The sequence below is a fragment of the Leuresthes tenuis genome, unplaced genomic scaffold (assembly GCF_036924035.1).
Source record: "Leuresthes tenuis unplaced genomic scaffold, fLeuTen1.0.hap1 SCAF_5, whole genome shotgun sequence".
Lineage (NCBI taxonomy): Eukaryota > Metazoa > Chordata > Actinopteri > Atheriniformes > Atherinopsidae > Leuresthes > Leuresthes tenuis.
The window spans coordinates 1,949,084-2,066,529 of NW_027325359.1; the positions used below are offsets into that span (position 1 = coordinate 1,949,084).

At 39.4% G+C, this 117,446-nt stretch overlaps 1 protein-coding gene across 1 annotated transcript; it reads right to left on the reverse strand.

Moving 5' to 3' along the window:
* Positions 1–5,342: 5,342 nt before the first annotated feature.
* Positions 5,343–85,828, reverse strand: tmtc2b (transmembrane O-mannosyltransferase targeting cadherins 2b). The gene is made up of 12 exons (XM_072385409.1): positions 85,369–85,828; positions 49,847–50,423; positions 31,367–32,213; positions 29,697–29,811; positions 29,324–29,409; positions 27,401–27,585; positions 26,121–26,199; positions 21,786–21,907; positions 16,994–17,075; positions 15,097–15,211; positions 11,614–11,677; positions 5,343–7,499 (listed from the first exon to the last, which is right to left on the reverse strand). Exons 1-12 carry the CDS (start codon positions 85,449–85,451, stop codon positions 7,320–7,322), a joined length of 2,535 nt encoding a protein of 844 aa, XP_072241510.1. The 5' UTR covers positions 85,452–85,828; the 3' UTR covers positions 5,343–7,319.
* Positions 85,829–117,446: the final 31,618 nt, after the last annotated feature.

Below are 117,446 nucleotides of genomic sequence, written 5' to 3' on the forward strand. Positions count from 1 at the left end.
CGAAATACAAGCTTGTAGAACATCACCAAAACCAGTCTGAACCCATCATAGATTATTTTCTGTAATACCTGGCACTGGATCTCCAAATCTTAAGAGTTTTGGACATATAGTAGGAAGTTAAAATTCAGACTTTTTACTGGATGTCTTTCAAACACACGTTATATTTGTCAGCATGCTGGTATGGAAGCTAGAACTAAAATATAGACTGTGGCCGTTTTAAATACAATATTTATTGAGTGCAGGACAGAGAGTACCATGAAATGTTTTAATTTACATAAGTATGCCAGAGCACTCGCCACGTGTGTTAATTTCAAAGATTATATCAAAATTTTATTCCAGACAGCTGTTAAAAGTCTGCTCAGACCACAATCTGGTTCTCCTCAACTCCACCTCTACACACATTGTTCAGCTGCAACATGTGGTCAATAGAAATGGAGGTTATGTTCTCAGGAAGCTAAAGAAACTCTGAAGGAGTGCTTTGACATTACAGACTGGAAAGCACTTTGTGAGCCACTCTGAGATGACAACAATGCCATGACTGTGTCACAGGCTATATCATCTTCTATTTGTTACGACCAGCTCGTAGGCTGCAACAAAAACAGGCGAAATACCAAACTTAATAACAAACAAACCCAAGTTTATTAAAGTAAATAATGGTTTGGGATGTGAGAATCAGTATCAGTGGTGTAGGTGAGTGTGTGGGTGTGATGATCAATGTGTGGTGCATGTTGTTAGAGCAAAATAGAGTAACACAAAATAACACCAGCACGCTGGTATGGTGCTGAATGATGACCACAGAGAGGAGCGAGAAGGTGTCTGACGTCTGGGAAGGCGGGGTTAAATAGGCCTGACTGGGAACGCTGGCCAGGTGCTCCCTGTCAGCCTAATGACGACTGCTGCGGACCTGCAAAACATGAACACAAGGTTAGTCATGTGCTTCCTCAACGATAAGCTCAGCACCAACAACACTCTGCCTGCCCTTCACTTGCCTCCCGTCACACAGATCTTATAACCCCTCTGGACCCACAGGCCCCTTGTCACACCTTTATGGTATCATCTTGCACCTCAGACATTGGATCTTAACACAGCCTCAGCAACATCTGCCCATACATTCGGATATACTAAAACCTCCTCCCCCTTTTGTCTGGCTGTCTCCAGTAGTCAGGTAAAGAGGCAGCTGGAGAGGCTGAACTGAAACAAGATGACAAGTCCAGATGCTGTCAGCTCCAGGGTCCTGAAGGCCCGTGCAGAACAGTTATGTGGGATTCTACAGCACCTCTTCAACATTATCCTGACTCAGGAGAAGGTTCCAGTGCTGTGAAATACATCCTGTCTTGTTCTGGCATGTAAAGAAAAATGTCATGCATCTGCCCTCAGACTACAAACCTGTTATTGTTACATACCACACAATTAAAGTCATGGAAAATCATTGGCTACCCTTAATAAGTGAATATCTTTCAAGACCCGCTACAGTTTTCTTATCATCCTGGAGCTTGTGTTAAAGATGCCATCATTTACCTGTGTAAGCAAAGCCACTCTCATCTGAACAAAGCAGACAGCACATGTATTTACATATCAGTCTGTTATGTGAGAAGCTCCGAAAATAGAGGTAGATGCCTCCAAAAGAGCTGTATTATTAACTAGGTCACCGAGAGACCATCATTTTTCAGACTGAAGGGTTGTGTGTCTGAGAAGGTAGTCAGCAGTACAGGAGAATCACATGGGACTGTACAGTCTTAGCTTCTCTTATCACACTGTACATCTCAAGTACAACTCAGAGTCCTGTCATTTCTAGAAATACTCAGATGACCCTGCAGTTGTTGGATATATCAGTGATGGAAAAGAGGTTACAAGGGAGTAAAGAGAGAAGAGAGAGTACAGGTTTGTGGCATGGTGCGGGGATTGTTGCCTAATCTCAAATGTAAACAGGACAAAGGGAATGTCTGTGGATTTTAGGAGGATCAGGAATAAGCCGAGCACTATTTGTATCCTGAGAGAAGTAAAGATAGCAGGAGCAGACTACAGGATGTTCACCTGGACAACAGATTGAACTGGCAATGCAACACTAAGGCTGTCTAGTCTCACCTTATACATAACATAGTGATCAAACAACAAGGTGTGTTCAATTAGAGGCTTTTTCAACTCCACCACAAAAAAAGACACGTCACGGGAGGTCCTTTTTGCCCACAACATTTAATGACTAATGACTATTAACTAATTGGTGTTTTTGACTATTTCTGCTAAAAAAAACAATTATTTTGGAATAAGGTATTCATCACAGTTTAGTTCAGTTCAATTCAAATGTAGAGCCTTCAGTAAACTGAGGACTTGACACAATACAGATTCTAAATACCCTTTCTTCTGAACTTTGGCATGTTTTGATGACCTCATTGCATTTAGAAGCAGCAGCTTAGGGTACAAAGAGCTACTGTAGAGTATATTGCACTGTAACATAACGCCAAAGAAATACAATTTCCTTTTTGGACATCAGAACACTTCAATAATAAGAGGCAGAGTCCACATCTCATGGAGGAGATTCATCTTAATGCTTCTTCCATCAAACAATAACAGTGGGTATTTGGGTCCAGGGGGAAGGACTTCTCAGCATCACGCACAGCCAACCACTCTAAAGAAGCTGGTCGGGTGCTTTGAGTGCCTGGCTCAGGCACTTGAGATTAAAGTAATGATAGTTCATCGGCACATACCACAAAGTATTTGCTTGATAACAGCAGATTTTCCAGACCATGGCATAATAAGACAAATTATTTTCTCTCAGTTTGAAGTGTCAAAGAGAGCAAGAGTTCAAAAAGCAATGAGGAATGGGGAAGTCATAAGGCTGCAAGACAGAGTGTGGGACTTAGGTAATACAAGCTTTATCTATTGCTATGAAAGTCGGGAACTAAGGAAAATATTGTTAGAACAGTATAAAAGTTGCATTAGTTCAAATTTTCTTCAGGCAGGTAATGTTTCGCAGGCAAACATTTGGAGAAATGGTCTGTTGTAACTCAGACAATGAAAATTTCCCAAACCTGACAAAGTATTTGCCATTTTGTAGCAGCAGCTTTGACATAATCAAATCGAATCAAACTGTAAAAACACAAGTTTTTAAGAAAGAATGCACCCACACTGAATTTGAATCAGTTAAGTCACTCACAGGACTCAGGCTTCATCTTACGATGTACAGGCTCTGTGTTTTCGTCCTCCACAACAGCTGCAAACATCACTTTTTACACGTGTCACATACACTAAGTTTCTTGTGGTGGACCAGAAAGGCTATTACACACTTTGCAGGGATATCTGGCTAAAATTTTTAAACACAATTATCGTTGAAGACATATGAACATACCTGAGTTCTACATCATTGTGGGTGTGATCCTGTCATTTTATAGAAGCCTGTATTACATTTATACACTTTTGGTAATGATTTCCCAGGCTTTTGGCTACACACAATGACAGTGTCAGTGAGGTATAGATTCTTAACTTGATTTATCACTACCACTCCACTTCAATCTGTGAAGTATGGATAAGAACTGGCAAAACCACAGGCCTGCATAAACACTAAAACCCTGAAGTGCTGCAAGGTTTGAAGAAAAGAGGACCCAGAAATAACACTGTTTCTTAAAGTTAATTGAGATATAGATCCCCCAAAACAATATATTCAGCTTGTGCCTTTAGTTCACTTTTAGCTTGAGCACATTTTGATCTGGTGATAACAGATCATCAAAGTGAAAGATGGGCATACATTTACCAAACATGAAATACATTTATCAGCCACAGAGTACAATGGAGCATATGTTGGACTGATGAAGGGAAACTTTGACAGATTTACTTGTCAACAAAGGAAGTGATAATTCTTTTTAACAAGTTGACATGATATTCTTAGGTGTTGTGACATGCTTTATATCAATACCTGCAGGATACAGTACAACAACACGTCTGTTCATAGCAGCTGCTTTTCAGAGATGAAATCGGTCACTTGACACGGCTTCACCCCAGTTTCCAGCAGGGTGGACCTTTTTCGAGATCAGTCATACAGCTTTGCTATCATGCAAACATGTATTTGGACACAAAATATGATGATGACAGAACATACTTGAACTCATCCACAACTAAATATAAAAATGATGGAAAAATAACTGCAATTTTATTCTCATACTTACATTTATGTTGTCAGCCATAGACAGTTGGTACTGATCATTCTTTTAGGCACAATCTCATCAAGAGTCATGTGTTCAACTGGCTCAAGATGTGCAAACAATGCAGAGCAGACAGGACCACTAAATAATACAAGCAGCCAAAAAACCCAGACGTACACTGTTTGTCTCCTCCTTTGTGTTTTGTTTGGGGTTATAGAGGCTCTTAAGAAATATTGCTTTCATATGCAACTTTTCTCTGATGATTATCAGTTTTCTCTTTTTATTGTCAGATTCTGTGTTATTGATACGATTGATATTCAACAACAAATGGTAATTTTCAACTTTAGACTGGGAAATAAATCAAAGAAAATGCCAAGATGTCTGGATTTAAAACATTTGTACTAATGATTGAGGCAAGATATAAAGGAATTAAAGATCAGGAAGATGAATAATTCTACCCTGAGCTCAAACACAACCTTACAAATCTGAATGGCAATAGTTTGACGTACAGTTTATGTCAAAAGTGCCAATATGTTTCTTCTATTACTGCTGTTATGTTCATGTCTGGGAAGACATCAAATGTGTACTGTTTCCTATTGCAAGACCCAAAACAGCACTGCCTTTGTGGCTTGAATCCATAACTCAACTTTCCTAGTTTCATTATTTGCCAAAATTAAGTGAAGCACACCTGTGTTATGAGAAGAAGAGTCTAAATGGAAAGAACAGTGAAAGCATTCCAGTCCAATAAGAAAGGCCAGGCACCATGTTGAGCTCAGATCATGGGAGCAGACCCTCCGTGCAGACATGTGAGAAACATCACAGGGACGGGTCTTTTGCTTGTCAGCAGGGGCTGAATTGTGGGGGTGGTTGGAATCTAAACACACTGTGCTACTCCTTCCATATGGGAATATTTACAGGTCTTCTTTGTTGTTGAGATCAAAGCATTTGAATAGATTTTATGACACATTTAAGCAAATTTGCAGTGGCAGACTAAATGCCCTGTAAAACTGTACAACAGCATGGAAGACCACCCTATGAGGTCTAATATTTGCATGGATACAAAGGAAATCTCATAGAGCTTTGTCTCTTATCTATTTTTTCTTTTTTTTTTTTATCTGTGACATGCAGGAATTAGTCTCCGATCTAAAAAAAATAAGAACCCAAGAGAGCAGGACACATAAATTTATTGTGAAAAAAAAAGCAACATAGGGAAGAAAAGGTTTACTCTGGCACATCATTCATTCTTATATTACAAAGATGAGAAAGGGCTACAGAGCATGATAATTTATACAAATACAACAACTTTTAAAAAATACATTTTAATTTAGTAAACGCTCTGTGAACTTGTTTCTGCAATAGCCCACTGCTTGAGATCCCTGAGCAGAGACACAGAGTGAAAACTTTTTTACATCGTCACTCAAGCAATAACATTTCTTTCTCACAAACAGCATCTTACTTAACATCTCCCTATCGCCATTATAGTCAAAAACACAACATTGTTGACAGCATTATGACTGCAACAGGTGACACATTGTATATCAAAGTCTTTACCTTCCATGTGCAGATGTTAATCTATAATAAACTAAAGTATAGTGGATCACAAACATATACACAACTTCCTTCTGACCGAGTTCCTTCATTTTACAGGTAAAAACACAGTGCCAGCTGGTTCTGTTGCTACGTAACACGGAGCAATTATTTACAACGTAATGAACTGAAGACAAAAAGATAAATGAGGGGGATTGTGGCCAACTACAAACAAATAATTACAAATATTGTTCAAACTCCAACTTGCATGAAGGTGCTGCTTCGGCTACTGAATGATGAGAATTAACAAACAAACTGATGTTAACTATGCCAAATATGTACAAATGAGACCGAAAGACAGTATTGGAAATACCTGTGCCTGTAATGTGACAAACTATACTTGCCCAGTAACTGAGCTCCAAATTTACTTGTGGCTACTTTTGCTGCAATAATTCCGCCATATTATAAACATTGTACATATATATATATATTAGGATTAATTTATACAAACATAATGACATAACTTTATTCCAAACCAAAGGCATTAAAACATTTCCCTTGAATGCACTGTGACTGGGCATTGTACTATAGTTAAACGTTTTGCAACAGTATAGCTATTGTTTTTGGCAAGAAGGACCATATCAGGTCTACACGCATCTTTCTAAAAGCTTCAGGCTGAGGCTGTGAACCTAAAACTTAAACATCTGCATTCTTTGTTTTGCCTTGGAAGATAGCTTCATATTTTTAATGATAGCTTTATAATGCTTTTGACCAAAAACATGACCATAGCAACTTCTTAAGAACTGCAGAGCAGAAAGCAGCTTATGTGCACCTTGTATGCTACACCAACGAAGATTTATCACCTTTTTAACGACTTAAAGTGTTCACTTTAAGTCGTTAAAAATATGTTTTTTTTTTTCTTTAAACATATGGCAAATATTCAGCCTTTTTAGAAGCTTTTAGGGGCTAATGTTGTGCAGGAATGGCTAACAAATTAAATTCCCTTTGTTTCTAGTTTTCACTGAATATCAGGACATCCATTACAAATGCTTTTTCTAATGGTTATAGTCGTTTGTAACTTCACTATGAAGCGTTTGTAATCTCATGAGCAAATCAAAGTGATCCACTTAGGACGCAAAACAGTACAGAGACAGGAGATCTAAGTGATATTAACTGATTTGGGGATTTTGGGCAGTATTCAGGTCTCCACATATTCTTTATTACCAAGATGGAACACCTGGTGAAAGCAGAAACTACCCTTAGTGCAGTGCATGAGATTCTTTTAATTCTTTTTGTGATATCTCACACTGCTGGAAGGATGTACCTGTGGTCTCACTTTGAGTTCAGGAGCTCGAAAAAGAACAAAAAAAGCAAAAGGATTCTGTGAGAGCACTCACTTTAAAGAAGGTATTTAAGAGTCCAAATACCAAGTAGCGCCTGCCTAACTGTAAGCAATATTGAGGAAAGCTGCCTGAGGTGTTTGCAAAGCTCAGAAGTTCTTAGGAGGGCTGTGTGGCACAGTCATACCCTCTCTGTGCAAACTTATTTCCTCATTCTCATCCATCTCTCCTGGATGAAAAAAAGGAATGAGCTGCGCGTAGGCTGTTCTTCCCTTGGGTCTGGCACGCAGATGGCAGGTAGGCAGACTGGGAGAATTCAGGGGCTTGTGGTCCTCAGGCCCTGTTTCTCCATGATGTTCCACAGCTTACGCAAATTCGACTGAGTGATAGTGTCATCCGGTTTCAGTTGAAGTGCTCGGAGGTAATTGGCTTCAGCTTCTTGCAGTTTTCCATTGAGGTGGAGGATGGCTCCGAGGTTCATCAAGGCTGCAGGGTACTGAAACAAACAAATAAAAAAGGAGATCATTTCAGGACGCTTTCAGCTTGAAAACGGGACTTTAAGCTGGTGTAAAGCTATAATCCAAAGATACATTCACTACTCTTCTCTGAAAAAAAGAACCGATGCAAAAGTCTTTCCCTTTTTTCGAGAAGTACATAGAGTACGTATAGATACATTGATTCAGTTCACAGGGACATGGCGAGAGTGAGGATACAAAGACTTTACAGGCGTTTACTGACCTAAAATGGTTTGTTTGGACTGCAAACATAATTTGATTAAAAATTTAAATTTCACCACATCAGGGGGTTGATGAATAATGCAGCCTCTCTATTCACACTTTGAGAGCATTAATAATTTATCAGGAAATGGAATTTGACTTGAGGTTTTTCATATGAGTACATGCAGGGAATGAAGCTCCAAACAGAAAAACTTTGTATTATTTCTGACAGCCGTAGCTGTTGTTCCAAAAATGCAAGAATAACACCAAAGTTGCTGACTAAATAAAGTTATGCAACAACATTTTTTCACTATAATAAAACACTGTATCATCATATGAGTCTATACAGCAGACTGTAGGTCAGATAACCCAGACTGTGTACAGTTTGTGGCCGTAGATGTCAGAAAGAGCAACCACCGCTTTGAATAATAAAGTTTATTCTTGCTGGTGCCAAGGGGTAAAATCATCATCTGTGCAATGGATGAGTCATGAGGACATAAGTACAGGAAAAGTGCCTGGGGTGCAATCAAGCCAAGAACACGAAGTTTGCAGGCAAAAGGAGGGGGGGGGGGGGGTCACATCTGATCCCCATTTTGGTTTGGTTGTGGAAAAAAAGGTCTAACTCTGCAGAGAAGCTTCTGTTTTACTTCTTCAGAATATTGTCATTTATGAAACTGTAAGCTATGGGCTCAAAGGAATATTCACAGAATACTCCTTTAATAAAAAAAATGTGCTTTTCTCTCAATGCTTGAGACTTTTTCCTGTCATTATCACATGAGAGATTGGCACATGACTATAGGATTTTGACATTTTGTCGTTTTAATTTGTTGATTTTGTCATCTGACATAGTCAAAATCATTAGTAATCATTTTAAATTCAATTTAAAGTCTAATTCAAGAATTTAAATCAAGAATAACTATCTAAGCAACATAATTTGACTATGAGAAAAGTGTATTTAATAAACTGCTTTGACATCCAGTATGTTGCAAAAGTCTCAATCCTCCCCTCTCTCTTTGTTTTTTTCTTTGATCATTGGTTGCTTTTTCCCTTATTTTCAGTCCAGTACTTACCACTTTCAAATGGATAGTACTTTTTTTTGTCTGTAAAGTCACTAAACACTAACAATCAAGTCATTCAAGCGCTTAAAAAGTCGCCTAACTAAACGTTAGGTGACTAAACTCAGCAAAGGACTAATTTTAATACTTGCAAGCAGCCACTGACTGTTTGACCTTCAGCACTTTGGTGAATCTGGTGATGTTTACACTTTTTTTTTTTACCATTTATTTTACTTTTTGGACATTGCCCACTTTTTCTGGGCTGTTACACCCAGTACACGTAGAAAACCTTAGAAACATTCCTCTGTTTATCCAATGTCAATGTGGGATGAGTGATGTTCCATGCATGAGAAATTGAGTGGGAACCATAATGCTCCTTTTCCTTGGCAGAATTACCTCGATGCATGAATCAAGACAACTATAGATAATCACATTTTCTCTAAGAAAGGAGACATATTTTCCATCAACATTCAAAAGACATGCAATGGATGCCTTTCCTCAAGTTTAGACTGACAATGACCAAACCTTCCACCATTTGTAATGCACTCTGCACGGTCATGATTGAAGTTTATATTTTAAGTATTGAATTTACAACCCTTTCTGTAAAACCCTCCTCTCCGTTTTTCTGAAGCTGCCACAGTTCTTGAATTTAATGGTCGGGGTAATTCTGAGGTTGTTTGTGCTATGAATTACCTTCTATTTGACCCCACCGTTTTAAGGTCAAACCACAAAATAACGCTTGGGGATCAATTTGCAAGTTTGTGATTTCTACCAGTCAGAAAATTGCTGGCAAAAATATATCTGTTTATACATATGGACATAATTTAAAGTGGAGTGAGAGGGCCACACATGAAAACTGTATTCAAGATTTGTAGGTGAAAAGTAGGTGCATATTGGAAAATTATAGCTTAAATACAATTTTGTGGAGTTTGTGAAGATCCTATGTCAAGAGAGGTGAGGTTTATTCCTTAGCCTCAGTCTGTGAGGTGACTGAGTTCACAATTTAACACAGTTCATAACTCTGAGAGTCTTTGAAATAAGTAACTGAGAGAATGGCCAAAAGAATATCCTGCTGGGCTTTTTAAGACATTTTTTGTTGAGATTCCTCTGTTTTAGAGACAATTCAATCTTTTTTTTTCTTCTTTTTTTTTTGCCCAGGGCGATAAAGTTATCTAAAAGATATCTAAAATATATTTTAAAATATTCTTTTAAGAGATGACACAGGTTGTAGGAAAGGCTAATAAACTATAAGCCTTTAGCTGGATTTAAGAACAAAGTCCATTCCTGTGTTTACCTGCACAGGAGCATGGTCAGACTGTAAAGAAACTCATGTTATAATATCTGACAGTGTGGAAAGATAAGTTAGAGACTGACCTGACTGTCATGACTTCAGATAGGATTTAAGCAAAGAATATCTATATAAAATGGGAAATACTCAAAGGAGAAATGTCAAAGGTTGCAGAGAGCAATTCATTCTACCTGAGAATCAGACAGGAAGACAGAAAGAGAGTATTGAAGGACGAAGTAACTAAATGGAGGAAATGACTCTCTCTTTTAATTAGAATGGGCAAACTTATGTGCTTTAATATAAAACAGAAGTTGCTTTGGAGACTGAAGAGTCAAACTGCGGTAAAGCACAAAGCCACAAATGAAGATAGCCAGGATGCATGGCTTAAGTCAAGTAACATCAGATGGAAAAAGGATAATATTGATAAAGATGGATGAAGATGCCTAATTATAGTGGTATTTCAGCTGTAAAATATACAACTGGCAGAAAGGAAATTAAACAAAAGTAACCATGTAGGAACAAAGAAAAAGTCCCTCACTGTTTGGATGTGGACATCAGCGTGTGTGTGTGTGTGTGTGTGTGTGTGTTTGTAATTATACTACAAAACAGTCAGAGTCAGTGAACGTGGCACTGATTTTGCCCTAGAAATTAATTACAGGGAAAGACAAAACACGCAACACATTCATTTTATAGATCTAAATGTACTAAAAGTGGTGACTCTTAAATGGTGTAAGCTGAAAAAGAAAAAAAAGGTAAACTGAATCAAATGAAGATTTACAACGAATCCAGAATCTCTGCAGGAAAAACTCCCACAATCCACTTTAAGCCCCACAATTAAGTTTCATCATTAATGAATGCATTTGAGCTTGAGCCACGGAGAAAATATTCTTTTAATCTTCTATCTGGACTTAATTAGACGTTAAAATGCACAATCTCACATATTGACGATAAAACAATAAATGGAATCGGAGCCCAACTCCATGGCTTCTGTGGAAATGTGAGGTCTTATCCCTCTCAAGTTTTTGTTTGTCTTGTTTGTCACTGTTTGTATATCTTATACAAGGGTTTGTGTGTGGGCAAAGCTAAATCACAAACTCTGCATAACATTCAGGATATATTTGATCATTAATCCAAAATTGTTTTTTTCCAATCGAGACACAAGTACAAACAGGGTGACCATAAGCTAAACATACTTCCCCTCTCTGTGGCCCTCACTTAAACAACTTGACCCATCCTGTCAGAGCTCTTAAAGACTGAATCCTATTCATTTTCAAGATGTCACAGTCCCCTGGCTGTGTTATTATCATTATTCTTTCCAATCTGCTTACCCTGGTCCCTCCTTTGAAGTTGTTGATGGATGTTGCACAAGCAAAGCTCTGAGCTCAGTAAAAACCTAGCCCTCATTACTCTGAGCTCTGCTGACAAAGAGGGCCGTTGTGAGAAGGCAGACCAGTCAGTAATGATATTGGAAAGCCACCCTGACGGTGATTGCAAAGTGTCCATCAGAGTAAATACTAATGGGGAAGAATAGCTAGTCCCAGTGTTACTCACGTTTGGTCTGAGGCTGGCTGCTTGTCCATAATACTTCTCGGCTGCCTCATTTAGGCTGGCTTGTCTGAGAAGAGAAAAAAGAGAGAGGCAATCATTATTCATTTTTATTACTCCTGTCCTCGGATGAGGCCTTGAACCCGTGTGTTTACTGGTGCTCTGGGGTCAGTGAGAAAATAACATCGGAGGAAGAGCATGAGGGATGGGAAAAGCTGTATCCAAACGCTTGTAGGTTTCTCTTTCGATAGCATCTTTCACCTGATAACATCTGTGCAGAAAACAACAAGCCCTTTCTGATCTAACAGAACCACGAGGCCAGGGCATTTGTGTGGAATATTCACAGTAACTTTCTGTTTAGTCTGAGAGAACATATTCCCATATTGGACTGATGCTGAGACAGCGAAGGTGTGCAAAAACTAAGGAAACACAAATCTAATAATCATCTCATCATAAAGAATGGATACACCAAAACAAGATGGCTTGTCATTAATTAACATCTGGATTTAATTAACATGAAAAATGCAGTGAAGACAGGAATATTGAATATTACACTTCTTATCTTCCTTCATAATTCACAGTTTTGTTTATTGATACTGAATACACTGGCCTACAGCTGTTCTATAGCCAAACACTTTCTCTAATTAATGATCTGGTCTCTCAGAAATCACCTTCATGGTCCACAGCTTCAGGTGTTTCATTGATGGTAACGTTTGTTACTAATGCAAATCATTTATCTTTGACACAGAGATCTTTGACAAAGTCAAGGACAGAGTCTTTGATGGCAGCCTTTGGAGCCACTTAAGTCTTGAGGATCAAAGGAAGCAAAGCCTTTGGAGCCAGTTTAATTTTGGTTGTCAGAGTCTTTTAAGAGATCATCATCTATATGGTTCCAGATCAGAGTTAAAGTGACCTTAGAACACACATAGTGTTCAATTTTGGCATCAAAATTGACTGTTTTGTGAAATCTTAATGTTTAGCTGTGTAATCAATGACTTTCGGACAGAAAAGGCTAAAGGAAGTCGAAAATAGGTAGCATAAAATGCAAAGATCTGCTAATAATGACCAAGTTTTGTGTGCTGAATGATTTTTTCTTTCAGAATTTTAATCATTATTCTCAATTACTGTGGCTACTTGATCAGGTGTAGGACACAAAACTTCCCTTTTTGTATGTGAAGCGTGTCAAAGAGTAACATGACACATTTTTATATTCATCAAATGATGTGGCGTGGCACTTCTGCTGCTGTGAGTTCCCAACTTAAGAGCCCACAGCCACACCAGAAACTCTGAGGCTGGAATCTACTTACACTCAGAAGCTGAATCGCTACTGAGATTAACAATGTAGATTTCACAACCAACCACAACCATATGCTTGTTTTCCAGCAAGGTGTGTAGAAAAAGCAATATTCTGAGAAATTTCACAATATCATAATCATACAGACATCATCATAAGAGAACTGGAGAGCCGACCGGAAGAGGAACAGGAACTCCCGGAGCTGTCTGGCTCCAGGTCATGACAACACTTATTGTTGGACAGTGGGGGCCTAATATGTAAACCACTGCCTGGCTGTCAACTGAGGAGGAGTCGTGTGAGACTATAGTATCAGAGAGTGAGAGAGCATAAATGAATGGAGGAAAAATATCCCTTGAGGAAGCAAAACTTCTTGACAATATTTCAAATAAGCAGCTGAACTAGTGATCATCTTGTCTTGTTGTCAAAGGATAGTTTATTAACCCCACACAAGCGTAAATCACAACACTGACAGATATTGCCTGTAAGCATGCCATTGTTGGATACAAATGACTGCATGAGCAAATTGCATTTTCAACAAAAGCCAGATATTTGTGCTTAAACTGCAGCCTTCCCATCTGTCTCAAGCAGAGCATTACATCTTGTTAGAGTAAGAAGTTAGGATGCTACACTAAGCACGCATATCTTCCCTTAGGGCTGAACTCCATGTGCAGTGCACCAAATCTAACTTGATACCAGTTTCCTTTTTTTGCTATTCCAGGTTTATCATTATAAACCAATGTTACCACTTCCAGCCATATATGTATAATTTGCATAACTTATATCATGACATGCTGATAAATATGGTGCAAAATGTAATAATATAAGGCGTGGTTTAGAAGGCATTTTATGGGCTAAACTATTAGGGCATAACCTGCTTGTTTGTGGTTTATATCACTTCCATTTGGTTTTCTGTGTACAATATCTGAAGATTGTACTTCATTACTTTTCATTCACATGCATTCATTATTTTTCACTTTCTTTGAAATTTGACAGATTAAAGAGAAGCATAGGCATATAGCTTACAGTCGCACTATAAACATGTACTATATTAAGAAAAATAAACTAACTGTTCAAAGGAGGCAGAGGGAAATTAATAGTTTGGAAGCCAAATGGTCAAAAACCAAAGGCCCAAGAGGGTAATAAATGACATGCGCACATTTGTAAGCTTCTGTTTCTTCTTGTAATCTCTTTCCTTCTCTGTGTAGATTCACTCGTGTCTCCATCAACCAAGGGCCTTTCCATGTCTGTGTCCAAGATAAACACATAAAGAACATGAGCTATGGAGGATAAGACCCCATGCCAAGCAGGCGGAGAACAGTTCAACCCAAGCACTGCTTGAAGCCCTCTTTAGCTGCCAGGGGTCTGGACCCTGGAAGTAGCTCTCTATACTGAAAACAGTTGGTGGTTTAGATCCTGTGTGATAGGGCTGGTGAGCGAAGAACGAATCTAAATGAAGCAAGTCAAGAATTTCAGAACTGTGCCGCACGACTGTAATTGTAGACAAAGCGCCAACAGTTTTCAGGCACTCGACTTAAAGATGACGATTTCCTAACAGCAGGCAGCTATAATCTCAATAAGAAAAAGCCCAGAGTCACCCATATGAGTTTAAGCAAAGATCTCTACACTTGTTAATATGATATTGTAGGTTAATTCAGTCAGTTGAGCAGCGTTTGGTAAGCTGTCAAATTGCTTTATTTACTCATTTCCACTCGTGGCTCATGTTCACAAACGTAACAGCTTGAGGGCTTTTCGGCTCAGGCTCATCAGCTCATCAGACAGCTCATGAACTTTGCCCTTATTTGAAAGCATACTTTGAAGTATTTGCAAGAACCCGATGCGACTGAGTGAGACAGATGGAGACATATATGAAGTCCGAGAGACGGCATTAGAACCTATAGCGCTTATTGCAGTACAGCTGCAATAAGTGAAAAGACAAAGCGGCAGTTCAAGGGCTCTCACTGCTTGGAAAGAGGGATTACAAAGTACAGCCAAGTAAATCACTCAGGCTACGGAGCAGTGTAAGCCCCTGGATAAACCGTGCAGACAGCAGACCTCCCTCTCTCACACATAGAGCCATGGAAAACTGTAGCCTATCTATCTTATCTCCACAGAATAAAATACACACATTGCATGTGTTTGCACTGTGTTTGGAAATGAAAAACAATGAAAAAGAAAAAATCAAATCAGAGACTTACCTGAGCATGTGGGCTGCACTGAAGACCACATCAAACTCTCCGCTGTCGAGGTGTGCAGCTTTCTTTGCCATCTCTGCTGCTTCCAGCAGCCGTGACTCTTCCAGTAAAAACTGACCTACCAGGGCAGAAGAGAACGGCAACACTATTAAAACACTAAAGGATCCTCACAGAGGCACAGAGGGATATGCGGTCTAATAATGTTACCTTTGGCTAAAGCACAGGGACAACTTGCTGAAACACTAGAGGAGTGCAACAAACCATCCCTCCTTTGGCATTTCTCACAGCCATTAGTTCAGATTTGCTAACCTTGATAGAACTGTTTCTGAAAAGTTTCTTGAAGGAGGTTTGTGTCTCTTTATAGGTGTGACTTGCAGTCAACCTTGTGGAGCAGCCTAATCAGACGGGATTATGGAAGCCTGACAAGGCCATGGACCAGGGGCAGACTCCTTGGTGAGAGCCAGAATACAGAGAAATTAATACCCTGTTGATTTTGGTTAGCTCGACTACTGTAGAAGGAAAGTATCCAGTGAACTTAAGAATGATTTCCTTAATAACCATGGATGAAACTGTAGCCCCTATTATAGGCCTGGAGCAAGAGACAGACTTAAAGTGAGACCTAAAACTATGACTGAGTGTAAACTTGTTCTTCGGTTTTGATGGATTAAAACAAATCTGTAGGCAAAAAAGAAAGAGCCAAAAACATAAAAAAACAGACACTGTCCTGGTTCTGGACAAATGTGTAAAATGTACTGTAGTTTTGGGTTTCCTCAGGGCACTCAAAGTTTGAGAAATAGAACCGATAGTACAGAAACTTTTAGAGGTATTTTTAAATATTCATCAGATGCAAAGCAAGTCAAAACCAACAGAAACAGTCAGAACAGTTCATTCACAGCTGAGTCGAGCTACGTTTACATGCATTTTAAATATCCAGTTTTGGTTAGACTAACCCAATAATTTGTTTTATTTCTAGTGTCATTAAAGGAATACATCGTATAATTAATTCCATATGTATAACTATATTTCTTACTGGTAATAATAAAATTACTATTTCCTTACCTTATTAAGCAGCAGAAAATAGCTAGATGGACTGACTAGCTGAAAATGAAGTAATTTCCTCATATTCTTTCATTTCTTTAAGTTGTAATTGACACAAATGGGGTAGTAGTTTGGGTGATTACATTCAATAATGATCAAAAAAGGCACAACTCAGGCCACCTAAAACAATTCATGTCTAACAGCACATAACACATGTATGTTGTATTATATATGAAATTAGAAAATATATATAACATGTTCATGAAAGGATTCGTCTTTGTGTAGAGCAATATGGTTTTATGGTACAAATTTGACGCAATGCTTAAAAACATAAATATTTGATGTATACTGATCCTCTGAAAGTACACTTTCAACTTGGCATGATAGTGATAGGAAGCTGACACATCACTTTAAAATGCTGGTTCAGGCAGACAACATTTTAGAGGCTTTTAATGGCAGAAGGTAATTAACTTAAAAGCTTATTCAAACCTAAGGTTACTATGACAACAATTAAGCCTGAGAGATGGCGGTGCAGTTCGTCTGATGCACATGAAAATAATGGAAGACAAGAGGTATGCTGACATTGTCACGTTCCACATATTCATAAAATCAAAGTGAACAATGTGAGGAAATCATCCTATCTTCTTTTGACCCTCCTCTAACCCCGTAGAGACGGCGATTATGGATGTTTAGAGGAAGAAGTGTCAAAAGGGTCAGCAAACACTGTTGTCCAAACAAATCTGCCAAAATTGTACATTCCTGCTTTTGTGTGCCGCAAGCATGTGTTAAATTGCCAGATCAAATATTTGAAAAAAGACAAAGTCAGGATATGTCAAATTGAAAGAAGAAATACAAAACTCACCATAATGCATGTAACAGTTGCCTTTTGTGGGATCCAGCTGGATGGCCTTCAGGAAGTACCTCTCTGCTTCAGTTTTCTGCCCCTGAGAGAGGACGATTAAAAACAGTATCATTACTGTTTCAACCACTCCTCAAAACTTCTTATAATAAAAACACAGCACTCAGCTCAACTGCTAGAATATCTTTGTTTATACCTAATGTCCCTCTAACAACCGCAGACCTGCTTAAGAATATATCCTAATAAACAGACATGAAAAATGTTGACAACGAGCGTTACTCCTTCAAGCTCATGTTTCATCCGTCAAAGTACACACTGACATGTTTGGCAAGCCTCATTCATTACACACTTCTATCTGTACAAACAGCACTTCCAGAGCATAACTGTCAATTGCCCGTGTGTGGCCTGACCGCTATGAAAAAAAAAGAAAAGAAGAGTGGTGCATAGGGAATGAAACAGGGAAGTGTTACAGTGGGAGGGACAGGAGAGGCTCATTTGTCCAAAGACATTTTTAGGTTCACTGACAAATACAGCACACACATGCACTACAGTTTTATCTATGTGTGTAATGTTGTTCCAGCTTTTAGAAATAAAAAAAATTCACACTAGGAGGGTGAGAACAACATGATGAGGAGAAGAAATATTTACGCCGTGCAGACCTAAAGAGCTCCCTTAAGCCCCTTGGGCCGCGACATGCAACCAATCGCAGCTCAAACAGAACAGAGCAGCTGGCCAATAGAAGTGCCAGCTGGGGCTGACAAATCCATGCTCTAAGTTGGGCACCAGATGCAGTCTTATCGACGATTAACGATGTGCATTCATCAATAAAAGTGGATGCATCAATAATGTAAATATCTGTATGACTTTAGTCCAAGATATGTTTAACGGCGTTTCATGAATATATTGTCAAATTTGTGTTTTATCGGTCCAAAGGCTTGAGGAAATATACAAAAGCAGTGGACAAAAAAGGGGGATGGAGGTTGTATAAAGAGTGTGTGAGCCAGTGAAGATAATTTATACTGAAATATGGCAAATTAGATTTGTTATGTTGAAGAATGAGCTCAGATCTATCCAGGATAGTGTAGCATTAATGACAGTATACTTAGTCAAACAACTACATTTTCAGTGAGCTGAGCTTTACTAAAGACATACGTTTTCTAATGTAAATATTTCAGTGCAGTTTCCCCTTGATGCAGCAGAAAAGAAGGCCTGTGCAAAGTATATGTTTAATAGAGCTGATGGCGTCCAAGCAGTGATCACAGGTCCCATCTGAAAAGCATCACTGCTGTGTATTTTTGTAGTTGTATTCACAGATGAAGGAATGTGTACGTTTGAGGGCCAGCTGCTTTTATAATAACAGAGGCTCACATCTGTTAGTCAGAATGAGGCTTTCACACTCGTGATTTGCAGTTGTGACTGGATGCAACATTTGGATTGAGACACATCTAAGTATATTAATGGAGGCAAAGCTCAAAGTAAGATATATGGCAGTTGGGGTCTCATTCTTCATTACTCGTTTTTAAAGGGATTTTATTGGAGGTCTTTCTGTCCCTTGAAAGGCATTTTGTTACATCACTTGTTCTGGTATTTCACAGCTGAACCCCTGGCAATGACAATCTTTTCCAACTGAACTTTTTAGATTATAACTCACTGTTTTTCTTTGTATGTTGCTGTGATTAATCATGAAATTCAATTAGCACTATTTATCCTTTTTGTCATAGTTTTTTTTGAGAGAAATTAAATGAGAGTGCTTCTGCAAGAGTGGGAGTTGACTCCATGTTTAGTTTCTGAGAGTGTCAAGTAGTTGGTCAGAAGTTTAGCTATAAACTAAAGAAATGGATGGAAGCTCTTACTTGATGGTGATGAGTAGGATTCATTCTGTAAAGTCTTGATGTGAATGATATAAAAATGGGCCAATTCTGCTGCTATGCTTACTATATTTAATTTTTATTTCTTCAAATGAAACCCACCGATTAAACTTCATAACTACATACGAGTTCACAGTTTGATTTGCTGCTGTAGCTGTCACCCCATTTGCACATTTTGTGATGGTGCAAGACTTTCGAAAATTAAAAGGAAAAAACACCTTGGGACACAAGCTCTGACAAAACAGAAATGAAAAAAAAAGAGGTCTAACTCCACCAATTCGGCTACTTGTGTGCAAACCTTTTCTTTTCTTTTGTCACACACATGCTGGGCTCATTTGTGCGTGCCTCACACCTCGTATCTCCTGATAACATCAGACAAACTGCAGATGTTGTTCTGGCTCTGTAGACATGATGGGGACTATGAATGAAGCCTGTATCGTATTAGTTGAGGAAATAACAAGACTAAGCCAAATTTAACACGCCAAAGCATCACAGTGGCCGAGATCATCCCTGACCAGTGGTGTGCAGCTTAGCCTGAAACCCATGCTGCCCCTCTGGGGTCTCAGGGAAGGTGTGGAGCGGTTGGCACAGAGGGGAAGCAATACTGATCTGTGTGATTAACTTTCTCTTCCTCCCCTACTTTGTCACCCATTTATCTACAAATCACAGTGACTCTTTCCTCTCCGTGCGCCAGCCACTAGCTCAGATCCACCATCCATACCTCACCCCTCCCTGATCCTGCTGTCGAGCCTTATCGTGGAGCCTCCCTACCTCTCGTATGATTTGAACCTCAAAACCCCCGAAAGTGTCTTCATCAGTCAACAGTTGTTCCACAGGGAGGGTAGAGGAAGGGGATGATCGAGGGCTTGTGGGCAGGTCAACTTCCTGTACTGCTTTTGATCATGTTTAAATGCTGCTGACACGAGGCAGAGGCAGTAGACTCAGCGGTTAAGAGCATGCATTTAACAGTGGCCTGTAAAGATGGGTACGCACTTTCTCATAAGTTTCCATAAAAATAAATAAGTCTTTCTCTTTAAATGGCTCTCACGGTTCAAGAGACTGTAAGGTTCCCTACTTTGATGACATTTGCACTCAGAGGATCTCAACAGCCGAGAATCTTTTACCATCCATCATTGAAAGGCATTTACTGAGACTTATCCCTGCAGGTTTGGACTCTTATTTTCCTCCCAAATCAATAATACATTCTTTAAAAACGAGTTTCTCTTCACAACCCACAGGTTTCTTTCCCAAGTCCACTTCAGCAAATATTGACACTCCTCTCTAAAGAGTGTCAGACTGACTTCGCTGACAGGATTTGGCTTAATTTAATTCTAGATATCTACTGGCTTTTTCTTCTTCTTTTTTTTTTTGTTAACAAGAATCCATGTCAGCTTAACAAGTGACTTTTATCTGTGGTACCAGCTGATCCATTCTTTCAGCTGACAGTCAGGGTGCACAATGGGAAATCAATCTAGCATGGTGCTGGAGTTCAATTTAATTTAGGCACACGCTGATTTACCACCACACAACGACCTGTGAAATGTGAACAATACAGAGCCACAAAAGTGTGACAAAATGAGGACTATATTCAGGTTACAGTCAGGTTTTTCAACTTATTGCAAATACCGACAATGGATAAAAGCACTTATCCTGGTTCCATCCAAAAAATTGAATCTGCACAAAAGTGCAAAAGACACATTCGTTTCTAAAGGGGCTGTCGGCCAAACAGTTTCTTGGCACATCAAGTTACTTCTGGCACATGAAACCCCATAATACTGAAATGTGTTTTTTTTACACTTCAGGGTTTTTATGAACTTAACAGCCAACATATAATGTGTTAATAAGTGATCCTTAGAGGTGCTGGTAGGTGGGTTTTGTTGCAGAAAGAGACATTTTTTCCCCATCTAATTCTAAGCTGGGCTTGATGCCTGCTGGCAGAAGGAGTGTATTTACTATAGATTGGGGAAAATGCTATCTGACTTTATTTTGGGTTTGTTAACCAAAATATAAACCACTTCTAAGAAGGGCTTCACATTTTCTTGATTCCAAAAAGCATAAAATGTAATTCAAAGGTTTTGGAAAACCAGTGAGATTTCTCCACCAATCAGTGAAGATACGCATAAAAATAATCATTTAGAGAAAAGTATAAATAAAAAAACTTAAAAAGTGCTCTGTGTCAAGAGGGAAATGAAAAGGGACAGGGCCAGGAAGAGTTTAGCTTTGCTGTAGAAATCCAGATAGCACCGCTCCAGGCTTTTGAACACATGTTTGTCCTTTCATTTGGACCCAGACTGCGGGAGAGAGGGGCGACAACTCAGAGAGCCTCCACCCTTCTTTAGATTCGCTGCAATTTTTTCTCTGATTTGTATTCTTTTGCCTCCTCTGACAGCACTTTTTAGCGATTACCGTTCTCCCTAATTAGCTCTATTCCAAAAACAACTACCAGAGTGCTATTTATCATGGATGACTGCGTGACAACCTACTTATAAACGTGATAACTGGATGCAGGGGAGAGCTGTTTCTTCACAGGGTTTTATGATTTGAGTTCTTTGTTTTTCTGTTCAGGGTATCATTAAACACATGCTAAATGCAGTGTTATGAGCAACCCTTTGTGCAGATAATCTCTTTAAAAATCCAAGCCTTAACTTTTATAAATAGAAATTTTGAAGCCAAGATGAAATTGATACTGATTCAAATATAATCTAAGTTTTTTCTTCTTTATTATAAAAAAAGACAGATTTTGTCTTTTGAGACATGATAGTTTCTCAAAAGAGGTTCTCAGATGTATATAATATAGATCTAATCATGATGGGTATACTAACATGTACCTTAAATTAGTGGAGCACCCATAAAGTGTGTTAGTTCAAGGCAGGCTGTAGCTCAAAAAGAGCAGATTTGAGTAGATCACATGAAAAAGGCAGTCTTACCGTCATAGCTAAGAGTTTTCCATAAGTAAGGTGTGCAGGTATATGATCCGGCTTGGCTCTCAGTGACTCTCTGTACCAGTGTTCAGCTTCAGTCAGCTTGTTCAATCTCATGTAGGCCTCTCCTGTGGGAGAAACGTGAGGGTCAGATCAGAAGTCAAACTGTCAGAGGCTAAAACATCACAAAGCTTTTTATTGTTCATCCGAGAGCTATCATTAGAGGGTAGAAGAGGCCCGGCACAAAAGTCCAGCGGGGTGAAAAATTCAGCATAAACTCCATGTTATTCTTTAGTCAGTCATATTCTACATTAATACAAAGCTAATATTACACAATGGTTATGCTCAGTTTAAACTTGCCACAGTCATACTGCAGGTTATTTCTGCTTTTTCAGTCTCTATATCAAAGACTATAGACAATTCTTGCCATTTAAGTTAGGTGTGTGAGAATATCTGTCTGAAATGTGTCTGAAATGCACTCTTTTACTCTCCCAAATGTGTCAGACATCATCTGATACCTCCCCCGCAGCCAGAACTGACCCTCTCCCTGCTAACACCTGAAACAACAGTGACCTCTCTTTCAGCTATCCAATAACCCTTGTATTATTGCAGAAATCTGACAACAAGGCCGAGTAACACAAAACAGATAAAATCCACATAGTAATGTTTTCAAGGGAGGAGTGTGAATCTAACCCAGTTGTAATGTGGTTTATATTTCAATCTACATCGACCCTTACGAGCTGTCAAAGGACCGGACAAGTTGTTTAGACTAGTGCGGTCTGAGCTTGTAATTTCACTGGGATTTCGACTAATCGCTTTTATGGAAAGACTGCGATAAGCAACAGGTGACACAAGGCTAATCACAACTTGGGGATCTATTGTAATCATATGAAAACATGCTTTCTTGAATAAGGAATGACACTGTGTAATGATATCTCTTAACACATTGGTATTCAAATGGCTTTACGTTTTGGACTTAACCTTCCATTTGTTTTCAGAAGAAGCCAAATGCTTTGGCTTTTACATGTAAAAGTGAATAATGGGAATATGTTTCACATCAGTGTAGCCTTATGTTTCAGAATTAATTAAATGTTACTGTAGCAATATAGTGAAAACTAAGACAGCCATGGATCAGTGGGTGTATTGCCCCTAATCGCCCCCAATATGGTTATCGGCTTGTTATTCTCGGGGAAAAGTGATTAATGTGCGTATATAGGAGGGAGATATTTTTGAGTTAGTGTATATGAATGGGTGGTTTAGCACTTTTTAGAAACTAAACAGGTTAAAAGAGGTTTACTAATTTACCATTACAGTTCCTGTTGCAACAGGGTGTTATGATTCTCAATCAAACTAATGCTTTCCTGTGTCCTCATGAAACCATTAACTGCTGTATCAACTCACATGGAATCTGAGGTAGTACCAAAGAAGGATGAGTCAGTAGTTGGTTACATGGTACTATAGTAACTATAATGAAAAACCAATAGCACTGTACCACGTAATAGAAAAAAGGCATCATGGGATAAAAAAATGGTTCTGTCTTAATGTAGAAGTTGACTTCCCTTTTATATTCTCCCATTTGACATCCTGCTTTTTCATTAATTTTGTACTATTTGTCTTTTTGATAGAATTGAGAACTCTGTATGTAACTACAGATGACTAATAAAGTAAGCATCATCAATGTTTTTATAGAGGCAATAATCAGTATTTACAACAGATTTAGAGTTTTTTGCTGCTAAAAAATGCATCTTTTACTGTAGGTCTAATTTGATGTGACCTATTTTGCTGATGGGATTAAAAGCAGATAGAATGCTTTACTCCCTTCCTGGCAGCAGACCACTGTGTGAGATTAGCACAAACATCAACATGCAATTAGAAGTGACATTGAGTCCAAGGAGTTGAAAACCGGCTTCGTGGAGTGGAACATTCCTGAGCCCACCAGAGAGTGTTGGAGTGAGACCAGCAGGGTGCAGATTACCACCCAGGTCTGCTCATGATGAAAGCTTCTGCTCGTTGGCTTCTGATAAACAGCCTGGGAGCAGCGCAGCGAGTGAAATTGGAAATAGATATGAGCAGGTGTGCCAAATGTGCAAATCAGTTCAGGGAGGAAACAACGCTAAGCAGCAGAAATCACAGATTTCTGGCTCAATGCCTCCATTACAGACGCAATGCTACTCCTTAATGGTGCCTTGAACTTTCATCAACATTTTGACATAGTCTCAGAAACTCTGTCATGTTGCATTTTGCCGACACGTAAGGAACCCTTTGGCACTACCAAGTCTGGATTACAGATGCCCCAGGTTTCAGGTGGGTGTGTGTGCAGAAAAGAAAGCAGGAAGGTGCCAGGAAAAAAAAGCAAAAAACAATGGCGAAAGCAGATATAATGAGGCTGAGAGCAGCTGTTGTGCAGCTGTAACATAACAAGCTGGTTTTTCTTGAATTGAAAAGCAAATTTACTCTGTTTAACGTGATATTATGAATTTTACTACTGCTTAGTCAAAACACTTGTTTCTCAAAATGAAAACAAAGTATCAAATAAGGTATATGCTAAAATAAATTGGAATAAATGGCTATACATTCTCATGCTGTGTTAGTTTTGTCAGAGTCTTCGTCCTGGTTTAACCTAAACAGGAACTGCACTGCATGCTACGGTCTTGTAAGGTTCAAATCAGCACAGCTCTTCCATGACAACATCAGCTCTTTCTCATCAAAGCATGTGTGAGGCTGCTGTGACAAAGAGACAGAACTTTGCTCTGTGTGCATTTATTACATTACAGTGAGTGTTTAGAGCGTTTTTCACTAATGTTTCACTAATGTTTCAGTTCAGAAGGGTTTGAAATCCTTTGGTTGTGACTACATTTAATGCAGAAAAAGAGACTGATCTGCTGCAAACTCAAGATTGATCATCATGTTCATATGTCAAATTATTAGTCATGCACACAATAAGCAAATTAGATTATAGTAATTTTTGTTATAATTATGTGCTGGACTCAAAAACAAGTTCACAGACTAAGGAAGTATGTCACTGAGGATTAAGTATGTCAGGAGAGGATTAAGCTGTCTGGGGCTTTCCACATTTCCATATAGTATCAGTTTCGCTCACTTGAACGTTTGGAAACCATTGAGGACAGATTATTTGTTGACTGCACGAAATAAAACCAGATTACAGTACTGTTCAAAGAGGATCCTAAGTAGTAGGAATGATGACAACATCGCACATCATCCACTTATCGGTCTGGAACATGACAAACCTAGAATCATCGGCACACACAGCTTTTTTCCACACATCGCTCCAGAGTCTGTAGTTGTAGACTGACACAACTAAGTTGTCATTATGTTGTTCTGAAATACTTTTAATTACAGTATTACAGCATTTCCACAAGTTTTACTGTTGGGTTTCTTCAAAACGGCGAAATGATTTCCAATCACAAGAATGTCTTCACACCACATTTCTTGCTCAAAATTCTAAACGCCAACTTTACTTCTTTATTTTAACAACGTAGTGAAACAATATTTTTGGAAGTTTTTTTTAGTTGTTAATGTTTTGTTATTTGCTTTCTTATTGCTTGATGCAAACAAATAATTATATGTACATAATATATATATATATATATATAACTCAGGTCAGCTTGCTTTATTTGTATCCATGGGTGGACGCGGATCATCATCCACACAACATAAAATCTACTAAAACATTCTATGAATCTAATTATAAAACCATAGAAACAACAAAACTATTTTAACAGTTAAATGATTAAAGTGCTCTGGTTCCACAAATCAGGACGTTTATTAAAAAAAGGTCAGTCGGTGACATTAAAGAAATAATCTCTTAAATTAAAAAAAGAATAAACTAACTAAACTAACATGATGACACAGTGTATGTGCAGATAAGCTACGACTTGTATGCCACTGTAGGTTTTTGTGGATGTGTGGAAAAAGAGTGTGTGGAGCAGTATTCATCTGGCTGGAAGTTTATAGCAAGATGTCCAAGATAAATCCTCAACATTTCTTATTCAAGGACCCAAGGAAAGTTTTGTATATTTTCTTGCAGAAGTTTGACATAACAACTGCAAACTGTGAAAGTGGGAGTTATATCAAAGCTGCCGGAGCTTTAAGAACTCGCTTTACTTTCAGAGGTTACTTCATAATACTTAGTGACAGTTGGATCATTTCAGGCTTATACAAAGGCTTTATTTTCTTGAAATATTGAAAATGTGCAAGAAAAAGAAAAATGAGTGATATCCAGCTGCCAAATCCTTCCAAGTAGTTCCAAAAATAACCCTTAACCATTAACCTATTACATTTGCTTTATGCTCATGCTCTTGAAACAAAAGCTGCACTTACCCATCATGTTGTAGAGGCTCTGTGGTGCAAATTGTCTTGGCATTTTCTGTATTGCCTCTTTAAACACGGAGAGGGCCTCCTGTGAATGAAACAAACAGAATAAAGAAAGTGGGGGGGTGTTTGCATTAGAGAGCGGATCGACACTGCCAGAGAATCTGGCTCTGGGGTAAGTAGTCATTGCTCCAATGCAGCTGAGGCCCTGACAATATGAATACACAGCGTGGAATTGAGGGTCGCTGGTTGGGTGGTTCATACAGAGCTGAAAACAAAGTGTCTATCCTCGGTGTCACGGCTGTTAAGACGACTAGAGCAGTGTCACTTATTGACTCTCGTATGTATATTGTATAGATCCAGCAATTCATCTCTGAGTCCACCAGAGTTTAAGTGGTAAAGGGACGTAAAACTGCTTTATTGCTGAACCAAATGTTGTGGTGAGAGGTCAGAGGAAGTGGGACTGGTCTGGGTCTCCAGCATGCCAACAATTTATAAAGGCCTTTATTGAATCAGCAGTAGCACCGCTTTGCTCTTGATTGAATCAGCAGAATCACTGCTTATACACAATATAAATGTGCAGCATTGGAAAACCAGTTCCTTTAGCCAGCACTGTAGGTCTTTAGGGACATAAAATAGAGTGAATTTGTTCGAAACAGCCTGAGGATTATCTGCACAAACACTGTGTCCCTTATGACGGAGGCAATTTTGAAAAATGTATGTATTAAAGCAAGCCTTTTCTCAGTGTACCCAAAGGGCTGCTTGAGCAACCTCCTGCATGTTATCTCAACTCAGTTTTAAATTTTTTTCTTTCACAGAATGTAAAAGAGCACTCTCTCAACTCACATCGCAGCAATGGGGCTGTTTGTTAGTTTTATAACACATAAATATAAGACAGAATCATTTTACTTCAGTGTACATGCAATTAATATGTATGTGACATTTTTAGGGGGAAAGATGTAAATGATGGGAAATAAAAAGAACATTATTATGAGGGATTGTCATCTATATGGAGTTAACTTTATGCTGCCTGTATGTTGTGGTCTGCGAGGTTTATGTCACTGACTAATAACACCATCTATTAGCGTTTTTCAAAACACATTAACAGTTCTAGTGTTAATTTTCCAGGCTACTCGTGAATAATACTACACTTAAATTTAGGTATTTGTCAGTTATGAGCCAATATCAAGTTGTATATCTACTTTATGATGAACCCCACATGTTGGTATATTCTGTACATGTGTACATCTTCCTCTTTAAAGAACATTTTTCTGTGTTTCAGCTCTTACCTCCTGATGTCCCTGCTCATGGAGCAGCTTTCCCAGGTTGTACAGGCAGCTGGTGACTGAGCTCTTGTGGGCATGGGGGTCCTTCAGGTTTTCATCTGGGATGTCAGCACATGTCAGAAAGGTGCGCTTAGCCTCGTCGAGACGACCCTGATTCATCAAAACGATGCCTGTGTTCAAGTAGGCCGCTGTTGAGAGAAGCCAGCAGAGTTTGGATCGATCTCTTGCACAGCAGTAGTAGAGCATATTTCAATTAGTTTATTGTGCTTTCACTCACAGATTGCCATTTTCATGATCTAAATTCACATCTATATGCCAGTGGACTAGTACTAGTGAATGGAGACCTATGGAGAAGAACGATTGATGTTTTTTCCACTGTTGGTGTTTTTCAGGCTTTCCTGTGGGTTAACATTTGCATTCTGTGGGATGCAGGGAAACCTTTTTTAACTTCTTGAGTGGCCAAAGCCAAGATCTTAGGATCAAAACATAGTTGAAGAGTAACTTCCTCTCTAAACAACTCCTTATCATGTCTGGTTGTTGGAATAAATCAACTTGATATCGTGGATCAATGTGAAAGACTCTTCAAGATAGTGCTGACATATAATGAAGTTTAAAAGGAGCGACTGGGAAGTAAACCCAGCCTTTCCCCTTAGCAAATACTATCTTGTTCCTCATATTCGATGTTTTTGGAATTTTCACTGCATGACATTGCTTTAAAATGGTCAAGAGATGTTTCTCCATGTTAAGATCTGCAATAGATGAGGGACAGATAAATAAAACCTGGCAAAAAAAGAAAAACCCTCGTTCAATTTCATCAGTCTGCTCATTTCTGTGTGCAAAAACAAATCAATGGTGTTCTATCACAGAGCGAGCTGTGTGCTGAATATAAGTGTGACAGTTTGCTCAGGTTAGCTCACAATTAGGCAGTGAGTGACAGTGTAACCTTGAAGAAACACTGTAACTGTCACATTATCATTCCAGCTTCAAAGTCTCTGCTGCCTAGACTAATTAATTAACTTTGTTATCAGCTATAACAGATTGGATAATTGCGTGTTGAATGAGAATTTTCCAGTCTAACCGTGAGCTTGATTAGATATATAATTAATCTTGGAAGAAAGGAAGAGACATTCATGCTTATCCCTTAATCTGTCATTGACTGATGCCTCGAACAATCACAAGCAATTTGTGCAGATCGGGGAGCGAACGTGCAGAAAATGGCAGTGTAAAGGAAGTTTAACATGAGTGTCACACCCCTTTCAAGTCTTTTTCAAATTGTCTGCTCAAAAGATTCTGGAAGAGCTCATAATTTATGTGACAAGCTGGCTAACTGAGCCTCAACACAAAATGAAAACTCAGTTTGTATAAAGAAAAGTAAGAGTTTTATTAGAAAAGAGTTAAGCAAAGAACTAAAAGAAGCAGCAAGACTCTTGATCTTCCAGCAAGCCTCGCTGGGAATTAATCACATTCACACCTTCACAGGTGCAGCCATTAAAGCCACTTAGGGCAGTGAAGCCAATGCACCACCCAGACTAAGACTCCTGCACTGCTCCTGGAAAGCCAGTGAGAATGCATAGAAGCATAGCAATGAGAAACCCATGGTAAGGAGGAGAAAACAAGAAGAATAAGGCACAATAAAAAGTCAAATAAAGAAGTCAATATAGTGGCAGCAGAGAGAATAAAATAAATAGGAGCAGTGTGGTCTGAAATGACATCATACATCTGTTTGATCAGTTGACATAACTGGGCTTTGAAAGTCAGTCACACAGCTGTGCTTGAATATTTAATTCAGCCGTATACCCGCTGCCCTTTGTGATCCATTTCTTTTCTTTCACATAACCACAGCCTTTGTTCACTGTTGCCTGGACACAGCACAGCCATAACCACAATAGCTGGAGATTGTCAATAAAAAAGAAGAGCTGTACTTACAAGCCAGAGTTGGCCGGCTCCCAATGGCCAGCTTATAGTAGTGGAGTGCCTCTGAGAACTTGTTGCTTTCCTGTAGCAGCAAACCCCTGAAGCAGACAAAAAGAATTGCAGGTGTGACAGCTCAAAAGAAGGTCTGTTTGAAGTTAAAAGCCTCTAGTAGGATTAAACAAGTACCCAAGCAGCTTATAACAGTGAGAGCAAGATTTCACAAACCAGACATTTGAGTATGCTGTTAGTATTGGCTCATGTTTGTGTTTTTCTCCTGGACTAAAACAGCATCTTTAATACTACTGTTGGTGATGTGAGGCAAATTAACAGCATTATTGCAGAGAAAATCAAAAGCAACACAGAAAAATGCTAGAAATAAACTCACAGGTTGTAGAGCATGTCAGCCATGTTGCTGCGGTAATAGAGAGCGTTTCTGTAAGCCTGTTCAGCCTTGTCCATCTTTCCCTGGCTCTTCAAGACATTTCCAAGATTGCCCCATGCTGACAGGTCACAAAAGAAAATGTTAATCAAATGATGAAGAAACAGAAAAAAAAAATTAACAAGCTTTCTTTCAGAATCTTAAAAAGCTTGTGAATTATATCAGCAGGACATTACACTTTTGTACCAAGTTATAATTGTCTTTTGTTACGCAAAACCTCACGCTGACACGGGTTCAGCGCTTTTTAACCTCTACAGAGGATGCGGTTCTGCTGCAGCTGGTATTCCAAGACAGAGAAATGGCGCACTGGGGGAGCTTTATGCATAACTGCCAGTGTTTCCGATGAGAATGTGTTTGAAAAGAAGACCACCACTGGGCTATTGAGGAACTAAGAAAGTTAGCGTTTAATAGCATAGTGTAGTAAGTGACAGGTGATGTACGGTTGCTAGGAGCCTTTCTACAATTTGTAAAGATACTGTGGAGCGGGGAAATATATTCAGAGGGAACGAACAAAACAAAATCATTGGGTGGAAAATCTAGGTAGATATGGTCATAAACAAAATAATTCTATGGTAAGTAAAATGTCACCTCCAATTTGTTTTCTAAGTGATTTCTAAACTGAATTGACCTAATGAGGATCATGACTCAAATGCCCACATTTCTCAAGAAAACATCTTAAATATACATTCTCAGAACCATGAATGAAGAATGAACCCAGCATCATAAGAGTTGTATGCATACAACTTCATATCACTGCAACAAGCGTCTCAACTAATCATCGGCTCATGTTTCTTTTGCTGACAAGTGTTTACAGGGCAAAGGAAAAGTTTGCAGTCTGCCTTTGAGCAACATCCTTTCTGAACCTGAGTATTTAGTATTAATAAAAACCGGCAACAGAAAAATTATTCAAGGGTGCATTTACTTATGACAGCTTTCTAAGCAGACTGTGAGTTCTAAAATTTTCCAATTCAAACAATCCGAGGAGCGTGTGCATTTGACGCTGGGCTCTTTTCAACTCTCGTATTAGCTTTATTGAATGTGAGGCGGGGACATTGTTTCTACTGTGTTGGCCTGCCAAAACAAACAGCTGTCATGCCTCAGCTCTGCCGCAGAATCTGAAAGGGAAATTAGCTAACTCAATGTGTCCCTCTGCTTTGTGAGGCCCTTCCCCATGTCTCGCCTCAGCAGCTCCACAAACTTCACTTTGGATAGAAATCTGTGTGATGACCTTGAATGTGAATGCTTCTGAATATTTTAGTGAAGTGAAGTTGCCAGTGAGCGATGGAAGAGGGTGCCCTTCCAAATGAGACAAGGCATGTGGTGTCATTAAACAGACTGCACACTGGGTATGACAAACCCTGCCATCAAAACCCACATCTCTGCAAAAGATTTTGTGGATGCTTGTCTATTCTGTGATGAAGTTGGGTGATGAAGACATTTCGAGGCAAATTTGTTAAATAAATTCAAACAGACAATACATAGGATTACATTCAAAACCTAAAGGCAGGGTGAAGTTATAGATATATATATAGAAATAGTGTACTACTACTACTATTACTACTAATAATATCAATAAGAATCATAAAATGAAAGCATATATCTCAGTTGAAGCTTACCTTTAGCAGGATTGACGTAAATCCCTGACTTGTAGAGCATCTCTTCATTCTGCCAGTCCCGGTTCCTCAAAACAGTTTTGATACCAAAAAGTAGCACCAGGACAGCACTGCAGTACAACAACAAAGTCCTGAACGATCTGCGTCGCACTCGGACGTACAGGGACCTCAGCCCTACTGCAACCAGCAGGCAGAAGCCCATACTAGGGATGTACAGTACTCTCTCTGCTATCACAAATCCCACATAGAAAAACAGGTTTGTGGCAGGTAGAAAAGGGATAGCCAAAAGGCCAAGAGAGAACACCACAACATTTTCTGTGGTAGGCAGTGCAGTCCTGCTCTCATAGTGCTTTTTGGTGCCATTTTGTGCACTATCAATGTGAGAATCCATGTGAGAGTTACTCACGTGTTCATGGCTGTTACAATGGTAACTGTGTCCATTACTGTTCCCATTTCTGCCATTAATGTAAAGATGCGCTTTTCCATTGGCATCCTTACCCCTGGCTGTCTGGTGCATCCACAGGCTGAACCAAGCAAGAGACAGCAATCCAAGGTAGAAGGCTACTGTATAACAGTTCCTCCAGTCAGAAAGGGTCCTGATTAAAGGCAAGGCATCCATTGACCAATCAAAGCTGAGCATGTCTGGGCAGAGGAAGAGCCAAAAATTAATGGCAGGTAGGTAGAAAAAGGTTAGAGTCCTGGTGAGTAATGAGGGAGAGTCAGCCGCTGGGTTGTCAGAGTTGGAGAAGTTTGGCGGTTTGTTCCCCATCCAGTAGAGGCGGCCGGCCAACAAGACAACTCCCCACGCTGCTAACAAAAACACATTCAGCAGCAGGTGCATGTTCTTTCTCTGTAAGACAAAGCAAACATAGAGATGGGGATCAAACCCACAATCTAGAAGGAAGAGAAGGAACAATTCCATCACATCAATCCTGTTTAATTGGTGGAGGTAATATTCATGCTGTCTGAACCTTTGTTTTCACCATAACCGGCAATTATGAATGACTGGTCTGGGCTGGTTACATAACTTTATGGCCCCATTAGTAAAGCTGTTCATAACAGCAGAACAAGAAAGAGTATTCAACTAGAATTTCCAAAGAGTTGACTAATTTGAGAAGATTGGACATGTAGTTCATCAATTTTTTATTTTTTTTTTAGTTTTGGCTGCTGTGATCTTCAGGAAGTGTACCAAAGCACCATTTGCTTCTTTTTAATTTCTAAATGTTTTCCTTGGATAATAACTCTTTTAAAACACACCATGGAAAAAAAAAAGAAAAGAAAAGGGGCAGCATGTACACTTTTTTATTTAAGCCAGAACATATACACTGAATCAATTCATTGATTGTTTAAAATGAAGTGTACCTTACAACAGCGCTTTCTATTCACACATCATTTTTCCTCTCAATTTCATGGCCTCCAAAGACATATCAAAACAAACACAGCTATATGAACTCCATTCATCATATCATAGACATGATATTCAACACTTTCCCAAATGTTGTGTGGGAAATTCTTATGAAATATTTACAGTGTTTGGTTGTTTAATAAATGTTGGCAGGGCACTGAAAAATGACTGGACGTATTTCCCCACTCGTCCGTTCCAGTGTCAGAACTAACTGACCTTTCTTAATGTGTTCATATTGCAAATCTAACTTAAAACAGCAGCAAAAAAAAAAAAAAAGCACAACAATGTCCATTCATGTCATGCAGTATTCGTTTGTATGGTGCCTTAGAAATGCCCCAGAAAGGGGAATTTTATGTAACAATGAAAGAAGAAAATATAGAATGCCAACACATAGATTGTTTGTATCGTTTTACTCAGCATCCAAATCTCCTGGCATTATAATCTTAAATGTTTCAGTGAAACAAAGGCAATGCAGTCAAATGCTACATTATTTTCATCCCAGAAGACGTTTTCTTTATGCTCCACATGGCAAAGGGTACAACTATGTCTCATCTGTGATCACAAACATCATGGCAACACTGCTTTCGGGGTGTACAATTGACTGCGTTGCCTGTCTGCTGTCATTTACAAATTGTATTTATGAAGAAGGGCTTCATTAACCTCCAGGGACAGCTCGCGACTGCTAATGATCACTGCTAATGTTGAGATCTGCTGCCTGACAGGAAATTAGGCCATAAGCGCAGAACACAACGACATGACAAGACCACGAAAGGATGAAAGGTTCATCTTATCATGGTACTGCAGCGAGGGAAAAAAATAAAAGCTGGACAGATGTGCAATATTCTTGAGATGAATATTGGTATCCGATATCCCTCACAATGCTGGAGAATACCACAAAGCATGAAGAAGATAAAAGGTCAAGTCTGAAAATCTTCAGGGAAACTTGACAGTGACCTGTAGCGATTTAGAATTTTATGGGGCTGTGCAAGAACATGCCATGGCTGAGGAAGTTGTTCGGTCTCTTGGCAACAAAAGGTCATCGTTTCAATACAGATCACCATTTCTCAATAGTCTGACCAAAGGCAGGAAGAGTTATGGTCAGCTTGCTGTGGAAATCCAGGGGAAAAAGTACTGTAGGCTGAAGAAAGGACAGAATGTGAAAAAACATTATCAGATGCTGTTATATGACACTAAATTAAGAGTATCTGATAGTGGTACTGCGTAGGGGCATAATGAATAAACCACTGTTACCTAACACAATGAATCTTTGGAGCTCATAAAGTGTTTTGGAAAGTTCAACATCAAACCAGAGCAGCACAGCCAGGCGATTCACTACCAAACAATGGAGTTCATGCCATCACTTCAAGAATTCCAATTATTTCAGTGTTAACAAAAGCAAAACGTGATAAGTGCTAACATCTGTCTACGTGAGTTTACTTTGTACAAGAAGAAATAAATTGGCCCCACTGCCTGTAAAAGAGGGTAATTCTGTGCCTATCCATGATTTTAATAAGACTTGAGAAACACAGGAATGCAGAAAGCATGTCCCTGTTGTTTGTGAAATTAGCAAGAAAGGTGTGAAGAAAGCAAAATAAAAAAATCAGCAGCAATAAGATGACAGAGATTCTTCCCTCCTCCTAAAAAAAAGATTTTGCTTGTATACTTGCCCAGAGTTAGATATTATTATCGTGTAATATGAAACTGCAGCTAGCAGCCAGAAAGCTTAAGTAAGCTCTCAGATTTGGCACAGGAAAACCACAACACAGCATTCTGTGCAAGTTTTTTGTGGAGACTAAATAAATGAGACATAATATTGTTAACCTGCAGAGTTCATAGAAGGCCGTTTCTCCTCATTATGTCTTTACCTTGTTTGAAATTAATAATGTATTAAGGCCAGTCTAAAAACCACATCAGCTTCCACCTAATCTGATGACTTCATGTGTGCAGAAACCTATAATATGTTGTGTTAAACTGGATTTTGGTTTCTGACAAACAAAATTCAAAATGAGCAATATATACAGCTCAAATTTAAAAGCTGTCAACAGAACTCCATAAGAACTCCAAGGAAGGGTGGATGAATGTAAATCATCTTCTTCGAATTTCACCAGGTTTTAATAAACACTTTAAATCCATTCTTGTGATCTGAGAGGCACTGCGGCCACTTTTCATATTGAACGGGCTGAATTGGTCTGTGAGGACCGGGGGCTCTATTATGTGGAGAGTTTGCCAGAGAGAGGCTTAGGGTGCAGTGTTAATACTCCTCAGTCACTGCTTCAAGGATATCCAGCTCAGATTTACGAGGATCTTCAGCAGTCTCTCAAGACAACTGCCTAGTCGAAGCACAAGCTTACAAGACACCACGTCAGCTGTAGCTTATAACACTCTGCAGGAGAGACCGAAAGAACGGTTTTACTTATTTTTGATGAAAGCATTTCACTAAAAACTGGATGTCTTACGGGCAGGGCGCATTGCCAGGCTCCACACAGACAACACCCTGACCTCCTCTGTGTTGTTTATGACTCATTTATGCTGTGCCTTTGATTTTACAAATCACTTTTCTTCTGCTGTGATAAGAACACTGTGCAAAGGGCAGTGATTTGGCACGTGTGTTTCATTTGTGTGTGTGTGTACACCTCTGAGAACCTGAGAGTGCTGCTACTGGTGGTACTCTGGAACTGCTCCCAAACATACTCATTCATAGCTGGCACTGTGACAAACAGATATGTCATCTTGACTCTTCCCAGACTCAGCACACACTCGTACACCACCACCTTAACCACATCCATATGTCACGACTGTGTTCTCCGGGGGTGTTTAATTTACATTCTCGCGCTGTACATTTTCTTTTTTCTATGCAGGATTGTCTAAGTACTGATACTGAAAACATAAAATTATCCTTGGAGTTCCCTTCAGTACACATGTGTGACCATAATGTTCCTCCTCATGGCCTACTTTATCAAACATGTGGATATAAACTCATGCATTAAACAGTAACAAATAAATAATAAAACTGACTGGATATAAGGATAATATATGGGCAGCAAGCAAATAGGAAATGTTCAGGAGATGTTCTGGGGGACATATTTCAGTGGGACAACATGTGCCTCATGTCTATTATCTCTTGAATAAACAGACGTGAATCCTCCAAACCATGCCTTTGGTTAAAATGTCTACTATTCAGAAGCATAAATTCAATTACCAGCTGGCCAATAGCTCCCTGGGTGCTGGAGCTCTATTGTTCAGAAAAACACAAGCTTTCCAGTTCTGTGTCTTTTTTCAATAATCCAGTTTAGTTTGAAATAAGTGGTTTAGTACAACCCCATAGGAGGCATGAGGGCAGCGTTTTTTTTTTTTAGCCCCACTGTTTCTTTTGTGTTTCAGGCCCAATCACGTTTGAACTGAAACAATTTAGGTTTTCTAAGGTAAGCAAATATAAAATAAATATCCTTGGAGATGAAATGCAAAACAGGCCAATTAAGGGAATCCTGACTGTGCTGTGACTGCCTTTTTTTCCCTCTGCACTTTGGTTTGATTCATTTCAGTGAGAAGAAAACGTAATGTAAAAAGTTGTTTTTTCTAATCTATCTATTTCTTTTGTAGAAAAATAAAGTGCAAAGAGCTCAAAGGGAATTTTAATTAGCTTGGAGAAAGCTTTCAAGGTACACACAAGCTTGTTTTTATGTAATTGGCTGGTGAGCACCATACATGTGCCATTTTTCTAATGCCCTTTCTAAGAATAATCCATCACACAACACGTCTAACAAGCCCATCCAAGTATAGGACCATGACTGGCTCACACTCCAGCGAGCACCTGAGAGAAAAATCCTGTGAAAGAAGTGACACGTCTGACCTATCCCCTCGTCTTTATCATTACTGAGATCAATTGTCTGCAGAGGGGCCTTTCATCAAGATCCTGCCTTACACTGATAGACTTGTAATGGAAGTGAAAATGAGCTCAGGGTACCAATCACAGCGCATTACCACCTTCAAAGCCTTTGGACACACACACACACACACAAACAGCTCCCATTTGTTAAGCACACCAGATTCCCTTGAAAGTCTGCATAAATCTCTCTCCAGGTTTGACGGATGGATTTAAAGTTTCCTGATGTCCTTGATTTTTTACTGCAACTAATCAAGCTTGAACCACAAATTCACCATCTTTCTCCTCTCGTTCTTATCAGCGACAGCTGTTGCGATCCTTTGAGACATTAAAGAACCTTTGGGTGTAAAACCAGATTATTAGCACACAAACCAAGATAAAAGCCTACTTATTCACTTCCCAGAAACATGTTATGGATCAGCAACAGCCGGTATCTGATAAGGAAATGTAAATAGAGACTCACTATTTGCTATCACGCAAAGTATTTGAGCTGTTGCATTTTGTTTTATGGCTTATTGGCTTATTTCATGGGGTTATTTTGAGTAGAGCTGTGGCTGTTTTTAGGAGAATGTAGCCCAGATTATTTTCTGTAGTTATAACTCACTTCATGTCACATGCAGACTAAACTAGGTGCCTCAATATACCAATACTCCATTACGGCCCCGCATAAAGGCGATATAGTGTTACAGAAGGAGAAAAACTCCCATCTTATCCACATGTAGAGGGTTGACCTTTGAACTTGGGTCCTCTAACAGAGGCCTTGGAGCCTTAGGGTTCTACGCAGTATCTTAGCTGTTCTTAAGATGATGTTTCTGGTATTTGTTGGAGTCAATCTCCAACTTTGGGGGTCACAGCCCAGATAGTATTGGCACCACTGCTGCCTTAACATTCTGCGTGTTTTTTTTTTAAACCTCCTCTTTCAGCTTTTGATATTTTTCCATCTTTTCACATGAGAGTATCTATATATAACTTTATATAACGTTGCCCACATTTCTCTGAAGCTTCCCAAGAGATTGTTTGTGGTGGTTTGCAGCATGTGTATAAATCCCGGATGTTCCCAAAAGGCTTCATGTGCTGGTAACTGATAGCCAAGGTATGAGAGAAAACAACTATCAGCCAAAATATGTTTAATAGAGTGCGACAAACGGTTTTCAGATTTCAGACTAAGATAGCTTAACTGCTACAACAAATTTTTTCTTTAAACATCCATGGAAGCATATATGAAAGAGTTTGATAAATGTGAAGCTAGAGTGAATTAACACTAAAAAAGATCCTAAGCATTTAAACAAATTGCAATACAGATACAGATACTACAGTAAATCTAACTGCAAATCATAAGGCACATTCAATAAGCAAAGTTCCATGAGCTTCATGGATACTGTGAACAGTTTCGAACTGATGGCTATAGATGGCTGTAGCTCCTCCCTTATTGCTGCATACCTATAGTCAAAAGAACCAATGCAAGGTGGAGGGTCAAATAGAGGAAGAAGCTATGAAGCAGACTCTCTTCAAACTGCTCATGAATAAAGCTCTTAACCCATCAGAAACCCTCCAGAGTCAGGCTGGTGGATACCCCAGAGCACAAAGAACAGTGCAGATCTGCCTCAAAAAGAGTGCCAGTAATGAGCTGGAAGTTTTTGGAGATAAAAACACTGTTTTAATGATTGAGACACATTAAAAGATTAATTGAAAACAAATCCTCGCTCTCTGTGACGGAGACATATGAGACCACAAAGGAGGCAAGAGGAAGTGGTAAGATATCAAATGAGGGAAATGCACATTATTGTAGGAAGTCTATTCAGATAAACTGATTTTTGAAGTACTGCTTATCTCGAAAGACCTACCGTGGAAAAGAAGAGCAGACGTTTAAATGTACATGAAGAAAGAAAATAAATCCAAGCAAGAAAATTTCCGACCAAGACGTCGTGGAACATGCCAGTTCATGCTTTCTTGGTCAGCTTTTATTAACCATAATCAGTGAACCAACATGGGATTCATTTCTTTCAAAACCTTCACTCAACATTCCTGCTCGCCTCACTGCTTCACTGAAGTTCAAACTCTTAAAACACACTCATTTTAGATGAGTGCTAGTCATACAAAATGCCCTCTTTTGTATGACTAAGCCAGATGACTTTAATTTAGTAGTCAGAAGAGGTTTTTCTCGTATATGTGCCATAATCAGAAGAAATTTATTTTGTCATCTGTTGCAATTAGACATCTTTAGATCTATAATGACACAGGAAAGTAAGACGCATCTGTGCTGAGCGAGAGGATGTCTCTGGAGGGGAGAAAGGAGCGTTAAAGGAGAAATGTGTTATAGGTAGGCAAAGGAAAAACGGAGTGAGGCCTGAGAAAAAGAACAGCATCAGGTAATCAATGGAAAACCCTCGAGTTTGCCAAATTCAGAGAGAAACTCAAATTTCTAAAAGTCAAGACATGTGGTGCATGAGACGAATTTCAACATGACAAACTAGATAAATTGCTCCTCAGAGGTTTTAGAAAATGTTTTTCCTGGGTCACAAGGATTACAACAAATCCAAATATCAATGTTCACCAACTGAAACGCATTAGAAATAACACACAACACTAAATCTATCTTCATTAGTTCTCAGTACAAACTATAGTCACATTCTGAAAAACCAAAAGGGTCAAACGGACCAAACAATAACTATATAATGACAATGGAAAACCAAAGTCACCTCAAACCCTTAACATTTCAGAGGAGATATTTACGGAGTGAAACCACAGTAATGGCTTGAAAAATAAACCTAATGTTCCTTATTTCTGGTGTTCCGTTTCTCATATTTATTTGTACTGTGAGAGCCAACCAGACTGTGAGACCACTTCTGTAAATTTGCTGTGACAAGATGCTGATTCAAACTTGAAGGAGAGGCGAAGAATTTTTGGTTGAATCAAAGTATTTTGCGATCCACGCTGCTTGACTCTCAAGAGATAAACAGGAAAGAAACCAACAGGATCCAGTTGTCTCCAAACTGGATTTGTCTTGCTCATGCATGGATTTCCAGCCATTACTGTGCATTTGGGAGGTAAAAGTCATTGTGCTGCTGAGTTTTAGGAGGTGGCGAGCTCTTACAGTACAGAACACAAAGCTGTACTGTAGCGAAGCAGATGGACTGTCAGAGGGAAGTCAGATTCTTTATATAGAAAACTGCTCTAATTGCATTTTTCTCCCTAAGACACTTTTTGAAAATAGATCTCTGGTGTGTTACAGCATACCATTTCATGCTGTTTATACCAGCTACTAACGAGCATGGGTGAAGCTTAGTGAGGAGGAGCTCAGGGAAGAAAATAATTTGATAATTTACAGAAAAACAGGGAAAAAAGTGTGAGACCAAAAACAAAAACTGAGATGTCGTAGGTGTATTCTGGACATTGTTCTTTAGGTCTCCACATGTAGGCTTGACTTCACACAAAGGCATAATAACTCAATTCTACAGCAGCGTGGCCCAAGATTACCAATGAGTCTGGGGATTCTTCTCTGAATCCCCACATGTGCTGGCACAGAAATCAGGCACCTGTATGTCTCCTTTTTCTGTAGAAAACCTTTTGATTTATATTTTCAAGTTAGTCCAGTTTGATTTACATTTGTATAAATAATACATCAATAACTTCAAGTTGGTTACGTGTCTAGAAGAGATGCTGTGGGCTGAGTTAACAAAACAAAGCTTTGATCACACAGAATGAACAGATATAATCATTGTGTGTCCAAATACAACAGGATTTCCACTTTTAAGATCCTTTGTCAAGGATTCTCAATCTACATCCTTGTTTACAACTGGTAGATTGTCCTGTGTGGCTTTGCTTTACCGCTGCGATAATCATTCCAATGTGTCACAGTGCAGAAATCAGAACTGGGCGTGGGCCAGAAACCATTTAGTCCACGAAATTAACTGAATGTTTAAGGACAAAAACTGCAAGCCAGCAGCTAAACAAAGAAAGAATGGTGGTGGGGGGGTGCAGCATTAAGCGTAAAGTGTGAGCAGAAATAAGGGGAAAACAGCCACAAAAAAACTTGGCCGCATTACAATTTCCAAAAATTTGCTTGTGCTCGACCGCAAAAGGTACTAAAAGTCAGTGCACTGCAAGAGAGCTCCTCGGCTGCTCGTGAATCATGTTTTTAAATGCCAGCCGAGCATGTAATCTGAGAGGGTAACAGCAGATCTAAAGTAACATGGAGAGTCTCAGAAATTATATGAATAATAAAAAATGTGGCGAAAAGAGATAGACCGAGTGGAACTGTGTCTTGGAGTAGTTTAAAAGTAAAATGGAGGATCTAATCCACTCTGGGTATGTTTTCCTTGTTTACTTGTCAGAGAGAATACACTTTTAGAGTAACATATACCTTCTTTGTTGCCAAAAATAATTCTCATCTGACATCTGTCATTGATCCCTATGACTCTGAATCCTCCTGTTTGTAGTGTGCAGGTCTGCTGATACTTGGCAAAGTTTTTTGTTTTTGCAATATGGATTTTTTGCCATCTTTTTGCAGGATAATAGCAATTAAACTGATGGCAACAGGCGACAGGATTTTGTTTAAAGTTTTATCTGGTGTACGTTAGGCAATTAACTCAATAACTTTAACAGTTTTTGTTTTCACTGATGTAACAATATGTTGCTTCAGCATCTTAAATAAGGAAGAGAGTGTGACATGAAGCAACCTGAGCGACCCTTCAGCTGCAGTCTAACTCGTATTTAATTAAGAGTCGTCCAATATCTGTGTCTAGATCAATGTTTATCACTGCTGAGTTGGGCCATGTCTCTCCTGGTAAAAGTATCGTGCAAATCGTTCCATTACTTTTCAAGTAATCCTGCTGACAAACAAATAAGCAACAAACTAACACACAAACATAATGAACAAAATCACGTTCTCAGCAGAACGGACACATTAAATCAATAGAGCTAGGCAATTTGTGCCCCTATAGAAGAACCTCCACAACTGATTGCCATCGTCAAATATACAACAATTTGATATATGGGTCTACTGCTTGATTGCGCTACTGAAAGTAGAGCATTCAGTTGCTTGCGGCCCATGAGGTGCAACAGACCATCTGACAGAAGCTCTTCACACAGAAGCTACCTCCTGAGAATATTTACAGCAGACTCTCTTTATCTCCGTGTCCCTTGGCTGCCCCCTCCAATAATACCCCTCTACATCACCCTTTTTACACATTTTTGCCTCATCCCTTTTAGCAAATGTGCTGTTTCTCTTCACTTATTTTCTTCTATGCTGGGAACGCCCACGCTGATGATACGACTTCTCACAAAAAAACTAAAATGCAGGGGTGTTTCCTGTTGTACCAGCATGCACAGGGTGGTTCTGATGGGCCCTGTTTAGTTAACAGATTGGACTATTCTCTGTCTGCAAGAATATCTGAACAGATGTAGCAGCAGAAATGATTTTCAATTCTTTCATTTGATTCTCTTTTTTTAGTGTGTGGACAGTGGCTAGCTGCCAATTAAGCATGTGAATGGTTTTATTCATGGCAGTTCATTGTTTACTGGGTATCAGATTGAGCTTTAGAGTAGGTACTTACTGTGCTACAAATCTTTTTTTAACTGTAAAATGGTAATGAAAAGCATTAACTCGTAATATCTCTGAAAACTAAGCATATTGTAAGCAACAGTTTCACAAGAGTATGGCAAAACAAGACAATTCAGAAAAGGAAAAAAAAGCTTGAGAAGATGAGATTTAGAAATTACACAAATATCCATACAAAGATTTCCCTTTTCTACTGATATGGTAGCTTCAAATCTCAGTTAATGCAGTTCAATTGTGTTGAAGTTTGCTAAACTGTGACTCTGTTATCATCTGCAACACTTCTGGATGAATAAATTCTCACCCATGAAAGCTGAATGATTTAAGGAAAACAGACTAACCGGCAAATGTATAAACATCTCCGTTAAAGGAAGCCATGCTTGCACTAAAAACATACTGTAGGACATTGGTGCTGTGGAACATTTCTCTCCAGAACTAAAGTCTTACATAACGCTGCTATCGATTCACAGACATGCTGCTATAAAAAGAAAAAAAACATTTTCAATGCAGAGAAAAACAAGGGACACTGTGGCGATTTTTCAAGCTTAATGCAGTATTTCACATAATCCTTTATACCAAGGCTTCATTTTCGGGTTTTTTCATTCCTTCTCTTGGTTTCCATCTTCACTGGGAAGGCAGGTCAAGGCCAGGGGACTGGCTCTTACTTGGAAACATGCCTGTCAGCTTCACTTACGTCTGATGAATGGTATGCTGAAGCGAACCCAGCCCAAGTCACTTTCTATCATTATGGCTGCACTCGCACCATTTTACTCCAGAGCTCAGACATTCAGGCCCAGAAAAACCTTCTCAGTCATCTGTGTGGAGTGCTAGGGGGAACTATACAAATTCATAGTTGCTTTCAAGCTAAATCTGAAAGAAAGAGTTTGATATTTAAAGTAAGAAGTATGCTTTTTAGCTTAAGGTTAGAAGAACTGAACATGGCTCCAGAAAAGGTACTTCTCAAGCTCATCTACCTAATCGACTGCAAAGAATAGATTTATGTAGCCATCAAGACATCAACCCTTGTTGTTGAATTTATGATTTAGATGATAAGACACAAGTTTAGTGTTCTAGCCGTCAACATCTGTTTTTTTTGTTTTGTTTTTTTAAATAGAAGTCAAGATATACCTGAGCCATGGATATTATAAATAATTAACAATTACAACATTACCTACTTCACTCTTGAATTTCTCAAAAACTCATAGATTGCACTGTAATTCACAAAATTATAGAAATATACCAAATAAGATTTCAAACTAATGAAGACCATAAACTTTCATACAAACTAACAGGCATAGCAATCACCACCTGCTGTTCATTAGACGCTAGTCAATTCAATTTAAGTCAGTCAGTTTTATTTACATAATGCCAGATGACAACAAATGTCATCTCAACGTACTTCAAAGTTAAAGTCCAATTCAAACCAATTATAATAACTTGATAAATTATGATTAAATTTAAATTACCTCATTATTGCCTTAATTTTTGAAGAGGTTTATAATGTCATGGTTGGGTGTGATTAAGACCCCTCTGCCTGAAATTCAATACAGTGGACTACATACTCCGTGTGATCATATCAGATCACTCCTCTTACCTCTGAGTGCATATATAGGGTCTTGATAGTGTGCTTTACTACATCACGAGCTAAAGTATGTTAATAATATTGCATACTTCTGAAGCAAACTTATGCTTAAGCATTTTATCTCTTTGTCTTTGGTAGATGCAGTAAGATTGTATTGTATGACTTTACGGTGTTTCTATGAATATGTTTACTTGATGCAGGCTTCTATGCATTTCCCCATCTACAACAGAAGCAGTGGTCTGTATCCCCATGTGAGAAGCAGGTGGGTGAGGGCAGGGGGCACAAGCTGAGCCCACCAGCCTCAATCTATCACACAGTGACAGGAACCATTAGAGCATGGTGAGCATCTGTGGAGCCCCAGGTAAGAATGTACGAAACGGGCTGGGTTCCCCTTTACTTCATCTAATACACAGCAAGGGGAGGTATGGATGTCACATTTTATGTGAGGGTCTATAGCTCACACACCATGGTGTGTAAACATTCACTGTACATGTACATAGGTTGGAAAGGACCCTCCAACTCACATCTGCCATTTGCATCAACTCCATAGCTGACATTCTTGAGGTCAAGCCTTGCTGGCCTCACCAACTCCGCAACACCTGAGCTCTCAGCCCACGTAAACCCTCAGCTCCGTCACCCTCCAGACACATACGCACATGCCTTGAGCAGTGACCTTGCACTAACAGGAGAAGTGTGAACAGAAAACAGGAGGTGAGAAAAGATAAAGTGCGTAAGCTTGACATTCACTAAGGGCCAGCTGGGTCTCGTCCCAGATTTGGAAATCATTTTCCAGTTGCACCGTCAGATGTTGGAGGAGAACAAAAGTGATTGCAGAGGAATGTCTTGAGTTTCTCTGAGGATGTATTTGAGAACTCGTGTACTGACGGATGTAAGGCACTGACATGACACCACTGAGATAAATCTTCTTGATCCAGAGTGCAGTTTCAAAGCATCTGATTTCAAAGGATTGTTCCCACTACAGTCGTGTAACAAGTGTCAGCCCTTCGGGGACTGATGCAGGGGACTGTATTCTCTAGAATGTGAAAAACAACCTTACAAATATGTCCCCTTTCTAGGAGCCTTGAAGGAGTGCAGCATCGCTCCTTGGCCACATTTCACTCACTTATTTCAAACAAAGAAGCAGTGGGTGCCACAAAATAAAGAAATGTGAGGCGGTCCCTGAGTGGGGATGCAGTGAAGATATTTACACAGAATTATGTGGCTAAAAAGGTACAATTTCTCCTTTTATGGAGCTTGTGTTCAGGCCAATCTTAATCTTACTTCAGCATTTATTTTAATGGTAAATAAACAAGGAAAGAGCACCAAGCCCTAAGTGCAAATGGCTTACAGCACTATACTATGGAGTAAACACCATCAGATCATATTAAATAGCATTCCATCCTCAACTAAATTACTCTAATTGTGTTTCAGTATCTCTCATTGAAAATGAGCCTATTAACTAATGCTGTGCAGGAAACGATCTCGTAAAAAGTTTTTTTCCACATAAATTGTGGTTATGCCACACATGCACCACTGCCAGCTATGTTACATTTGAATTCTATCAACACTTTGCTTCAACGCATGGCAACACATGGCTATAAAGGCTTTAATCAGGCTCAAAGCAACTGGAGAATATCAGTGCTGCAAAGGTCAGCTTGAGTAAACAACTTAATGACTTTTTTTTTTGATTTGCAAGACAGCACATGCTTCAGAAAGAACTAATTAGAGCACAATGTAAACTGAAGGCTTGTTCTGGCACCACTTATCAACACTGTAGGTGCTGGTGGATTCAACACTAAACATACGGAATAATGACTGTAGAGAGAAAAGGAGGGAGGGGATTCATGTTGCTGGATGAGATGTAGGATATTGAAGGCCATAAAAAATTCTAACTACAACTAAATGCAAAGTGTTTGGTTTTAAAAAGAGGCTGCTTGAGCATATAAAGGTCCCATAAGATTTCTTTATAAAAACTTTCCCCTGCATAGCCAAGAATTCTGATTCACAACTACAGCAACATGTGTTTATTCAGTTACCGAGCGCTATTGTTTCTGTCATTTTCTTTAATGCTGAGAAGTTCCTGCGTTCTAAAGTAATCCTGCATTTGTCCAGTATGTCAAATACTTAGTATTCAGAATCTAAAATGGGTATTACTTCGATAAAAAGAGACACAATACAAAAAATTGTCTATTTAAATGCACAGTATGGTCTGGTCTTCTATAAAAATATATCCCTATTTCTTTTTTTCTTGATTTATGAACAATCCTAAAAGAAAACCTGGTATTTATAATTTCAAAAGTAACAAAAGTTTCTCCTGTTCCATGTTCTGTTATGCAAATTTTAACACATGAAGTGTCAGTCAATACCCATGCATTAACTCATCTGATTTGCATGCAGAGCCTGCAGTCAAGATCTTGATGGATGAGTTATAAAACAATGGACTTAGACTCAGCTCTCAGTCTCAACTGCCAGCACACAGAAGCCATAATGACACAAAGGGAGATTTCCAGAGGATATAAAACCCTCCTGTAATTGACTGTGTGCCACAATCAGATAAGCAGGCCCATTTCCAGTGTTAAATGTCAAATGACTCGAGCTGAGTGGAGAGCTGAGTGATAAAACATACTGCTGCCTCATTACAGCCTCATTGTCAGTCAGGCAACAAGCTGGCCTCTTTATTCCAGCTAAAAGATGGATTTTATGCTTTTAAACATGGAAAAAGCTAGGGCCAGGTGACTGCTGCCTTGCTTTCCTTTTTTAATCACAGAACAGTATTAAATGCTGTTTTGGCAGAGTTAGTGGCCAAGTATTCAGCACCTGACAGAAAATTTAAAGGGAGAAATTTATTTATTTTCATTGTGATCATTTCCATCACTGTATGCAATTCAATGCAAGGGTTGCTGAAGGCTCAATTTGCCCCGAGGAACAACTCCCTTTTGCATACCATTACTCAAACTGACTTGTCCCACAGAGACAGAGGAATAAATGTAGTGTATATGCTGCAGCACTGGACTGTTTGCCATTAGGGTAACAGATTGAGTCACAAACCTCATACATGCAGATAATCACAAAGCACTCTTCCATTCACAGACAGACAAATCCCCAAAGACAGAAACCTCCCAAGTTAGCATGATTGAAGTGATGATAAATCCTCTCTCTGTGCTGGCTTTTATGTTGTGTGTGGTGTGTCTAAATGACACGCTGCGATAATGACAGCTGTCAGCTAAAGTTGCATGTTATGAAATAAAGGCATGCATGGCAGACGTGATTCCAGAAAAATGTGCTGTTTTATAATCTTCTCCCACAGCAGCTAGTTGTTTTGCAAATGGGGCTTTATTTGTCTCATCAATCCAACACAATCCACTGAAAGTGAGCCCCATTGTTCGTCTTTTTAAAACTGTTGAGCAAAAGCTTTTTCTACGCCTTGATGGGAACAGATCAATCAACTGTCTACCTTTTCAATGACTTTAAAGCTAAGATATGTTTTTGCTACAGCTGTTGAGCACAGATGAAATTGCTTTAAACAGAAGTGTCGGGAGAATTTCAACCTCCACAAGTGCTTGTTTTGCATTCTGAGACTTGTCTTAGACAAAGACATGTCCGTTTGTGACGTAATCTTTGTAATTTCAGCTGTTTACCAGAACATACTGCAGTTCATAAAGGTGTAAACTCTGCTCTAATTTGACTGCATTCACATCCAAATTAGTGCATGAGTTAAGGAAACTGACTACTGAACCAGTCATCTTTTGCAAAAGCCTAACTGTATTTTGATGATGAATATACACAGGCTGAACAGGTTTGGATTATTTCTTTGAATTCCCTTCATCAGTGACAAAGGTGAACGGTCTGGAGTTGATGTCTAGAGTGACGTGCACTGAAAAAAACCCAAAAAACAAGTGTTTCAAACATGATGTTTCTGCCTCAGAAATACACTTTCTACTAAAAAGAGCTTGATTCGTGCTTTGTCCTTGACTTTTGCACTTTTGTTGCAACAAATGTGTTCAAATGAAACCTCCAGAGAATATCAAAATGGTTCATGCTATCCTATAGACTCAAAAGACTTCAAATGGCTTATCACTCTGAGACTTAGTAAAGAGCATCCGCTTCTATGCAAACAGCTGCAGCAGTTTCACTTTAACTGCTCCAGTAACTGCAGTCTGCCACTCAACATGTTAACTTCAACTGTAAATACGTTTAAGAAGAAAGAGCCTTTTTAATCTTGTTGTTAATCAATTAATCAAAAGAGTTTGACAATTATCTTAATTTTTGTTTGTATATGTTTTTCCTGTCTACATATTTTCATCATTTTATGTAATGAATTCATGCAGGAGTTTATGTATGAAACGTATAAAGAATCTGAATGCTACACTGGGTGTGCTGTGCAGTAGTGGAACACATCTGCCACAGGAGATTTTTGCCAATTGAGTAAACCGCAATGGCGAACCATTAAAGAATACATGTAGCTTACTTTGAGCCAGGACTCTAACCAGACTACAGTCCGTTTTTCCAAAGACAATTGGATCAGCAGGGTGTGTGGGCTTTCAATCAAAGAGTAGAAAAACTGTCAGCTTTGAGCCATCATTTCCTTCGACCCTTTGGCTCATTTTCCTTATAGTGTAGCCATGCCTGACAAGCCATTAGGAGGCTTGTCTTCCAGCAGCAATGGATGGGCCATACTCCAAAGGACAGAAGGAGTCAGATAAAGCTTAAATCATGAGAGGACTGCATGGAGGGTAAAAAGGACATGATAGATTTCCTCTTAAATTAAACTCTCTGGTTCTGCCTCTCTTCTTTTTCCCCTCCTTGCTGTAACATTTCTTTTTTTTTTGCAACCCATCTCATTTGATGATTTGGATTTCTTTTGCTACGTTGATGCATACATTTTGCAGGATTTGTTATGATGGGTCGAGATTTGTGGATGACAAAGGGTTAAAGGCCACCACTTACTGTAATCACAGCCGCTTTTTTTCTACTTCAAACCAACACCCTGTGAGGGCCATGGCAAAATCTTAAGCCGGCTCCTCTTGAGGTGATCTGTTGTATATCTTTGGGTGTTTTCTTTTCTTTAATTTCCAGCTTTTTTACAGAAGATGTTATGTTTGCTTCTACGACTGCCTTGAACTTCACAGGCTGCACTACAAGCTCCCAAAAAGATCAGCCCACACCAATGTTTAACAGTTACAGAGACGGTCTTTTTCATGAAATTCTCCATCTTTGTGTGTCCAAGCATGAATCTTTCATTTTTCATTTCATGTCATCAGTCCATAGGTTCCACTGTTGCTTAAGTTTTCTTCTGATGACTTTTCCGTGACAGTAATATTTGTGCAGGTGTTGCTGCACAGTAGACAGTACATCATCACCACAGTTCTTGCTGTTTTTACAGAGGTTTTGATTTGTCTTTCCAGGAATCACATGAGCTGCTGCTTCTGAAATATTTCTTCATCTTCAGAACCTAAATTATGGTTTTGCCATTTCCTAATTATGATAGTGAAGAAACAGCTACATAAAAACACATTGCTCTCTTGTTGTAGCCTTTGAACGCCAGTTGCTACTGGCTATAAGCATATGTAGAGTTTTGAAATTTACAGCTCAGCTTCTGCACACTTAATTATTCACACCGACATAATTTGCAACTGGGTGACCAAACTTGTGCAAGTCGTTTTTCACCTGAAGGGTTACATTTTCTGCAAGAAGCTTTGTTACAAATAATCCTAAAAGCTGGAGGCTGTTAAAAATACAAGATGTATGATCAGGCTTTCATTGCATCTCAAATTACACTCAAAACGATATTCACTGCAGATTACCAATCCAAAGATAAATTTTGGCTGTAGCATGCCTGTAAAACATCATTACAGTAGGATATTTGATTTTGTGTGTTCATTTCTCTTTTCTTTTCTTTCTCATTCTGTGTTTTATCTGCTGGAAACAACAGCTGTTCATTCCAGGGAGATGTTTTTCAATTTAAATGATGGTGATAAGTGAACAAAACATGCTCTGACAGGCAAACACCTTATGCAATATGTATATATAAACCTCCCAATTGACTGACAGTTTACCTTGTAGAGGAGCATGATGATCTGGCGCAGTTTAAGCTTGTGGAAAACGCAGATGTCATACAGCGCCGACACAGCCAGGACGGTCACTCCCAGCTCCTTCCACAGCATGCTGCAGGCAGCACAGCCCAAGCTACCCAGGAACCATGCTGCAAGCCGGAAGGACCCTGCATGCCCACGTAGCCTACAGTGATGTATGTAACACAGCAAGGACAGCAAGAAGAACAGGGCAGCACCTTCATCAGCCCGTCCGACAATGCCTGCCACAGCCTCGGTGTGAATCGGGTGAGAAGCAAAGAGCAGGCCAGCCACCAGGCTCCACAGTCCTCCCCCGAGCAGCAGACGAGCCAAAGAGGTAAACAGGACGGTCACAGCGCCGTGGAGGGCCACATTAACCAGGTGGTACCCCCAAGGCTCCAGCCCACCCACAGCATGGTTAAGGCGGAAGGAGAGGGTGCAGAGGGGCCGGTAAGACTTATGGCTGCCACTGTGTGTGAGTAGAGTGCCCCAGAAGTCATCATAAAAGATGTTTGTCCAAGGGGTCTCTGGAAGCAGGTCCTGATTGGTCTTGATTGCACGGCTGTAAAGAGAAAAAAAAAGGTTAGAAAAATATGTTTATAGGCTACTGAAGATGAAAAGATTAATAGACTATGAATAATGCTGGTATGTCTTTAAACTCAGTTCATCCCACACTACTTCACTCTTCTGCTGCATTCGATAAAAGTTTTGAAAACAGTTTTTAGTACACAGTGTGCCTATTGACAACACATTCCCTGAGGATGATGTCCTGCTTTTCTTCAACAGCAGAAAATGTAGGTTGTTATGAAATGACACTTTGCATTTGCTCACAGTTTCAGCCTGAGTCTGGTCATATGGCATTCACATACAGAAAATAAGAGGGTGAGCTTCAAGCTCCGGGCAGATTAGCCACCACAGCCACAGCTCTCACAGCTGTGTACTTGAAAATTAGACCAGAGCGCCACACCCTCAGCCACAAATACATGCATGCAGGGGGAAGCTGCTGGCAAAATGCAGTCTAAAGAAAAGTTAGCCTATAGTGACATTCAATAAATCAGCTCAGACACTAACTGCACAGGAAAAGGAGCCGGGGTGCAAAAGCGAGAGACGTGTCCATCTTTAAGGGCAATTTAATACGCCAAATTTGTCGTTTGAGCTTCTCTATTCAGGCAAAGAAATTAAATAAGAGAACAATTTGACTTCCCCTTTGTCAGGGATGAACCAGTTTGCCCTAACCTAATGTTGCTACATCAACCACAAGCTGCGTGTGTGTCAGTGTGTGGCGGGACAGCCAGCAGGGGTCAAGGAGGGAGGGTGGGAGGACGACCCATTTTTCTCTCCGGGAGGCCTTGTAAATGCTAACTGCTTTCTCTATCTCTTCTGTTCCACTACAAGGTCCCTGACAGAGCAACAGGCCTCTCCTGCTTGTCTCTGAGATGTTGGTGTTGATGATTTGCTTAATGAGCCCCCCAAGAGAGAAGGGTGAGTCCAAAAGCAGAGAAGAGTTGCTGTAATTGCAAGCGTGATAAATGATACATGACAAGTGATAACAAACCATGTGCACCAGGTTGTAATGTGTCCTCACAGCAGTCACAATTTACACACATAATTAGCTCAAAGCGAGATGGGAGGAGAGAAGGCAGTGGTGGGGGTGAATTCTCATTCAGAACAGAACAAAAAGCTTTTTTTAATCATCTGTGATAAAAGATAAATTTTGAAACAGGAAAGGTGAACTGAAGCACAGTTAACTTAAGAGTAATGCACCGCTTCCTCAGTTGCTTTTTGGCTCTTAAGCGTAACACTTTATCTTGGCAAAGGACTGCTGAACGACTGCCACCTCCCAGCACAATAAAGCTCGTGGGAAGTTTGGTGTGGTGCAGTGGGGATTGCAGCGTTTATCCAATCACAAAATGAATCCCTTCTGAGAAAGGGGTGAGTTTGAATAGTCCTTCTTATGATGGATCTAAGGGAAATGCTGTAAATACCATCCAGGCCTCAGGATGCTGGAAAGGAAACACAAATAATCAGCAGGGATATAATAGAAATACCTTGGATGTCAGCACACAAGTGATTGGGTTTCTCTGCCTCTTCTAGCCAGACTGATGGAGGCTTGAACCTTCCACCGGCAGTAGCCCAACTCTGCACTTCATGACTCAGATTTTTTATTTTTCATTTTTTATATCCTCAGCCTATTTGTCAAGAGAAATATTCATTCCAACATGAGATGCTCACATAAGAGGCATCATGGTTCAACGACACCTAAAAGCCATTTTAGAAACAAGTGCACTCTTTTTCCATTGCAGTTGTTGGAGCCATTGAGGCCAGATACATTATAGACTGCCACAAAACCACACCAAAATTTTCTGGCAGCAAAGGTCAGACACAAACCAGTGTGAGGCATTCAAAAGCCTGCTTCATTTTCAGCCTTGGCTCCAGGAGCTGCCATGCATGTTTTTTACTCCTCAGATTGTCCGATATGTCTCGGATGAAAGTGAGCACCTGACATGCTGTGATCAGCAAGCCAGAATCTGAGGAATGCATAAAAACAGAGGATGCAACTTCTTAACAGATTCTGCAACAACTACTCGGGCTGAATGAATGAGATACACCCAAAGCTGAATGAAAACATTTGCATTATAATCCAAGAAGCCACGGTTGCTCGCGTCAGCCTTCGGCAAATCATTAATCCTCTGTGTGTGTTCATCATCATCATCAGACCATACTCTTCTACCAGTAAAAGGCCCAGCTGGAGAGTAAGATCGAGTTTCTGCTGCAGGCTGGGCCCAGTTTCTCAGTGGAGCTGGCAGCAGGGAGGACCTCTCTGTGCACTGCGAGCCTTTTCCAGCCGGGAGCACATTCCTCCCTCAACCGCCAGCCTGTACACCAACTCACAGAGGAATGAGGGGATCGTGTGGCCACTAACAAGAGAAGCCCCTGAAAACTCTTCTACCTCATATTACTCTTTCATGACAATCTACTTCTGGGTGAAACTCTCCATGACATTCTGGATTTCATTCATGAACCCCAATCTGTCACTTCTCGTCTGCTTGTCACATTGAGGACTGACACAGACGGTGAAGTCGGAAACAGGAGTTTTATTCCTGTTGAGAGTTTTGGATTTGTGTTATCCAAGGCTTAGATTATTTAAGTAAAGGTTGGTTTACTGATATATACTGAGGAAGGATGAGGTTTTCTGTTCTTGATGGAAAAAAAACAACCAAGAATAATAATCTATTCACAACCATTTCCATCAAATATTCCTGGAATTAACATGACATTGAAGGTGAGAAATAATCATTTGAGAGCTAACCACTTTAACAATGGAGAACTTTCCCCTACAGAGAGAATTCAGCAATACGATGAAGCTAAATAGCCAGATCCAATGACCACAGAATCCTATGTAAAGGGGCTATCTAAAATTTAAGATCGATTCAGTGAAGAGACCAAGCAGGCAGAGCGTGTGGGAGATGAGGATGGATATTAGAAAGGAGATTGAAAACCAAGGACATGTCATCAGGATTTTCCTTCACAACAATTCAGTGAATTTGAGATGAAGCTACGAGGGAAATGAAGCTGTGTGACCAGACTCAATTATCCTTCAAAGACTGGAGGAAAATTACATAAAAAAACGTGATCATGCTGTGGGGCATCTGTTCAAAAATGTATCACATGAAGGTGAAGCATAGGTTTTGTTTTAAGTAACAGACGATTTGCATGGCTGTAAATATCAGGAGGAAACGGAGGGGCATTCGAGAAGTGATCTGTATGTAGAGTTTATCAAGAAAAGAATTAATCTAAAGGTTTGAGAGAATGCTTAAAATATGACAAAAGTATTCTCACTGTGTCGTGCAGTAGAACCTGATCATAAACTCAACTATTCATTTTAATTCAGTTGATCTATATAGTGCCAGTTCACAACATGTGTCATCTCAAGGGACCTTAAACAGAGAACAAACTGATTAAATCAAATTAGAATCCAATTAATTTGAATCCAATTAGAATCCAATTCAATCTAATTCATTATATTCTAATTTAAAGCAAAAGAGCCAAATTTATTAGGATTATATTCATATGATGCCAGTTCATAAAAAATGCACTACATCTTTCCAGACTTAGTAAAATTCTTCTGATTTAGTGGAACGCCATTTCCTTTTAAGCTTTCTTGAAGTCTGCTTTAAAACATGCAGCTTCAGATTAAACCAAGGAGTAAGCCTCCTCTGACAGATCACCCTCTTTTTCAGCATTGCCACCTGTTGTGCACATCAAAGCTGTAGCACTGTCAACAAGATAATGTAGGAGTGTAGGAGTATTCTCTGACAGGCATTTACTATGACATTTCCTTTCAGATGCTGCAGAGTCAATCAAAGGTTTTGTAAAAATGGTCAGCTGAAACAGGCTATCATCTGCCCACAAGCCAATTGAGTCCAATATAGAATTAAAGGTGATATTTTTCAATATTTACATGAATGTCAGACACAACAATGACTAACTGAGTACCAGCTGAGATGAAAGCTGTGAAAGCACAGACTAAATGCTTGATGGATGCTACACAGATAACCTGCTTACAGTCTTGACACTGAAACAATGAAGAGAAAGTCAGGCCTTTAAAACACAAGCCATATAAAGATTTCCATTTGTGACAGCATGTGAGAAGAAAAATCAAGTCGAGTAGGAGTTTGGGGAAAGTGACAGAAGGTCTGCCAACTATATGTCATCAGCCAGATTCAATATCCCAAAGAAGCACAGTGGTATTTTTAGACTGCCTACAGAGACACTGGGACAGCCCACTCAGTGTTTCCGGAAAGTTCTTTGTCTAATGTTTCTTCCCATGGACATGCTAGCACGTCATTAATGGAATACCTCCACTGTCATATGCCGAAGAGTATGCATTGTTCATCGTGTGTTCATTATGAAATGAAAGCTATTTCATGTCACATTTTGTGTGGTTCTGCTCACTCATTTTCCTATACAGTCTCAGAAATACTGACCCATGTCTGATGTGTGATGAGTGAAAAATCAAGTGTTAGTTTTTGGAGGCACTATTACAAACGTCAGGTGTTAAACTGTTAAGAATAATTCAGGCAGGGAAAATTAAAGGTGCACGTGTTTTGGCTACGTTTCAAAACTAATTTCTGCATTTTCAAGCTAAAGTGCAATCAATAACTCTCACCTCGAAATGTCACTGAATGTTTTGATATGTTTTGGATGAAAGAGTAGGACAGCTGGGGAGGACAAACACAGAAAGCTGCTGGGGGTAGTTCCTGTAGCCAGCGCACCACTGAGGCCTCCAGAAAATCCCTTTTGTCGACAATGAATGCCTTCTTTCTTCCATATGACACATGCGATTAGTGAGCGGATAGTAAACGTTCTCGAGGAAACAGCTCCAGGGAACTTTAAGGAACGTGTTTTATAAGGCATTTACTTTTCAAGTCTTGAATAGGATATATTTAAGTCTTATTCAGTTTAAATGATGAAATTTGAAAGAAAAAAGTGTTTAAGTGTGTTCAGGGAGGACCATAATAAACTGATATATTCTAGCTCCAGCTGAAAAAAGCTAACATAGATTGGGAAAACTTGAGTTGTTGTTCAACTGCAAAGTGCTGCTCAGTAACGTTTTCACAAAATCTGGATCAAATGAAGAGGGAAATGTGCTGCTTGGTCATCTGTGGCCACTGTAACTCATGGAGGCCAAGACAGTAGGATCAATGAGATAGTGGCTATGTACTGAGTCAAAGTAAAGGTTAAGCATCAGAGAAATAAGAGCTGATTCTTATCCAATCAATTATTTCACGATATGTTTTGCAGTGTTCATTTCTATTTTTGTAATATCTACCTTTATGCTTCCTGACACCGTTAAATTAATTTTCTGCTACTTTCTCCCTATTTCTAATTTTACGCATTGGTGCAAGATTTGATTAAATTGGGAAAAGTTTGAAACACACACAAAGACGCACGCATGCACTTAAAAACATGCAAAACCATGTCCAACTCACCCATAAGTACTCTCAAGGTCTTCCCCCCAAGGAGTGTATTTGCATTGCTCCACTGACACAATCATACATCCTTGCTCCATTTCATGGCGCAGCAGACAAGCAAACACGAGGACACTGAGACACTCAGTCTGGAGCGAGGCAGGCTTGTCCAGTGTTGCAGAGAGCTTGGTGAATACCCCTGCCTGCTGCCTAGCATCCCTGATCAGCCCTTTGTGCCGTACAAGATGGGCACAGTAGGGTGTGACCTGAATGCTGATCACCAGAGCCAACCAACCAGTGAGCCACACTTCCATCCAACTAATCAGACTGGCACAGTTGGAAAACAGCTCTGAATCCCATGGGGTAAAGTTGCCAGGGGTGTGTATGAACCTCAATCTGCTCTGATATCCAGCTGGGGCCTGGAGTGCCACTGTCCTGTTTAAGATGCTTTACTATCTGCTATTAACTGCCTATAAACAACACTTTGAAAGCAAGGAAACATTAGGATAAAATACTGTTCTCATTCAAACGTTAAATTCATCCTCAATCACTGTGCAATGCCTGGGTTACTAACAAAAAGAAATGAACTAACACCATGGCCTAAACGTCATATTTCAATGTCAATCGTTTAGTTTTGTGGGCATTCTATAGTTGATATTAGTGTAAGAGCCAATCACAGAGCCAGGCTGTGCATAATGGAGCAGAGCAAAGGAATATAGATTCAGATTATTGTATCCGATAAATCTGTCGGCATGAGTGGGGTGGTGGCAAGACAGTAAATAGGGTGACCCAAGGCTTCATTCTGAGACATGTCCCTCACTTTCTTCCGTTCTCCAGCACCAGGTCTTTTATCTTTTGTGTCTAAAACGAAAAAAAAATGCTTCTAAATCTATATCCATCTATATAGAATAGAATAGAAAACACTTTTGCACACCAGGATACAACGAAATGTGTGTGTATATATAAGAACAAATGATTTAGTGATGCCTGACACTAAATAACCATTTGAAAATTCAGATAAAAGGAAGATATTCCGACTCCAAAATTAGGAGCTGCCAACCAGACTGCCAGAAAATGCAATTAACCACTTGATGATGACCCTGAGTGTCCGAGCGTCTATATGTTGTTCAAATTCTTATCAGTGATCACATAATGGTTTGCAAATTTAAGAATGACATTTTTAGCCAATTTAACAATAAATTGGAAAATTTGACCTAACTCGTTTTCATTTAGTAAATGTAACAGTGACAAGAATAAAGAAGGTTTTTGTTCTCAAACTGGTTCTACCTTCATGTTTCCTCCGAGCCTGACCCATGTCTAATGCTCAGCTAGTCACGCAGGCTCTTCTTGGAGGGGGCCACTCCACAGCACTCCTCCTCACAACAGGAGGCTTTTGTCATGGGCTGACCTTTTTTGGCCACATGGTAATAAATTTGTTTGATTCGTTCCTCCTCTCGTGTTCAGAGTGCTTCTCTTTCACATGGAGAGGAAGATCAATGATGGGGAGGCTACTCTTCCTGGGCTTGTGTTTGTGTTTCATTAAGACCCATCCGGCCTGGTCTACCACTGGGCCCTTTAAACATTCTGCTTTGGGTTCGGAGGGTGTTGACCCATGGAACGGTTCAACAAGACCGATACCAGATGGATGAAGCAGCAGAGTGGGATGGAAAAATCCGCTGCAAGCCAGAGGTAATAAGTCTGTGCATAGAAGTAACACGTGAGCAAATGGCTCATCTATCCTGCATTTTGCCGTCCTTCGACCTGACCTTTTTTCAATGGAAAGGGTTTACGAGGCACAACAGCCCTGAACGATGAGCCTGAGTCACGGGGCATCACTGCAGAAGCCACTGCTCCCTGATGTTTATTGCAGTGGGGCTGAAATGCAGGAAGGGCCTTTGAGAATGCCAGCGGAGCAGAAAGAGGAAGACATCTTTAGTGCCCCTAACATTGCTTAAGCATTTGAAACAGCTGTGTCTTGTCTCATTCTCCTTGCAGCTATGACTGTTTAAATATGAAGATGCTGCCTTAGTGATAGCAGACTCAAGATACTCATGTGCCTGCAGATACATTAGAGGTTAGTTTCTAATAGCCTTGTACAAACAAACTGAAACAAATATGAGAGTTAAAGGCCTTCAGAAAGAGACCAGGAGAAAGAGAGTGACATACTGTGACTGTCCTCACACATATGCTTACCCACAAGGCAATGACTTGTACGGGGCATGACAGTTTATTTTGCGATTAAGACACCCTAATACACACACAGTCATTAAATTAACATAGAAAGTTTGAAGATGCAGCTCTGACTGATTTCATTACATAGAATCACAACAGACCAGTGTTCTCACACTGTCAACCTAGCCTTTAAACTCCTGTTTTAAGAACCCAGTTCCAAACCCTAATTGAAGTCACATGCAGCCTACTTGTAGAGATTGAGAGCCCCTATCGACAGCCATGTGAGTGTGTGGAGGTTGTCAGTGTTAATGTGTAGGGACAAGGCTTTGGTGTTCCTACAGGCTTCCACACAGAACTCTCTAAGACCTGATATTGCTACCTCATTAACTTTTGCTTGCACTCAGATAATCAGGGCCAATGTGAAATGGTATAGAGGGAGGAAATTAATATAAGGTGCAGCAGTAACCTGGTATTCAATTTTACTTAGAGGGGAAACACAAATAAGAAAGAAAGAAAGAAAGAAAGAAAAATAGGCTGCTAGTAGTTGATGCTCATATGTTGCAAAAGGAGATGAAATACTAACTGTATTTTCAAATGTGAGAATGAACTGTGAAAAAAGATTAACATAAGAGGGAAAAAGACAAAGTTAAACCTCAGTAGCCTGAGGTCTTCTATTAATACAAAAGGAACCTAAATATCTCCAGCGCTGCTTGCCATTGCGTGAGACTGCAATGCCTCGTAAACCTATAAACATGTCCAAGAGGAAAACAAATAGTCTCTTACGTGTTTTTAAATGCTTTGTCTTCCACATGGTGTCAATTTGCATTTTTGCAAAGGATCTCATTTACGCATTTGAAATTTTACAGCCACCAAATCACAGAAACCGCATTGCCTCCTTAACCAGGGCCTGTACTATTTACAGATTTCCTCATTCAGTTTTCCATTTAAAAAGTGTAGAATCTCTCAGATTCATAAATCAACACAAGTAAACACTGGTCTGAGACAAGTTGACTCCATATGTTCAAATCATTACTGAAGATATTCAGCAATGCCTGTTTTTGTCACTCCTTTTTCATAGGAGTTTTCCTGCATTTCAGTCAAATGCAAAAGTTAAATACAGCTGAAACTTTCAGTGTACTAAATTCAAATGACTTAAAACGTTAAACATCACAACAAACCTCATAGATTTTTACTAATTCTGGAAAAAAGACTCAAAAATATTCTAAGATGAGCAAAGCAAGCACTTTACAGTTGCATATTTGACATACATGTATCTAATGGTACAGATCTTGGAGCCTTGACATGGCAAAAATGAAACATCTTCCTATTAACAGTAATGTTTCCTCCAGTGTCTTCCTTGTGTTTGCTCTGTATTGTATTGCCAATCTCGTCACCGCACCACAAAAGACTTTCCCCAAAGAGAATCTTTTTTCTGAATCAATAACATTCAGAGGCAATTTTCTTCTGTTCCCATTGTCGGGCTGAATTGAATTCCAGACTAAGATGCAGCATTTTACTGCAACAGTCAGCACTATTGGATTTTCTACAACCAATTGCTTAATAAAGACAATCTGAGCTTACGAAATGCTAACTTTTACGGTTCAAGAAACTAAAATATCAAAGTAACTGCTAGTCTTGATGAGACTGTATCATTAGCTTCAAATGACTGTAGAATGAACCAAACAGAATCAATTGGACAAAGGGAGAAGAAATCAATGTGTCTGGCTTAGTCTCACTTTTTGAGAGCAGGTACCACACCACAGTAATCTATAGAAACTCTGTCCTCTGGGATGGTCTGATTGTTAAACAGACAGCTGCGTGTTTTCTTTTTCCTAAGTGGCTTATGTAAATGACAACATGTGACTTAATAAGGAGGGTTTCTCAATTTCAGCATTTACCTGAGAGCCATGTGTGGAAAGAGTGAAACAGATGTGTCGACATTAATGAGCTGAGGAGGCAACATAGCAGGATGTTTTTTTTATCTATTATTGTACAAATAAATACTTTAAAGTAGCAAAAGCCTGTTTAAAAGTCTGTGTTTCACTGTGGAAATCAGAGAAGCTCTTACAGTTTGGAAGAAAACGAGTTCTTAAAGTTTGGAAAAGCACAAATCTGGTGTTGCAGAAGATTGGCAGCAACCGTCAATATAGTGGTTTGGAAATATGACATGGATCACAAAGACATGATGAGAAATCCAACCAGTCTGTACCGATGGAGGGTTTCAAAATCCACAAACACTTCTCAAAGTTTTTGGACTTCATTAAAACTGTGTCAAATACTACAGGCAGCATAGTGACCTGAATGAGTGAAATTAGTTTCTTTTTTCTCCCCAAAGCCTCTGTCTAGGCTACCCAAGAGGTAGTGGGTAGTCTTTGATGTTCCTCGGTACTGTATTCTTAGTTAGCTGCATAACAACAAAGGACCATGTGGTGCAGAGGTCTGATGTTCCTATTACTTAAGCAGACCAGCACAAACAACTATATAATACAAAATCAGTACCATTTTCATTTGGGAAACCAGAGAAAAAAAATGCTTACAATAAAATGTTGGCGATATGTAGATAATATAAGGGATTTCATTAACTGGCATTAACATCCGGTAGGCCTCTTCTTAATAAAGTGACAGGGTGGTACCATTACCGCAGGCTTGACAGAAGTTTTCTGTATTAGTGAGGCCTCCAACATGATGAAAGAGGAAAGAAACCTCCCTGACATGTGTGTCAAACTTCAAAAAAAGCTCCACTCTAAAGATAAAAAGAAAAAAAGGAAACTTAATAAGCCTTGCACATAAAGATTTATGGTTGCAAGTAAGATAGAGAGAGACATAAGGCCACATTAATTTTTTCAGTGTAAAACCTAGACATAGGCCGACGCCTGTTTTTTGGCTATCCAATTCACTCAGCTGTGATATATGTGTCTACAGGTTTGATCAAAAACGCACTCGCTGGGCCTCATGTGGTTTGTTAGGGAGGAATACCAACTGCTAAGGACTGTTCAGACTGTTGAGCTGTCTCAAATGCAAGCGTACATGCAGTTTTAAACGGCTAATATACTGCTATTCTGTAAATATCTCAGGAAAAATGGTAACAATCCTTGTAAACTAGAGTTTCATTTACTGAATGGTTCCTAATGAATAATCCCCATCATCAGCTCAGCTCAATAAACTGCCCAAATCATCAGCAGAATCTTAAGATAAACATGAAACTAAAAACCTCTTTTCTCTATGCTTTACTTTGGTACATTCAGAGGAACAGAAAGACCTGCATTCATTTCATTTCTGGAATACTTGTTGGTGGCATATTGTAGACGGAGTGAACAAAGCTGAGGGAGTGGACGCAGAGGCACTGGGCCCCCAGATAGCAGGACAAAGGGCTCCGCAGAGCTAAAGCAAAGTGAAAGGGCACAACAAAAGGCTTAGAGGAGCTCTTTATTGGCCAGTTGAAGGAGGCAGAGTCGAGGACTCTCGGGCCTTTGCCCACGAAGCAAAGCTCCAGGTCTTGGTGAGCTACTGGAGTATGACCATGTGTGGTCCATAATCACATCCAGCAAGCAGCAGGAACCACGCCTCCCTAAATGGGAAGACGGATGCCTACTTACTGATTGCTCCAAAACCTGGTAAGAAAAGCTCAAGCAACAAAGGCGTCCTCCTTGTTGGGAGATGGTCATTGAAAAGGTCACGGCAGCATGCCTGCCTGGGTTTACAGAGGACAATAGATTTGACAGGTGCAGGGGGACGAAACACAAGAAGACAGAGCCAGAGAAACGAGATGGATGGGTTTGAGTGAGGACGTGGATGACCAGCTGAAAGAAAAAGAGGACCCACCTCAGAAGCAAATGGCTTCCTGAAGAGGACAAAAAGTTATGCAAAGCATTTTTAACTGACATGATAGAAAGTTTAACCCACTGAGATGAATCGGTCAACAATAACAGACAGAAATGTCAGTGACAGAAATGTCTTCCATTCGAGTCTATTCTTTGCCTGACACAGTCATCCTTAAAGGTATTATACAGATATGTCAATATTTCCACCATAATGTGTTCAAGCAGAAACACTTGTCATAACATGAAAACAAAGACATGACTCATCCCGCTGTTTATTCATTTGTCTTCATCACATCTGACTGTGAACGCTGCAGCCCTCAGGAGGAGGAAACAGATGGAGCCATGTCCTTCATCAGAGAGGCAGTTCCGACACTTCAGTGCCTTATATACAGCCTCTGTCTGCGTCAGCTGCTATCTGCGCTGTTTCCAGGTCAGCCACCAAAAGCGGGAAGTGAACAGGCAATGTCTTTTCTCAGGAAACCTTTCCTTAAGGAATAAGGGCCAGGAGAGCAAAGCAGCTGACCTCTCAAGTGTTCAGGATCAGAAAACCAGGGGGGGGATGGAAGGAAGAACAAATAGACACTTGCGTCATTCTTCATCTCCTCCTGCCCCGCCTTTGTTGACCAGGTCTCTTACACAAGAGGCTTTAGAGCTGCATTATCTGCTGCAAACAGCAGATGAAACCGCGATTCAGAGAGCAGCAGGAGGGTGATTGCACTCATAAGACACAACAGTTCCTGTTCTGGATGTCCAATGGGCCATTTTTCACAACTGTCACTTCCTATCTGTCAGCGCTGAGCAAGAATAGCAAATAAACATCCACACTTCAAGCAACACTCAGCGGCTTGTTACAGTGTGTGTGATAGATGCCTGGAAGTGGCCTGGATGTGCTCAAGAAGCCTAAAAGTACTCTTGTTTCCATGCAGAGAGCCATTTGAACTCAGCTCAGATAAGATAAAATAAATTACAGCACTGAGGGTGCCTTTTGTTCTTGGACAGAGTTGTGCCTCTCAGTGTTGTAATGAATGTGATCCAGCTGTCAAAGCTTCATTTTGTAAAATCCAGACTACTCTCATGGTTGCATATAGCGACAAAATAAACAAGCGAGTCTAACAATGTATTCCCACCAAGTAAGATCAACAAATCACCAAAGGGTCTTTCATTTCTTATGGAGCATTAAGAAAGAAGGGGAACTCAAGCTTGTGAAAGAGTCCAGCAGGTTGACAAAAGGGACCATGTCTGAGCCTTTCTCAAACAGCAGCCAACTCACAGCAAATAAATCAGCCCAGCCAATACAATACTTTAGCTAATATCATTTGCAGATATATCAGTGCATAAGTCAGCCAATAGTAAGGCAAGGTAGGTAGAAGTGAGAGCAACAATTTCTTGTAAAATCAACTAAAGATATATAGTTGTATTGATATTGCACAAGTTTTTTTTGGCAATTTTGTGACACAATGTTGGACAAAAAAGTACAGTAATAACAGAATGATCATCAAATTTCATGTGTATACTGTAACTCCTGAGTTCATTTTAGACACAGCAGCCTCTGAAGAGCTTTTAATGGGATTAAGCTTCAAAATAGCAAACATCACAAACATCTTCAACATTTCTGCTGCAGAAATTAAACCGGATCTGATTATCATAACGATGAGCTAAAAAAAAAAAGTTGAAAAAATATAGCTCGAGAGAACAAGTCTGACTGTTGTACTAAAAGAATTCCTGTAAAACTAAGTCTACACGTAGAGATTTGGATAAAGTTTTAACTCTAATTGAAGCTATCGAATCATCATTAATCACAATTTAATTACAATTTATTTTATTTTGAAATCTCTTGGAAACAAATCTCTCCAAATGGACAGATTTTAAATGCAAAACATAAACTTTGAATGTCTCACTTTAACAGTACAAAGGAAAAAAAGTCTTTAAAACTGAAGACTTCAATATGGACATGAAAAATCACGATGTAGTTTTCTCAAGAGGACAAGTCTGACAAAGTGCTTCTTGTCAAAATGTTTGGTAAGGTGTGGCTTTCTTATCATCAAAATCTTAAATTCTGACCTGTCATACATCATGTCCTTGCATGTATTTTTTGGACCACTCCTCTCCTCCCTCCAAGGAACAGAGTGCATCTGGCTCACATTGTGAACCTACTGTAAAATGTAAGGTGGTGAAAGCTGATGAGACAGTCATAAAGGCATCTGGAAAAAAAATATATATACATCATATCCCAGCAGCTACATTTTTACACATTGTGGGTTCAACTCATCAAATGTAAACACAAACAGTGTTTAAGTAACTAATAAGACCAAAAAAAAGGAGGTAGAAAGCAGAAGTTGTGCAATACTGTAGAGGGTGTGACCACCTACATCCAGCATCTGGGATCTAGTCTGCAAGTAAGTTAAACACTCCCCAACTTTTAGCAACACAAACTACCCACATGTTCTTCCTGTGGTGCAGAATCAAAGTTCTTCCCTCTAAGATAAATAACCCAACAAAATATCAAACAATCTTTCATCATCAGGCCGGGTATGGAGCGGGAACAATCATTTTCAAATGTCTGGAGATGTCTGATGAAGAACAATACAGGGAGTTTAGACAAGGAGCTTTTTCTGCATTTGTTTCCAGTCACTCCAACAAGCTAACCTTTACTGTAGAAAATCCCTTCCTTTATTTCTCTCCTGGCTCTCTGAATTAGCTGGGAAAGATGACACTATCAAGACAAGAGCATTTACACAATCCAGGCAGAGCCAACTACGGTGAACTCTCCTACCCAAACTGTTTGCCTTAAAAAGAGGTGATAAGTTCACCTTTATTCAGTCTCCTTCACTCACTATCACTCCACTCCCAACTCGCTGCCAGATAAAGACAAAACGCCCATATATAAACTTAAAGACAAGATCAAAGATGTTTGAAATGAGCTGGCCAGAAATGCTATTTTCAGGCGAGAGCTCCTCTCCAAGTATTTGTTCAAGTAACAAACTGTCATTTTTGGTATGTGCTACTGAATATAATTGGCTGGAAAGCCCTTCAAAGGTATATTTTTTCGTCTTGCAACACCTCTTGCTATATTTTACATACAACCCTCAGACATATGCAGAATACTAATAAATCAAGACAAAATCATCCAGAGTGCTGCTTTTGGATGTTTCCTGCACACTTGGGAGTAATTTGTTATTGCAGGTGGCCCCTTACAAGCCCAGTGTTCCTTCTCAAGTATCCCAAATAAAGAAAACAAAGGATTTCAGATTGGAACTGCAGCGCTTTCTTTCATTGCCCCGTGAAAAACGCATACATAATATAGAAAGTGCAGCTTTGGAAGCTGAAATAATTCCTTAAAATATTTTTTCCTTCATTCTAACGTTGTGCTTGGGCTTGTGTGGCAAACACTTTGCATAAGTAAATTCACACAATTAGATTAGACTTTTTCTCCCAAAATCCCTCTGTTGCCTAAAGGAGGGGATTTGTCGGTCAAGTCTGAGGGGGTGGGTGAGTTCACACTGAGTGCACGTATGGAGGGAGAAGCTACGATGCTTCACGGGACAAGGAGATGGCTTTCTAGCTCCCCCTCCCCCCACCCACACTCATCCAGACAGACATTCAGACACATGCATGTACCCTGTCTCAGACAAACCAGGAACAACCATAATGGCACAATGACCTACAAACACATCCCCATGGGAATTATTCACAAGCTTTCAAATCAGATTCCATTAAAAGTCCTCAGTGGCAGCAATGGAAGAGAAGGGAGGGTGAGGAATTAAGCCCAACCCATCCCGAGCCCACGCATTCTCACACATCATTTAATGAGCTCAACATAAAACAATAGACATGCTGTTGTCATGCTAAACATAAATAATGTTTATGAGGACAGCGTTAATGGCAGATGGCATCTTATTCCTTTTATCCCAGTGAGGATGTCAAGAAACAACGTAAGCATCCAGTATATGTCTTGTCTGCATAAAGGTGCTTTGAAAAATGAAAATGCAAGAAATGGAACTAGACTGAATGGCAGCTAACAACGTACACATTTAAATAAAAGACCCCTCAGTTTCAGTGTAATTGGCTGGGGCAATTATTGCTTAATAACATGCAGATGATTCTCACGTCATACATAGTCAACCAATGTTGTGTAGAATCACATAAACTGGACAAACAACTGGAAACAATTAACACTTGCACCACTTTTGTAGCCACATTTTCCAGTTCAGCTGTGTAAATTGTGCTTTGACAGGCCCCTACGAGTGGGATAAAACAAATAAGTTTGTTCATGGTATAATTCACACTGTCAATAACCTTAAATCTGTCAACAAACTAGGACTAAAGTTCCTTCATACATTGACACATTAGCTATTTAACTATGGCTTTGTGGAAGCCTGCAGTGTGCTGGGGCCTAACCCAGCAAACATTGGCCAAGAGATGGGGTATACTTCCGACAGGTCATTAGTTGTCCGCAGCCATTTTAGAATCAACAGTCAGCTGAGCTTGCATGTCTTTGGGTTGTGGGAGCACCTGGAAAACATGCAACACCCAGACAGGAATGCAGCAGCTGATCAGCAGGTTTTAGTGAACTTACAGTACGAGGCCAACAACTGATCCAGGATATTTTGTGTTTATGGTTAATTCTATCCACTGGATGGCGAAAACATTACCACTGATATATATAAAAAAGGATTCTCCACACAGCAAACAACTATCAATAGCTTAATTCCAGTGCTCTGATGGACCACCCGTTTGACACGATGCTCATTAGTCTAGAGACTGTGAGGTCGCAGTGGGGCTGTTCAATCAAATGGCCAGACTCATCCTGGAGGAATCCAGCTGTAAAACACCCACTAACTGGGAAATCACTCACTCAGATGTGCTCATAAAAACACACAGGATTTTACTCAGACACATAAACACACATAACATCAACGTAGTAAAAAAAAAACACCCATTTATACATTTTAATTGTTTTCCAATGAATGCAGAGGCAATGGTTCCTCAAGGATTCAAAGCTCCATTATCCAGCAAGTTGGGATCTCCTCAGGGAGAAGGAAAAAACTTCCTTCAGCTCACAGTAGACAGTATCTTGAAAACATTTTGCACTATTTTGATCATTTTGATGGTGTTACTAGTTATTTTCTCTTAAATAAGACTGTTGGATGGTCCAGACACATCTAAACGAGTTTCAATTCAACAACATCTGTGCAGTTTTACATTCATGAGCCATAGGTGTGTACTTCTGAACATTTCGTTCACATTTTCTGACTCAATTCACCGAGACAAATTTGTCAGAAAGATGTCATAGCTGAATGTATTAGTAGCTGCTTTTGTGTCACCCTCCATTTCACCATGACCCTACGTACAATCCAAAAATATTTTAAGCAAATACAACATACAGGTGCTATGAGTCCACACCTTTTCCTTTCACTGCCTGCTGGCCTTTTTTCCTTTTAATGGAACTGATGTTGGGAAACAGAATCGCCTCAACCAGACTGCCATGTTTCCCACAAAGTGTTTCAAGGTTCAGGTTGCACTGTTTTACATGAATACGGGAAGTTTTTCCAGGGGTAATGAGAATCTGTGCCAGCCCAGAGAAGTGCAAAGCCTACTCAGCGGGCCCCAGGGGCATACAAAACAGCATTAAGTATTAAGGTTGCTTAAATGGAGAGAAATCCACTGTGTCAACCCAATTTCCTCACGAAGGAGGGAGAAAGCCATAATCTCAAAAATAACATGTTGGCAGAAGGTATGCATTCATCCCGCTACCTGTGTTGTTGTAATGAACTGCAGTGGCTCTGCTTTGGGATGCTGTGACTAACTTATAAAGATTAGTGGGAGATATTCAAACCTAAAACACATATATCTATATCTATATATATTGACTTAATACAGTGGTGTTCTGACAAATAGAAACCTAATCTACTGAACAGAATAAGCTGTTCAATGCTGAATAATTATCTGACTGGCAGAAAATTCATGTAAGCTATTTTGATAATTGACCGCTACTCAAATAATAAGAATTGTTCTTCTAAATTGTCAGATCAGAGGAAGCACAGCTGTTCAAAATGTTGTTTTGATTTAAATTGATAAACCTTGAGACACCTTGTTGGACAAAGTTAGATGCCTTAATCTCAGGAAAAATATAAGAGGTGTTTTTAACTCTGTCGCAACATTTTGTTGACTCATAACGTATCAGTGAACTCTTTGTGTTCCCATCTCTTAATTTCACTAAACCCAGGTGCTCCACTAATCCTCAACGGTCTCTCTAATCAGGCTCAGAAAGCTGCATGACCCTTGGTGTTTATGTGCTGTTTGCTGTAAGTACATGACAGAAAGGAGGGATGCAGTGGAGAGCAAAACATGGCAAGAGAGAACAGAAAAGGAGCATGCAAGACACAGCTGCACGCAGCTGTGAACAAAGCAATGGTGTTTAATCATATAAAACTGCCAGAGTGTGAGATCCTTGATAACAGAGTTGAGAGGAGGACAGACTTTCTCAGAGAAAAAGTTTTATGCTACTTTGACCTGAAATAAGTCAGTAAATTAAGAGTGGGAGGAAGGATTCCTTTCAGCCTTATAGCCATTTATAATACAAAATTACAGTTACAGTCAAACATTTTTGGCTGCAGACTACATACTACAGTCCATCTCCCTTTTTGGATCTTAACTTATGACCCAGGTGCAAAAAATTCCATCCGTCTTTTTATTATTGTTACAATTTTTCTACTCGTGGAAGTGGGATGGCTGTACGACCAACAATGTCAGCAAGTTGATTTGTCTACAGTTTTGCTCCTCTACAGAAATATTCATAATTCCTTGTCAGACATTCTGTGTCTCCTGAGGTGAAACCCAAATGCTTTAAGCAACTGCCCCCAATGCAAAGCTACTCCATCACTCCTAATTTGGAGCATGCTTCTCTAAATGTCATCAGGCTTGTCCATAAAGATGTTTAAACCATCAGCATGCTCAAAGTGCCACTCTGCCAAACTGCAACCTGATAGAGTCAGCCTCCTATTGTTGCCTAAATGCAGCGGTTAAACCAAAGTTTTTGAATCGCAGCAAAAATAATAAAAATGTGAGACCCTGCTCTCTGTGCTGTGCCTGTTGTTCCAGTACAACAGTAGATGGCAAACATTCCTGGAGCTTGGCACAACTGGGTTGAAAATGCCACACAGCGCACACATTTAGTTAAACACAGAAGCCAGGGGTTCATGCCAAATCCTCGCCACTGTGGCTACGAAATGCAGTTTTTAGTACTTTAGAGACTCATCTGGCAGCTGAGGACACATAGGAGAGCCAGCAGGAAAGCACAGCTTCACTGTCACTCTCAAAATGATTAGATGAATGAATTAGATGATGATCCATTCCTCTCGTACAACAAGTGGTGTTTTCAGGCTAAACGTGGACAAGCAACAATGAGGCATCTTCTTAACTTCTTGCCTCTTTGCTTCTTAAATCCTTTGGGATGTCTTTAAAGACGTCAAATGAGAAATTTTCAGCGAGAGGTCTTCAGAAGCAGTACTTGAGGTGAGCTCACTGGTCTTTATGAGGTGAAAACCCATCAGTTGCCTTTCAGGAGAGCGAGAGAATCTCTCTGAAATCCTAAGAAAATACTTGAGCGTGGATTTTTACGACTTGAAAAGTGCACTTTCAATTGACCAATCGCCTTTCTTGGATGGAAACCGTTGGCTTGGAAGGTGATGTTGCTGAAATCTGCACTGCATGGTAGCCCTGCTGATTTCAAAGCTAAAGACAGAATGCATGCCAAAAAAAGCAACATGCTCACTCTGCTTCTGACTTAGTGTCCTTCGCTTGTATTATTCATGTAGTGTCAACAAATTATTTAGGCCTTGCCCCAAGAAAATGTCAGTATATGGTGGATTTAATGGACCTTATCTTCCTTACGCATCATATATATTGTACACTAAAATCCAGTTTACATTCCAAACTCATGAGCTCACCTCTTTGTAATGGAGCAGAATTGCAGTTTGTTGACTTTGTATGTGATGCCTTTGTTCATTTGCAGTAGGACTCAGTCATGGTATTGGCCAGCCAAAGCCTTGTTGGTAATCCACATTGGATTTTATGTCCCTGATATCACTTACAGTGATGGGTAATTAAAAAGAATTATTCTCTGCCTGTAGACTGGAAAAGCAGGCGGTCAACCACATGACCAGTAAAACCAAATGGCCTGTGTTACTTGGATATCGTTTGTTTTTTATACTACCATTCAAAGTGTAGTGTGGCATAATGGTTGGTTGATAGAGGCTACATGGGAACAAACAGCCTTGTCATGTACTCTTGACTTTCCTGTGGACCACGCAGCCCCTTTTCCCCTCCTTTTCTCCTTTTACTAAACTATGCCTCAGGACTTTACATGTCATCTCATTCCACAGAGCCAGGAGGGGCACTTTAACAGATCAGTTAATAATCTCTCATTGGTTCAGTCTTTTAGAGGCCACCACTGGCCCCTAATGTCAGTACAGAACACTGTGTTTCCAGACATTTCTCATTCACTCAACTTCTGAAACTGCACATGTTCTCACCGATTACTAACCTAAAATACTTCATATTCCCATACAAAAGTCATACTTTTAAGGTAAAAGATTGTCCAAAACTATCCGTTTCAACACAGTTATGTGAGCTACAAAGTGGAATTGGATGACATGTTCCATCCAATTAGGATGGGAAGAGTAGGTTTGTATACGTTCAGTCCCAAACACACCATAATGCAGCCTTAAATACTTCTGCATCAGTCCATGACTGAAGGTAGAGCCAAGCGGTATACCGTTTATTTCTGCTTCAACAACACATTCATAAAACCAGAAATATGAGAGCTGAGTTATTGCTTTGGTAACGCAGACTGAGTATCACGAACAGGGTAGTCAAAAAAAAGTTTAGCTAAAATGAGAGAATTGTTGACCTTCAACATCATTATATGAGAAGAGGCAAGAGGACTGAAACGAAATGGGGCTGTTTAACTCCATTTCCATAAAAGCAGGGCAAAAAGAAGTGAGGGAATTACTCTGGACAAGTCAGTGTCAGTAATGTTTACAGGTCCATGCAATCATAGAGCAATCATAGAGCAAATTAAAAGGTACCCTCTGCTCACTCTGAGTAAGACTCAGGTATTTCATGGCTACCTGGAAAAGAATAATGATTTATGTCCAACAAAGACAAAGTAAACACTCACCAGCACTTAGAAGGTGTTTCATTCAAGTCAAGGACCTACTGTACAGCACAGAAACTGGTCCCAAATAAACACCCTCACACACAGTTACAGCAGCCATAAACACATCGCCAACTGCGTTAATAAATTAAACCTCGACTGCTGAAAATGATGTGGCAAATATGTGCTCTCAAACCCTGCAGATGTATTGTATGTGAGGAAATGGAAGAGAATGTTTTTGTGAACTGATGCTGGAGCTTTGCCAGCTTTTTAATGAGATACAGCTATGTCTGCACCAGAAATGGGACTGCAGAAGTTATTTCTGCACCTGCATCACCGTCAGTCAACACATCACAGCATCAAGTATGATTTAATATCTTTTCCATTTAGAAAACCGGCAATAATCAAAGGGTTCTACCCTGCTAAAAAGGGATCAACCTCCTAAGTGTTTGCTAATGAGAGAGTTAGAGGGGGCATCGATTTGCATTCCAAGAAAAGAAAAAGTGGGAAAATGAGGAGAGCAGCTAAACAAATCAAATGTTTATGAAGTCTACTCGTGGAAAGCTAAGGCGGATTATATTATAAAACTAATGCTGGCTACTGCACAAAGCTGGCAGGGAGACGGACTCATAGATCAGCCAAAGGTTGCACCACACATAGCTGGACTTGCATCACAGTGGTTTCATTAGACTGACAAGGTGAAAGCTCTCAGCTGTGCCACATCTTACGTTATTATTTGTCATACTGCACTGAGTGCTTTGATGGATCATGTTTACTTGGGGAGACACGCAACTCTGGATTCATTATGATACACAGAGTGTCACAATGCATTTATGTGAGGAGCAGTTGCACCTTATTTGGACAGTGTTGCCGTTTGTCCTCAACATGGCAACAAGCATACAACACACACAACTAACGTCGATGAATATGTAACTGGCTTCTGCTTCAAGGCTTAGAGCTGTCAAACAATGCAACTCTGCGTACATCTGCAGGAGAACTGGTTTTCATCTTTGCTTCCCCAGCTGAGATCAAATCAACATTCTCTGATCTTTTTTTAACAGAAGAACATCATTTCTTACCAAAATATAAAACACTATCATAAAATCTATAGTCCAGATCAAATACACTTCATCTTCAAAGGGCATATTTATTTACTTTGCTTTATATCTGATAACTACTAAAACTACAGCAAATGGTTTAAACTAAAATGCATTTAAAAAAGGCACATATGGATTTGAATTAACAGATCTAACAGCCTTCTGACCAAAGATTAAAGATTTAAACACTAATCTGGTTAAGACTGTGGGTGTCTCGTGCCACAGCAGCTGACCCACCCTTGGAGTCCACTGACAATTACACACAAAGAAGTTCCCTAAGTCGAATAAATGTGCAAATACTAAACACTTAAGAGACAATCGCCGCTTACACTAAATCTGTTTTGAGGATGCGGCTGTTGAGATGTTAAAAACACGCAGTATCGTCCATCTGCTTTAAAGTTTAAAAAAAAAGTAAATAATGTAAGAAGAGGTCTTTTTGCCAACATTACTGTTCCAAAATCTTCTGTGGCGTTCGGATGAAGGATTCTGCACACACAAAAGGATCTGTTTTGGATTATTATGAACAGCAGGAGAACAATGCTCATATTCAACTGTTTTGCCTTTTTCCACAGGGTCAACCGCAGTAACTGCCATTCATATTAGAGGTTTAACATATTTGAATAAATTAGTACTATCAATTTGGAGAGAAAATACTCTAAATAAACAGTGCTGACAACATGGATCTTCAAAATAATTAGTTTCTCTATCAATCAGGTACTGAACATCATGTGAAACAGTAGTCTCTGGTTCTTGAAGAAAAACAGAGCTCTTCTTATGGACACAATGAAATCTGACCTAATGCTGATTAAGTGATTATGGCACCGGTTTGCATGTGTCCTTTCCAACAACATAATTACTCAGATGGCGTGTTGAAAACTATTAAGCCTTGGCAGCAAGTAAAATGACTGAATGACAAAAAACTTGAGCAAGGTAATGAGGAAGTGCTTATTAAAGCCCATAATTTGTACTTTAAATATTCGGATTTCCATGGAAAATATAGATTTTTGAATAACCCCGACAGGAAAGGTTGGCATCATTTTGAGTAGGCTTTGGACACCAAACATAGCTTAATCGCAGCTCTCGAAAGGGTAATTGTAATTGCACAGAGTGAAAGCCAAGTTTGCAATTTAGTGTAAAACGCGAAGTGCCTGTGAAAACAACGGCCAATTCCACTGAAAAAAAACACGTAACCAAAATGTGACTGAGGGATAATTACAAAATGTGTGGTAAACAAAATAAAGATTATTAAACCAGCCGTGGAGGCGGTAATGAATTGTGTTTGATAGCAGATGGTTGAACAATAAGACAAAAGGGAACTTTGTCAGCTACTGTCTCATGTCAAACACATTTTTCCTTAATGCTATTTAACACACATGTTTTGTGCACTGTTAAAAGCCCTTTATTACCCATTGCCGTGACAAAAACTGTGCAAGTGTCCAAAATCTAAAAAGTATTTTTAATAGGTGTCTTTTTATTTTTTTTTTATTTTATTTATTTTTTTAAATCAGACAGCAGGAAGCAGTCTTTGAAAAATCTATTGCAGTGGCTGCATTTATTTGACAAAAGGGCCATTCAGAATTCTGAGCCCCATAAACACTGTTTCACTTGGAAATAATACTTGGAAATAAACAGTAGTGCAATACAGGCAAAGTGTCTGTAGTCCACAGGGTCTTAAAACCTATCGACAAAATTCTTCTTTCATTTCCTTTACAGAGGTTTGATTCTCCGATTTCAAAGTAGCCCTAATACGCTGATGTCAAGTTGTTACCGCAAATTAAACCCTTATTGAGCAGGCAAAAATCCCCAAACGTCTCCTGCCAACTCATCTGTTCACGGTGACAACCGACATCCATCATTCATCCACATGATTTACAGCCAAGCTTCTCCAACAGCATGGTGTGAGATACATAGTAATCTTCTCAATTCTGTAGACCTGATCTCAAATTGTTGGCCACATGCAATACATCACAAATAAAAAGAAAAAATGCATACAAAGCTTTGTCATGTGGACGCATTACACATACTACATCTGCATTTTGGGAGAATAACCACATCTAAAGATTATATTTTAACATAAAAATGAATGCCGCTGTGACACTGCAGGCAAAAGACATGCAAGTCATTCCTTTTCCATCATAAGGTTACACTTCAGTGAACGAATGAGGTGGTTGCACGAAGAAATAAATGAAATCCTTATTCATCAAATAAGAGCCAGTCATCTATGTGCTTACAGGGAAACTATGATAGATAATACCCTTTCAAAAAGAAAAAAAAATCAATGATATCTCAATGAGCTGCTGAAAGTACACGCAAGCTCCTGAGGAGAATGAAGTTTCAGAGCGTGCTGTTCAGGAGGTGACATAATGGTACCACCAATCAGGGTCTATTCTCTCTGAAGAACAGAGACATGTCTCCAGAGAGAGGACAGCCTGTCAAGGAAGATATTCTCCTGAGGACTGCCTGCTTTGTATAAGCTGTGACAAAAATCCTTTATTTAAGTGGAGTAATGGGTCCGCAGCATTAGCAAATGTTTCAGAGTAGTACCACTAAACAGCTGAGGAGAGGGGAGCACTGCAAAAGCCATTTAGTTTAGTGTTTGGTGTGCCGATATGAATTTTCTTTGACACAAGCGAAAGGAATCTGCCAACAGGGTATGAAAAACCATTCATTCTCCTCAGAGCTTAATTTGTCTTTCTACCTGCTAATGAAGGTTGTTTATCAAAATCTAAACATAATTCCTGGCCATTACACTGAAAGACTTGCAAAGGTTAACATCTTATGGTAGAAAAACAGAAGGTTTGAGTGACAGTTTGCTTGAAAAGATGAGCTCAGGATAGATGGTCTTCATCTGGGACCCCAGCAGGCACTCATGTGAATGAAAGTAAAGTTTGCAAGCCTTCAGTGCTGAGGATGAACCGCCGTCTAATTAAAACAGCTACTAATGTTTCTGCCATGTGGTGCTGTGAAAAGTGTCGACCGTACATGTTGGACACGCTCGGAGGAGCCACTTGGGGGATCTGGCATGGTTAGGATTTGGACCCTCTTAACATGTCATCAGGTAAAGGCTGTAAGGCTTTGTCCAGCTAGAGTTCCTAATCAGGACAACGCATACATAAATACTCAAACAGCCATTTAAAACTGCAATTATTCCGAATTCAGACTTCCACCTAAGGCCACAGTGCTCTGTCCTTCATTCTTTCCAGTTCCACTCTTCTGCCTTTTGCATATTGTCAGTCTATTTCAGCTTAAAAAAGTATTTTTCCTGAGTGCATATTTAAGCAGTCTGATTACTCTGTCAGAGCAGCTGACAGCGCTTCTTCCAGATCCTCAAACCTCAGCAGAAAAAGCAGTCGTGCTCACTTTCTCCCAACCTAAACTTCTCTCTAGGACCAAAAATAAACACGGGCCAATTGTGTGAATTCATCTCCTGTCGAAGAGGAAAACCTCACTTTACCGTAAAGCCAGAATGGGAAAGTCAGTCATCAAAAAGGTCACAGATGATGAGAAACGTTATAGCCACAGATACCAAGGGTCAGTGCTCAGCCAAAATAAACCCCTAAAATCAACCCTGTAAACAATCGGGATCCCATCAATCAGATGCTGGTTTGATTTTATTCATGGTGACAGAGAGAAAAAATAGAGCAAATGACAAGAGCTGGCTCAGTGTGTGAAATGCAATACAAAGCAAGCTGTTCTCCATCTGGAAATGTCAGACTCGTCTGCCTCACCGAGTCATGACAAGCTACATAAGAGGCAGTGGGTTTACACCACATTCGATTGAATTTGGTAAAGCCACACACACAACTCCAATCACAAAGAATATATAGACTCAAGTCCGGAATGAATTCAAGGTAAAACAGTCATTTAATGCACAGTCTGCAGCGGTAGCTGGTGAGGAAAAGCATGCCGAGGAACAGAAGCAAAAAGCCAGAACAATCAAAACCAGGATCTTAATATACATATATATCTGGTTTCATTCTTTCAAATCCCACACAACATTTAGTGAAAAGTCCCCTTGGGCTGAGATTCCAGCTCTGGACTGGACTCAACTTTTGCCCTCTTCCAGTGCAGCTATTTAATGAAAGGCTTGGCAAGAGGGGTAGATTTTTTTGCGCTTTTTTTCCAATTCTTAAATGTATTTAAATTAAACTATACGAGAACCTGGCCCAGACTGGTCGTCTTGTTGTAAATAACCTGTTGTGTCCCAGAGGGTGGCAATCTGCAGGCTGTTGTGCTTTGCACGCATTTCGCAGAGGACTAAAACCACACTCCGCGTTCCAAAGGCTCAGCAGTATCAATTAGAGGCAGCTTGTGAAAAGATGTGCTTCCTCCGTCGCTGTGGTCTGGTAAGAGGTAGGAAGCGAGGGAAGAAAACGGGAGGAGGCAGCTCCTGCAGCTGGGTCCTCCAAGGTTTTCAGTTCGCTCTGTTAGACATTTTTCAAAGTGAGGAATAATTTGCAACAATTCACAAATGACAAATCGCTCCCAATTCCTAATTTTCCTTAATTTGAACTAAGCAGTAATCATTGCAGAGAAGATACAGCACCAAAATAAATGCCACGAGCAGAATATCTTTATTTTTGTCTCAGTGTGTATGACGGGTGTCCTGTTCGATTAACTGGCCAGACCACAGGCCTTACAGCGCTTTGTCTCACTCATCTACCCTACGTTTGAAACACCAGATACTATAATCATATGTGAAAACCACTAAAACCACAAGAACTACACAAGTCACAGATTGCTTGACATTTGGTTCTTTTAAGGAAAGAACCTGACATGAAACGGAAATTAAAATAACTGAAAACGTTTACTTGCAGTACAAGTAACATAACTTGACATAACAGTAGTATTTGTGCACTTATCCTGGGCCTGAAAATGGTCTCGGACTGTGCCATTTTGATTAGTGGAGACTCTTACATAACTACGAGACAGAGCTGCAGATGAACAACAATACATGAGGCGGGCACTGTGCAGCTGATCTTCCACGCTGTATGCGTAGTGGTCTGCAGCAACCGTACACCACAAAGCTCCAGAATATGATCTCAGCAAATCAGATTACTTCACTACCGGCGATGCATTTTCAAAAATAAATCCCTCAGAGAGAACACCAGCAAATGTATCTGAGCAATGAACCTTAAGTGATTTACCGTGTTGTATAGCCATACTTTCTTCACAACTGCATCAGCTACAAGTGAATAATAAAAGATAAAACTACAGTACAGCAGCAGATGAATGATGTTCAAAAGGTTTTCTGAACAAAACAAACCAGTCATCCCAAATGAACAAACTGTGCTGGCATGTTCATGGTAGAATTTAGCTCCCGTGAGCTCATAAACTGTGAATCCTCTGACCAGGTCCCTCCATAAGAGATCCAGAGCTGTGAGAGCGCGTACGACCGTGATGAGATTCCCCAACTGGTTTTGACAGATTTGGCCCTAGATGCTATAGAATCTTTCCGCTCTGTTCACCAAGTGAACACTGAGGTCTTGCTTTTTTTTGTCCTCCATAAACAACAGGGCAACACAACGAGGGATTAATTCCCCTCTATTTTGCAACAAATGGCCTCCTTCACTGAATCCAGGGAGAACAGAGGGACCCCACAACCCCTTCGTCTTACAATAGACAAAGGCCCTGCCTCCGAATGGGCCAGCTTGTGTCATAACCTTATCGCAATGAGCCTGCGATCCTCAGCAACGCTCAGGAGTAACACCACAGAGATGGAGACGCAAACCAAGACGGGCTTTTCCTCAACCATTCTTCCTCAGCCTACACCATCCCAGCTGGATATTGGGGACAGGGGAGTTTTTGTTTCAAATGGATTGGGGTTCTCTGTTTACACGTCGTACTCCCTCTCATCCACAGTGCTGTTAATCCCATTAATATGAAGAGGGCCAAGAGCCTGAGAGTGGCCACAGCTTAAGAGCCATCAGCCAGCATTAGCTCTGGAAATCCAAACCCTTGTCTAGACCCATTAACAACTTAGCCTAACAGAGTCAAATCATCTGAGACCCATGTCTAATGATAACCTGTACCCAGCCTTAACTCATCAGCACACCAATTCCAAACATTGAATTAGGAGAACATGCAGCTGACACAGCACATGTATAATGGTATTTAGCTCTGAATTTGACCAGTGTACAATTGTTGCTCAAACAGTCCAATCCATCCTTCATTTCTAACTCACTGTATTTCTTGGCAAGTTCAATGCCTTTCTCACATAATTGAACAGTTGTGTTGAACGTCTGCCATACAAAACTGACCATGTGAAGGAAATGCGTACTGAATGATCCAGTCTGGTATAACACATAATTCCCATTTAAGGCAATTATCATCTGTGTGTGTGTGTGTGTTTCTGTCTGTTTGCAGTGTGCCATCTGTGGGTGTGTTCTGCTGCAACCACTTGATGCATTAAGTGAGTTAATCTCCTAGCTTTTAATTAAACAGCTAGACAAGGAGCAACGAGAACACTCAAAGAGGGCTAAGGTTAACATCTTGCAGTGCAGTGAAGACAATGTCTAATGCCTCAATCTACCACCAGGCAGCTAACGCGACAGCTACATATGGCCCATTTCTCATCCCACTGCATGCCAGTCAGTGATTATGAAGCATCAGAGCTTGATTAATGCAGCTTTAAAGCAGCTTGCCCAGGCCTTGCTTGAGCACAGTGGAGGATTTGAAGGAAGGGTGGACATGGTGACTGCTTATGATCAGCTTTCAGTCCTACAGTTGAACCAAAGGTCTACTGATGCAGCATATCACAAATTGTCATTTAGCTGTCTGCACTGTGCCGTGCAAACTGAGAATCATGTAAGATGTGACAGCACTGTGTGATCAATTGCACATCAGCTATCACAGGTTATTTAAGACTTGTGTGTGTTTCTACAAAGTCTAGACACCATCTGGACCTGGAGGTTACGGCTGTCCAGCATTGTGGAACGACCATGTTCACAGTGTGAAATAACTGAAGGATTACTGCGATTAAGGGAAAAAGTTAGCGTATTAGTGGTACTTCCATGCTAAGCATTAAAACCTTTAACTGTTGACACACATACTCATGGACATGTGCACAATGACACCTAAATTCAGTTTAGCTATATTCTTTGTCTTGCTTTCACCAGAACAAATGTGCATAAAAAGCTATTCTGCTGACTCGTTTGTTGTTTGATGAGAAAACGAAGGCTGGCTCACTTTAACCCGTATCATGATTACCTCAAACAAAATCCCATTTTATGGTCGTACCATGCAAAAAAATAGCTCCACAGTAAACCTGGTTTCCTGATAATGATACAGGATGAAAAGTCAGGACAGCCCATGTCGTCTAAATGTATCCCCTCGGGACCTGGAATAACCAAAACTAATTTAATTCCAGGTATTTGACATCCAAAGTCATCAGTGTTCATCCTCTAAAGGATCTGCTTTGTGTTCAAGATCAATTCAATAAAGTTTTCTCACCTATTCTATGTGATATATTAATCTATATATATATATAGAGAGAGAGAATAACATCAAGTTAAGTCACCACTCCAACAAACAGTTTAGTCCAGAGGTGTAAAAAGGATCACAAAATGAAACTTCTCTGAGGTGTCAGCACAGTGACACAGCTGAACAAACTACAGCACAGCCACCGGTGTGCAAAAGAAATGAATCACAAACACAAACCTGTGCAGGGTTCTGTGAGTGGAGGGAGAACAGTGGATGCTTCATGCCCGCACCTTGCAGAGCAATCTGTATGACTGAAATGGAGACCTTCTGGAGACCCAGAATGGAAAGGTAGAGAAGAGGAAGTCCCCCAGTCAACAATGAGAGTATTCCCAGATATTTTTAAATGTAGTTGGTGCTCCAACAGAGCACTTTCTCAAGTTTAACCTCTATTGCACATTATTCAAATAAGCAGGTATTTCAGACTTTTTCCTTTCTGCTCTCACCACAGGGAACACAGCAAAATATCTAAATATTACAGAATAACGTAGTCATATTCTGAGGCTGATCAGGAAGAAAGGAGCTGCTATCCACTCAGCTGTTTCCTATTAACCTAAATATGAACTCGCTTCATCCAAGACTACGGTGCTTTGCGTAATTCTGTGGGCTTTTGTTGGTAAGCGAAGAAACGTACAGACACATTAAACCTCTCATTAATGGTATTTTTAGACACAAATTCAATTCTGCCAGACTAGCTTATCTTGCAATTGTGGTGAAGATGAAATTTATTTATTTTTTATCCACACAGGCTATCTGTTGGAAAATGAGAGCTTAGCAAAATGGAGATCCAAAACTGTCCGTGGTTAAAACCCATCTGATCTTTCCAGTCTAGTGAAGCTTAAGCACAGATGATCACACTGGAAGCACATTGCCACTGAGAATCATCTTTTTCTATTTTCTGCACCAATTGTTTCAATCATCATACAGCGTATAGGCAAAAAAAAAAAAGAAATATTTTGGAATAAAGATCATAAAGATTTTTTCATGTTTTGTTTTCACATGAAATTGTGGCAGATTGGAAGAACTTCACTCTTGGAATACGAATACCTTCATACTGGCACACAGTAAACAGGCAAAAAGGGGAAAATGATGTCCTAAAGTCGGAAACCCCCCCCCCTGTCCACCTCTGAGAAGATCTATTAGATCCAACAATATTGGACAGGATGCCTCTTAGATATTCCCCTCCTCCCCTGCCAGAAGATTTTACTCCCTGGAAATCTGAGGTAATGCAGTCGGAGGAGATGCAGGAGCAAAGGTTCCTCCTGTTGAAGGCAGATTAATTACACATTTTTAAAAAAAGCCACAGCCACATTGGTCATCAGGTTGTATTTTTAAGTTACCTTGAATCTGCAGTAAATCATTTCTGTACCGGTGGTGACAGACAAAACAAACTCAAATGTTTTCTTATCGACAGAAGTATGTCTGACATGCATGGAGCAAATTAAAGGACAGTGTAGCCGGTGGCAAACTGTTGAGCAGCACAGATGCACATTGTCTCTTGTATTTATGCATTGTTGTTACCAGCTTCTTCTTCTTATTTGTAATAACTTTTTTTGCTAGTTCCAGATTCAGAGCCACTGTGAGGCATGCACAGAAGACCGAAGCCAATTTAACGGTAGTTGAGTGTATACATGCGGGAGTTCTTCAACCCCTAATCACGATCCCATATTCGGGAGCTTTGATTTCTAGACAGTTTCAGTCAGACGAATATTTTTTGTGCATTTTCAAAGGTCTGGTTTTTGTATTGTATTGTATTTAAAATGAAATGATTGTGCTTAGTATACCCGATGTGGATGGCTCAAAATAGATCCTGTAACAATGTTTATCTCAAGTTAAAAACATTATCTTATTACACAGTTATAAAGGAAACCTCCAGCTGAAATACAGTTCAGTGAAAGTTGATTTTCTTTATTTTTACTTATTATTATTTCTATGAGACTGGACTGCATATTCCTGAAAAAAGCAAACAACAACAAAAAAAAATAAGATTCAGCTTTAGTCAAATACTTTAGTTTAGTTTTAGTTTTGAAACTTTTAATGAGAAAACAGGGGGCTGAAAAAGCTACTACTACTAAAACTACTGTTAAATAAGCTTAAATGTTGAATCAAGTCTGTGGGTTTTTAACTACAAACATTACATACATTTGATTAATTTCAAATAATGTTTAAATCCACTTTGAAAATACAGAAATGACTGTAGGTTATTTTATGAAAATCTTCACTTACTCTATTAAGAACTGTCTTTGTCAGCAGGAACTCTGAAGTCTCAGTTTTAGCCAATATAAGCAAACAAAGCACCCAACATTTGAATCTATTTCAAATGTTCCCCCTCAAACTGGTGATGGGAGAAAAACCATAAACTGCTTCCCAACTGGGACCATCTGGAGGTGCTGGAAGATGGGTCTTGGAGGCCTAAAAGACTTCAGGGGGTGGTTGAAGGGGAGGCAGCCAGTTTAGCAGCTACATTCACGGGACCATGTCGTGAGCTCTCTGCGAGCAGGACGGTAATTACAGGGAGCAGACAGAGAAAGTTTGACTGGGAAAAAATATGGAGATACCCAGACTGCTGGGTTGCCGCCCTTGAGCGCTCAAGACAACCGCAGTAATACTGTGATACATGGTGGAAGAGTAAGGTTCTGGATCACTGACAGAAGAGACAGTCATGGGTCGAGACAGGCCCACAACAGGCCAGGTAGACCGTCTGCTGTCCATCTGATGTGGACCACACAGAGCCCTCCGTAACACGCGCTTTATGACAACTGGAACAGTGTTTTTGTTCTGCCCGTAAGTCCTCTAATAAAGATTTTGTGGTGCGGAGTAGTTCCGCCTTTACCTTCTCTCCTAGCATTATAAATCACTGCCCACGCCCAGGAAACTGCGTCCTTTCTTTTGACACGCAACCTTCACACATCCTCACACAGTGAAATCGAACAACACCACACGATCCCAGAGAAATGAGGGGGTCGAGTTCATCACATCCATCAGCCTCCTGGCTGCAAGTGATAATCCATAAAAGCAGTGTGCGTGGGCTGAGGTGAAATACAACTTCAAAACAGTTAAATGGAGAAAGTGAGCCCGTTTCTGTCTACGCTTTTATTTAAACTGCGGTTTAGCAGCATTCTTATACAAAACAAATTAATGTGAGCCACCTCCAATCACGCCAGTGGTGTCTTCACTGGATTCTTCCCTTTATAGAGAGTGGGCCAAACATTTTACCAGTATTTCCTCCTAGGACACTATCTCTGCTCTCCCATTCCTCCACTCAGTCCTAACTGTGGACCACAGCTGCAGAGATATGGACGACATGACTTATTACGACCATTTCCAGAGCAGTGTATGTGCTAATGATGAGAGTTTCCAGGGGCGGGAGGGGAGGAGTGTCCCTGGGGTGATTTGGCACCGTGGAGCAGGTCACTCTTCCAGGCTGCCATTTTTATCAGGAGAGAGGCCGTGACTGACTGCAGGGCCAGAAAACTGCCCGGCATGGAAATAAATTTCACAGCCTGGAGGATTAAAATTCAACAAAGTTGGTAAACTTGTTTTAAGCTTTAATTATCACCCACTGATGGTCTTGTTTACTGTATATGGAAGGCACACATTTCCACCTTATCGGTGGGTTACTGCTGGACACGTGTGATGAGAAGGAGGTGAAAAGTTTTTTTTTTTTATTAAATAGAAAGAACAACAAATCATTTGTGTTCCACTGCCATAATAATACTGTCAGCCCATTGTGGAATTCCTCGGGTATCTTTTTTGCCAACTTTACTGGCCTTAACCATTTCCCAAACCACGCAAACACACAGCTTAATCTTGGATTTTGACTTCAGATCACGAGCTGAGTTACGTCTGTGCATTAGTCTCACAGCCAGAAGCTGGAAGGAGACATAATCTGTCTCCACAGAGAAGAATCAATTCTCTACTGTGACAAAGTTATTTCCTGCTAAATTATTGATCATAAAAAACTCAATGAATGGTAGTTTTCTTTTTTTTTTTTTACTTAAATGCAACCATATTAAAACATAAGCAATTGATTTTCATTTTCAAGCGTGATACATTCCATTCTGCATAACTGCTGCTGTACGAACATCATGAACCTTGAGCTTCATAAATTACTGTCAGTCTCCAGTCTACGTGCTGCAGGGTGTTCAGTAACGGTAAGCTCAAAGTTTCATTTATGCATACTTTTGGTATTTAAAGTATGATAGCATCTTAAATATCACAAAGTTAGTGAAGTTTTTTTTGCCTTAGCAAGTTAGATCCATCTGCGTTTCAAAAAGGGTTTTACCCATAAAAATTAAGTATCTTTTTCTCACTTACTGCCCGAGTGCAGCCCAAGGCGACACGAGATGGCTGCTAATTGCAAGCCTGAACACATGCTCTTAAAAACAGACACCTGCAATGAAAAAGCATGTCAGGGACACAAAAAAACGTCTTTAGAGACCCCCTGGCTGGGACTGGCTGATTCGTCTGTATCATAAGAAGACTGCAAACACCAAAATAAATAGACTGATATATAACATTCTGTTTTAACATCTTAGCATTTGGATTTATGTTTGATATTGAAACTATTAGAGAGGATCCAGCAGCCACAGCCACTCTGAAGGAGCAGGAGCAGCAGTAGCCTCTCAGCCACGGACAGCTCTGCCACTCCCTGACAGGTTTATGGACATGACCACCAACATTTTATGCACTAAAGTAGCTGAATCACCTGACCCAAGTACAAAGTGCAAACAGCAAAAAAAAAGAAGTCACTTTGTAAAAAGATGTGCTGAGCAGGAAGTGTTATTTATGCAGAGATGCACAGGAAACGCACCACTTCTCAATGTGTTTGTTCAACAAGTTGCATCCTCTGGGTGTGCTTTACCAGTTCCACAACACCTGTTACACACACAAATACTGCTGGCACAAAGCAAGAAGCAAGGCTTAGAGCGGATGGGTTTAATCTTATGTTAAATGTTGGCTGAGGTGCGTTTACTAATCACGTTAGGAAGCTGATGAAACGAAGGCAGGAAAATATGGATGCCACTGACCTACATCAAGGCATGGCTGGTGAATAGAGCCCGAGGCACTGACAACCATTCAGCCATCAAATATCAAAAGGCCAGCTATGAGTAATACATCACCCTGCATTACAGGAGCTCAACCCGCGCACTGACGCTCTCCAGCAGAAAGGGTGACAACTTTGCCTATTTTTAGGAAGAATTAATAATAAAAGGCTTTGCTCAAAGTTTCAGCAGGCTGCACTTCTGAACAAGTTTGAAAGTGATGCGAAGCGCAGAGGCATCGTTCTCCTCCAGAGATCAATTACTTCTTCAGCACAACTCAGGATTTTGAGCAAGTACAGACTCTGGAGGCTGCAGCACTTTGCAGGAGACACCCAGACATGCCGCTTATCAACCGATTCCCCTGTTCATCCCATAGAAATCCATCATTTTGCTAGAAAAATGTACTGCAGGAGTACAGGGCAAATTAAATATATATTCCAGAGAGTTGTTTGTTGTCATTTGAAGTCAAACACACGTGTCTTCATAAGTTTAGAATCTGACTGTCTGACCACTCAGCAGCTCTTCAAAGCAACCATCTCCATCAATACCTGAGACCTGCCTGGAGGCAGTCTGCTAATGAAAAAGCTTAGCTGTGATGCCTTTGCAATGAAATGCTGCTCACTTGGAGTTAAGGCAACATAAGGAGCAAATCTATCACAATCTCTGCTGTGAAGAACCGCTGCGCTGCAGCTGAGGAAATGTAGCCTGGAGCAGCCAGTGTCGCAGGTAACACGGGTCTGGGTGTCATTCATTCACTCAAGTACCTGTCATCGTAGCAGAAATCAGCGCTCAGAGTGTTGACATACAGGAGCAGAGCCACGGCGCCGCACAGCAATTCTGCAAACATCTCTGTGTCGAACACCCGCAGGGAAATGATGAAAGAAACACAACAAAACTGGAAAATGTGAACAAAAAAAGAAAAAGAAAGAGCTGCAGCACGAGACAGAGAAGCAGCGAATCCTGCCCGCACTCCCTCTCAGTCTCCGTCTTTGTCAGGATGTCTCTGCGAAAACAAGTCCTCTCTGCCCCCCCATCATCCTCGCCGAAGTGCACAAAGTGGATAATCCATAGCTGGTTTCTCTTTCTAACCCATGTTGGGTCTGAGCCCGACAGCTTTGTACCCTGCTGGCAGTTGGGCAGAGAATAAAACACGAGCAGCGTTCAGTGGATCTGTGACAACATCGTGCACGCCTCCCCGACACAGAGGAGGATCAGCACTCTGATGCTCAGCGGCCGCTGCTGGATGAACGTCGGCTTTGAGTCTGACGTCAGGTTACACAGCGTCACTTACGCAGCGTCCGGTTGGCTTTCAACGTAAAGCGTTATATCACAGACGCAGTCTCTTATCAATACCACAAGTAGTAAAAAGACAAGACAGATTGTTTGCATTTAGTTCCATAATCGCATCTAAAATTATTCATGAATAATTTGTGCAGATGTGTACAAATTAAGTTTCAGTTTCCAGCAATAGAAAGTCATATTTTCCTGGACAACCTCTTCGAATATTGAAGTGAATACACTTTACTTCCGCTTCTACGTGTGATATCACTGTGCAATTGACGCAGCTTTGATCCAAACGCATGTGGCTAGGAGAACTCTGGCGCATGCGCCGTCACCAAGAGACGGCGGGTATAAGTCATTTTGCAAGATGCTGAGACGGGTTGGTAAGGGTCACTTACAACGACTAACAGCAGTTCATAATCAGAAGGTGGTCCTCAGAGTGAAGTTCAGGAATGTGGCACGTGAATGTCTTTTTTAGTTTCACAATATAATATCTGCCACCATAATGGCCAAACATTCCTGTAATCTCCACCATTCTCATTTACCTGCAGTAGGTTGCAGAACAAAGATGACAATCAGAAGACCATCTGAGCTATATTACTGAGTTTTTTAAGAAGAAGTTCAACAACAGTTAATAATCAGCCAGCCAACCTGGGTTCAGTGCCTCCTGCTAAATACACTGCAAATGATCACAACCTCAGAAAACAGAAGCTGTAAAAGAGCGAGTTTTGTTTTCTGCAGTGGCGGGACTTTTGACAGTCGCTATCCTGTTAGAAAACATTGGCCATGAGATTAAATTAGCAAAAGCCTCCCCCGTTTGTTGATTTAAAGTACAGATGGCATGTTCATCTACTCTACATACTAGACTAATTGCTTTCTGAAGTACATATGTGGCCCCACAATGACCACTAGAGGGCCCAAAGTGTCTCACGACGCTGACTGGGGAGACTGGATTTAAGGCAATCATTCCAGTCTCTAATAAACAGCTAAATGCATCATCTTGAAGTAAATCCAGAAATGGCGCCAGTGCCCAGTCCAATCATTATCTCATGACTGGAAACGTACAGACAGAATTAAATAACTTGACTGGGAGATTTTTTCCCTGGTATGTCTGGTTACTATTTATGTAGAATGGATCTGCATCATCAATTTCTACATGATCTACATGTTTTGATTTCCGAAAACAACAAAAATTTGAAGTTAAATGATTCTTTTACTCATCACAGACCGAAATGTTCTGGTACTCCACTCCACTGAGGATATAAGACAACTATTGCAAGTAAGAAACCAGCAGAGAAAGAAAAGAACAGGAGAGTTTTCAGCCTGGACCGCTGCATAATGACCAGGATTGTCAGGGCAGCATTTAAATGTACCTTTAACAGGACAACAGCAGGACACTATGACATAACACATATCAGGAATTATGTAGACTTATAAGAGTGACTGACAGACATGTGGTCTACATGTGGTTTTTGGCTGATTACTCTTTCTACATCAGCCACAGATCTCATTGTGTTAAATGACAACAACTCCCAAAAACCTGGCTGTTTATCTGATAAAGCTATGAACATTTGATGACTTTTTTTTACCCAAGAAAGTGTGTCATGAAATCAAAGATCTCTTTTTTCAGAGACTACTGGCTAAGATAGCAGCAACAGCGAGGTTACGACACACTACACCTACAGACAAAAAGCAAGGAATGACAAAAGCATAGGAATCATGCAAAGCTTACGTAAAACTAAAAGAACTAAAACTAAAGTGCATTGGTAATTTTTTAAAGTGAAATGTTCTTACATGTTGATATGAAGACAGCAGTTTAGTGTTGCAGCCAGCTGAGCTGAAGCTGTCTATTAAAGCCAGACGTGCAGTGAATGAGGCTTTATATTGTTGAGTATTCTAGTGATTATTTTCTTTATCATTACAACAGAACATAATGACAAATGTCCATCAAATCACTTATAGCCTAAAGTGGCACCTTCAAATTCTTGTTTTTGTTGTTCTATTAAAAAAAAAAGTTAAATACCTCGTAAATTTCAGTGAAATTGTAACTAATCTTTGATATTTCATAGAGCTATGGCATAAAATGGAATTAAAATTGTGTAAAACTTTTTTTACATGCCATGTGAAAAATACCATGCAGATTAAGCCTCACAACTGCTGTAACTGTGTAGGTTTTATGCTGTTATTCCATAAATTAAAATATATGGTAACAGTGACATGAACCATTCTCCTCCATAATGATTTTTTATTTTATTGTTTTGCTGACATTTCTTTAATAGTAACCTACTTTCAGAGACTTAGCATTTTGTTATTGCTTTTTGCTATCAAGGAAATAATCTGAAATGATCACCAGATTAAGCACAAAGCGAGAATTGAACAGACAACTTCCATGTTGTCATCATACAAACAACCCAAAGCAATGTGGGTCTTCACTTCACAGTAGCACATGAATTAGGTTAAATTGTTAAGAAGTTCTCAACTTTACACATGTAAAACCTCCACGGAGTAAAAATGTCTATGTGTGTGCATGGATTTGAGAAAGAAGAGAGTGCTGGAGAGGTTTGGAGGGAGGTGTCCCCTGATGTGTGACAGAGTATAAGACCTCCCTGAATGGATCATGTGCAATCAAAAGAGATTACAGGGACCCCTTCCTTGATGTTAGATAATTAAAGGTTCAGAAGTACCTCTGAGCCCCAAATCACTTCTGCATGGAAAAAGAATTAAAAGAAATGAGCGTGTGGTAAAACAGAAAGTGAAGCTCAATGCAGGCTTTTTAAAGTGTGGCTTTGCTTGAAGTCAAGTGGTTTAGTTGACTTTGTGTTTTTAAGAGGGACTGTTCAGCCAAATATGACACGAGACAACATTTCAAGTAATAATGACCGATAATGACCTGGAATTGCACTCACGCACGCGTCAGTCAAATGTTTGGGCACCCTTCGTCAAAATATCTTTTACTTAAAATAGTTAAGGGAGTAGAAGATGAACTGAAAAGTCACAACTGGAAAAATTAAAAGACATTTTTAATATTTTCAGCCAGATTATTAGTTTTGAATTGTGCAGCTCGAGGGTGAAAAAGTTATGAAGATAACTTCTGTCCAGTTCTCATTAAGGGGCTTTATATGACTATGCCATCTTAACGATGACTTAATGATGACTGTAGTCACAAAAAGAGAGGGTTTGTGCTGGAAATGTCTCAGATGCTTAGATGTATGAATATTCCAAGAGGCGCCTCTTAAATTGAAAATTAGAATAACCGATGCCCACAAAGATAACAGAAAAGAAGATGCACATTCACAGGCATTAATATCATCTTAATGTAATTAAGAGATGAGGGAAATTGAATTGAAAGAAAACTTTCAGTGAATTGGGCATGTGATTGGTAGGCAAATGAAAAAATAGAAGTTATTGGCTACTTGACTGTAATATGCTATGGTATATTTGTAAAAAAAAAAATATGCAGACTCTAACAAAAATGAGCATCTCTCTAACAGTTGAGAGCAGGAGGGGCTTGATAATGCTTTTGAGACTTGAGTTGCAGCCAAAGACACAGGGAAAACTTAACTGGTGGAGCAGCCTGTTCTCAGAGATACAGAGCAAATTAACTTCTTTACATCGAATTACATGGTAAAGGCACATAAGAAAGTAAGAGTTCATGCTTTTTCTCCACTGACTCTAGCAGTTTTGATCATGTTAGCGCTTCTGTGAAAGATGAGATTCATTCATTCAAAAAGAGAGCAGAAATTTAGTTCTCTTGTTGTTTTCCAGGAAACAGTAGACTACACAGACTGTGTTTATTTTTCTAAACCTAACCAAAGACTGACTGCCACTAACAGCAAAAATGTTTTTACGTAAACCTAAGTGAAAATGCATGTAATACCAACTATTCTTTCATGGGTTTTGCATTTGTTCAGCACTACCACCATCCTGTTCATCTCCCAAATGTTCTGTCTGTGCTGCCAGCACATAATTATAACATATTAAGTGACATTGCTAAATAGGTTGTTCTTACTTGAGCCATATCTGTGAGATATGCCTGTGGAACGAAGGATGGACCGATTTAATTACCAGCTTATGGAATCTAATAATGTGTAAAAAAAAACCCAGAAGGACCACATGTGTATAAGCTGAAAATGCCATATAAATGCTGTAATATTACCACATTTTGGTCTGAAAATGATATTTACGTATTCCCCCACTTTCATCTGCATCTGAGAAGCTCATATCTCAGCTTCCAGCTGTCAGGGAAGACATGATAGCATTTGCATGGAAATGCCTCCAAAGATTAATCTTGATACAGCTTACTCAGCAATACCGTCAGCAAATTAGTTTTCACTTCAGAGCAAATGATGCGGTCGGAGAGAATGTAACAATTTTAGAGGAAGAAAGTGTTCGTGAAACAAGGAGAACTAGAAATCTGCTGTTTTTCATGAGTTTGTTCGTGTAGTTGAATTATTATTTGGATGTTATGTTAGACCATTAAAAGAGGCTGATGTTGTTTTGAGATCTGTTCTTTGGAGATTCAAACGTGTCTGGTTATGTGATGTCAGAAACCTATTCTCAGTGTGTTGCTACAGTCACACACACACACACACACACAACCAAGCCCTCCCGACCACATCTCAGTGTGCGCTGGTGCAGAGAAAACATTTCCAATTTAAAAAGCAATTATCCTTTTTTCCAAGAAGAAAGCACAAAGTAGCACGTTGTGATTATCTCTGGGATTATCTCAGCCATATATTAAATTATTATTTTTTCTTTTAATGGACTTGCATGAAGTACAAATGAGTAGTTGGTGTCTTTTGCACAGTAGACAGGAGTCAGCGTTCTCTCAATTTGGGGAATCAGGGAATAATTATCAGGGAGGTGCCGAGCTAGCTGCCGCTCAGATCAGAGCAAACAGAAAAGCAAATTTTTTTCCTTCTGAAACTACCCAAACAACAAGAATTTTAGATTGATTAAAGATTTTTTTCTTACGCTGTAATTTTTGCATGATTTTTCCTGGACCAGGAGCCATGTAACCTTGTTACAGTCCACAGTACAGCTTTCACTCTGACCATGATATTCTCCATCTGAAGGAAATTTAAAAGGTTTCAGGTGCATTACATGGTGAAGATGTGGTCTTTTCATGGCTCCGGTCTTAGCATTGATCAGCGTGGCTCACCTGTCAGAATGAACTAACCTGATTATCCAAGCTGAAGACGCTCTGACTGCTGTCTACTATGGCGGAGAGACAGACCGCTCATAAGTACTTCACACAAGCCCACTTTTTTTTAAAAAAGAAGAAAAAAATCCCTTTAAGTAGTTTTAAAAGAACTTTGCTCATGGAGTAACCACAACCATCTTAGGAGTCTATAAGCACTCTCCTTCTTGCTTTGAACCCTGAGGCCTCTGCAGCAGCAGCTGCCATGCTACTTGTCTTCCAATGAAGTCTAAGGAGTGAAGACAAGTCTTGATCTCGGCAAGGAAGGGAACGTAGTCTTTTATCCTCCCAAGTCATATGTTTTGAGGTAGAATCTTATTAATTGCCAGGTGGAATTAAAGCAAGCTGGATAGGCCAAGCCATGGTTGAGTAACTTTCAACTTGGCAAAGCTGGAAGTAGAACAGCATATATTTGCATTGTTGACCTGTCAAAGAACTCTGTCACAGCAGCAGAAATGGTTTTAACAGCTAGCAAGAGAGAATGAGTGATTATTTATGGCACCAATAAAGGGAGGGAAGAAGAATTATAAAAAATTGTCTACACGAACAAAAAGCCAGCCAATCATTGGAAAAAACAGACTGTTTCCATGGAGTATTTCAGTACTTTGTCTGAAACATGTATCAAATGACTGCTTTATTTTTTTTCTCATCATTAGCAATGAAGGGGTCAGTAACTTCCAATTCTTTTCGTAAAGGTAACAAATTCTCCACAGGCTGAAAATGTCAACAAAGTTGCAGCTTGCTAAAAATGACAAATACAATCAAGTGAACCTATAATGATTATAATACTACTACGATTAGCAAGAAATACAATAGACCCTAAAGTAAAGTTAAACTAAGGCACAACACAGCCAGACCGCCCATCTGTTTATGCTATACAGACATGGGCATTGTCAGAGGAATGCTGTGGCTTTCTCTGAAGGCCATTTTTTTTTCACTCCACCTAAGGAAAGGGGATAACAGCAACTGATCAGTTGTAGTGGTAGTAGTGTCTGAATGATTGTGCCATACATGAACGCCTGAACGCCTCACGCCTCCTTCTTAGCACAGGCCCAGCAGCACTTATAGCCATCTGCACAGTGAAATTACCCACAAGTCTTTCCACGGATGAATTAACTTCTCAACTCCTGGGACAACCACTGAAAACAATCCTATTTCAAACCTTTAGCACCACAGCCCACATCGTTGGCACTGGATATGCTCTGCTGCACAAAGCAGGTGTGTGAACTGATTCTGAATCATCCATTAACCTTTAAAATCTGCAAACATAAGCAAAAGACAATTATCTGCCATTCCACAGTACAAACTCTATTTTTCTATTTATCTGATAATATTTCTCCAATATTCAGTGTAGCCAGACATAATGATTATTGCAGAACGTCCACTAAAAGTAAAATTAATTGTAAACAATAAAACTGAATACTTTAGGAATATTAAAATTCAAACACAAAATGTGATACCCCACCCTATAAAACTGTAAAGTACTGTTTCATCTTTCTGATCTTATCAATAATGTCTCCGTAAGACTAGTTAGCTTACCCGTTATCTAAAATAATCAGTTAAAAGTAGTTGCCACAGTCAGGAGTAACAATAACCAGTGTTGTACCAGACATACAGGTTATGAACGGCTGGATGCAAGTGCACAGAAATAAACTTATGAGCTTTTAATAGTATATATTTATACACCAGCCTCAGTTGATTTGTTTTGTTTTGTTTTCCAAGTGTAACATTTGGGGCTCAGCCTAAATGTCTCTGATGAGAACCACAGCTGATCTGGGCTAATGCTTTGAGCAGAGGATTGAAGAGGAAAGCCAAGTGAAGAGATCCTTTAAACCGCAGCTCAGCCTTCTTCTGCGCGCTCCCTCTATTTTCTGTGACTAGAGAAGGCACATCAGATGAGGGTTAACTATGTATGAAAGTCTTACTGACGTTAGAGGATTGTGGAGTTTTTGATGCCGTGCTTTGACATCCACACAAAATTACATGTTTGCTGATCACGAGTCCAGATTTGGTAGTTGACAGCACTAAACGAATAATAAGGAAAGTCAGGGAATATGCTCATAAATACCACTCTGCTTCCAACCAGTTTCAAATAAACCTGGAACAATTCTTCCGTTCTTAAAATGGACTTAAAAACATTGGCAACTGGAAAAACAATGTTCCGAAACACTCAGAAATCACATCAGTACAAATTGACCAAATCGGGAAACATTGTCATGAGAAAAAATTCTGAAATATTCTGAAATATTGTGCAATATTTTCCAACTTGAGGGGAACTTTGAAATTCAAATTTCTCAATAAAAATTAAATGCTAACCAAGCCTCTCTGCAAACGTTTTTAGGACGGTCATCAAACCATATACTGCAGTCACTACCAGCATAAGGCAACATTTCGCACAAAACACGTGTGAGCTGGCTTTAAACACCTTTTCTTTTCTTTTTTTGGGTCTTGTGTGATGATTTTTTTAACTACATCATAATTTCCATCCTTGTGAGCTGTGGGATTGTATAGTTCATGGTTCATGTCGAGGTACAAAGGTAGGCTAAACCTTTATAAACTCAAACTGTCCCTTTACTGCTGCTCCCTGTTTATGTTGCATGGCTGCTGTTGTGTTTGATGATTACGGGATGGTGCTAAATCTTATATACCTACCCATGACTAACATTTTCATTCTCTCTTTGAGAAAAAGCTGAAAATAGCCACAGACACACTCAGGGGGACTGTATCACAAAAGTGTTTGTTAGCAACTCTGAGAACTTCAGTCAGATGATCTGAATTTGTTGGAGACATTCCTGGGAAAACCAGTTTTATTGTCTGTTGTAAATTTGTTGTTAGTCATATCAGTTTTGCCAAGATGTTCCTCCAAATATATTTGGCTGACATATCGACTTTAGACAGTTAGATTTGCCCATAAGATAAAAAATGTGATCTAAAGCACATAGAGAGGTCTCATTGTGTGCTTTTCCACTGCTGCGCTCTGATGCTGTAAACATGCTGTTTGATTTATAGAGAAGTGAGCACATAGTGGAAACAAAAGTCACAAATTGCTGAAGTGCCAAAGTTAAGCATTGAATACAAATGTCTTCCCACTCTTGCCATTGCCAGCATACTTCTCTTTCTGTTTTTCTTTGTCTCTAAGTTTCTTCTTTACCCACATTCCTCCTCTTTATGTCCCTCCAAGTTACTCTCTTGGGAGACAACATGCAGTTGACAAATGGTCTAGTGTCCAATACGATTTCTGCGTTTCTTTCTTTTTAGTTTCAAAGACAACGCACAAAGCTAGTGGGGGCAAGTTGACTCCTATTCTTCCAAATGTTTTGGCCTGTCTTCTACTGCTTTCTCTCCATCATAGCTCCATAAGAGTGAAGTAGAACTGCACACCAAGGTGTGAGAATGGCTTGATGGGAGGGACACAAACAGAAATCTTTGTTGCACCTAAGGAAGCTACACTGAGGCTGTACTTTGTCCATGTGACGTGGTTTAGGTATAGGATTATGTGTTATTGGAAAGAACACCCAAATCTTTTCTTTTCTGATAATGTCACTATATGTGTGATGTGCTTTGAGACAAACAAGACGTTTAGAAAATCCTTGTAAATACTTAATGCGTTAGATTTGTCTTTGGCTTAAATTTGAGATTTAGTGACACTTTGCACTGATCTTTTCTTTTTGATGCTGGTTCATTGATCATCAATGTAGTTGATTTTACTCAAAGCCCTGACATCTAACTGAGACATTCTACATTTGGATGTGCTGTTCGGGGATTAAAGAACAAAGTTGTGTCAAATTCAAATGAATGGGCAACACGATCTGATGACAGAATGCGAAACAGCCCAGCTGCGTTGGTCCACATTACAAAATGTTTAATTTCACATTAAAGGCTTGAAAGTTGTCAAAGGAATGCTGTGGCTTCCTCTGAAGGTCATTTTTTTCACTCCACCTAAGGAAAGGGGATAACAGCAACTGATCAGTTGTAGTGGTAGTAGTGTCTGAATGATTGTGCCATACATGAACGCCTGAACGCCTCACGCCGCCTTCTTAGCACAGGCCCAATTCAAATTCAAATGAATGGGCAACACGATCTGATGACAGAATGCGAAACAGCCCAGCTGCGTTGGTCCACATTACAAAATGTTTCATTTCACATTAAAGGCTTGAAAGTTGTTCAAACATTCACTAGTTTTCCTTACTCTGTACCCCACACAGATAAAGCTCGAGTTTCATCTTGTCAGCACGTGAATATCTCCACATATGTTCCTACACGATGACTTCCACTTTTCATTTCTTACTAACGTTACTTTGCCACGAGCACTTTTCAGTGGATGGTGCGAATTGCTGGTTTGAGACTCTTCTTGCAGAATGTTTTAACATTGTCATCATACTTTTCATCTTCTCTCCTTGATCCACAATTCCTGTTTAGGGTTATGCATTAGAAGTACATGGTTAGAATTAATATACAGGGTTATGTCTAAATGTTGAGAAATACATGGTTACACAATCACAAAAATCTACTTGGTTACAGCTTACATATTCTTCATGTGTTGCAGTTTCCATCCTGTAAACTTTTTTCTACAGAAAATAACAGATTAGGAAGACGTCATCATCCCGCAAATTTCAACCACTGATTGTGCGACTATCACATATTGGGCATGAGGAAAGAAAAATGAAATGTATAAAGTGGTTCTGATGAGACTGGGCTGAAATTGGACTGACATCAAGCAGCGATTCTCTTCTTAAAGGTTCTGCCCTTTTATTTATTGTTTTATTATGCTCCATGATGACGGATCTCAGTCAAAATGGATTTGTTCTATTCTATTATACAGCAAAAAAATATACTGGAAGAAGCAAATGTGATCTCTGCTGAAAATGAGATATAGAGATATATGAGATCTTTGATTTTAAATGTTTAGATTTTTTTTAGCCTCTTTGTATCTCCAACACGAGTCCAGAGCACAGTTTCTAAGATAGAGAGGACAAAATCACATGGATTCTCATTGTGGTCATGTTTGCCCACTCATACAATCCGAGGACAAGAGTTGGCAGAAAATAAACAAAGGCCGACTTCTTAAAAAACATCTTGAAACCACTGGCAGCTTTAACATACCTTCCATCAAATGTAATCAAACTGGATTTAAATGCTGAAAAGACAAGAAAACCTGCTAGGCCCGATGTATTCATTTAATGTGAGGTTCAGGAAAAAAGAAGAAACAGAATAATGACTTTTTTTTCTCATAAGAATGTGTTAACTCAGCCCCTCTGTGTTTTGGCTTAGCCTGTTACATAGATGTGGCTGCATGCTACCGCAGGCTGTTTTCTAATAAAATAGACTGAGGTGCAACTAAAGTTGTTAGCTACTTTTTATCATTACTTCCACTTTTCAAAGCAATTCATCTTTAAGCTAATGCTTAAAAATGAGGAATTGGATATTCACAAATTCTCCTAGAGCAGATATTAGACTGTTCTGTGTGTGCTTCCAGCATACTAAAAGCATTTAGTCCATTATTGTAAATCAAGTGACACACAGCAAAGGTCTACAGAGAGACTGTCTCTGAGGATGTACAGTGTATACACAAAGTTCTTCAATGTCAAAGACTGGGACATAATGAGAGGAGAAAAATGTGTCCTGACTCCAAGCATCTGAAATTACAGAGCGTGCTCTGACACTGCAGCTCAACAGTCTGATATCAAAAGTAATGATATGTGGGTGAAATTCTTCCACAGGCATAATGATGTCTTTTGTCCTTCGCGGCACTGTGGATGCTGGAATACTTTAAAGTGTTTATGTCATCAAGGAGGATTACACAGTGCTGCAATTCCGCCGCACTCCCCTGTGATACAAGATACTGTGTCACTGAGGCTCTAATGGGCCCCTTAATCTGCACATCCTTTCAAGGCAGTGGCCAGATGCAGAAACATGGGCTGGGTCAGATGTGGAGGATGTCGGGAAAAATATTTTGACTGGTGATAAACAGTGGCCTGAAAATGTTTGGACATTTTTCCGCAACATTTCAATTTTGAAGGAGATTGTTGTGTGTTGAGCAGGTTTATGTTTATTTGAGCTTCTTTCTGTACTGGACATCTGGAAATGATTCAATGAAGAATCTCTGCTTTGTTGTGTACTCATAAGTGCTGTTAGTCAGTTGTTGGTTTTCTGTTTTCATTGTCTTCATGTTATTAGCTTTTTAACATTTTTCTTTTAGTCGTGTTGGCTATTTCGATCTCATATAGCACCCCGCAGTTGTGTGTAAATGTTGTATTCTACTAAATAATTCATGTAAAGTTGTGACATTTGAATGAAGATACACTTGGGATTTTCCAACAGGGGATTTCCCCGCTGCTCAGCAGGAACCATGCAGTCCGTTTATCTTTTTTAAGAAGAGTAGATTCAATTTCTGTTTTTCCTGATGTCTAGCATTTTAAACAAAGTTACAGTTGGGGACAATGGCTCCCTTTTTATATCAAAGTCGAACAAGAGGAGATTAAGAAATGGCTGCTTAAAGTCGTCTGCCGCCCAAATTAAGAGTCACAGTTTGATAAATCATCCATCAGAGTCCAATGAAAGACAGTATTCATATTCTGACATTTTCAACCTGGTCTCTTCTGAGTTCAGCGCGCTGTAAAGTTGTAGCAGCACTTCTCTGATATTGTGTTGTATGAGCTACAAAATTTGGCAAGCAACTGCATTCTCTCCAGTCTTTCTGAGTAATAGACAGACTAATTTAATGTTTTTAACTTAAGTGAGCCTTTTAAAAAGGCTGAAAAGTCCTCGTTGTAAAGGTCAGAGTCTTCCTAATTCATCAGCGAGTTTGCTGTGATGGCAGGCTTTGAATTCCAGACTCTGCACGCATGGCGGCAATATCAGGTTAATGATGATGATGGTGATCACAGGGTGGATCAGCCTTGAATTTTTCATGCAATTTTCTGTCCCTTATGCAATCATTCTGTACCGGTTACACAAAGTTCAGATTTGCAGACTGTTTTCATAACAAAGGATAGTCATGAATCAGAACACTCTGTTCCACCTTCATCCAGAATCAATTTGGACTTTTAAACCTTGATTGACTAAAACACTTTAATGTTAAAGTTATGAGGATATTCCTTTTAGAAATATTCCAATGACAAAATAGATAATAACAAAAGTGTGTCTTTGAAAACGTTGCATTTACCCTTTAACGTCCTGCTCTACCATTAGCTATGGCACATTTTTAGCCGAGTGGAACTAGACTATTCTAGGTTAGTGGAAGTGAACTAAACCATCTCTAAAACTGGTTTTAGCTATGTAATTCTAAAAAATTTAAAAAAAAGTTAAAATGTCATACTTCTATCATAAAGTGTCACCAAGAAACTTTTTTTTTTCAGTGCAAAAGTTAAAGGTTTAAAATTGTCTTTCGATGTTTGGTATGAAACTTTTTAAAGCTTTTTATTTTTTCACATGATAGGGACAACTAGGTGCTACTTGATAAGGTTTAAGAAAAAATGTGCCTTGCCTTGAAGGTGTTGAAAATCTACTTTTCATTGCTTTCTGGGTGAGAAATTCTGCTCCTTACACTGTGTTGACATGAAATTTTCCATCCAAAATCCATCACTTCAAAAGTCATGATGGATGTCACAAAAACAAAATGCACAGCATATGTCTGTACCTGATTACCATGACTTTAATGTTATGTCTATTCATGATTCACTATGAGAGCAGGCTGTAATATAATCATGAATCAATATTAATGCCAATAATTCAGTGCTACAGTTGCACATCTTTCCACTAACCAAGTCCTTCTTTCTTTTGTGCCTATTCTGTCATCTCTTCATGTAACTGAGCTGCTTTCTCTAATGATCCCTTGATACATGAACACAAAGATGTCCGTGGGGCTGTTTTATTGGCACAACGAGGAAAATGTCCATCTCCTGCACAGCCCAGAAATTAGTAGACTGGTCTTACAGTACCAGAGTCAGGGTGTGCAGTGCAATGCTCTGCCTGCCTAAAATCAACCAAGACAACCCCTGCTGTTCTGAACTATAACTCATTGTTTTCAGACCATGAATGAAATTCCTGCCGTGAGCAAGTCATTTGACTTGTGACTAATTTTTTACTCTATTTGTGCGACAAATTCTCCACTTTCCACTGCCCAGAAAGAGCCTTTATTTGGTTCCATCAAAAATAGTTACGGTAAGTGCCTCTATTCCAATTCAGACTTTTTCTTTCACTCACTGGAGTCACTGATGAAGTGTGTTTACTACTGCGGACATATGATGACATTGTGGCTATTGTTCATTTGCATGTTTCTTTTTGTGAGTAGCAAGCAAAGCATGCAAAGACTGGGAGCGCAAACAGCATTACAAACAACAGGATGTGACAATGCAATGGTCCTGAGTGGCCCTCTCTCTTTCTCTTGGCTTTGAACCTACAAGTGAACATCTTGAAGTGCTTAATCACATCAAGGCTGTTTTTCCCCTCTCTCTTTATTTAGAAGTGGCAGGACACCCCACCCAAGTGCAGCATCCCAAGAAATTATGGACTGGGGCCTGTAGGAAACCATGAACCCCATGCTCCTGGCTTTTGAGGTTGAAGATCAGTGATTTGGCCACAGGGGCTGATTTGTCAACAGGACTGTAGCGGAGGAGGATATTCTTCAAAAAGATTTTAGCCAGAGTTGATAGTTAAGAGGAATATTTGCGGATACTGCTGCCAAAAGTGAAAAACTTGTCTCTGAACACCAAAAATGTCAATATTATGATGCATAAATTGTGTTTTTGGAAATCATTTTGATCCAATAGGCTAGTCTCTATTGCACATAAACTGTGAAATGAGTCCCCTTGTACTTAAAACAAAAACAGAAAACGTATTCATTCATTGTCCTTTAATGGAACAACTAATTTTGACTGCATTATCAGTTCTACATTCTGCTCAGGTGGATTATTTGTTCTTTATATGTTGTTTGTGTGGTTTAGAGCACTCGTCCTGCATAGCTACTGGTTGTCATGATATGTGATCTAACTGGTGTTTGCTTCTTGGCAAGATTCAAGATTTTAGGATTGGGAAAACCATATAAAATTATATTGGTCAAAGAAGCATTTTTACGTATCTTTCCAGAGGGAATGTTTCAAACGGAAAAAAAAGAGTAGGAAATTAGACTGCTGGAAAACTTGAAGTATTCCTGAACAAGAATCAAAACTCCAGAGGAAAAGGTGCTCCACTGTGACGCAGTAAAATTCACACCTAAAATTTTAAGTTGGACTAAAGAGGAAAGGATTTATTTCCCACTGGAATCATAATCATTACCAGAAGTGTTTCCTCCTGCTCTCAATATGCCACAGAAGACCCAAGAAATCATCTCTACATTGCAGAAGCAGCAGCACTGACATCATAGATCACTCTATCATCCCTTACATTCAGATAACAAAACCACTGTTCATCTATAATACTTCCACCTGCTGCATATGTTCACACTCTGACACGCTTTCCTTTCCAACTCCTTTTACAGGGAGCTTCATCACTTGCATATGACCTATGTGCGAGGCCCAATTATATCACTTCTATTCGTCTCATTCTATAAACGAAGCCTCATCTATACACACAGATGAAATGTCTGCAACACACAGTGCAAACATGCATATACACACTCAATCCTGAGTGAAACTGGGAGGAGGGAACGTCGCATTGACACGGAAATGACTCAGTAGTGGAGAGTTCTATAAAAGCCAGACATCACATTTGTAAGCCTCAAACATAGTAAGAGTCTGACTCAGTGAGTTCAGTTCAGCATAGGCTGTGGGCTTTTGAGAAGCTTATAACTTTGTGTGCCAGGCAGATATTGCATTGCCTGGGTTTGTCTTTTGCCAGGTACCTTTCACTCTGACAGCTGGCAGCTCACTCTTACATATTTTCATAAAAACAAACAGGTGAACTTCTGGCACATGGGAAACGTAGCAGTGCTAGACTTTTCCATCCATCCATCTATTTTCTATACCCACTCAATCCAAGTCAGGGTCATTTGGCAAGAGGTGGGGTACACCCTGGACAGGTTGCCAGCCACACAGACACAAAAAGCCATGCATGCTCACTCCTCGGGTCAATTTAGAGACACCAACTAACATGCATGTTTTGGGGCAGTGGGAGGAAGTCAGAGTAAACGGAGAGAAACCCTGCATACACAGGGAGAACATGCAAAGTCTGCAGAGTTTTGGGATTCAAACCAGTAACCCTCTTGCTGTGAGGTGACTAGTGCTAGACTTTTACTCAAAGTAAAGCTTCTGAACTGTTACATAAATAAAACAAAACTTTACGGAGCCATTCATTTAAAATCTGTTTCCACGAGAATATAGAATAAATTGAAAGTAAAAGTTAGGTCACACCCCAATTTGAAAAGGATCTCCTGATAACAAATAGCCAACTTAGTTCTTTTTAAAAAGAAATGGATTTTAATCTTGGGGTTTGTGGAAAATCTTTTTTTCATTGTAAAGATATGCAAAATAGATGCAAAGAGAAGCACATTTGGTATGCACATAAAAGCCAGCAGCAGCTAATGTGCATCTGACAGGTGTGGCCTTTTTCTCTCATGTATATACGGTAGATAATCATTGAGACCTGGATGATGATGACTAAACATTCATGTTAATCTAAGTAAAATCAGTGCAAATATTCTACTCTTCTGAAATGAGCAGACTTGTCTGTCTTGCCTTTGGAAAAATACTCTTAAAGATTCATGTACGAGGCTGTATCTTTCAGACAAAACAGGTTTAGTGACATTTATAAAGGACATACAAAGATTAATGTCTTCTTATCAGCAATCAAACCATTACAGCAGGTTCTGTAATTATTGTAAAACGTTCTTCTAGGAGATGTATTACCTCTCCATTATCTCTGCTTGCATACATTTGAGTGGATGTGCATCCCAACTGGCACCATGCAGTTCTTACACAAGCTCAGCCTTCAGTTTTCTCTTACAGTCCTCCAAAGGTTTAAAAAATAAGCTGAGTTCCATGAAGTTTGATCTTTCTTCTGATCTATATTATTTAAGCTTTGACGAGTGACAAATAACAGATATACAGAAGAGCAATGAAAGAAACGGACAACATCAAAATCTGTTGGCAGGATTTTATTGAATTGTTTTTGGATGTCATTCATCAAATCATTTATTATCTACTTAACATCTGGATGAACTGTAATTGTTGTTCTGCAATTTGCTACCATGCCCATTTTTCTTTAAATATGTTCCTTTTCCAGAGTGCAATGCTTTTTCCAAAGATGAAAGAACAGTTGGGACAATGTGATGAATGTTAAATTCTTGCCTCTGAAATAACTACACTGTTTGAGACAAATACAACTGGGAAAAGACTCTTGGATGTTGGACATGGAAGCGGGAGAGCTTCTATATTTCTTTAGCTGTGACCACTCAATCAACTGACTCTGAAAAGAATTTTTATTAAAGGGCTTTTCAGTCATATCTGGTTGTCTTTTAGTGTTGATGAAACGCAGTAATGCAGACACACTGGGGATATAAGGGAGTGTTTGTCTTATGAACAAGTGTGGTTCAGGTTTTGTGGGAACATGAATTCCTGCTTAATTCTTAAAAAAGAAAAATAATGAAAATAAACTATTACATCACTGAACTGAAGACACTGACAGATTGCTAAAAACAATTACCTTAGTTACAGACACAGTCTTGTGAAGGGAGAATGTTCAACCTACGTTAGTTCAGAATACTGTTCACAGCATCTATTAAACAACAAAACTATTGGCCAAGATGCACGTGGCTATTCATTTGCTGCCGTAAAACATCACTCTCTCTGGTATGAGTACTGCTGTGTCTATATGACCAGGTCACAAGCTACTGATTAATTATTAATCTCCCTCAAAGCTCAAATGATCATCAGACCTCGTGAATGAGCAACAGGGGATGTATGTGGAGACAGGAGACATCATGTGAGAGTAAGTCCAGGGACCTTTGTTTATGAAAACATGAATGAGACAAAGGTATTCATCAGTTTTACTATCACTTACTGTTTGGTTAGATGTATGCACCAAAACATCTAGGTTAGGTTTAGGAAGCAGAGCTGGTTAGGTTTAAGCACAAAGTTATTTGGTTATAGTCAGGAAAATATCATGATTTGGCTTTTAATACTAATGATAGTCACACATTGACAAATGATGCCCACGGATACCCAAGGCTTTGAAATGTAACATTAAGACTCTCGTTGTGACAAAATGGAGTTTGATCCTGTGCTTTAGTGAGATTATTTTGAATTATTTAAAAAAAAAGATTTATCGTAAAAAAAACTAAACTAAAATGTAACTCTGTGTCAGGATGTATTGCTGCTACGGAGAGATGCATCTATTGTGGCAACTGCTTATGATATTCTAGTATCCATATGGAGAGAATCTATGCAGAATGAGAATGATTCATATAACTATAACCATCACTTGTTATGTATTCATTCACTTAAGCCTCAAAGGGATAAAGCTGAGAGATGTCGATATGAAGTCCATATGTATATTTTCATTTGCAGCGATCTTTCCTCTAATCTTGCCTGCAGGTGTCACAGGCCCAAATAAAAGGATTATCTGACATGCAAATAATGAGGCAAACTGAGAAAGGGCATTAAATCACAGGCCACGTGGGAGCCATGGGCTCTATATGGGATTGCATCATGTCCATAATTCACCACTCATACACCCACACGTAAGTGGATTCTCTTAGGGAACATGAAATGGAACGGGAGGTTTTTTTATTTCACTGGACACACAGTAATAGGTTAGTCTTTTGTCGCACCAGGTTTGGAAACACTGAGGTGCCAGGTGTGAGTGTTTATGAGTCATAATGTGACAAATAGAAAACCTGGTGTACTGGCCTCCAAAGCAGCAAGCTCTGAACCAGAATGTGTTGCAAACGATATCTGTTGTTTCCTGTGATTTGGGCTCTGAGTCAAGAAAAAAGTCATGACTAATCAATGCAACATGATTGAAGCTAAATATCATTTACAACAAGGATAATCCTTTTAAAAGTTAAAGTTGTGTAGTTAATTTGTTTCAGCTTAGCCATCTTCTCTGCATTACAGGAAATTCCACTGAAGGGAATCTGCCGGACCATCAATTAAAGATAGATCCACAGAAACATCTCATCTGATGATTTCAAGTTGTGCAGTCTGGTCTGAATGTACTGCACCTAAATTTCAAACAACAATGGTTATGTTGATCAACATCAAACTGTTTTAAAAGGATCATAACCTGGAGCAACTTTCTACTGATGATGTAATGTTACGAGCTTGTGTGTCTTTGGTTGAACTGTGGAATTCTTTAACTGACAAGTGGCCAAAAACAAACAAACCAACCAATCCAGATGCAATATCCTCTTAAAACTATCAACACTGACTCCAAGACAGCAACCCCACACATGGCAGAGCCTACTTGTTCAGTAAATCTCTCAGCCTTTTGAACACAGTTTAGTAGCAGCAATGCGGTCTTGACTTCAGTACCTATGAAGTGGATTTCTTGGAAGAGTACAGCTGTTAGCATACTAATCCGTTTATAATGTTCATTCAAATTAGGAAGATTCGAAGGCATGTTGTGTGCTGTTATTCAGTCTCAAAGTATGATGGTGATAGCTTGTTGACATTTCAGCATGTATGGATTCATTTGAAATATTAAACACGGGGTCATGTTTTTATAATTCAAACCCTGGGGGAAATCCCCACAGCAGCCATGTTTTCACAACAATTTTCCTCAAAACTCCAAATTTACGTTTTACAGAAAAAGTAATTAAAATCGATGATTTTCTGACAGAAAGGTTTAGGCATTCCTCTGCTTCAGTGGAGAACATCACACGTGTTTTCAAGAGATCTATTCAAAGACAAACACTTCCAGTAAAAACTTTCTGAACTGCAACTGCCATGAAAAGAAAACATGTAAATAATTACTGAATAAATTCATATTACTGTGAGATTAACATTAAAAGAAAACAGTGGTTATTAATTTACCCCGGCAATGATACCTCAGGAGTAATTACAGACTCTCTATGGGAAGCTTAAACCCCAGAACTGACATTCACAGTTTCATTAGACACATTTTTGACACCATCCACCAAACTCTTGCGGAAAAGAATGTTATAATACTCCCTTCATAGAGTCAGAGAACAACATCTGGTAAAATGCTGTTGGCACCACATAGCATCCTCAGCTAAACAAGCTAAATTATAGTATGGAGGTTGTGTGTCTGATCTTAGATGCTTAGATGCACAGGTAATTTGTCTTGAGGTCCCCAATCAAAGTTTATCTTCCATTCAAAAGAGGGAAGAACTACTTTAATAATTCTGTCTGTTGGTGTTGTGCAAAATGTTAGTTTTAATTTGCACTCTGTCTCAATACAGCACTTACTACTTTCTCCCCCTACGGAGCAGCTTTTAAGAGTCTGTTCTCTTTTTTCCATCATTAAATTCCCTCTTTTGACAACTGAATTATTGCACGCTCCTACTGTCCACCCTTACAGCACCTCACACGCACATCAAGCTGCATACTCTCAGGGTGGGTTTGCTGTGGTGGTGCTTTGGTTGAAAGTTCAATGTGATTATTATAGAAATATTAACAAAATAAAGTGCTCAACTGCCATCAAGCCTATTTTACCTTTGATTTGTTTTGATAAGATTTGACTAGTTCTATTTGTGGTTTTTAAAATAAAGTTAATTCTGCTTTTGATACAGAATAAAAGGTCTCAGTTTAGTCAACAACTGAGTTATGGCATTAGTAGAAATGTTTGTGTTAAGGGAGCAACAGGATGACCTCAAAAGGGTTCAATACAATACAATATCAAATAAAGTATGCCTTTGGGTATGCTGACGCTTCCTGTGGATCACAGCTCAACTAAATTAATATCTAATTTAAGTGATATATCACTGTTTGACACATTACATGCTTGTTCTTTGAATTAGGCCTTCAGGGACAGCGTTGGAGTGAAAACGAGGAGGTACGTGGTTTTTCAGATGAGATTAGAGGGCATTAACCTTTGAGCATGACAATGACTGTTTGTTTTTCACTGTTTCACATCATTTGCCTGGATTAGGCAAATTTTAAGTATTTATGGAGGATGTTAAGATAATAATACTGCGGTAAAAACAGCCTAAGTTATCATCCTAAATGCATTTCCAGTAAAGTGAGGATGAAGAAAATACGTGTGAGGAATAACGTAGTTAAAGTAAGTTAAACTTACCAGATATGGAAAGATGGTAGAATGTGAATAAAAAACCGAATGCAATGACAAAAAACAACTTAGCTGGAATTTGAGTTGTACATAAACAAAAACTACTTTGCAGCTGTGTTAGATTCAATCATGTTTTTAAACTGAAAGATCATGAACATCCACAAAACTTCTGAAATGAAACACAAATACCATCTGAGATGATTTTGATATTGCCTGCTTAAACTGTTGTGAGGACCCAGTATTTCCAGTATTTCCGGTCCAAATAAAGAACACGTAAACAAAATTACCTAGGAAAAGACACCAGAAATAAAGTTTCTTTAGTTTTACATCAGCTTCATAGCACAGATTGAGCATTGTATTCCTAAAGCCTTTCTTTCTGTCTGATTCTGCTTGTGTTGTTTTGAAAACTAAGCTCAAAAAGCCCAATATACGAAACTAATATTGGGCCTGTCAGCAAGAGAAATTTTTGCCTAAGGGTCGTGTGGTTTAGCTCAATCAGGACAGATTATTTTATAATACCACACACACGAACCCACACTCACACACATGGTTAACACTCACACGCTGAGCACTGATTTAATTTCTGCTACATGCAGCCTTCAGGTTGCAGTTTCTGGTGATTAAGCTTGCACACATGTTCAGTTTATGATCTCTGCATGTGCTGTGCATATGTTAAGAGTTTCATGATAGTAAAAGGATAACAGGAAATGGTCCTGTTTATTATCAATTTATGTGACTGTCAACGATTGCCTGACACTATTTTCTGTTTTATTTTTTGCCTCTGGTTAAGAAGAAGTGATAACCTACAGAAAAATGGCTGTTCAGGAAGCAGTTGCCTGTACCTCAAACATAGGCTGGTTAGAAGTATTGAATCAACTGCTAAAAAATTACACATCCTAAAATCAGTGCAGGATTTAAAAAAATGACTGCAGATATACAGCTCACCGACATTGTCCATAACAATAACCATATGACTTTAATTTCTACTTATACATTTGCAAGGCAGTTAAGGTAAATGATATTTATCACTGCCTCATAAAACTTTCATTTTGGCAGTTATGTTACAGCTCTGAATGCCACAGTTCTGTTCACAAACTATAGCTGATTTTTAAAGTCCTTAATCGCTACTGTAAGAACTGTAAGAAGAGGTTTGTTGATGTTCATACACTCAATATTCATTAGTTTGAAATTTAAAACTGTCAAACACCAGGGAAGTCAGCATCAAGTTAATTTCATCCATCCATCCATTTTCTATACCGACAGTCCGTTAATCGGGTAGCGGGTGGGCTGGAGCCTATCCCAGCAAGTTAATTTCATGTTTGACTTTATTTCTGAAATCTTTGTTTGTTAATAAAGTGTGGTAGACATTTTCTTCTCAGTAATGAAACCAGTGTGTTAAATGATTTGTGCAATCAGCCATAGTACTGTATGTATACATCAGAACCACAACCTAAATCTGTTAGTGTGCTTAGTGTCAGACTTGAAGATCAGAGCTCACATGACTGCACTTGCAGAAAGAAAGCCATGACTCATAATCAGTTGCTCCCTCGCTCATTAGCTGCATGTGTAATACATCACAAGTAGAACTGTATATGTATGCATATTTAATGTAACCCAAATGGTGCAATTTCCTGTGTTTAGTGGAGTTAGATTTTTTCATTAAACCTTTGTATGTAACTGCCTTTTGGAGTTTATAGTGTCTGTGTTTTACTTTTTAAGTTTGCCTGTTCAGCTTAACTATAGTAAGAGTGCATTTGTAAATTATGACCAGTTTATGCGTATAAATCCTGGCTGAAGGCATAAAAAAGCTTCCATGCACACAAGAATAGCATCCATGATACCGTCATACCATTAATACGTTTAGAAAAGAATAAAGAATAAAGAAAAACAGAAAAAAGTCTTGGATTTTGTGTGAAAACAATTCAGCTGACGGTGGGAATTCCTTGTGAAAAGCTCCTTTTCGCTGTGGCGCCTTGAGCAACTCAACATTTGCAAGGTTCCAGGACCTGATTTATCTTCTCACCCTGTATGTCTGTTTGAGTGAGGATGCACGAAAGGAGCATCTCGTTCGCCAAGTTTTATTTTACAGCACACCCAGATGTAACACGTATCAGCCACTCATATTTTATCCCAGTGTTTACACATAACAGCCGCTTATCAGGAACTTTGGCCATAAGGCATACAGAAACTGTTCACACGCGATTGATTATCATATTGGGCTTCAGGGTTTCAGTTTTGAGCAGATGACTGATAATGTGGTGTGGAAAGAACCCATATTTTCACTATTCCTTTAGGTATAGATGCATTCCGTCCTTATCATTGATTGGGACATGATGAAAATCTTACAAAAATTTGCGCCTCACCCGTACAGTCAGATGTTTCAGTCAGAGAGTCATGCATAAACCATAAAATTGGCCTCCATCTCACAAAAACAAGCGATTAAAACATAAAAACAAAGAGATTAGTCATCCCACTTAAATGTTTTAGATAATGAAATGCACATTGTATTATTGAAATGTGTTTTTCCTTTCATCTAAACCTGAGCTGGGCACTGGCCACATGAACAAAGTGTTCAGTTCATGCAAGAAAACACTGAAACAACAGCAAGTTAAATCTAACTGCCTGCTTTGCCAGGCAGTGTATTCATTCCTCCTGAAAATATTTTGAATCTCATTTAGGATCTAATGAGCAAAATAGCCTTCAAACATTTGTTTTCTCACATTTCTATAATGTGAGATTTTCCAGTGAGGTTTTTAATAGTAAAACATCTAAATTTAATTCTTATTTGCAAATTGATTGGCTAATGTCACAGCGGCATAATTCCTCTTTGCTGGTGGATTTATGTAACAGTGTTTGAAATGTCTAATGAGCAATTTCTCCCATCTCCATGTCTGGAGCATAGTTCATTAGACGCTAACATGTTTGCAATCTGTCATAACAGACTACATTCATATTTAATATGATACACACAGATGATAATGATGGCCTCGAGTGAGGCAACAGCTGCTTGATATACATATGTTGAGCATCACATCAGCAAATTAAATGCCACCTTTTACTGGGGTCAAAAATCCTGTTGACAACTGCTAACGTCCGGCTATTGAGTGCAATATGAACGTGTGAATCTGCATTCTGTCACAGTTTATGTTTTTTCTGTCACAGTTTATGTTTTTTCTGTCACAGTTTATGTTTTTTCTGTCACAGTTTATGTTTTAATAGCCTTGTTTTCAGTTTCTTCATGCTTTCAGGTTATGTTCTTGCCATGTTTTTCCCCTGCCACCTAGTTTCATTGTCATCAGCTGCACTTCATTCACTAATCACTCCCTCCACAGTATTTAGTCTCCTGGTTTCCTTTCACTCATTGCAGAATCCTCACCAACCTTCATGTCGTACCACTGAAAGTTAAGTCTGGTTTCCTGCCTCATAGTATTGATTCACAGTCTTGTTTACTGTTTAATTAACAGTTTAAGCATTTTTTGAACCCGGCTCTGCCGCGCCCTCTGTTTTTGTGTTTTTGAAATAAACCCTTTTTGAACTGAAAGAACTGCATCTGGGTCCTACCTTCCACTGATCGTGACACATTCAAATGACTCTGTAGTCATTTGCTGTAGATGTGGGTTTCGGTCAGCTTCAGCTCGTCCACCCTCAAAGTTAACGCAAGACCTGGCTGTACACGTTAACTTTCATTGAGGATGTCATGGTGGGGGCAACAGAAATAGGCACCTCACAAGATTTTTATTGAAACAAATGTTTACTGACTGCAACATCTCATGTGGAGGCTCTGAAAATAAACACCTCCAAACTAAGGTCTTGATTTACTTGTGTGTGAACATAGTTTGCACAGGAAATAATAATCATTCTGTAATACTGAGCTATTAATCTCTGCAACCTAATAAGCGAGGCTCTCTTCACTTGAAGTTGGGCTTTTAAATTAAGTTGAAATTGTCACTGCTTTCTCAACTTGTACGCAGAAGCCAATTTAAAAGATGAGCAACAAATCATTTACTGCTATAACTTAAATTGTGAGAACAAGCTATGCAGAGGAAGCTAAAATGAGTGTGGAAAAAACAGTGCAACAGTGGCTCAGCACAGGATAAATAGAGATAGACTGGGTACAACTTTGAGTGGCTAATAAGTAGTAAAGTTTCCACAGCATCTACTATCAACAACTGGTATCTCAGTCGCCAATTTACACACACTCGAGCCACCACTGTATTTCTCTATTTGCATCTTTGTCCCTCCCATCTGAGAGGAGAGTATAAGAGATTCAATTCAATTCAATTTTATTTATAAAGCGCCAGATTACAACAATTGTCATCTCAAGGCACTTAAATAATATAGTCCAAAACAAGCCAATTGGAATTCAATTCATTGTAATCATAATCCAATTAATTCATATAGAGCCAATTCAAAAAATATCCTAGCTAAGGAAAAGGTGAAGTCGGACATGAGGAGAGAAGAAAGCAAGGTAACACACATTTAAGAGAGCTGTCATTTTAAATCAACGTCAGCTAAATATGTCATGTGACACAAATGCGTAATCTAATCCTTGTTTAGCAGGAATACCCCACTTTATTTGATTATTTCTGTCAAATTAGTATTAAATCTGTTCATGGCGAAGTAGATATGTCTTTTTCATTCAATTTGAAATGCAGGATTGACATGCTATGCCCCTTCAGGTGTTGCAGATGCCAAAAAAAGGATAATTATCCCATTGTTCTTATAGCTCTTCCAAAAAGCCTCCTTCCTCTGAAAATGAAAAGAAATTAAATGAGCCAAATAAATAAATTATTTCAAATAAATGAAATAAAGTTTTTCCATCGAACAACATGAAACCACTTTTGGCAATTGGCTTACTAAGTCAGATATGAATATGATGGTGAAGCTCAGCAGGTCTTTAATTTCTGCCAGTCGTCAGAGCTCAGACTAAAGTAGAATGCTTGCAGTTTTCCAGCTCCTGAACTTATTTGTAGAAGTGAACTTTAATTGATCCAAGGCAAGTAACCTCAGCATGGCAGCTTGTATTTGTCAGTCAGAGCTCGAGATTTGATGCCTTCACTGCAGAATTCAATTCAAGGTTTTGGCAGTGAATAAAATACCAGAAGCGTTGAAATACATGTTTGACACAGCTGTGAAGACTATGATCCTATGAGGAAAGTAAGGCCCAACCAATGCATTTTTTACTTTTCAATGTGCTCTGCAACGTGATGTACAGCAACATGTCTACCATTTGAAATTAAGGAGGCCTATCGATGTCTTATGATAAACAGGCTTTTATGTGTGCTTTTAACAGGAAAAAACTCTTCTCTTTTAGGATGTTTTGAAGATACCATATCGCCCAATCACCTGCGATGCTGGTACATTTCTACATAAATGAGTTGGAATGCTTTGGCTGCTTGGAAAATATTTTCACAATGACCTGACTGTGGATGATGGAGTTTGACAACCTGTCCTTGTGATGGCTAAGACCAATATCTGGATGGAAAAAACCCCACAGCATCCAAACTTTTGACATGCCCAAAAATTCAACATTTGGTGAGCAGACGGGTTCAACAGAACAGTCTTATGACCAAACACTGAAGAGTGCTTTCACCGCTCTTTGTGACAATACAGCAGAATACTGTTCAGATTTCACAGTAAATTTACCTCAAAGGTTTACACTGTTGTCCAAGGTAAGCTAAAAACATTTTCTCCCCACCTACACATTCATGTTTTCAGTCTGGCTCCTCTTCAGGACTTTCTTATGTGATAAACAGACATCAAGAGCAGATTATTTAAAGTTATTTGTATTAGTTTTCATTACTTTCTGTCCCAACAATGCAGAATCCTCAAGGGGCTGATAATGCTAACTGTTGAACTGTTCATGAGGGTTTTAACAAGGACTCATGTAGACAACTCATCACATCTAAAACAATAAATGTATAAATAAATAGATTCTTTTCAAAAAAAGGACACATCCAGCAGACATCTTTGACCTATAAATCTACAGAGTCTGGGATGAATCACCCTACAGTAATTTGTCAGGCAGAGCAAAAGTTATGTAAGTTTTAAGGAATGTGTTTTTTTGGGGGGGGGTATATTATTTGCATGATATTTGTATAACAAATCGCATGCTTCTTCTTATAAGAAAATCCAAAGCATGGATTGCATGCAGAATACAGCTGAGCCTTTTCAGCCAGGTACAGTCTGTGCAGAGAATTTATCGGCCATGTGGTGTGCAGATTCAAACAATAGTTTATCATAAAGTCCCCTGGAAAAGAGGACATTTGATTCATGGCTTTTTGCTCAGCTTGATAGTTCATATCTTTTTCTGAGATCACTCTTTTTGCTTTTCAAAACCAAAACAATAAAAACTGGAAAAATGTGGAAAGATGAAACGAAATATAAAAACGATCCAATGTGTTCTATCAGCTGAAACAATGCATTTATTTTGTATGCAGCTTGTTCTTATTCTAACTATTTAATCAGTAAGTTGAGTTCACGATTGATGTGATAAGAATTATGTCATCTTTAGCAAATGTCCAACAACAACCTAACAAGCGGTTGCCATAAAGTGAATAATGGAGGAATCTGGTTTAAATCTAGATTAGACTTGTTTTGATATTTGTCTTGTGTCAGTTTTTTATTTGCCCATGTCCCACAAACCCTCAGATTTCTAATAGTACATCCAGGTACTCTTGCCATAGACTTTCTTAAGCCATTACTTTTAGAAGTCAGCTAGAAAGCACATCTAATTTTGAAAAAAAGTTAAGTTTTCTCATAATCATCACTTTGTTTGTGTCATTTTAGCATCAAAAGATGCAATGAGGTACAAATACGACCTGCAAAAATGAAGTCATGGTCTAAAAAAATACAATATTTGATATAAAGAAACAACTCTGGCTTCCTCCCACCATCCAAAAACATGCATGTCAGGTTAATTGGTGACTCCAAATTGTCCGTAGGAGTGAGTGTGAGCGTGCATGGTTGTTTGTCCCGTTTGTCTCTATGTGGCCCTGTGATGGACTGGCGACCTGTCCAGGGTGTACCCCGCCTTTCGCCCGATGACTGCTGGGATAGGCTCCAGCCCACCCGCTACCCGATTAACGGACTGTCGGTATAGAAAATGGATGGATGGATGGATATAAAGAAACATATCTGAGAGGAAATATACGAGAATATGTTGTATGCCTTTATAAATGCAAAAAAAATCTGTTTGTTTTTCAGTTCTTTTCAGAAAGATTCATGTGACCTTCTTCTGATTGTGTGAGGAATTAAAAGAGAGAGAGAAGCCAGTTAAACAGTCATAATTATGATGTAACAAAATAGTTTAATGCATCCTACTGAGAGATGATAACAAGTTCACCAACTTCCCATAAGCCTGAAACATTTGCAAATTTGCGGCAGAAAAATCATGGTGGAATGGTTCTGCATGGTCAACAGATTTTATTGAAATACAAGATTTCTGCTGATTGAAGCCAAAGCAGCCTACTTCACGGCCATCAGATTATCATTCCCAGCAGTGTTTTTCCTCAGTGTTTGCACTTCCTCTGCCAGAACTAGAGCTTATTCAAAGCCAGTTCCAAAAGCGTTCCCTGTACTAGCAACACTCAGAGATGATTAATATGCATAGAGGGGCCAGCACAACACAGCCATTAAGAAAACTGCAGCAGCAGAAATAAAAGTCAAGAGCTTGTCATCCATCATGGATTTAAAAAATGACTTCATTTTAGATGATTACTTGGAAGGGTGTTATGCGTATGTGCTCTGCATAGCTGGGCATATCTCTCCCCTAATGACATTCATACACTCATTTCTGTTTTCTTAAAGATCAAGTGTACACCATGTTTACAATATGACATCTGATATGTTGGACCCATGTGAAAGTACGAGGGGAGAATACAGTGGGTTTCAGAAGGTGAAACCACAGAATGGAAAATCATGAATGTCAAATTAGCAAGAGGCGGTTTACAAGCACACAAGAATTAAACTAATTTAGCCTATCAAGTTTTGGTCTCATCTATTGATTTAACAGGGTAGAGGAATTGGACATTAAAATATTTTACTACAAACTGAACTGAAGTCAAATGAATATATTCAGTTTGGGTCATTAGCAACAACTGACGTTGGAGAACTTTAATCTTATTTTAGGATCCAAAGAGGAAATGTAGAAAATTGCATCGGCCTTATATTCAACCTAAAAAAAGGACCTGTTAAGCATACTGCTTAACTCCACAGTTTTTTTTTCTATTGTATTTCTGTATTACTGTATTACTGATTACAATATTCACTTTAATTTCTACTTCGGATTGCAAAATAAATAAACAAAATTCTTTAATTTCCCAATGGAAAAGGTCTGTGGTTGCATTTTCTAAGATTTTGACCGTGACATCTTTGCTTTTGCTCAGTAATAACTCACATGACACCTTGTTGTTTAGTCTGTAGAACAAATGAGTTTTCCACAGTACATTTCAAACTGACATTCCCTTGAGCAAACTGGAAAAAACGATCATAAACTTGTGTAAAACTTGCTGCTATGTAAATCCATGTTGACATCAACATTGCAATCTAGTCTCATAATCCATAACAAGTACCAGAGTACACAGTCACACAAAGTCTATTCATTGGAACATCTGCAACAGCTCCAGACTGTGGGCTTCAGAAGGACCCTATAGTTAGATTTATTTCATGATGGACTGGAATTGCAGCTAAGTGGCTTGGACCTGAGATACAGCGATGTGACAGCTCCCATTTCACTTCACACTTTGACAGATGTGGAACTCATCAAACATTCAGCTTTGATTGGGCTCAGAATTCACAGGACAACATTGACCAAGAATGATATTTTCCCCAATACATTTCTTAAGCTTTGAATATAATGCACTGAGGCAGTCCAAACCCCCTGAGGTAAAAAGGGCAAGCCATTTAAGTGTTATGTTTGAAAAACGCTTAAACTGAAATAAACAAGCCACTCATGGAATGCAAAATCCCTCACAGCAGCAGTACATTTCTCTTCCTATGGGTTGGATACAGACATGTGATTGCCAGAATATTTTGTCCTTCCAACTACAGGCCTCCAAAGCCAACAGAAAGAATTCATCACAGCTACAAAGGATAACTCACACCAATTTAACAAGCTAACTATCCAACTGTTAAGATATGAATAACAGGGTACTGTAAATTTGCTTTATGGACAAGCAATTTCAACTATTTAAAAGTCACTTGCCACCAGCAGTTTGATGAATGGCTGGTATTCTTTTAGTGACAGCAGTATTGTGGGCTAATTTCAAGTTGCAAAGACAAAAACAAGGGCAGTGCTTTTCAATTTCAATCAGTTGAAGGATTGTCTTAACTTGATAATAGGACACATTGTTTTACCTTTTTGGAGTAGCACAGTCTAAGTAGGGGGGTGGGGTTTGGGGAGTTAAAGTGCTAGTTTGGATCAAAACCAAGCCAAACACAAATGACCAACCGAGGCAGTGGTTGTTCACCTCGTCTTTTGCTCTGTGGTAAAATTAGTTTTTGTCGGTAGTCTGGTGGTTTTGAGAAGAGAATAGATATAATGGCTTCAGTTCTCAGTCAGAAAAGGCTGCCTGGTGGCTAGATAAAGTAAAGAGAATGATCTAGATATGGTCATTTACTGGTACAAAAAATACTTTTATCTTAAAGTGATACACGACCGAGTTTGTAATCTCAGCACCGACAGCTGGTACGCTTTTCCTTCAAACATAATGGCAACTTTTCATTGAACCAAAATGCCCACATGTGCCCAAAGGCTCAGCTTTGTATAACTGCAATCAGTATCATCTTCAAACAGGGTTGGGACATATAGGCTGGCTCTGTGGCTGGAAATGCAGAGAGTCAGCATACCTCCAGCAACAGATAATTTTTTTTTACTTCAAATGTTGTGTTTGGCTCACAATTAGAGGGTAACCCTAACCCTAACACAACTCCTGGAAAAATACACAACCTAAGTTACAGCCTGCAGCCAGCGCTGCTTTTCTCAAACAATGTTACGTAAACGGTATTTTAAATGCATGCTCTTTTTATCATTTTTAATCTTACATCTTGTGATTTGTGTTGTGTGAGTAAATACACATACAATCCTCATCATACTTACATACATTAAAACATGGGTGAAATGCACAAAACATGACACAGCAAAAACATTTGATAAGGAGAAGAGAAATGATTTGAAAAAAAGAAAAGAAAAGAGTGAATAAACTTTACAAAAAAGTTTTGGGAGTCAGTGGAGGAAAAACTATGATGATATTCTTGTTATTGTGAAATTAAAATGAAGAGAATATAAATTCACTATATGTGAAGCCTTCAAACCTTATACCAAAAGGTCCCTCACCAAAGGTTAACTTTGTTTAAGTCATAGTAGTGTTTCCACAGTGATGATACATACACAGTATTGAAATAATATGTGGATAGTGTACCTTCTTTCTCTTTAATCAAACATTATGCAGGACTCTTTGAAAAAAATCCTTCAGAGCACTTATTTTGGTCACTACCAATTCAAAAACCTTTAAACAAAATCATAACCTTGGCACTTTCTTTGAGGACCCCTCGGCTTGGAAGTATTTAACTTAGTGAGGCATTCGTATTTTATTCTATATGGCATCTTAAGTCAACAGTAGAAAAGTGCCATATTGAATAAATGTCAGCTTGTTTTGCCAACTACATGGAAGAGAAACTGTTTAAATACAACTTCATGGCTCAGGAAAATGTAGAAATGTGTGATTTCTGTATTCATTTTGCTGATGAGTTTTATTTGATTAAACTATCCAATATGTCATTCTTAACACACACAGTCTTTGCAATAATGGTAATGACAAATGTGAAGCTTTGTAAAATTTCACAAGTTTGTTGTAGGTTTATGCATAAAGATTATGAAACATAATCACCCCGTGATCTCGGTCTGAGCCAAATCAGTGACCCAGATCTGATGAGTAAAAGTGTGCCACCATCTGCCAACCTGACAGGCCCTGGGTAAACGTTTTGTTTAATAGGCAGGAGACTGTCCCACTAAGGATTCAGCAGGACAAGAAAATGCCCCTTCAGGGTTTTTAATAACAACAGAAAAGCAAAGATATCAGCCAGGAGAAATAGAAATGCTCACTCACCTCTAACATACTGTACATCCCGCTACTGCCAAGTCCACCCAGAAAACCTATTTGAGTTATAGCTCAC

Coding starts and splice junctions, on each gene's coding strand:
- tmtc2b (XM_072385409.1), bottom strand. CDS start 85,451: ATGTTTGCAGAATTGCTGTGCGGCGCCGTGGCTCTGCTCCTGTATGTC. Junction 26,200..27,400: donor ATGAGCAGGGACATCAGGAG/GTAAGAGCTGAA, acceptor TTTCATTCACAG/GAGGCCCTCTCCGTGTTTAA. Junction 11,678..15,096: donor AGTGCAGCCCACATGCTCAG/GTAAGTCTCTGA, acceptor TTCTCTTCTCAG/ACAAGCCAGCCTAAATGAGG.